This window comes from Chroicocephalus ridibundus, chromosome 28, assembly GCF_963924245.1.
Source record: "Chroicocephalus ridibundus chromosome 28, bChrRid1.1, whole genome shotgun sequence".
Lineage (NCBI taxonomy): Eukaryota > Metazoa > Chordata > Aves > Charadriiformes > Laridae > Chroicocephalus > Chroicocephalus ridibundus.
Genome location: NC_086311.1, coordinates 652,781 through 755,514, shown reverse-complemented (window position 1 = coordinate 755,514; position 102,734 = coordinate 652,781). Strand labels below are relative to the sequence as shown.

General features: G+C 61.0%; 7 protein-coding genes across 9 annotated transcripts; 2 read left to right on the top strand and 5 right to left on the bottom strand.

The window, feature by feature from the left end:
- The first annotated feature begins 19,666 nt into the window (after positions 1-19,666).
- Positions 19,667-38,016, top strand: LOC134507882 (butyrophilin subfamily 1 member A1-like). Its single transcript, XM_063318859.1, has 12 exons — positions 19,667-19,709; positions 20,011-20,095; positions 20,574-20,921; positions 21,645-21,926; positions 22,564-22,668; positions 22,967-22,987; positions 23,437-23,457; positions 24,515-24,535; positions 24,909-24,929; positions 25,290-25,310; positions 36,570-36,602; positions 37,099-38,016. Exons 1-12 carry the CDS (start codon positions 19,683-19,685, stop codon positions 37,773-37,775), a joined length of 1,662 nt encoding a protein of 553 aa, XP_063174929.1. The 5' UTR covers positions 19,667-19,682; the 3' UTR covers positions 37,776-38,016.
- On the top strand, positions 30,551-34,402 carry LOC134507836 (butyrophilin subfamily 3 member A2-like). Its single transcript, XM_063318765.1, has 6 exons — positions 30,551-30,704; positions 31,012-31,096; positions 31,578-31,925; positions 32,650-32,931; positions 33,568-33,672; positions 33,971-34,402. The coding sequence occupies exons 2-6, from the start codon at positions 31,024-31,026 to the stop codon at positions 34,213-34,215; spliced, it is 1,053 nt and encodes a 350-aa protein (XP_063174835.1). The 5' UTR covers positions 30,551-30,704; positions 31,012-31,023; the 3' UTR covers positions 34,216-34,402.
- Positions 38,017-42,675: 4,659 nt separating the features above from the next.
- Positions 42,676-48,688, bottom strand: LOC134507787 (butyrophilin subfamily 3 member A2-like). The gene is made up of 10 exons (XM_063318656.1): positions 48,308-48,688; positions 47,482-47,829; positions 46,476-46,757; positions 45,728-45,832; positions 45,409-45,429; positions 44,939-44,959; positions 44,544-44,564; positions 43,602-43,795; positions 43,305-43,445; positions 42,676-42,888 (listed from the first exon to the last, which is right to left on the bottom strand). Exons 1-10 carry the CDS (start codon positions 48,378-48,380, stop codon positions 42,676-42,678), a joined length of 1,419 nt encoding a protein of 472 aa, XP_063174726.1. The 5' UTR covers positions 48,381-48,688.
- Positions 48,689-50,180: 1,492 nt separating this feature from the next.
- On the bottom strand, positions 50,181-56,423 carry LOC134507809 (butyrophilin subfamily 1 member A1-like). Its single transcript, XM_063318693.1, has 11 exons — positions 56,290-56,423; positions 55,898-55,982; positions 55,069-55,416; positions 54,080-54,361; positions 53,333-53,437; positions 53,014-53,034; positions 52,545-52,565; positions 52,151-52,171; positions 51,769-51,789; positions 51,494-51,526; positions 50,181-50,997 (listed from the first exon to the last, which is right to left on the bottom strand). The coding sequence occupies exons 2-11, from the start codon at positions 55,968-55,970 to the stop codon at positions 50,321-50,323; spliced, it is 1,602 nt and encodes a 533-aa protein (XP_063174763.1). The 5' UTR covers positions 55,971-55,982; positions 56,290-56,423; the 3' UTR covers positions 50,181-50,320.
- A 1,814-nt stretch (positions 56,424-58,237) lies between these two features.
- On the bottom strand, positions 58,238-62,015 carry LOC134507838 (butyrophilin subfamily 1 member A1-like). 3 transcript variants are annotated; one of them, XM_063318767.1, is made up of 5 exons: positions 61,716-62,015; positions 60,887-61,234; positions 59,881-60,162; positions 59,132-59,236; positions 58,238-58,833 (listed from the first exon to the last, which is right to left on the bottom strand). In XM_063318767.1, the coding sequence occupies exons 1-5, from the start codon at positions 61,786-61,788 to the stop codon at positions 58,664-58,666; spliced, it is 978 nt and encodes a 325-aa protein (XP_063174837.1). In that variant the 5' UTR covers positions 61,789-62,015; the 3' UTR covers positions 58,238-58,663. The 3 variants fall into 3 exon arrangements, with proteins under 3 accessions (XP_063174837.1, XP_063174839.1, XP_063174838.1); XM_063318769.1 differs by having other exon boundaries at positions 58,238-58,790; XM_063318768.1 differs by having other exon boundaries at positions 58,238-58,634.
- Positions 62,016-63,857: 1,842 nt separating this feature from the next.
- LOC134507813 (butyrophilin subfamily 1 member A1-like) lies at positions 63,858-79,719 on the bottom strand. Its single transcript, XM_063318697.1, has 13 exons — positions 79,558-79,719; positions 79,166-79,250; positions 78,339-78,686; positions 77,333-77,614; positions 76,588-76,692; positions 76,269-76,289; positions 75,799-75,819; positions 75,404-75,424; positions 75,010-75,030; positions 73,840-73,860; positions 72,671-72,691; positions 64,910-64,942; positions 63,858-64,413 (listed from the first exon to the last, which is right to left on the bottom strand). The coding sequence occupies exons 2-13, from the start codon at positions 79,236-79,238 to the stop codon at positions 63,875-63,877; spliced, it is 1,506 nt and encodes a 501-aa protein (XP_063174767.1). The 5' UTR covers positions 79,239-79,250; positions 79,558-79,719; the 3' UTR covers positions 63,858-63,874.
- Positions 79,720-99,587: 19,868 nt separating this feature from the next.
- LOC134507864 (uncharacterized) lies at positions 99,588-101,466 on the bottom strand. The gene is made up of 3 exons (XM_063318825.1): positions 100,874-101,466; positions 100,461-100,561; positions 99,588-99,701 (listed from the first exon to the last, which is right to left on the bottom strand). The coding sequence occupies exons 1-3, from the start codon at positions 101,349-101,351 to the stop codon at positions 99,627-99,629; spliced, it is 654 nt and encodes a 217-aa protein (XP_063174895.1). The 5' UTR covers positions 101,352-101,466; the 3' UTR covers positions 99,588-99,626.
- Between the last annotated feature and the right edge of the window lie 1,268 nt (positions 101,467-102,734).

The following is a 102,734-nucleotide window of genomic DNA, read 5'->3' as shown; positions in this document are numbered from 1 at the left end:
GGTTTCCAAGTGGTCCAAGGGGTTCCGAGGGGTCCCAAGGGGTTCCAAGGGTCCCAAGGGAGTCCCCAACGGTTTCCAAGGAGTCCCAAGTGTTTCCAAGGGTCCCAAGGGGTTCAAGGGGGTCCCCAAGGGTTTCCTAGTGGTCCCAAGGGGTTCCATGGTCGTCCCCAAGGGGTCCAGGGGGGTCCCCAGGCTTCCAAGGAGGTCTCATGGTTTCCAAGGGGTCCCAAGGGGTTCCATGGGGGTCCCAAGGGTTTCCAAGGGGTCTTAAGGGGTTCCGAGGGGTCTGCCCAGGGTTTCCAAGGAGTCCCAAGGGGTTCCGAGGGGTCCCCAAGGGTTTCCAAGGGGTCCGAAGGGCTTCCAAGAGGGTCTCCAAGGGTTTCCAAGGGTTCCCAAGGGTTTCCAAGGAGTCCAAAGGGTTTCCAAGAGGTCCCAATGGGTTCCAAGGGGTCCCCAAGGGGTCCCGAAGGGGTCCCAAGGTTCCAAGAGGGTTTCCAGGGGGGTCCCAATGGTTTCCAAGGGGTCCCAGGAGCTTCCAAGGGGTCCCAAGGGGTTCCGAGGGGCCTCCAGGGTTTCCAAGGAGTCCCAAGGGTTTCCAGGGTTCCCAAGGGGTTCCAAGGGGTCACAAAGGGGGTCCCCAAGGTTTCCAAGGGGTTCCAAGGGGTTCTAAGGGGTTCAAAGGGTCTCCAAAGCTTTCCAAGGAGTCCCAAGGGGTTCCCAAGGGGTCCCAAGGGTTTTCCAAAGGGTCCCAAGGCTTTCCAAGAGGGTCTCCAGGGTTTCCAGAGGTCCCAAGGGGTTCAAGGGGGTCCCAAGGGTTCCAAGGGGTCCCAAGGGCTTCCAAGAGGGTCTCCAGGGTTCCAGAAGGTGTCCCAAGGGCTACCAAGAGGGTCCCCAAAGGTTTCCAAGGGGTCCCAAGGGGTTCCAAGGGGTTCCAAGTGTTTCCAAGGGTCTCCAAAGGGTTCCAAGGGTCTCCAGGGTTTCCAAGGAGTCCCAAGGGTTTCCAGAGGGTCCCCAGGAGTTTCCAAGGGGTTACAGGGGGGTCTCCAAGGGTTTCCAAGGGATTCCAATGCTGTCCCCAAGGGTTTCCAAGGGGTCCCAAGGGTTTCCAAGGGGGTTCTCAAGGGGTTCCAAGGGTTTCCAAGGGGTCCCAAAGGGTTCCGAGGGGTCCCCAGGGTTTCCAAGGGGTCCCAAGGGGTTCCAAGAGGGTCTCCAGGGTTTCCAAGGGGTCCCAAGAAGTTCCAAGGGGGTCCCCAAGGGTTTTCAAGAAGGTCCCAAGGGTTTCCAAGGAGGTCCCAAGGGTTCCAAGGTGGTTCCCAAGGGGTTCCGAGGGGTCTCCAGGGTTTCCAAGGAGACTCAAGGGTTTCCAAGGGTCCCAAGGGGTTCCAAGGGGTATCTAAGGTTTTCCAAGGGGTCCCAAGGGGCTCCGAGGGGGTCCCCAGGGGTTCCAAGGGGTCCCAAGGAGTCCCCAAGGGTTTCCAAGGGGGTCCCAAGGGTTTCCAAGGAATCCCAAGGGGTTCCAAGGGCTCCCAAGGGTTCCCCAAGGGTTTCCAAGGGGGTTCCAAGGCGTTCCAAGGGTTTCCTAGGGGTCCCAAGGGGTTCCAAGGTGGTTCCCAAGGGGTTCCAGGGGGTCCCAAGGCTTTCCAAGGGGGTCTCCAGGGTTTCCAAGGGGTCCCAAGGGGTTCCGAGGGGTCCCAAGGGGTTCCAAGGGGTCCCAAGGGAGTCCCCAACGGTTTCCAAGGAGTCCCAAGTGTTTCCAAGGGGTCCCAAGGGGTTCCAAGGGGGTCCCCAAGGGTTTCCAAGGGGGTTCCAAGGGGTTCCAAGGGTTTCCTAGTGGTCCAAGGGGTTCCAAGGGCATCCCCAAGGGGTCCAGGAGGTCCCAAGGCTTTCCAAGGAGGTCTCCAGGGTTTCCAAGGGGTCCAAGGGGTTCCATGGGGGTCCCAAGGGTTTCCAAGGGGTCCTTAAGGGGTTCCGAGGGGTCTCCAGGTTTTCCAAGGGGTCCCAAGGGGTTCCGAGGGGTCTCCAAGGGTTTCCAAGGGTTCCCAAGGGTTTCCAAGGAGTCCCAAGGGTTTCCAAGAGGTCCAATGGGTTCCAAGGGGTCCCCAAGGGGTCCCGAAGGGGTCCCAAGGGTTTCCAAGAGGTTTCCAGGGGGGTCCCAATGGTTTCCAAGGGGTCCCAGGGGCTTCCAAGGGGTCCCAAGGGGTTCCGAGGGGCCTCCAGGGTTTCCAAGGAGTCCCAAGGGTTTCCAAGGGTTCCCAAGGGTTCCAAGGGGTCACAAAGGGGGTCCCCAAGGGTTTCCAAGGGGGTTCCAAGGGGGTTCTAAGGGGTTCAAAGTGGTCTCCAAGGGTTTCCAAGGAGTCCCAAAGGTTTCCAAGGGGTCCCAAGGGGTTCCAAGGGGTCCCAAGGGGGTCCCCATGGCTTTTCAAGGGGGTTCCAAGGGTTTCCAAAGGGTCCCAAGGGGTTCCAAGGGGGTCCCAAGGGGTTCCAAGGGGTCCCAAGGGCTTCCAAAAGGGTCTCCAGGGTTTCCAAGGTGTCCCAAGGGCTACCAAGAGGGTCCCCAAGGGGTTTCAAGGGTCCCAAGGGGTTCCAAGGGGTTCCAAGTGTTTCCAAGGGGTCCCAAGGGGTTCCGAGGGGTCCCACGGGGTTACAAGGGGTCACAAGGGGGTCCCCAAGGGTTTCCAAGGGGTCTCCAGGGTTTCCAAGGAGTCCCAAGGGTTTCCAAGAGGGTCCCCAGGAGTTTCCAAGGGTTACAGGGGGTCTCCAAGGGTTTCCAAGGGATTCCAATGCTGTCCCCAAGGGTTTCCAAGGGGTCCAAGGGTTTCCAAGGGGTCCCAACGGTTCCGAGGGGTCCCCAAGGGTTCCAAGAGGGTCTCCAGGGTTTCCAAGGCTCCCCAAGGGTTTCCAAGAGGGTCTCCAGGGGGTTCCAAGGGTTTCCAAGGGGTCCCAAGGGGTTCCAAGGGGTTCTAAGTGTTTCCAAGGGGTCCCAAGGGGTTCCGAGGGGTCCCAAGGGGTTCCAAGGGGTCCCCAAGGGTTACCAAGGGGTCTCCAAGGGGTTCGAAAGGGTCTCCAGGATTTCCAAGGAGTCCCAAGGGTTTCCAAGAAGGTCCCCAGGGGTTCCCAAGGGGTTCCAGGGGGGTCCCTAAGGGTTTCCACGGGATTCCAAGGGGGGTTCCCAAGGGTTTCCAAGAGGGTCTCCAGGGGGGGTCCCAAGGGTTTCCAAGGAGTCCCAGGGGTTTCCAAGGGTTCCCAAGGGGTTCCAAGGGGTCACAAAGGGGTCCCCAAGGGTTTCCAAGGGGGTTCCAAGGGGTTCTAAGGGGTTCAAAGGGGTCTGCAAGGGTTTCCAAGGAGTCCCAAAGGTTTCCAAGGGGTCCCAAGGGGTCTCCAAGGGGTCCCAAGGGGGTCCCCATGGGTTTTCAAGGGGTTTCCAAGGGTTTCCAAAGGGTCCCAAGGCTTTCCAAGAGGGTCTCCAGGGTTTCCCAGGGTCCCAAGGGGTTCCAAGGGGGACCCAAGGGGTTCCAAGGGGTCCCAAGGGTTTCCAAGAGGGTCTCGAGGGTTTCCAAGGTGTCCCAAGGGCTACCAAGAGGGTCCCCAAGGGTTTCCAAGGGTCCCAAGGGGTTCCGAGGGGTCCCAAGGGTTTCCAAGGAGTCCCAAGGGTTTCCAAGAGGGTCTCCAGGGGGTTCCCAAGGGTTTCCAAGGGGTCCCAAGGGCTCCGAGGGGTCCCCAGGGGTTCCAAGGGGTCCCAAGGGAGTCCCCAAGGGTTTCCAAGGGGGTCCCAAGGGTTTCCAAGGGGTCCCAAGGGGTTCCAAGGGCTCCCAAGGGGTTCCCCAAGGGTTTCCAAGGGGGTTCCAAGGCGTTCCAAGGGTTTCCTAGGGGTCCCAAGGGGTTCCAAGGTGGTTCCCAAGGGGTTCCAGGGTGTCCCAAGGCTTTCCAAGGGGGTCTCCAGGGTTTCCAAGGGGTCCCAAGGGGTTCCATGGGGGTCCTAAGGGTTTCCAAGTGGTCCCAAGGGGTTCCGAGGGGTCCCAAGGGGTTCCAAGGGGTCCCAAGGGAGTCCCCAACGGTTTCCAAGGAGTCCCAAGTGTTTCCAAGGGGTCCCAAGGGGTTCCAAGGGGGTCCCCAAGGGTTTCCAAGGGGGTTCCAAGGGGTTCCAAGGGTTTCCTAGTGGTCCCAAGGGGTTCCAAGGGCGTCCCCAAGGGGTCCAGGGGGGTCCCAAGGCTTTCCAAGGAGGTCTCCATGGTTTCCAAGGGGTCCCAAGGGGTTCCATGGGGGTCCCAAGGGTTTCCAAGGGGTCTTAAGGGGTTCCGAGGGGTCTCCAGGGTTTCCAAGGAGTCCCAAGGGGTTCCGAGGGGTCCCCAAGGGTTTCCAAGGGGTCCGAAGGGCTTCCAAGAGGGTCTCCAAGGGTTTCCAAGGGTTCCCAAGGGTTTCCAAGGAGTCCAAAGGGTTTCCAAGAGGTCCCAATGGGTTCCAAGGGGTCCCCAAGGGGTCCCGAAGGGGTCCCAAGATTTCCAAGAGGGTTTCCAGGGGGGTCCCAATGGTTTCCAAGGGGTCCCAGGGGCTTCCAAGGGGTCCCAAGGGGTTCCGAGGGGCCTCCAGGGTTTCCAAGGAGTCCCAAGGGTTTCCAAGGGCTCCCAAGGGGTTCCAAGGGGTCACAAAGGGGGTCCCCAAGGGTTTCCAAGGGGGTTCCAAGGGGTTCTAAGGGGTTCAAAGGGGTCTCCAAAGGTTTCCAAGGAGTCCCAAGGGTTTCCAAGGGGTCCCAAGGGTTTCCAAAGGGTCCCAAGGCTTTCCAAGAGGGTCTCCAGGGTTTCCAAGAGGTCCCAAGGGGTTCCAAGGGGGTCCCAAGGGGTTCCAAGGGGGTCCCAAGGGCTTCCAAGAGGGTCTCCAGGGTTTCCAAGGTGTCCCAAGGGCTACCAAGAGGGTCCCCAAGGGTTTCCAAGGGGTCCCAAGGGGTTCCAAGGGGTTCCAAGTGTTTCCAAGGGGTCTCCAAAGGGTTCCAAGGGGTCTCCAGGTTTTCCAAGGAGTCCCAAGGGTTTCCAAGAGGGTCCCCAGGAGTTTCCAAGGGGTTACAGGGGGGTCTCCAAGGGTTTCCAAGGGATTCCAATGCTGTCCCCAAGGGTTTCCAAGGGGTCTCCAAAGGGTTCCAAGGGGTCTCCAGGGTTTCCAAGGGCTCCCAAGGGTTTCCAAGAGGGTCCCCAGGAGTTTCCAAGGGGTTACAGGGGGGTCTCCAAGGGTTTCCAAGGGATTCCAATGCTGTCCCCAAGGGTTTCCAAGGGGTCCCAAGGGTTTCCAAGGGGGTTCCAAGGGGTTCCAAGGGTTTCCAAGGGGTCCCAAAGGGTTCCGAGGGGTCCCCAAGGGTCCCCAAGGGTTTCCAAGGGGTCCCAAGAAGTTCCAAGGGGGTCCCCAAGGGTTTTCAAGAAGGTCCCAAGGGTTTCCAAGGAGGTCCCAAGGGGTTCCAAGGTGGTTCCCAAGGGGTTCCGAGGGGTCTCCAGGGTTTCCAAGGAGACTCAAGGGTTTCCAAGGGGTCTCAAGGGGTTCCAAGGGGTATCTAAGGTTTTCCAAGGGGTCCCAAGGGGCTCCGAGGGGTCCCCAGGGGTTCCAAGGGGTCCCAAGGGAGTCCCCAAGGGTTTCCAGGGGGGTCCCAAGGGTTTCCAAGGGGTCCCAAGGGGTTCCAAGGGCTCCCAAGGGGTTCCCCAAGGGTTTCCAAGGGGGTTCCAAGGCGTTCCAAGGGTTTCCTAGGGGTCCCAAGGGGTTCCAAGGTGGGTCCCAAGGGGTTCCAGGGGGTCCCAAGGCTTTCCAAGGGGGTCTCAAGGGTTTCCAAGGGGTCCCAAGGGGTTCCGAGGGGTCCCAAGGGGTTCCAAGGTGGTTCCCAAGGGGTTCCAGGGGGTCCCAAGGCTTTCCAAGGGGGTCTCCAGGGTTTCCAAGGGGTCCCAAGGGTTTCCAAGGGGTCCCAAGGGGTTCCAAGAGGGTCTCCAGGGTTTCCAAGGAGTGCCAAGAGGTTCCAAGGGGGTCCCCAAGGGTTTTCAGGAAGGTCCCAAGGGTTTCCAAGGAGGTCCCAAGGGGTTCCAAGGTGGTTCCCAAGGGATTCCGAGGGGTCTCCAGGGTTTCCAAGGAGACTCAAGGGTTTCCAAGGGGTCCCAAGGGGTTCCAAGGGGTATCTAAGGTTTTCCAAGGGGTCCCAAGGGGCTCCGAGGGGTCCCCAGGGGTTCCAAGGGGTCCCAAGGGAGTCCCCAAGGGTTTCCAAGGGGGTCCCAAGGGTTTCCAAGGGGTCCCAAGGGGTTCCAAGGGCTCCCAAGGGGTTCCCCAAGGGTTTCCAAGGGGGTTCCAAGGCGTTCCAAGGGTTTCCTAGGGGTCCCAAGGGGTTCCAAGGTGGTTCCCAAGGGGTTCCAGGGTGTCCCAAGGCTTTCCAAGGGGGTCTCCAGGGTTTCCAAGGGGTCCCAAGGGGTTCCATGGGGGTCCTAAGGGTTTCCAAGTGGTCCCAAGGGGTTCCGAGGGGTCCCAAGGGGTTCCAAGGGGTCCCAAGGGAGTCCCCAACGGTTTCCAAGGAGTCCCAAGTGTTTCCAAGGGGTCCCAAGGGGTTCCAAGGGGGTCCCCAAGGGTTTCCTAGTGGTCCCAAGGGGTTCCATGGTCGTCCCCAAGGGGTCCAGGGGGGTCCCAAGGCTTTCCAAGGAGGTCTCCATGGTTTCCAAGGGGTCCCAAGGGGTTCCATGGGGGTCCCAAGGGTTTCCAAGGGGTCTTAAGGGGTTCCGAGGGGTCTCCAGGGTTTCCAAGGAGTCCCAAGGGGTTCCGAGGGGTCCCCAAGGGTTTCCAAGGGGTCCGAAGGGCTTCCAAGAGGGTCTCCAAGGGTTTCCAAGGGTTCCCAAGGGTTTCCAAGGAGTCCAAAGGGTTTCCAAGAGGTCCCAATGGGTTCCAAGGGGTCCCCAAGGGGTCCCGAAGGGGTCCCAAGGTTTCCAAGAGGGTTTCCAGGGGGGTCCCAATGGTTTCCAAGGGGTCCCAGGAGCTTCCAAGGGGTCCCAAGGGGTTCCGAGGGGCCTCCAGGGTTTCCAAGGAGTCCCAAGGGTTTCCAAGGGTTCCCAAGGGGTTCCAAGGGGTCACAAAGGGGGTCCCCAAAGGTTTCCAAGGGGGTTCCAAGGGGTTCTAAGGGGTTCAAAGGGGTCTCCAAAGCTTTCCAAGGAGTCCCAAGGGGTTCCAAGGGGTCCCAAGGGTTTCCAAAGGGTCCCAAGGCTTTCCAAGAGGGTCTCCAGGGTTTCCAAGAGGTCCCAAGGGGTTCCAAGGGGGTCCCAAGGGGTTCCAAGGGGTCCCAAGGGCTTCCAAGAGGGTCTCCAGGGTTTCCAAGGTGTCCCAAGGGCTACCAAGAGGGTCCCCAAAGGTTTCCAAGGGGTCCCAAGGGGTTCCAAGGGGTTCCAAGTGTTTCCAAGGGGTCTCCAAAGGGTTCCAAGGGGTCTCCAGGGTTTCCAAGGAGTCCCAAGGGTTTCCAAGAGGGTCCCCAGGAGTTTCCAAGGGGTTACAGGGGGGTCTCCAAGGGTTTCCAAGGGATTCCAATGCTGTCCCCAAGGGTTTCCAAGGGGTCCCAAGGGTTTCCAAGGGGGTTCCAAGGGGTTCCAAGGGTTTCCAAGGGGTCCCAAAGGGTTCCGAGGGGTCCCCAAGGGTTTCCAAGGGGTCCCAAGGGGTTCCAAGAGGGTCTCCAGGGTTTCCAAGGGGTCCCAAGAAGTTCCAAGGGGGTCCCCAAGGGTTTTCAAGAAGGTCCCAAGGGTTTCCAAGGAGGTCCCAAGGGGTTCCAAGGTGGTTCCCAAGGGGTTCCGAGGGGTCTCCAGGGTTTCCAAGGAGACTCAAGGGTTTCCAAGGGGTCCCAAGGGGTTCCAAGGGGTATCTAAGGTTTTCCAAGGGGTCCCAAGGGGCTCCGAGGGGTCCCCAGGGGTTCCAAGGGGTCCCAAGGGAGTCCCCAAGGGTTTCCAAGGGGGTCCCAAGGGTTTCCAAGGAATCCCAAGGGGTTCCAAGGGCTCCCAAGGGGTTCCCCAAGGGTTTCCAAGGGGGTTCCAAGGCGTTCCAAGGGTTTCCTAGGGGTCCCAAGGGGTTCCAAGGTGGTTCCCAAGGGGTTCCAGGGGGTCCCAAGGCTTTCCAAGGGGGTCTCCAGGGTTTCCAAGGGGTCCCAAGGGGTTCCGAGGGGTCCCAAGGGGTTCCAAGGGGTCCCAAGGGAGTCCCCAACGGTTTCCAAGGAGTCCCAAGTGTTTCCAAGGGGTCCCAAGGGGTTCCAAGGGGGTCCCCAAGGGTTTCCAAGGGGGTTCCAAGGGGTTCCAAGGGTTTCCTAGTGGTCCCAAGGGGTTCCAAGGGCATCCCCAAGGGGTCCAGGGAGGTCCCAAGGCTTTCCAAGGAGGTCTCCAGGGTTTCCAAGGGGTCCCAAGGGGTTCCATGGGGGTCCCAAGGGTTTCCAAGGGGTCTTAAGGGGTTCCGAGGGGTCTCCAGGTTTTCCAAGGGGTCCCAAGGGGTTCCGAGGGGTCTCCAAGGGTTTCCAAGGGTTCCCAAGGGTTTCCAAGGAGTCCCAAGGGTTTCCAAGAGGTCCCAATGGGTTCCAAGGGGTCCCCAAGGGGTCCCGAAGGGGTCCCAAGGGTTTCCAAGAGGGTTTCCAGGGGGGTCCCAATGGTTTCCAAGGGGTCCCAGGGGCTTCCAAGGGGTCCCAAGGGGTTCCGAGGGGCCTCCAGGGTTTCCAAGGAGTCCCAAGGGTTTCCAAGGGTTCCCAAGGGGTTCCAAGGGGTCACAAAGGGGGTCCCCAAGGGTTTCCAAGGGGGTTCCAAGGGGTTCTAAGGGGTTCAAAGGGGTCTCCAAGGGTTTCCAAGGAGTCCCAAAGGTTTCCAAGGGGTCCCAAGGGGTTCCAAGGGGTCCCAAGGGGGTCCCCATGGCTTTTCAAGGGGGTTCCAAGGGTTTCCAAAGGGTCCCAAGGGGTTCCAAGGGGGTCCCAAGGGGTTCCAAGGGGTCCCAAGGGCTTCCAAAAGGGTCTCCAGGGTTTCCAAGGTGTCCCAAGGGCTACCAAGAGGGTCCCCAAGGGGTTTCCAAGGGGTCCCAAGGGGTTCCAAGGGGTTCCAAGTGTTTCCAAGGGGTCCCAAGGGGTTCCGAGGGGTCCCACGGGGTTACAAGGGGTCACAAGGGGGTCCCCAAGGGTTTCCAAGGGGTCTCCAGGGTTTCCAAGGAGTCCCAAGGGTTTCCAAGAGGGTCCCCAGGAGTTTCCAAGGGGTTACAGGGGGGTCTCCAAGGGTTTCCAAGGGATTCCAATGCTGTCCCCAAGGGTTTCCAAGGGGTCCCAAGGGTTTCCAAGGGGTCCCAACGGTTCCGAGGGGTCCCCAAGGGTTTCCAAGAGGGTCTCCAGGGTTTCCAAGGGCTCCCCAAGGGTTTCCAAGAGGGTCTCCAGGGGGTTCCCAAGGGTTTCCAAGGGGTCCCAAGGGGTTCCAAGGGGTTCTAAGTGTTTCCAAGGGGTCCCAAGGGGTTCCGAGGGGTCCCAAGGGGTTCCAAGGGGTCCCCAAGGGTTACCAAGGGGTCTCCAAGGGGTTCGAAAGGGTCTCCAGGATTTCCAAGGAGTCCCAAGGGTTTCCAAGAAGGTCCCCAGGGGTTCCCAAGGGGTTCCAGGGGGGTCCCTAAGGGTTTCCACGGGATTCCAAGGGGGTTCCCAAGGGTTTCCAAGAGGGTCTCCAGGGGCGTCCCAAGGGTTTCCAAGGAGTCCCAGGGGTTTCCAAGGGTTCCCAAGGGGTTCCAAGGGGTCACAAAGGGGGTCCCCAAGGGTTTCCAAGGGGGTTCCAAGGGGTTCTAAGGGGTTCAAAGGGGTCTGCAAGGGTTTCCAAGGAGTCCCAAAGGTTTCCAAGGGGTCCCAAGGGGTTCCAAGGGGTCCCAAGGGGGTCCCCATGGGTTTTCAAGGGGTTTCCAAGGGTTTCCAAAGGGTCCCAAGGCTTTCCAAGAGGGTCTCCAGGGTTTCCCAGGGGTCCCAAGGGGTTCCAAGGGGGACCCAAGGGGTTCCAAGGGGTCCCAAGGGTTTCCAAGAGGGTCTCGAGGGTTTCCAAGGTGTCCCAAGGGCTACCAAGAGGGTCCCCAAGGGTTTCCAAGGGGTCCCAAGGGGTTCCGAGGGGTCCCCAAGGGTTTCCAAGGAGTCCCAAGGGTTTCCAAGAGGGTCTCCAGGGGGTTCCCAAGGGTTTCCAAGGGGTCCCAAGGGGTTCCAAGGGGTTCTAAGTGTTTCCAAGGGGTCCCAAGGGGTTCCGAGGGGTCCCAAGGGGTTCCAAGGGGTCCCCAAGGGTTACCATGGAGTCCCATGGGTTTCCAAGAAGGTCCCCAGGGGTTCCCAAGGGGTTCCAGGGGGGTCCCCAAGGGTTTCCACGGGATTCCAAGGGGGTTCCCAAGGGTTTCCAAGAGGGCCTCCAGGGGGGTCCCAAGGGTTTCCAAGGCGTCCCAAGGGGTTCCGTGGGGCCTCCAGGGTTTCCAAGGGGTCCCAAGGGGTTCCAAGGGGTCACAAAGGGGGTCCCCAAGGGTTTCCAAGGGGGTTCCAAGGGTTTCCAAGGGGTCCCAATGGGTTCCAGGGGGGTCCCAAGGGTTTCCAAGGTGTCCCAAGGGGTTCCAAGGGGTCCCAAGGGGTTCCAAGAGGGTCTCGAGGGTTTCCAAGGTGTCCCAAGTGCTACCAAGAGGGTCCCCAAGGGTTTCCAAGGGGTCCCAAGGGGTTCCAAGGGGTTCCAAGTGTTTCCAAGGGGTTCCGAGGGGTCCCAAGGGGTTCCAAGGGGTCACAAGGGGGTCCCCAAGGGTTTCCAAGGGGTCTCCAAAGGGTTCCAAGGGGTCTCCAGGGTTTCCAAGGAGTCCCAAAGGTTTCAAAGTGGGTCCCCAGGAGTTTCCAAGGGGTTACAGGGGGGTCTCCAAGGGTTTCCAAGGGATTCCAATGCTGTCCCCAAGGGTTTCCAAGGGGTCTCCAAAGGGTTCCAAGGGGTCTCCAGGGTTTCCAAGGAGTCCCAAAGGTTTCCAAGAGGGTCCCCAGGAGTTTCCAAGGGGTTACAGGGGGGTCTCCAAAAGTTTCCAAGGGATTCCAATGCTGTCCCCAAGGGTTTCCAAGGGGTCCCAAGGGTTTCCAAGAGGGTCTCCAGGGTTTCCAAGGGCTCCCCAAGGGTTTCCAAGAGGGTCTCCAGCGGTGTCCCAAGGGTTTCCAAGGGGTCCCAAGGGGTTCCAAGGGGTCCCAAGGGGTTCCAAGGGGTCTCCAAGGGTTACCAAGGGGTCTCCAAGGGGTTCGAAAGGGTCTCCAGGGTTTCCAAGGAGTCCCAAGGGTTTCCAAGAAGGTCCCCAGGGGTTCCCAAGGGGTTCCAGGGGGGTCCCCAAGGGTTTCCACGGCATTCCAAGGGGGTTCCCAAGGGTTTCCAAGAGGGTCTCCAGGGGCTCCCAAGGGTTTCCAAGGGGTCCCAAGGGGTTCCCAGGGGCGTCCAGGGTTTCCAAGGAGTCCCAAGGGTTTCCAAGTGGTTCCAAGGGCTCCCAAGGGGTTCCCCAAGGGTTTCCAAGGGTGTTCCAAGGCGTTCCAAGGGTTTCCTAGGGGTTCCAAGGGGTTCCAAGGTGGTTCCCAAGGGGTTCCAGGGGGTCCCAAGGCTTTCCAAGGGGGTCTCCAGGGTTTCCAAGGGGTCCCAAGGGATTCCATGGGGGTCCTAAGGGTTTCCAAGGCGTCCCAAGGGGTTCCGAGGGGTCCCAAGGGGTTCCAAGGGGTCCCAAGGGAGTCCCCAACGGTTTCCAAGGAGTCCCAAGTGTTTCCAAGGGGTCCCAAGGGGTTCCAAGGGGGTCCCCAAGGGTTTCCAAGGGGGTTCCAAGGGGTTCCAAGGGTTTCCTAGTGGTCTCAAGGGGTTCCAAGGGCGTCCCCAAGGGGTCCAGGGGGGTCCCAAGGCTTTCCAAGGAGGTCTCCATGGTTTCCAAGGGGTCCCAAGGGGTTCCATGGGGGTCCCAAGGGTTTCCAAGGGGTCTTAAGGGGTTCCGAGGGGTCTCCAGGGTTTCCAAGGAGTCCCAAGGGGTTCCGAGGGGTCCCCAAGGGTTTCCAAGGGGTCCGAAGGGCTTCCAAGAGGGTCTCCAAGGGTTTCCAAGGGTTCCCAAGGGTTTCCAAGGAGTCCCAAGGGTTTCCAAGAGGTCCCAATGGGTTCCAAGGGGTCCCCAAGGGGTCCCGAAGGGGTCCCAATGGTTTCCAAGAGGGTTTCCAGGGGGGTCCCAATGGTTTCCAAGGGGTCCCAGGGGCTTCCAAGGGGTCCCAAGGGATTCCGAGGGGCCTCCAGGGTTTCCAAGGAGTCCCAAGGGTTTCCAAGGGTTCCCAAGGGGTTTCAAGGGGTCACAAGGGGGTCCCCAAGGGTTTCCAAGGGGGTCCCCAAGGGGTTCCAAGGGGTCCCAAGGGTGTCCCCAAGGGGTTCCAAGGGGCTTCCAAGGGTGTCCCAATGGGTTTCCTAGGGTCCCAAGGGGTTCCAAGGGGGTCCCCAAGGTGTTCCGAGGGGTCCCCAAGGGTTTCCAAGGGGTCCCAAGGGCTTCCAAGAGGGTCTCCAGGGTTTCCAAGGGGTTCGAAGAGGTTCCAAGGGGGTCCCCAAGGGTTTCCAAGGGGTCCCAAGGGGTTCCAAGGGGTCCCGAACGTTTTCCAAGGGGTCCCAAGGGTTTCCAAGGGGTCTCCAGGGTTCCCAAGGGGGTCCCCAAGCGTTTCCAAGAGGGTCTCCAGGGGGGTCCCAAGGGTCTCCAAGGGGTCCCAAGGGGTTCCGCAGGGCCTCCAGGGTTTCCAAGGAGTCCCAAGGGTTTCCAAAAGGACCCAAGGTGTTCCAAGGGGTCACAAAGGGGGTCCCCAAGAGTTTCCAAGGGGGTTCCAAGGGTTTCCAAGAGGGTCTCCAGGGGGGTCAAAAGGGTTTCCATGCGGTCCCAAGGGGTTCCAAGGGGTTCCAAGTGTTTCCAAGGGGTCCCAAGGGGTTCCAAGGGGTCACAAAGGGGGTCCCCAAGGGTTTCGAAGGTGGTTCCAAGGGGTTCCAAGGGTTTCCAAGGGTTTCCATGGGGTCCCAAGGGTTTCCAGGAGGGTCTCCAGGGTTTCCAAGGGGTCACAAGAGGTTCCAAGGGGGTCCCCAAAGGTTTCAAAGAGGGTCTCCAGGGGGGTCCCAAGGGTTTCTAAGGGGTCCCAAGGGGTTCCAAGGGGTCTCCAAGGGTTTCCAAGGGGTCCCAAGTGTTTCCAAGGGGGTCTTCAGGGTTTCCAAGGGGTCTCCAAGGGTTTCCAAGAGGGTCTCCAGGGGGTTCCCAAGGGTTTCCAAGGGGTCCCAAGGGGTTCCAAGGGGTTCCAAGTGTTTCCAAGGGGTCCCAAGGGGTTCTGAGGGGTCCCAAGTGGTTCTAAGGGGTCACAAGGGGGTCCCCAAGGGTTTCCAAGCGGTTCCAGGGGGGTCCCCAAGGGGTCCCAAGGGTTACCAAGGGGTCTCCAGGGTTCCCAAGGGGGTCCCCAATGGTTTCCAAGAGGGTTTCCAAGGGGTCCCCAAGGGGTTCCAAGGGGTCACAAAGGGGTTCCGAGGGACCTCCAGGGTTTCCAAGGAGTCCCAAGGGTTTCCAAGGGGTCCCAAGGGGTTCCAAGGTGTCAGAAAGGGGGTCCCCAAGGGTTTCCAAGGTTGTTCCAAGGAGTTCCAAGGGTTTCCAAGGGTTTCCAAGGGGTCCCAAGAGGTTCCAAGGGGGTCCCCAAGGTTTTCCAAGAGGGTCTCCAGGGGGGTCCCAAGGGTTTCTAAGGGGTCCCAAGGGGTTCCAAGGGTTCTTCAAGGCTTTCGAAGGGGTCCCAATGGGTTCCGAGGGGTCCCAAGGGGTTCCAAGGGGTCCCAAGGGAGTCCCCAAGGGTTTCCAAGGAGTCCCAAGGGTTTCCAAGGGGGTCCCAAGGGATTCCAAGAGGTCCCAAGGGTCTCCAAGGGCGTTCCCAAAGGTTCCCAAGGTATCTACAGGGTTTCCGTGGGGGTCCCCAAGGGTTTCCAAGGGGTCCCAAGGGCTTCCAAGAGGGTCTCCAGGGTTTCCAAGGGGTTCCAAGGGTTTCCAAGGGGTCCCCAACGGTTTCCAAGGGGTCCCATGGGCTTCCAAGGGGTCCCCAAGGGGTCCCGAAGGGGTCCCAAGGGTATCCAAGGGGTCTCCAGGGTTCCGAAGGCGGTCCCCAAGGTTTTCCCAGTGTTCCCAAGTGTTTCCAAGGGGTCCCATGGGGTTCCAGGGGGGTCCCAAGGGGTCCCGAGGGGTCCCAAGGGCGTCCCAAGGGTTTCCGAGGGGTCCCAAGGGCTTCCAAGGGGGTCCCAAGGGGTTCCAAGGGGTCCCAAGGGTTTCCAAGGGGGTCCCAAGGGGTTCCAGGGGCGTCCGAAGGGTTTCCAAGGCGTCCCAAGGGGTTCCGAGGGGTCCCCAAGGAGTCCCAAGGGGTTCCAAGGGGTCCCAAGGGAGTCCCCAAGGGTTTCCAAGATGGTCTCCAGGGTTTCCAAGTTGTCCCAAGGGGTTCCAAGGGGTCCCGAGGGTTTCCAAGCATTCGCAATTGTTTCCGAGGAGTCCCAAGAGTTTCCGTGGGGTCCCAAGGGTTTCCAAGGGGTCCCAAGGGGTTCCAAGGGTTTTCAAGGGGTCCCAAGTGGTTCCGAGCCGTCCCCAACGATTTCCAAGGGGTCCCATGGGCTTCCAAGAGGTCCCCAAGGGTTCCCAAGGGGGTCCCCAAGGGGTTTCCAAGAGGATCTCCAGGGGGGTCCCAAGGGTTTCCAAGGGGTCCCAAGGGGTTCCAAGGGTTTCCGAGGGGTCCCAAGGGGTTCCAAGGGGGTTTCCAAGGGGTTCCAAGGGGGTCTCCAAGGGGTTCCAGGGGAGTCTCAAGGGTTTCCATGGGGTCCCAAGGGGTTTCAAATGGTCACATGGGGGTCCCCAAGGGTTTCCAAGGGGGTCCCAAGGGGTTCCAAGGGGTCCCAAGGGGGTCCCAAGGGTTTCCAAGGGGTCCCAAGGGGTTCCAAGGGGTTCCAAGTGTTTCCAAGGGGTCCCAAGGGGTTCCGAGGGGTCCCAAGGGGTTCCAAGGGGTCACAAGGGGGTCCCCAAGGGTTTCCAAGGGGTCTCCAAAGGGTTCCAATGGGTCTCCAGGGTTTCCAAGGAGTCCCAAGGGTTTCCAAGGGGTTCCAGAGGGGTCCCCAAGGGTTTCCAAGGGATTCCAAGGGGGTCCCCAAGGGTTTCCAAGGGGTTCCAGGGGGGTCCCCAAGGGGTCCCAAGGGTTTCCAAGGGGTCTCCAGGGTTCCCAAGGGGGTCCCCAAGGGTTTCCAAGAGGGTTTCCAAGGGGTCCCAAGGGTTTCCAAGGGGTCCCAAGGGGTTCCGAGGGGCCTCCAGGGTTTCCAAGGAATCCCAAGGGTTTCCAAGAGGTCCCAAGGGGTTCCAAGGGGTCACAAAGGGTGTCCCTAAGGGTTTCTAAGGTGGTTCCAAGGGGTTCCAAGGGTTTCCATGGGGTTCCAAGGGTTTCCAGAAGGGTCTCCAGGGTTTCCAAGGGGTCTCAAGAGGTTCCAAGGGGGTCCCCAAGGGTTTCCAAGAGGGTCTCCAGGGGGGTCCCAAGGGTTTCTAAGGGGTCCCAAGGGGTTCCATTGAGTCTCCCAGGGTTTCCAAGGGGTCCCATGGGGTTTCAAGGGGTCCCAAGGGGTTCCGAGGGGTCCCAAGTGTTTCCAAGGGGGTCTCCAGGGTTTCCAAGAGGGTCTCCAGGGGGGTCCCAAGGGTTTCTAAAGGGTCCCAAGGGGTTCCATTGGGTCTCCAAGGTTTTCCAAGGGGGTCCCCAAGGGTTTCCAAGAGGGTTTCCAAGGGGTCCCCAAGGGGGTTCCAAGGGGTTCCAAGGGGGTCCCCAAGAGTTTCCAAGGGGGTCCCAAGGGGTTCCAAGAGGTCCCAAGGGTTTCCAAGGGCGTTCCCAAAGGTTCCCAAGGTATCTACAGGGTTTCCGTGTGGGTCCCCAAGGGTTTCCAAGGGGTCCCAAGGGCTTCCAAGAGGGTCTCCAGGGTTTCCAAGGGGTCCCAAGAGGTTCCTAGGTCGTCCCTAAGGGTTTCCAAGGGGTTCCAAGGGTTTCCAAGGGGTCCCCAACGGTTTCCAAGGGGTCCCATGGGCTTCCAAGGGGTCCCCAAGGGGTCCCGAAGGGGTCCCAAGGGTATCCAAGGGGTCTCCAGGGTTCCGAAGGGGGTCCCCAAGGTTTTCCCAGTGTTCCCAAGTGTTTCCAAGGGGTCCCATGGGGTTCCAGGGGGGTCCCAAGGGGTCCCGAGGGGTCCCAAGGGCGTCCCAAGGGTTTCCGAGGGGTCCCAAGGGCTTCCAAGGGGGTCCCAAGGGGTTCCAAGGGGTCCCAAGGGGTTCCAAGGGGGTCCCCAAGGGGTTCCAAGGGGGTCTCCAAGGGGTTCCAGGGGAGTCTCAAGGGTTTCCAAGGGGTCCCAAGGGGTTTCAAATGGTCACATGGGGGTCCCCAAGGGTTTCCAAGGGGGTCCCAAGGGGTTCCAAGGGGTCCCAAGGGGGTCCCCAAGGGTTTCCAAGGGGTCCCAAGGGGTTCCAAGGGGTCCAAAGGGGTTTCCAAGGGGATCTAAGGGTTTCCAAGGGGTCCCAAGGGGTTCCAAGGGGGTCTCCAAGGGATTCCAGGGGAGTCTCAAGGGTTTCCAAGGGGTCCCCAACGGTTTCCAAGGGGTCCCATGGGCTTCCAATGGGTCCCCAAGGGGTCCCAAAGGGGACCCAAGGGTTTCCAAGGGGTCTCCAGGGTTTCGAAGGGTTCCCCAAGGTTTTCCAAGTGGTCTCAAGTGTTTCCAAGGGGTCCCAAGGGGTCCCAAGGGGGTCCCAAGGGTTTCCGAGGGGTCCCAAGGGGTTCCAAGGAGTCCCAAGGGTTTCCAAGGGGGTCCCAAGGGGTTCCAGGGGCGTCCCAAGGGTTTCCAAGGCGTCCCTAGGGGTTCCGAGGGCTTCCCAAGGGGTCCCAAGGGGTTCCAAGGGGTCCCAAGGGAGTCCCCAAGGGTTTCCAAGAGGGTCTCCAGGGTTTCCAAGTTGTCCCAAGGGGTTCCAAGGGGTCCCGAGTGTTTCCAAGCATTCGCAATTGTTTCCGAGGAGTCCCAAGGGTTTCCATGGGGTCCCAAGGGTTTCCAAGGGGTCCCAGGGGCTTCCAAGGGTTTCCAAGGGGTCCCAAGGGGTTCCGAGGCATCCCCAAGGGTTTCCAAGGGGTCCCAAGGGGTTCCAAGGCGTCCCCAACGATTTCCAAGGGGTCCCATGGGCTTCCAAGAGGTCCCCAAGGGTTCCCAAGGGGGTCCCCAAGGGGTTTCCAAGAGGATCTCCAGGGGGGTCCCAAGGGTTTCCAAAAGGTCCCAAGGGGCTCCAAGGGTTTCCAAGGGGTCCCAAGGGTTTCCAGGGGGGTCCCAAGGGTTTCCAAGAAGGTCTCCAGGGTTTCCAAGGGGTCCCAAGGGGTTCCAAGGGGGTTTCAAGGGGTTCCAAGAGGTCCCAAGGGTTTCCAAGGGGTCCCAAGGGGTTCTGAGCGGTCTCCAGGGTTTCCAAGGGGTCCCAATTTTTTCAAAGGGGTTCCAGCGGCTTTCAAGGGGTCCCGAAGGGGTCTCAAGGGTTTCCAAGGGGTCTCCAGGGTTCCCAAGGGGGTCCCCAAGTTTTTCCACGGGTTTCCAAGGGATCCCAAGGGGTCCCGAAGGACCCCTTGGGGACCCCTTGGAAGCCCCTGGGACCCCTTGGAAACTGTTGAGGACCCCTTGGAACCCCTTGGGAAGCACAGCTATGGGCGTTTCACGTCTCTCACCTCTCCTCCCACCCTCCTCCCCCGGTCCCCGCTCCCCAGCAGGGTCTGGGTCTGTCTGGACTGCGCCCGGGGGCTGGTGACTTTCCTCCATGCCGACACCGGGGTCGAGATCTTCACGTTCCCACAAGCCTCGTTCAAAGGGGAGACCCTGCGCCCCTGCTTTTGGGTAGGAACAGAGAAAACCCAGCTGTGCCTGAGGGGCAGCGCCCCCCAGCCCCTCATCCCCCCTTCCCTCCCCTCCCCAGCCGCCGGCAGCCCCTGCCCTTCTCCAGAGACTCCCCGCGCTCCTCTCCTGGGTCCCGCGGGAGACGTCCATCCCTGTGCCCCAGCCCGGGGAGCAGAGGGGGAGTGAGGGGCAGGGGACGGGGGCTGCCTCGGACGCTGTGTGGCCTCACAAACACCAGTTTTTGGCTGGGTCGCATTTTGGGGACGTTTTCTGGGTGCTGAGCCGTGGGTTTGGGCTCTTCTTCCCCTTACACGCAGCGTGTCCTGCTCCGGCACAGCAGGGTTGGTGTCAATAAAGATTTGTTGGTGAACACGGAGCCTGGCTGTGATGGTTCCTGGGGGTTTTTGTCCTGGTTCCTTGCTGCCCGCCAAGAAGATTTGCAGGCACCCACCAGTCTGCGTGCTGGGGAGTCCCCAGTGGGGCATGAGCCTTGTCCCCGGGGTGCCCCACTTCTGGGAGCATCCTCCTAAACCACGTCATCCTTTACTGCAGAGAAGGGGTTTCCGCACCCAGTTCCCTTCCCAGTTGGGCGTTGGGTGAAGGCGGCAGCGGCTCGTTGCTTATTTGGGGGATTTTGGCTCTGTGCGCGAAAGCGTCTTTGTCCCAGAGCGGCTTCAGGTGCAGCAGAAGAGGAAACTTCTGGACGTGGGAGGCGTTTTCCAAGCTGGGCTTGTTTCAGACGGATATTTCACAATATTGATGGCTGCTGCTGCTCCGGGGTTGGGCGTTGAACTGGGGACGGGGACCCCGGTGCCCCTCCCCAGGGCTGGGTACCGTCCCCAGGCCCCCCAGAGTTGGGTATGACCCCCCTCAGCACCCCCGTACCCACCCCCTGCTATGGCTACGGCCCCCCACCCCCAATATTTTGAGTATGGATGAGGGTGGGACATTGGGGACAGCAGGGGACACGTCCTCCCAGGGGATGTGAGGTCCCCAGGTTGACAGGGCAGAGGGACAGGGCACAGCTGAGGTGTCCTGACACTTGAAGCCCCCCCCAAACCCTTCTTGTCCGCGTCTCCCTCGCTCCCCACAAGCTCCTTGCTCTTGTAGGGCTGCAGGGACACTGCTGGGCTCCTCCACCATCTCCAAAAATCACGACGAAGCTCGGTTTAACCTGCTCGCACCCAAATGCCCATCTTTTCATGGTTTCCTTTTTTCTTTTTTCCTTTTTTTTTTTTTTTGGATTCCTGAGGCTGATGGGCTGCTGCGTTTTACTCCCCAACAGACAAATGTCCTGAAAGAACGCAAAAAACCTCCAGAGAGAGAGAGAGAGCGGAACCGGTGCGGGTGAACCACCATCATGGTGTGGTCTGGGGTTTGCTCCGGAGGTGGGGCAGGCCAGAGAGCGAAAGGAGAGATGATGAGCAGGAAAACAAAATACATTCCTTCAGCGACAATGGCCGTAGGAAAGAAAATCATCCCCTTTTGGGAAAGGAAATGCTTCTTTATGGATGCAAAACCTGGCCGAGGTCTCTGCCCCAGCACAGGCTGCCAGGAGAGGTGCAGCCCTGGGAAAAGACACCTCCACCACCTCCCACCCAGGAACGGGGAGGGTGATGGTTTCTCTTTGGCATTTTGAGCTTGGAGGTTTATTTTATGACTCTAACCCCGCTGACGGGGATCAGCGCTGGGTGAGGAACCTCAGCTCAAGGCGTGGGGTGGGGGAGGGTGGACCTTGAAGTCATTCCAAAGTCCATAATTCTGCACCCGGAAACTAGAAAAAGGTTGGAGATGTTGGGTGCAACTTGTACACGTCGGGTGAGTGATTTTTCTTTTTGCAGGGGATTTAGAATCTCCAATTAATTTAAAGTCTTGAAAGGGGTTCAGCGCAAATGCTGGGGAAGGGCAGTGGGGCAGAGCAGGGGCTGCAGCGGGAGCCGTGACGTGGGCCCGTCCTGCCCTCGACCGACGGTTCCTCCCGACGGCAGGGTGCGGGGGGTTTGGTGGGATTTCTGGAGCCTCCCTGGGGGCGGGTGCAGCCCTTCTTCCCCATCCCCTCCCCGGCGGCTCTAACCCCCCCTTGCCCTCCCTCTGCCTCCCTTCCCACCCTCTTCTCCAGCTGCGCCCGCAGATGGGGTTCCCCGCCAGCCCCAGGGGCCTCCTGAGTTATTTCCTGACTCTCCACGTGCTCCGCCTGGGATCAGGTAGGGATCCTGCAGGGCTGGGGGCGCTGAGCCCGCTGCGGGGGGCAGATGTGGGGCAGGGGAGGTGCCGTGGGGCAGGAGGAGCTGAGCCCAGAGCTCGGCCGCGGATGGGTTTCACTTTCCCTTGGGCTCTTGATGCCACCCCCACGTCCCTTGCCCTGGGACACCTTCAGTCCCGTCCCGCAGTGCTCCCCTAAAGCCTTTGTCCCTTCTCCCAGGGCTGGCCGGGCTGGGGGCTATTTTCGGGGTTGGGGGTGACTTTCTGGAGCAGTTCCCACTCCCAGGGAACCTCCTTCTCCTTGGAGTCCTCCCACTCCCTCTCCAGTTTCTCCAGGCTCTTTGGAGCACGGGTGGGGGAACAGCGACACCCGCGGGATGGAGCGGGCACCGCTCACGCCACGCTCGCCCCTTGCCATGCAACGCCCCGAATTAACGTGGGCGCAACCTCCGTCTCTCTGTGTCCTTCTCCGTCCCCAAGCTGAGTTCAGAGTGGTGGGACCAGACCGACCTCTCCTTGCCACCGTGGGGCAGGACGTCGTGCTGCCGTGTCACTTGTCCCCACGCGCGGACGCTTGGAGCTTGGAGATCAGGTGGATCCGGCATCAGTTCTCGGAAACGGTGCATCTCTACCGAAATGGAGAGGACCTGGATTGGGCACAGATGAGGGAATACATTGGAAGGACAGAGTTGGTCAGAGATGGTCTCTCCAGTGGGACCCTGGACTTGCGACTCGCTGGGGTGAGACCCTCTGATGATGGCCAGTACGTCTGCACTGTGAGAGATGCTGCCTCTTATGAAGAAGCCATGGTGGAGCTGGAGGTGGCAGGTTTGTGGGTGGTGCGGTGTTTCCTGGGGGTGGTTCAGGTGTCCCTGGGTTGGTGTGTCCCTCCCAGACCTCTGTCCCACCCTCACGTCCATCCATCCAATGCCAAAGGCCAATAGACCTTGACAGAGGCGGGTTGAAGGGGACCCTTCCCATCCGTGCCTGCCCAGGAAGAAGCACAGATATGGTGCTGGAGGTGTTTTTGGGGGCAGAGTGGCACAAACGAGGTGGCTTTGTGTCTCTGTGGGGTCCTCGAGGTGTTGTGAGGGCAGAGGGGAGAAGCTGCTGAGCAGCTGCTTGGGCTCAGGGCCTGGGCTGCCAAGCGAGCCCAGGATGGGAGCTACCGCTGTGCCTGGCGTTGGGAAGAGCCCTCTTCCCAGGTCCCACCAGCTGGATCCTTGCTTTGCCTTTGCCGTTTGTGCCGGAGGAGACCTGGCGCCTCGTCTGGAAGCCTCAGGGCTTCTTGGACAAGGCCGGGAGAGGGCAGAGACCTTGCTCGGCCTCTGGGTCCTCCTCTGCCGGGCTGTTTTATGGGCGATGTGGGGTCATTGGGCATCAATGCTCTCCGGTTCCTGCACACGTTGGGGTGGTTTGGGTGGTGTGAGGAGCACGTGCGTGGTCCCACAGCCCCCTCGGGACAATGGGATGTGTCTGGTACGGGGTTCGGTCTTTGCCTTTGAGCCGAGTCCATCCCTAACTCAGCCCAACGGCGGGCTCTTCCCCCAGCCACGGGCTCCGTCCCACTCCTCTCTCTGGAGGCTCACCAGGACGGAGGCATCCGGGTGGTGTGTGGATCGGCCGGCTGGTACCCGCAACCGGAGGTGCTGTGGAAGGCTGCCAGCGGGCAGCGTCTGCCCTCGGTCTCCCAGAGACGTTCCTCTGACGAGAGGGGCCTGTTTGAGATCCAAGATGTCGTCGTGGTGAGCGGGAAGGGCGATGGGAACTTGTCGTGCGTGGTGAGGAACAGCCGCCTGGAGCAGGAGCAGGCGTCGTCCCTGCACATCTCAGGTGCAGGATGGCAGCGGGGCTGGGGTTGGCTGCGTTTGGGGGGGGGGGGGAGCGGTTTGATCTCGGGGGGCTGGAGAAACGTGCGGGGGGTGGGGGAATGGGAGGGGGTGCACCCGCAGGTGAGCTTTAGCGCAGGAGATAACCTGAGCCTGGCGGGCTTCAGGGGAGCATTGGGATGGCCGTGGGCTGGAGAGGACGATGTCCCCTTGAGCCCGGGGCTCCCAGCACAAGGCTTTAGGAGTGGGGTGGTGTAATCCCAGCCCAGAGCCGGCACTACGCAGCCCCTCGCTCATTCCCCACCGTTGGGATGGGATAGAGAATGGGCAGAGTAACGGGTTTTGTCCCAACTGTTTGCGCCCCCCCCAAGCCCACTCGCTGGTGGGGCGGTGTGAGGAGCAGAGCATTCCTCGACTGCCCAGCGACACCCAAAACCATCAGTGCGCTCCCATCGCTGCTTCTCATCCCAAATCCAAAACATCCCATCCCTCAATAGCTGCAAGCGATGACGTCCACTTGTTCATTCCGTCCCAGCCGAAACCCTGACGATGAGTTAGAACTTGGAGTTTTTCTTTCTCCCTTTTCCTCCTACACAGGAGTGCAAAGTGAGCCCTTTTCCTGCTGTGTTTTTGTTTCTCAGCTCCCTTTTTCCACAACGCCCGTCACTGGATGGCAGCTCTGGGTGTCTCCCTCGTGCTTTCAGTGGCGTCATTTGGCGTCATCGCTTATCTCTGGCGAAGGAAAGGTGAGTTTGTCACGGGGGGGATGGAATGGAGGGGATCAGGGTGGAGCGAGGCCGAGCCCTGGCCCATGGACGTACGTAGAAGGGGATGACAGTCGTGTCAAAAGGTGTTTTGCCTTCATTAAAGAAGCTCTTTGGGCACAGGAAGGATGGGGACAAGGACCCGGGGCGTGGGTGGGAGGCCAGGGAGCGTGGCCAGAGCACCTGGCTGGTGGGACGGTGCAAGAGTCCCTGGTGAGATGTTAGCACCGATGAAGCAGCTGCTCTCCTGACCTCCTCTTCCTCTGCCTTTGCTTTGCAGTGGGGCTGTCCAGAGCGCTGGGTGAGTCCTTCTGGCCCCTGCCACCAGCGAAGCCTCCTGAGAAAGGAGCCCCCTGGGAGGGACGTGGCTCTGGGTGTCTCTTGATCGCCCTGTGGTCGTTGGTCTGGGTTGATGGAGCCCAGAAGGGGACTGGAGAGCACTGGGGCTGGGAACGGGGCCCAGGAGGTGACCTAAGTCATGGGGAGAAGTGGGGACCCGTCATCAGTCAGCTTAAATCAGGCTGAGCCTTAAATCTCTGCTCAAGTCAGGCTTCAATGCAGGGTGCCTGGGAGGGGTGGCTGGGGGAGAAGGGAGGCAGGGAACCTGCTCTGGGACCCACACGGTCTTTTCCCACTCCCCAAACACAAGGAGTTTGGGGTCTCGCCAGCTCTGCCTGCTGCTGCAGGAACAGCCATGGGATGAGAAGCCGTCCCCTCTCATCACTCATTGATTTCATTTTTGCTTTCCAGGGAATCGAGATGCAGAACTAGGTGAGTCTCCAGGAGCTCTGTCATGGCTCGGTGTCCTCTCCTGGGTGCTCTGTGCTCGGCCCTGTCCCCCCGTGCCCGTCCCCTCTATCCCTCCATGCCCTGGGTGTGGGGAAACTCCAAGGGGAGGTGCCTGGGATGGTGGGCAGCTGGGGGACACCAGCCCAGGGATGGACCCTCTCCCCTGCCCAGACCCACTGGCCACCATCCGTGGGACATAGAATTATAGAATCATAGAATCATAGAATTGTTGAGGTTGGAAGGGACCTTTAAAATCATCGAGTCCAACCTTTAGCCTACCCTGACAGGAGCCACTTCTAAACCACGTCCCCCAGTGCCCCATCTACCCTTTTTTTAAACACCTCCAGAGATGGTGAATCCACCACCTCCCTGGGCAGCCTATTCCAATGTTTAATAACCCTTTCAGTGAAAAAATGTCTCCTAATATCTAATCTAAACCTCCCCTGATGTAACTTGAACCCGTTTCCCCTCGTCCTGTCACTTGTCACCAGGGAGAAGAGGTCAGCCCCCATCTCTCTACAACCTCCTTTCAGGTAGTTGTAGAGGGTGATGAGGTCTCCCCTCAGCCTCCTCTTCTCCAGGCTAAACAACCCCAGCTCCCTCAGTCGTTCTTCAGAAGGTTTGTCCTCCAGACCCCTCACCAGCTTTGGAGCCCTTCTCTGGACATGCTCCAACACCTCAATGTCCCTCCTGTAGCGAGGGGCCCAAAACTGAACGCAGTACTCGAGGTGGGGCCTCACCAGTGCCGAGTACAGGGGGATGATCACTTCCCTAGTCCGGCTCACCACACTATTCCTGATACAGGCTAGGATGCTGTTGGCCACCTTGGCCACCTGGGCACACTGCTGGCTCATATTCAGCCAGCTGTCAACCAACACCCCCAGGTCCTTTCCGACCAGGCCGGAGGGAGTCCCCCCGGGAGCCAAGGGCTCTTTTCCCCCTCCCCAAACAGAAGGGCTCTGCCAACTCCTGCGGGTGCAGTTGTGGGATGAGAAGCTGTCCCCTCTCATCACTGATTGACTTTCTTTATCCTTTCCAGGGGAACGAGACACAGCACTGAGTGAGTCTCCGTGATCTCCTCCTGCCTCTGTGTCCTCTCCCGGGTGCTCTGTGCTTAGCCCTTCCCCCGCTTCCTCATCCCCTCCATCCCTCCATCCCCTGGCTCCGCAGAAACCCCAAGGGGATGTGCCTGGGAGGGTGGGCAGCTGGGGGACACCAGCCCAGGGATGGACCCTCTCCCTTGGCCAGACTCCCTGGGGACCGGCCGTGGGACATGACCTGGCTGGAGGGGGCCATTCACAGGGTTTTGTGGTCTTTTCCCACTCCCCAAACTCTCTGAGCTCTCCTCGAGCTCTGTGCGCTCCTAAAGGAGCAGCCATGGGATGAGAAGCCGTCCCCTCTCGTCACTCATCGCTTCTTTTTTTCCATTCCAGAGGAACAAGCTGCACGGTTGGGTGAGTCTCCATGATCTCCTCTTGGCTCGGTGTCCTCTCCCGGGTGCTCTGTGCTCGGCCCTTTCCCCCTTTGCCCGTCCCCTCCATCCCTCCATCCCCTGGGGGCGGGGAACCCCAAGGGGATGTGCCTGGGATGGTGGGCAGCTGGGGGACACCAGCCCAGGGATGGACCCTCTCCCTTGGCCAGACCCACTGGCCACCATCCATGGGACATAACCAGGCCGGAAGGAGCCCTCCTGGGAGCCAAGGGCTCTTTTCCCCCTCCCCAAACAGAAGGGCTCTGCCTGCTCCTGTAGGAGCAGCCATAGGATGAGAAGCTGTCCCCTCTCATCACTGATTGACTTTTTTTATCCTTTCCAGGGGAACGAGACACAGCACTGGGTGAGTCTCCGTGATCTCCTCCTGCCTCGGTGTCCTCTCCCGGGTCCTCTGTGCTCGGCCCTTTCCCCCTTTGCCCTTCCCCTCCATCCCTCCATCCCCTGGGGGCGGGGAACCCCAAGGGGATGTGCCTGGGAGGGTGGGCAGCTGGGAGACACCAGCCCAGGGATGGACCCTCTCCCTTGGCCAGACTCCCTGGGGACCGGCCGTGGGACATGACCTGGCTGGAGGGAGCCCCCCCGGGAGCCAAGGGCTCTTTTCCCCCTCCCCAAACAGAAGGGCTCTGCCTACTCCTGCGGGTGCCGTTGTGGGATGAGAAGCTGTCCCCTCTCATCACTGATTGACTTTCTTTATCCTTTCCAGAGGAACGAGACGCGGCACTGGGTGAGTCTCCGTGATCTCTTGGCTCGGTGTCCTCTCCCGGGTGCTCTGTGCTCGGCCCTGTCCCCCTATGCCTGTCCCCTCCATCCCTCCATCCCCTGGGTGTGGGGAAACCCCAAGGAGATGTGCCTGGGAGGGTGGGCAGCTGGGGGACACCAGCCCAGGGATGGACCCTCTCCCTTGGCCAGAGTCCCTGGGGACCGGCCGTGGGACATGACCTGGCTGGAGGGGGCCATTCACAGGGTTTTGTGGTCTTTTCCCACTCCCCAAACTCTCTGAGCTCTCCTCGAGCTCTGTGCGCTCCTAAAGGAGCAGCCATGGGATGAGAAGCCGTCCCCTCTCATCACTCATCGCTTCTTTATTTCCATTCCAGAGGAACAAGCTGCACGGTTGGGTGAGTCTCCATGATCTCCTCTTGGCTCGGTGTCCTCTCCCGGGTGCTCTGTGCTCGGCCCTGTCCCCCTTTGCCCGTCCCCTCCATCCCTCCATCCCCTGGGTGTGGGGAAACCCCAAGGGGATGTGCCTGGGAGGGTGGGCAGCTGGGGGACACCAGCCCAGGGATGGACCCTCTCCCCTGCCCAGACTCCCTGGGGACCGGCCATGGGATACGACATTGCTGGAGGTGGACACTCACAGGGTTTTGTGGTCTTTTCCCACTCCCCAAACTCTCTGAGCTCTCCTCGAGCTCTGTGCGCTCCTGTAGGAGCAGCCATGGGATGAGAAGCCGTCCCCTCTCATCACTCATCGCTTCTTTTTTTCCATTCCAGAGGAACAAGCTGCACTGTTGGGTGAGTCTCCGTGATCTCCTCTTGGCTCGGTGTCCTCTCCTGGGTGCTCTGTGCTCGGCCCTTTCCCGCTGTGTCCGTCCCCTCCATCCCCTGGATCAGAGCAAACCCCCAGGGGACGTGCCCGGGAGGGTGGGTGGCCGGGGGACACCGGCCCAGGGATGGACCCTCTCCCCTGCCCCGAGTCCCTGGGGACCGGCCGTGGGACGTGACCTTGCTCTTGTCCCTCCTTGTAGCGTGGAGAAAGTTCCTGCTTCCTGAAAATCCAGGTAATTGCGTATTTTATTGTATTTTTATGGGTGGTTCTCCTCCCTTTCCCTCTGCGGGAGGTGTAACTGGGTGGCCAGTGAAGGCACTGGGTGGCCACTGAAGGGGGACTGGCAATCCCGGGTCATGTTGGTGTCTCAGACCCCCCAGACCATGGCACTGGGCTGTATCTCGCCCCGTTTTCTTGCCGTTCCACCCCATTCTGAGTCACCCCCTTGGGCCCCAGAGGAGCCACCACCCCCTGAGACCCCGTGCGCTGCCCAGCCCAGCCCCTGCCTCCCCGTCCTGCTCCTCCCTGCGCGGGCTGCAGCCCCACCGGTGCCTCTTCCCACGGGACCGAGCTCGGCCGTGGCCGTGCTGGGGCCGGCCCCGCGGTGGGGATGGAGAGGAGGAAGGAGATGCCCAGTCTCCTGCCCCACGGGGCAGGTCCTGTCCCCGAGGGGGTGAAACCTGCCCGGGACCGAGCTCCGACGCTGCGGTTCCTCCTGTCCCCTGCAGACGTGGTGACCCTGGATCCAAACACGGCTCATTCCCAACTCGTCCTCTCAGACGATCGGAGGCGCGTGAGGTGGCAAAGCGAAGGGCGGGACCTGCCCGACATCCCGGAGAGATTTACCTATTATTTCTGCGTTTTGGGTCAGGAGAGGTTCCGGGAGGGGAGACACTGCTGGGAGGTGGAGGTGGAGGTGGAGGTGGGAGGTGACTCATGGTGGGGTGTTGGGGTGGCCAGGGAGTCTGTGGAGAGGAAGAGGTTCTCGGACTTGAGCCCTGAAGGAGGGATCTGGGCAGTGTGGCACGGCTTCGGGCACTTCGTGTCTCTCACCTCTCCTCCCACCCTCCTCCCCAAGTCCCCGCTCCCCAGCAGGGTCTGGGTCTGTCTGGACTGCGCCCGGGGGCTGGTGACTTTCCTCCATGCCGACACCGGGGTCGAGATCTTCACGTTCCCACCAGCCTCGTTCAAAGGGGAGACCCTGCGCCCCTGGTTTTGTGTAGAAACAGAGAAAACCCAGCTGTGCCTGAGGGGCAGCACCCCCCAGACCCTCATCCCCCCTTCCCTCCCCTCCCCAGCCGCCGGCAGCCCCTGCCCTTCTCCGGAGACTCCCCGCGCTCCTCTCCTGGATCCCGCGGGAGACGTCCATCCCTGTGCCCCAGCCCAGGGAGCAGAGGGGGAGTGAGGGGCAGGGGATGGAGGGGGGTCGCTGCGGGGTGTCGTGTCCCCTCCAGGAGGCTGCGAGCGGCTGGGGAGGGTGTCGTCCTTTCGGCTTTGATGGAGGGAATTTTCCTTCGGCTCTGGGTTGCCTTTTTGGATTTAGCGGGCGAGAACACGACGTCGGGACGCGGCCGAGAGCCGTTTCCGTCCGTCGGTCGAGAGCTTTTTTCTTTTTTTTCGCCTTCCCCGTCGCAGCCCAGCGGGAGCGCGGCCAGGAGAAGGCGCCCAAAAGGGATATTCCGCCCCATGGGCGTCCCGTTGGGGATAGAAACGGGGGGTCGCTGCCGGGGGTGGGGTAGGGGGGCCGGGACCCGCCGTGGCCGCTGGGGGCGGGCCGGGCAACCAGCGCTCGGGTGGGGAGGGCAACTCGGCGTCGGGTCGCTTTATCCCGTACGTTATTTTACAATAAATATCGGTCTTTTCCTCGCCCGTTGCTCCTCTATTCGACCGCCTGCCCCCCAACCCGCGAGGGTCTTATACCCGCCCCTTTTCTCCCTCTTCTCCCTCCCCCCCCCCACCCCACAAGGCGGGGGGATGGGCAACGGCGTGGGAGCCGCTGCCTGGTCCTACATTACTGACGTACGGTTAAAACCACCCCACCACCCCCCCGGGGGGAGTCCAAGGGGGCCAGGATCCCCTGGGAACCACTTGGAAACCCTTGGGGACCCCCGTTGGAACACCATGGGACCCTTTGGAAACCCCTGGACCCCTTGGGAACCCTGGAGACCCCTTGGAACCCCTTGGAACCCCTTGGAGACCCCTTGGAAACCCTTGGGGATGCCCTTTTGACCCCTTGGAACCCCTTGGGACCCCTTGGAAACCCTTGGGACCCACCTGGAGACCCTCTTGGAAACCCTTGGGGACCCTCTTGGGAACCCTGGAGACCCCTTGGAACCCCTTAGGACCCCTTGGAAACCCTGGAGACCCTCTTGGAAACCCTTGGGGACCCCCTTGTGACCCCTTGGAACCCCTTGGGACCCCTTGGAAACCCTTGGGACCCCTTGGGGACCCTTTGGACACCCCTGGGACCCCTCAGAACCCCTTGGGACCCCTCGGAACCCCTTGGGACCCCTTGGAAACCCTTGGGGACGCCCTTGGGAACCCTGGAGACCCCTTGGAACCCCTTGGGCGTTGGTGGGAGCGTTGATGTGCCGGAGGGTGGGATGGATGGATCTACAGAGGGATCCAGAGGTGTCGGATGGATGGGTCCAAGGCGTTGGTGGGAGCGTTGACGTGCCGGAGGGTGGGATGGATCTAGGGAGGGATCCGGAGGTGTCGGCTGGATGGGCCCAAGGTGTTGGTGGGAGCATTGATGTGCCGGAGGGTGGGATGGATGGATCTACAGAGGGATCCGGAGGTGTCGGATGGATGGGTCCAAGGCGTTGGTGGGAGCGTTGACGTGCCGGAGGGTGGGATGGATCTAGGGAGGGATCCGGAGGTGTCGGCTGGATGGGCCCAAGGTGTTGGTGGGAGCATTGATGTGCCGGAGGGTGGGATGGATGGATCTACAGAGGGATCTGGAGCTGTCGGATGGATGAGCCCAAGGCGTTGGTGGGAGCGTTGATGTGCCGGAGGGTGGGATGGATGGATCTACGGAGGGATCCGGAGGTGTCGGATGGATGGGCCCAAGGCGTTGGTGGGAGGTTGCCCAAGGCCAAGTGCCGGGTCCTGCCCATGGGTCACACCAACCCCATGGACGCCGGGGGCTGGGGGAGGAGCGGCTGGAGCCCTCCCCGGCAGAAAAGGACCTGGGAGTGTTGGTCGAGAGATGGACGAATGCGCGCCCAGGTGGCCGAGGTGGCCACCAGCGTCCCGGCCTGTCTCAGGACCAGCGTGGCCAGCAGCACCGGGGCCGCGACCGTCCCCCCGTCCTGGGCACTGGGGAGGTTCCACCACTTTTCTTCTTCTTTTCCTGATTTTCTTCTTCTTTTTCCCACTTTTCTTCTTCTTTTCCTACTTTTCTTCTTCTTTTTCCACTTTTCTTCTTTTTTTCCTGCTTTTCTTCTTCTTTTTCCCACTTTTCTTCTTCTTTTCCTGCTTTTCTTCTTCTTTTTCCCACTTTTCTTCTTCTTTTCCTACTTTTCTTCTTCTTTTTCCCACTTTTCCTCTTCTTTTCCTACTTTTCTTCCTCTTTTTCCCAGTTTTCTTCTTCTTTTCCTACTTATCTTCTTCTTTTCCTGCTTTTCTTCCTCTTTTTTCCACTTTTCTTCTGCTTTTTCCTACTTTTTTTCTTCTTTTCCTGCGTTTCTTCTTCTTTTCCCCACTTTTCTCCTTCTTTTCCTACTTTCCTTCTTCTTTTTTCCACTTTTCTTCTTCTCGTTCCTACTTTTCTTCTTCTCTTTCCACTTTTCTTCTTCTTTTTCCCACTTTTCTTCTTTTTTTTCCACTGTTGTTCTTCTTTTCCTACTTTTCCCCTTCTTTTTCCACTTTTCTTCTTTTTCCACTTTTCTTCTTCTTTTTCCTACTTTTCTTCTTCTTTTCCTACTTTTCTCCTTCTTTTTCCTACTTTTCTTCTTTTTCCTATTTTTCTTCTTCCTTTTCCTGCTTTTCTTCTTCTTTTTTCCACTTTTCTCTTTCTTCTCCCACTTTTCTTCTTCTTTTTCCTACTTTCATTCTTCTTCTTTTTCCCCTGGCCTCGGGGGCGGAGTGGAGCCTGGAGTCACTCCAAAGCCCATAATCCTGCGCCTGGAAAACGGGACAAAGCTTGGAGGTGTTGGGAGTTACCAGGTGCCTCCTGCAGATGGTACCCGTCCGGTGAGTGAATTTCCTTTCCGCAGGGCATTAAGAATCTCTAATTAATGTAAAGTCTCGTATGAGGGGTTCAGAAGAAACCCAGGGGGGAGGGGGGCAGTGGGGCAGAGCAGGGGCTGCAGCGGGAGCCGCGGCGTGGGCCCGTCCTGCCCTCGACCGACGGTTCCTCCCGACGGCAGGGTGCGGGGGGTTTGGTGGGATTTCTGGAGCCTCCCTGGGGGCGGGTGCAGCCCTTCTTCCCCATCCCCTCCCCGGCGGCTGTAACGCCCCCTTGCCCTCCCTCTGCCTCCCTTCCCACCCTCTTCTCCAGCTGCGCCCGCAGATGGGGTTCCCCGCCAGCCCCAGGGGCCTCCTGAGTTATTTCCTGACTCTCCACGTGCTCCGCCTGGGATCAGGTAGGGATCCTGCAGGGCTGGGGGCGCAGAGCCCGCTGTGGGCGGCAGATGTGGGGCAGGGGAGGTGCCGTGGGGCAGCAGGAGCTGAGCCCAGAGCTCGGCCGCGGATGGGTTTCACTTTCCCTTGGGCTCTTGATGCCACCCCCACGTCCCTTGCCCTGGGACACCTTCAGTCCCGTCCCGCAGTGCTCCCCTAAAGCCTTTGTCCCTTCTCCCAGGGCTGGCCGGGCTGGGGGCTATTTTCGGGGTTGGGGGTGACTTTCTGGAGCAGGTTCCCACTCCCAGGGAACCTCCTTCTCCTTGGAGCCCTCCCACTCCCTCTCCAGTTTCTCCAGGCTCTTTGGAGCACGGGGTGGGGGGAAAAGCGACACCCGCGGGATGGAGCGGGCACCGCTCACGCCACGCTCGCCCCTTGCCATGCAACGCCCCGAATTAACGTGGGCGCAATCTCCGTCTCTCTGTGTCCTTCTCCGTCCCCAAGCTGAGTTCAGAGTGGTGGGACCAGACCGACCTCTCCTTGCCACCGTGGGGCAGGACGTCGTGCTGCCGTGTCACTTGTCCCCACGCGCGGACGCTCGGAGCTTGGAGATCAGGTGGATCCGGCACCAGTTCTCAGAAACGGTGCATCTCTACCGAAATGGAGAGGACCTGGTCGGGGCACAGATGAGGGAATACGCTGGAAGGACAGAGTTGGTCAGAGATGGTCTCTCTGGTGGGACCCTGGACTTGCGACTCGCTGGGGTGAGACCCTCTGATGATGGCCAGTACGTCTGCACTGTGAGAGATGCTGCCTCTTATGGAGAAGCTACAGTGGACCTGGAGGTGGCAGGTTTGTGGGTGGTGCAGTGTTTCCTGGGGGTGGTTCAGGTGTCCCTGGGTTGGTGTGTCCCTCCCAGACCTCTGTCCCTTCCTCACATCCATCCATCCAATGCCAAAGGCCAATAGACCTTGACAGAGGTCGGGTTGAAGGGGACCCTTCCCATCCGTGCCTGCCCAGGAAGGAGCACAGACATGGTGCTGGAGGTGTTTTTGGGGGCAGAGTGGCACAAACGAGGTGGCTTTGTGTCTCTGTGGTGTCCTCGAGGTGTTGTGAGGGCAGAGGGGAGAAGCTGCTGAGCAGCTGCTTGGGCTCAGGGCCTGGGCTGCCAAGCGAGCCCAGGATGGGAGCTACCGCTGTGCCTGGCGTTGGGAAGAGCCCTCTTCCCAGGTCCCACCAGCTGGATCCTTGCTTTGCCTTTGCCGTTTGTGCCGGAGGAGACCTGGCGCCTCGTCTGGAAGCCTCAGGGCTTCTTGGACAAGGCCGGGAGAGGGCAGAGACCTTGCTCGGCCTCTGGGTCCTCCTCTGCCGGGCTGTTTTATGGGCGATGTGGGGTCATTGGGCATCAATGCTCTCCGGTTCCTGCACACGTTGGGGTGGTTTGGGTGGTGTGAGGAGCACGTGTGCGGTCCCACAGCCCCCTCGGGACAATGTGATGTGTCTGGTACAGGGTTGGGTCTTTGCCTTTGAGCCGAGTCCATCCCTAACTCAGCCCAACGGCGGGCTCTTCCCCCAGCCATGGGCTCCGTCCCTCTCCTCTCTCTGGAGGCTCACCAGGACGGAGGCATCCGGGTGGTGTGTGGATCGGCCGGCTGGTACCCGCAACCGCAGGTGCTGTGGAAGGCTGCCAGCGGGCAGCGTCTGCCCTCGGTCTCCCAGAGACGTTCCTCTGACGAGAGGGGCCTGTTTGAGATCCAAGATGTCGTCGTGGTGAGCGGGAAGGGCGATGGGAACTTGTCGTGCGTGGTGAGGAACAGCCGCCTGGAGCAGGAGCAGGCGTCGTCCCTGCACATCTCAGGTGCAGGATGGCAGCGGGGCTGGGGTTGGCTGCGCTTGGGGGGGGGCGGTTTGATCTCGGGGGGCTGGAGAAACGTGCGGGGGGTGGGGGAATGGGAGGGGATGCACCCGCAGGTGAGCTTTAGCGCAGGAGATAACCTGAGCCTGGCGGGCTTCAGGGGAGCATTGGGATGGCCGTGGGCTGGAGAGGACGATGTCCCCTTGAGCCCGGGGCTCCCAGCACAAGGCTTTAGGAGTGGGGTGGTGTAATCTCAGCCCAGAGCCGGCACCGCGCAGCCCCTCGCTCATTCCCCACCGTTGGGATGGGATAGAGAATGGGAAGAGTAACGGGTTTTGTCCCAACTGTTTGCGCCCCCCCCAAGCCCACTCGCTGGTGGGGCGGTGTGAGGAGCAGACCATTCCTCGACTGCCCAGCGACACCCAAAACCATCAGTGCGCTCCCATCGCTGCTTCTCATCCCAAATCCAAAACATCCCATCCCTCAATAGCTGCAAGCGATGACGTCCACTTGTTCATTCCGTCCCAGCCGAAACCCTGACGATGAGTTAGAACTTGGAGTTTTTCTTTCTCCCTTTCATTTTCCTCCTACACAGGAGTGCAAAGTGAGCCCTTTTCCTGCTGTGTTTTTGTTTCTCAGCTCCCTTTTTCCACAACGCCCGTCACTGGATGGCAGCTCTGGGTGTCTTCCTCGTGCTTTCAGTGGCGTCATTTGGCGTCATCGCTTATCTCTGGCGAAGGAAAGGTGAGTTTGTCACGGGGGGGATGGAATGGAGGGGATCAGGGTGGAGCGAGGCCGAGCCCTGGCCCATGGACGTACGTAGAAGGGGATGACAGTCGTGTCAAAAGGTGTTTTGCCTTCATTAAAGAAGCTCTTTGGGCACAGGAAGGATGGGGACAAGGACCCGGGGCGTGGGTGGGAGGCCAGGGAGCGTGGCCAGAGCACCTGGCTGGTGGGACGGTGCAAGAGTCCCTGGTGAGATGTTAGCACCGATGAAGCAGCTGCTCTCCTGACCTCCTCTTCCTCTGCCTTTGCTTTGCAGTGGGGCTGTCCAGAACGCTGGGTGAGTCCTTCTGGCCCCTGCCACCAGCGAAGCCTCCTGAGAAAGGAGCCCCCTGGGAGGGACGTGGCTCTGGGTGTCTCTTGATCGCCCTGTGGTCGTTGGTCTGGGTTGATGGAGCCCAGAAGGGGACTGGAGAGCACTGGGGCTGGGAACGGGGCCCAGGAGGTGACCTAAGTCATGGGGAGAAGTGGGGACCCGTCATCAGTCAGCTTAAATCAGGCTGAGCCTTAAATCTCTGCTCAAGTCAGGCTTCAATGCAGGGTGCCTGGGAGGGGTGGCTGGGGGAGAAGGGAGGCAGGGAACCTGCTCTGGGACCCACACGGTCTTTTCCCACTCCCCAAACACAAGGAGTTTGGGGTCTCGCCAGCTCTGCCTGCTGCTGCAGGAACAGCCATGGGATGAGAAGCCGTCCCCTCTCATCACTCATTGATTTCATTTTTGCTTTCCAGGGAATCGAGATGCAGAACTAGGTGAGTCTCCAGGAGCTCTGTCATGGCTCGGTGTCCTCTCCTGGGTGCTCTGTGCTCGGCCCTGTCCCCCCGTGCCCGTCCCCTCTATCCCTCCATGCCCTGGGTGTGGGGAAACTCCAAGGGGAGGTGCCTGGGATGGTGGGCAGCTGGGGGACACCAGCCCAGGGATGGACCCTCTCCCCTGCCCAGACCCACTGGCCACCATCCGTGGGACATAGAATTATAGAATCATAGAATCATAGAATTGTTGAGGTTGGAAGGGACCTTTAAGATCATCGAGTCCAACCTTTAGCCTACCCTGACAAGAGCCACTTCTAAACCACGTCCCCCAGTGCCCCATCTCCCCTTTTTTTTGAACACCTCCAGGGATGGTGAATCCACCACCTCCCTGGGCAGCCTATTCCAATGTTTAATAACCCTTTCAGTGAAAAAATGTCTCCTAATATCTAATCTAAACCTCCCCTGACGTAACTTGAACCCGTTTCCCCTCGTCCTATCACTTGTCACCAGGGAGAAGAGGTCAGCCCCCATCTCTCTACAACCTCCTTTCAGGTAGTTGTAGAGGGTGATAAGGTCTCCCCTCAGCCTCCTCTTCTCCAGGCTAAACAACCCCAGCTCCCTCAGTCGTTCTTCAGAAGGTTTGTCCTCCAGGCCCCTCACCAGCTTTGTAGCCCTTCTCTGGACACGCTCCAACACCTCAATGTCCCTCCTGTAGCGAGGGGCCCAAAACTGAACGCAGTACTCGAGGTGGGGCCTCACCAGTGCCGAGTACAGGGGGATGATCACTTCCCTAGTCCGGCTCACCACACTATTCCTGATACAGGCCAGGATGCTGTTGGCCACCTTGGCCACCTGGGCACACTGCTGGCTCATATTCAGCCAGCTGTCAACCAACACTCCCAAGTCCTTTCCGACCAGGCCGGAGGGAGTCCCCCCGGGAGCCAAGGGCTCTTTTCCCCCTCCCCAAACAGAAGGGCTCTGCCAACTCCTGCGGGTGCAGTTGTGGAATGAGAAGCTGTCCCCTCTCATCACTGATTGACTTTCTTTATCCTTTCCAGGGGAACGAGACACAGCACTGAGTGAGTCTCCGTGATCTCCTCCTGCCTCGGTGTCCTCTCCCGGGTGCTCTGTGCTCAGCCCTTCCCCCGCTTCCTCATCCCCTCCATCCCTCCATCCCCTGGCTCCGCAGAAACCCCAAGGGGATGTGTCTGGGAGGGTGGGCAGCTGGGGGACACCAGCCCAGGGATGGAGCCTCTCCCTTGGCCAGACTCCCTGGGGACCGGCCGTGGGACATGACCTGGCTGGAGGGGGCCATTCACAGGGTTTTGTGGTCTTTTCCCACTCCCCAAACTCTCTGAGCTCTCCTCGAGCTCTGTGCGCTCCTGTAGGAGCAGCCATGGGATGAGAAGCCGTCCCCTCTCATCACTCATCGCTTCTTTTTTTCCATTCCAGAGGAACAAGCTGCACGGTTGGGTGAGTCTCCATGATCTCCTCTTGGCTCGGTGTCCTCTCCCGGGTGCTCTGTGCTCGGCCCTGTCCCCCTTTGCCCGTCCCCTCCATCCCTCCATCCCCTGGGTGCGGGGAAACCCCAAGGGAATGTGCCTGGGAGGGTGGGCAGCTGGGGGACACCAGCCCAGGGATGGACCCTCTCCCCTGCCCAGACTCCCTGGGGACCGGCCATGGGATACGACATTGCTGGAGGTGGACACTCACAGGGTTTTGTGGTCTTTTCCCACTCCCCAAACTCTCTGAGCTCTCCCCGAGCTCTGTGCGCTCCTGTAGGAGCAGCCATGGGATGAGAAGCCGTCCCCTCTCATCACTCATCGCTTCTTTTTTTCCATTCCAGAGGAACAAGCTGCACGGTTGGGTGAGTCTCCGTGATCTCCTCTTGGCTCGGTGTCCTCTCCTGGGTGCTCTGTGCTCGGCCCTTTCCCCCTTTGCCCGTCCCCTCCAGCCCTCCATCCCCTGGATCAGAGCAAACCCCCAGGGGATGTGCCTGGGAGGGTGGGCGGCCGGGGGACACCGGCCCAGGGATGGACCCTCTCCCCTGCCCCGAGTCCCTGGGGACCGGCCATGGGACGTGACCTTGCTCTTGTCCCTCCTTGTAGCGTGGAGAAAGTTCCTGCTTCCTGAAAATCCAGGTAATTGCGTATTTTATTGTACTTTACGGGTGGTTCTCCTCCCTTTCCCTCTGCGGGAGGTGTAACTGGGTGGCCAGTGAAGGCACTGGGTGGCCACTGAAGGGGGACTGGCCATCCTGGCTCGTATTGGTGTCTCAGACCCCCCCAGACCATGGCACTGGGCTGTATCTTGCCCCATTTTCTTGCCGTTCCGCCCCATTCTGAGTTACCCCCTTGGGCCCCAGAGGAGCCACCACCCCCTGAGACCCCGTGCGCTGCCCAGCCCAGCCCCTGCCTCCCCGTCCTGCTCCTCCCTGCGCGGGCTGCAGCCCCACCGGTGCCTCTTCCCACGGGACCGAGCTCGGCCGTGGCCGTGCTGGGGTCGGCCCCGTGGTGGGGATGGAGAGGAGGAAGGAGATGCCCAGTCTCCTGCCCCGCGGGGCAGGTCCTGTCCCCGAGGGGGTGAAACCTGCCCGGGACTGAGCTCCGACGTTGCGGCTCCTCCCGTCCCCTGCAGACGTGGTGACCCTGGATCCGAACACGGCTCATTCCCAACTCGTCCTGTCGGACGATCGGATGCGCGTGAGGTGGCAAAGCGAAGAGCGGGACCTGCCCAACACCCCGGAGAGATTTACCTATTGGTGCTGCGTTTTGGGCCAGGAGAGGTTCCGGGAGGGGAGACACTGCTGGGAGGTGGAGGTGAAGGGGGAGGTGGGAGGCAACTCGTGGTGGGGCGTCGGGTTGGCCAAGGAGTCTGTGGAGAGGAAAGGGAGACCCTTCGTGAGCCCTAAAGGAGGGATCTGGGCAGTGCGGCACCGCTATGGGCAGTTCGTGTCTCTCACCTCTTCTCCCACCCTCCTCCCCCGGTCCCCGCTCCCCAGCAGGATCTGGGTCTGTCTGGACTGCGCCCGGGGGCTGGTGACTTTCCTCCATGCCGACACCGGGGTCGAGATCTTCACGTTCCCACCAGCCTCGTTCAAAGGGGAGACCCTGCGCCCCTGGTTTTGGGTAGGAACAGAGAAAACCCAGCTGTGCCTGAGGGGCAGCGCCCCCCAGACCCTCATCCCCCCTTCCCTCCCCTCCCCAGCCGCCGGCAGCCCCTGCCCTTCTCCAGAGACTCCCCGCGCTCCTCTCCTGGATCCCGCGGGAGACGTCCATCCCTGTGCCCCAGCCCAGGGAGCAGAGGGAGAGTGAGGGGCAGGGGATGGAGGGGGGTCGCTTCGGGGTGTCATGTCCCCTCCAGGAGGCTGCGAGCGGCTGGGGGGGGTGTCATCCTTTCAGCTTTGATGGAGGGAATTTTCCTTCGGCTCTGGGTTGCCTTTTTGGATTTAGCGGGTGAGAACACGACGTCGGGACGCGGCCGAGAGCCGTTTCCGTCCGTCAGTCGAGGGCTTTTTTCTTTTTTTTCGCCTTCCCGGTCGCAGCCCAGCGGGAGCGCAGCAGGGAGAAGGCGCCCAAAAGGGATATTCCGCCCCACGGGCGTCCCGTTGGGGATACAAACGGGGGGGGTCGCTGCCGGGGGTGGGGTGGGGGGCCGGGACCCGCCGTGGCCGCTGGGGACGGGCCGGGCAACCAGCGCTCGGGTGGGGAGGGCAACTCGGCGTCGGGTCGCTTTATCCCGTAGGTTATTTTACAATAAATATCGGTCTTTTCCTCGCCCGTTGCTCCTCTATTCGACCGCCTGCCCCCCAACCCGCGAGGGTCTTATACCCGCCCCTTTTCTCCCTCTTCTCCCTCCCCCCCCCCACCCCACAACGCGGGGGGACGGGCAATGGCGTGGGAGCCGCTGCCTGGTCCTACATTACTGACGTACGGTTAAAACCACCCCACCACCCCCCCGGGGGGAGTCCAAGGGGGCCAGGATCCCCTGGGAACCACTTGGAAACCCTTGGGGACCCCCGTTGGAACACCATGGGACCCTTTGGAACCCCCTGGACCCCTTGGGAACCCTGGAGACCCCTTGGAACCCCTTGGAACCCCTTGGAGACCCCTTGGAAACCCTTGGGGATGCCCTTTTGACCCCTTGGAACCCCTTGGGACCCCTTGGAAACCCTTGGGACCCACCTGGAGACCCTCTTGGAAACCCTTGGGGACCCTCTTGGGAACCCTGGAGACCCCTTGGAACCCCTTAGGACCCCTTGGAAACCCTTGAGACCCTCTTGGAAACCCTTGGGGACCCCCTTGTGACCCCTTGGAACCCCTTGGGACCCCTTGGAAACCCTTGGGACCCCTTGGGGACCCTTTGGACACCCCTGGGACCCCTCAGAACCCCTTGGGACCCCTCGGAACCCCTTGGGACCCCTTGGAAACCCTTGGGACCCCTTGGAACCCCTTAGAACCTCTTGGAGACCCCTTGGGAACCCTTGGGGACCCCTTGGAACCCTTTGGGACCCCTTGGAAACCCTTGGGGACCCCCTTGAACCCTTGGAATAACCTTGGAACCCCTTGGGAGCCCTTGCAAACCCTTGGGACCCCTTGGGAACCCTGGAGACCCTCTTGGAAACCCTTACGGACCCCCTTGGGACCCCTCAGAACCCCTTGGGACCCCTTGGAAAACCTTGGGACCCCCCTGGAACCCCTTGGAAACCCTTGGGGACCCCCTTTGGAACACCTTGCGACCCCTTGGGACCCCTTGGAATGCCGCGATTGAGAGACGGGACGCTGCTTGATGCAAGCACAATGTCCGTTTATTAGATGCGTCGGAAAGCCTTTTATACAGCTCCTTCCTTACAGTTACATAAATTCTGTCGTTTCTGATTGGCTGAGCTCTCAACGTTTCTTTACAATAATCCCTCCTGCTGGCGGTTTCGCTACACGCCAGAAGCTACAGTTTTGCTACGTGTTGGAGCTACAGTTATAACTCGTTGCTTCACTCCCTACTTCCTCAAGGTTATTTGTCCCGGATCTGCGAGGTCGGCATGCCCTCGAGTTTCTTCCATCCTTGTACTTTTCCGCTGGTCGCCCCGACATTGGAAACCATCGGGGATCCCTCGGAATCCCTCGGAAACACTGTGGACCCCTTGGAAACCTTTGGGGACCCCCTTGAGACCCCTTGGGACCCCTTGGAAACCCTTGGGACCTCTTGGAACCCATTGGGAACCCCTCTGAACACCTTGGAACCCCCTTGGAAACCCTTGGGGACCCCCTTGAAACCCCTTGGAATCCCTTGGGACCCCTTGGAAACCCTTGGAGACCCCTTGAAAAACCTGGAGACCCCTTAGAAACCCTTGGGACGCCCCTCCAGGCGGAGCACGTGGAGAGTCAGGAAATAACTCAGGAGGCCCCTGGGGCTGGCGGGGAACCCCATCTGCGGGCGCAGCTTGAGAAGAGGGTGGGAAGGGAGGCAGAGGGAGGGCAAGGGGGGGTTAGAGCCGCCGGGGAGGGGATGGGGAAGAAGGGCTGCACCCGCCCCCAGGGAGGCTCCAGAAATCCCACCAAACCCCCCGCACCCTGCCGTCGGGAGGAACCGTCGGTCGAGGGCAGGACGGGCCCACGCCGCGGCTCCCGCTGCAGCCCCTGCTCTGCCCCACTGCCCCCCTCCCCCCTGGGTTTCTTCTGAACCCCTCATACGAGACTTTAAATTAATTAGAGATTCTTAATGCCCTGCGGAAAGGAAATTCACTCACCGGACGGGTACCATCTGCAGGAGGCACCTGGTAACTCCCAACACCTCCAAGCTTTGTCCCGTTTTCCAGGCGCAGGATTATGGGCTTTGGAGTGACTCCAGGCTCCACTCCGCCCCCGAGGCCAGGGGAAAAAGAAGAAGAATGAAAGTAGGAAAAAGAAGAAGAAAAGTGGGAAAAGAAGAAGAAAAGTAGGAAAAAGAATGAGAAAAGTAGGAAAAGAAGAAGAAAAGTAGGAAAAAGAAGAAGAAAAGTAGGAAAAAGAAGAAAAGTGGAAAAAGAAGTAGAAAAGTAGGAAAAGAAGAACAACAGTGGAAATAAAAGAAGAAAAGTGGAAAAAAGAAGAAGAAAAGTGGAAAAAAGTAGAAGAAAAGCAGGAAAAGAAGAATAAGAAAGGTAGGAACAAGAAGAAGAAATGTGGAAAAAAGAAGAGGAAAATGGAAAAAAGAACAAGGAAAATAGGAAACGAAGAAGAAAAGTAGGAAAAAGAAGAAGAAAAGTGGAAAAAAGAAGAAGAAAAGTAGGAAAAAGAAGAAAAGTGGAAAAAGAAGGAGAAAAGTAGGAAACGAAGAAGAACAGTGGAAAAAAAAAGAAGAAAAGTGGGAAAAAGACGAAGAAAAGTGGAAAGAGAAGAAGAAAAGTAGGAACGAGAAGAAGAAAAGTGGAAAAAAGAAGAAGAAAAGTGGAAAAAAGAAGAAGAAAAGTGGAAAAAAGAGGAAGAAAAGCAGGAAAAGAAAGAGAAAAGTGGGGAAAAGAAGAAGAAAAGCAGGAAAAGAAGAAGAAAAGAAGGAAAAAGAAGAAGAAAAGTGGGAAAAAGAAGAAGAAAAGTAGGAAAAGAAGAAGAAAAGTGGAAAAAGAAGAAGAAAAGTGGTAAAAGAAGAAGAAAAGCAGGAAAAGAAGAAGAAAAGTGGTGGAACGCTCCCACCAACGCCTTGGACCCATCCATCCGACAGCTCTGGATCCCTCCGTAGATCCATCCATCCCACCCTCCGGCACATCAACGCTCCCACCAACGCCTTGGGCTCATCCATCCAACAACTCCGGATCCCTCCCTAGATCCATCCATCCCACCCTCCGTCATGTCAACGCTCCCACCAACACCTTGGGCCCATCCATCTAACCGGATCCCTCTGTAGATCCATCCATTCCACCCTCCGGCACGTCAGCGCTCCCACCAATGCCTTGGACCCATCCATCCGACAGCTCCGGATCCCTCCGTAGATCCATCCATTCCACCCTCCGGCACGTCAGCGCTCCCACCAACACCTTGGGCCCATCCATCCGATGGAGGACGTGAAGCGTCGAGGACGTGCTCGACGAGCACGAGGACGTGCTCCTCACACCACCCAAACCACCCCAACGTGTGCAGGAACCGGAGAGCATTGATGCCCAATGACCCCACATCGCCCATAAAACAGCCCGGCAGAGGAGGACCCAGAGGCCGAGCAAGGTCTCTGCCCTCTCCCGGCCTTGTCCAAGAAGCCCTGAGGCTTCCAGACGAGGCGCCAGGTCTCCTCCGGCACAAACGGCAAAGGCAAAGCAAGGATCCAGCTGGTGGCACCTGGGAAGAGGGCTCTTCCCAACGCCAGGCACAGCGGTAGCTCCCAGCCTGGGCTCGCTTGGCAGCCCAGGCCCTGAGCCCAAGCAGCTGCTCAGCAGCTTCTCCCCTCTGCCCTCACAACTCCATCCATCCCTCCTCCATCCCGGCATCCCTCATCCCTCCTCCCTCTATCCCTCATCCCTCCATCCCTCCTCCATCCCTCATCGCTCCTCCCTCCATCCCTCCTCCATTCCTATTACCTCCTCCATCCTCATCCCTCCTCCCTCTCTCCATCCATCCTCATCCCTCCCTCCTCATCCCTCCTCCTTCATCCCTCCATCCCTCCATCCCTCCTCCATTCCTATTCCCTCCTCCATCCTCATCCCTCCTCCCTCAGTGAGGGGTCCCCAAGGGTTTGCAAGGGGTTCCCAATGGTTTCCAAGGCGTCCGAGGGGCTTCCAAGGTGTCCCAAGGGGTTCCAAGGGGTCCCATGGGGTTCCAAGGGGTCCCAAGGGGTTCCGAGGGGTCCCCAAGGGTTTCCAAGGGGTCCCAAGGGGTTCCAAGGTGTTCCAAGGGGTCCCAAGGGATTCCGAGGGGGTCCCCAATGGTTTCCAAGAGAGTCTCCATGGTTCCCAAGGGGTCCAGGGGATTCCAAGGGGTCCCAAGGTGTTCCAACGGGGGTCCCCAAGGGTTTCCAAGAGGTTCCCAGGGGGTCCTGGCCCCCCTGGACTCCCCCAGGGGTGGGAGGGGGTGGGGTTTAACCCCACGTCAGCAATGTAGGACCAGACAGCGGCCGTTGCCTGTCCCCCCGCGTTGTGGGGTGTGGGGGGGGGAGGGGAGAAGAGGGAGAAAAGGGGCGGGAAAAAGACCCTCGTGTGTTGGGGGTCAGGCGGTCGAATAGAGGAGCAACGGGTGAGGAAAAGACCGATATTTATTGTAAAATAATGTACGGGATAAAGCGACCCGATGCCGAGTTGCCCTCCCCACCCGAGCGCTGGTTGCCCGGCCCGTCCCCAGCGTCGACGGCGGGTCCCGGCCCCCTACGCCACCCCCGGCAGCGACCCCCCGTTTCTATCCTCAACGGGATGCCCGTGGGGCGGAATATCCCTTTTGGGCGCCTTCTCCCGGCCGCGCTCCCGCTGGGCTGCGACGGGGAAGGCGAAAAAAAAGAAAAAAGCCCTCGACTGACGGACGGAAACGGCTCTCGGCCGCGTCCCGACGTCGTGTTCTCGCCCGCTAAATCCAAAAAGGCAACCCAGAGCCGAAGGAAAATTCCCTCCATCAAAGCCGAAAGGACGACACCCCCCCCAGCCGCTCGCAGCCTCCTGGAGGGGACATGACACCCCGAAGCGACCCCCCTCCATCCCCTGCCCCTCACTCTCCCTCTGCTCCCTGGGCTGGGGCACAGGGATGGACGTCTCCCGCGGGATCCAGGAGAGGAGCGCGGGGAGTCTCTGGAGAAGGGCAGGGGCTGCCGGCGGCTGGGGAGGGGAGGGAAGGGGGGATGAGGGTCTGGGGGGCGCTGCCCCTCAGGCAAAGCTGGGTTTTCTCTGTTTCTACCCAAAAGCAGGGGCGCAGGGTCTCCCCTTTGAACGAGGCTGGTGGGAACGTGAAGATCTCGACGCCGGTGTCGGCATGGAGGAAAGTCACCAGCCCCCGGGCGCAGTCCAGACAGACCCAGATCCTGCTGGGGAGCGGGGACTGGGGGAGGAGGGTGGGAGGAGAGGTGAGAGACACGAAACGCCCACAGCTGTGCTGCACTGCCCAGATCCCTCCTTCAGGGCTCCAGTCCGAGAACCTCTTCCTCTCCACAGACTCCCTGGCCACCCCAACACCCCACCACGCGTCGCCTCCCACCTCCCCCTCCACCTCCACCTCCCAGCAGTGTCTCCCCTCCCGGAACCCCTCCCGGCCTAAAACGCAGGACAAATACATAAATCTCTCCGGGATGTCGGGCAGGTCCCGCTCTTCGCTTTGCCACTTCACGCGGCTCCGATCGTCCGACAGGACGAGTTGGGAATGAGCCGTGTTCGCATCCAGGGTCACCACGTCTGCAGGGGACAGGAGGAGCCGCAGCATCAGAGCTCAGTCCCGAGCAGGTTTCACCGCCTCGGGGTCAGGACCTGCCCCACGGGGCAGGAGACTGGGCATCTCCTTCCTCCTCTCCATCCCCACCACGGGGCCGACCCCAGCACGGCCACGGCCGAGCTCGGTCCCGTGGGAAGAGGCACCGGTGGGGCTGCAGCCCGCGCAGGGAGGAGCAGGACGGGGAGGCAGGGGCTGGGCTGGGCAGCGCACGGGGTCTCAGGGGGTGGTGGCTCCTCTGGGGCCCAAGGGGGTGACTCAGAATGGGGCGGAACGGCAAGAAAACGGGGCGAGATACAGCCCAGTGCCATGGTCTGGGGGGTCTGAGACACCAACATTACCCGGGATGGCCAGTGCCTTCACTGGCCACCCAGTTACACCTCCCGCAGAGGGAAAGGGAGGAGAACCACCCATAAAAATACAATAAAATACGCAATTACCTGGATTTTCAGGAAGCAGGAACATTCTCCACGCTACAAGGAGGGACAAGAGCAAGGTCACGTTCCACGGCCGGTCCCCAGGGACTCGGGGCAGGGGAGAGGGTCCATCCCTTGGCCGGTGTCCCCCGGCCGCCCACCCTCCCAGGCACATCCCCTGGGGGTTTACTCTGATCCAGGGGATGGAGGGATGGAGGGGATGGGCACGGGGGGACAGGGCCAAGTACAGAGCGCCTGGGAGAGGACACCGAGCCAAGAGGAGATCACGGAGACTCACCCAACCGTGCAGCTTGTTCCTCTGGAATGGAAAAAAAGAAGCGATGAGTGATGAGAGGGGACGGCTTCTCATGCCATGGCTGCTCCTTTAGGAGCGCACAGAGCTCAAGGAGAGCTCAGAGAGTTTGGGGAGTGGGAAAAGACCACAAAACCCTGTGAATGGCCCCATCCAGCCAGGTCATGTCCCACGGCCGGTCCCCAGGGACTCTGGCCAAGGGAGAGGGTCCATCCCTGGGCTGGTGTCCCCCAGCTGCCCACCCTCCCAGGCACCTCCCCTTGGGGTTTCCCCGCCCCCAGGGGATGGAGGGATGGAGGGGAAGGGCACGGGGGGACAGGGCTGAGCACACATCACCCGGGAGAGGACACCGAGCCATGTCAGAGGTCCTGGAGACTCACCTAGTTCTGCATCTCGATTCCCTGGAAAGCAAAAATGAAATCAATGAGTGATGAGAGGGGACGGCTTCTCATCCCATGGCTGTTCCTGCAGCAGCAGGCAGAGCTGGCGAGACCCCAAACTCCTTGTGTTTGGGGAGTGGGAAAAGACCGTGTGGGTCCCAGAGCAGGTTCCCTGCCTCCCTTCTCCCCCAGCCACCCCTCCCAGGCACCCTGCATTGAAGCCTGACTTGAGCAGAGATTTAAGGCTCAGCCTGATTTAAGCTGACTGATGACGGGTCCCCACTTCTCCCCATGACTTAGGTCACCTCCTGGGCCCCGTTCCCAGCCCCAGTGCTCTCCAGTCCCCTTCTGGGCTCCATCAACCCAGACCAACGACCACAGGGCGATCAAGAGCCACCCAGAGCCACGTCCCTCCCAGGGGGCTCCTTTCTCAGGAGGCTTCGCTGGTGGCAGGGGCCGGAAGGACTCACCCAGCGCTCTGGACAGCCCCACTGCAAAGCAAAGGCAGAGGAAGAGGAGGTCAGGAGAGCAGCTGCTTCATCGGCGCTAACATCTCACCAGAGACTCTTGCACCGTCCCACCAGCCAGGTGCTCTGGCCACGCTCCCTGGCCTCCCACCCACGCCCCGGGTCCTTGTCCCCATCCTTCCTGTGCCCAAAGAGCTTCTTTAATGAAGGCAAAACACCTTTTGACACGACTGTCATCCCCTTCTACGTACGTCCATGGGCCAGGGCTCGGCCTCGCTCCACCCCGATCCCCTCCATTCCATCCCCCCCGTGACAAACTCACCTTTCCTTCGCCAGAGATAAGCGATGACGCCAAATGACGCCACTGAAAGCATGAGGAAGACACCCAGAGCTGCCATCCAGTGACGGGCGTTGTGGAAAAAGGGAGCTGAGAAACAAAAACACAGCAGGAAAAGGGCTCACTTTGCACTCCTGTGTAGGAGGAAAACGAAAGGGAGAAAGAAAAACTCCAAGTTCTAACTCATCGTCAGGGTTTTGGCTGGGATGGAATGAACAAGTGGACGTCATCGCTTGCAGTTACTGAGGGATGGGATGTTTTGCATTTGGGATGAGAAGCAGCGATGGGAGCGCACTGATGGTTTTGGGTGTTGCTGGGTAGTCGAGGAATGGTCTGCTCCTCACACCGCCCCACCAGCGAGTGGGCTTGGGGAGCGCAAACAGTTGGGACAAAACCCGTTACTCTTCCCATTCTCTATCCCATCCCAACGGTGGGGAATGAGCGAGGGGCTGCGCGGTGCTGGCTCTGGGCTGGGATTACACCACCCCACTCCTAAAGCCTTGTGCTGGGAGCCCCGGGCTCAAGGGGACATCGTCCTCTCCAGCCCACGGCCATCCCAATGCTCCCCTGAAGCCCGCCAGGCTCAGGTTATCTCCTGCGCTAAAGCTCACCTGCGGGTGCACCCCTTCCCATTCCCCCACCCCCCGCACGTTTCTCCAGCCCCCCGAGATCAAACTGCCCCCCCCCCCCCCCACCAAGCGCAGCCAACCCCAGCCCCGCTGCCATCCTGCACCTGAGATGTGCAGGGACGACGCCTGCTCCTGCTCCAGGCGGCTGTTCCTCACCACGCACGACAAGTTCCCATCGCCCTTCCCGCTCACCACAACGACATCTTGGATCTCAAACAGGCCCCTCTCGTCAGAGGAACGTCTCCGGGAGACCGAGGGCAGACGCTGCCCGTTGGCAGCCTTCCACAGCACCTGCGGTTGTGGGTACCAGCCGGCCGATCCACACACCACCCGGATGCCTCCGTCCTGGTGAGCCTCCAGAGAGAGGAGAGGGACGGAGCCCATGGCTGGGGGAAGAGCCCGCCGTTGGGCTGAGTTAGGGATGGACTCGGCTCAAAGGCAAAGACCCAACCCTGTACCAGACACATCCCATTGTCCCGAGGGGGCTGTGGGACCACGCACGTGCTCCTCACACCAACCAAACCACCCCAACGTGTGCAGGAACCGGAGAGCATTGATGCCCAATGACCCCACATCGCCCATAAAACAGCCCGGCAGAGGAGGACCCAGAGGCCGAGCAAGGTCTCTGCCCTCTCCCGGCCTTGTCCAAGAAGCCCTGAGGCTTCCAGACGAGGCGCCAGGTCTCCTCCGGCACAAACGGCAAAGGCAAAGCAAGGATCCAGCTGGTGGGACCTGGGAAGAGGGCTCTTCCCAACGCCAGGCACAGCGGTAGCTCCCATCCTGGGCTCGCTTGGCAGCCCAGGCCCTGAGCCCAAGCAGCTGCTCAGCAGCTTCTCCCCTGTGCCCTCACAACACCTCGAGGACACCACAGAGACACAAAGCCACCTCGTTTGTGCCGCTCTGCCCCCAAAAACACCTCCAGCACCATGTCTGTGCTCCTTCCTGGGCAGGCACGGATGGGAAGGGTCCCCTTCAACCCGCCCTCTGTCAAGGTCTATTGGCCTTTGGTATTGGATGGATGGACGTGAGGGTGGGACAGAGGTCTGGGAGGGACACACCAACCCAGGGACACCTGAACCACCCCCAGGAAACACCGCACCACCCACAAACCTGCCACCTCCAGCTCCACTGTAGCTTCTCCATAAGAGGCAGCATCTCTCACAGTGCAGACGTACTGGCCATCATCAGAGGGTCTCACCCCAGCGAGTCGCAAGTCCAGGGTCCCACCGGAGAGACCATCTCTGACCAACTCTGTCCTTCCAGCGTATTCCCTCATCTGTGCCCAATCCAGGTCCTCTCCCTTTCGGTAGAGATGCACCGTTTCCGAGAACTGGTGCCGGATCCACCAGATCTCCCAGCTCCGAGCGTCCGCGCGTGGGGACAAGTGACACGGCAGCACGACGTCCTGCCCCACGGTGGCAAGGAGAGGTCGGTCTGGTCCCACCACTCTGAACTCAGCTTGGGGACGGAGAAGGACACAGAGAGACGGAGATTGCGCCCACGTTAATTCAGGGCGTTGCATGGCAAGGGGCGAGCGTGGCGTGAGCGGTGCCCGCTCCATCCCGCGGGTGTCGCTGTTCCCCCATCCGTGCTCCAAAGAGCCTGGAGAAACTGGAGAGGGAGTGGGAGGGCTCCAAGGAGAAGGAGGTTCCCTGGGAGTGGGAACTGCTCCAGAAAGTCACCCCCAACCCCGAAAATAGCCCCCAGCCCGGCCAGCCCTGGGAGAAGGGACAAAGGCTTTAGGGGAGCACTGCGGGACGGGACTGAAGGTGTCCCAGGGCAAGGGACGTGGGGGTGGCATCAAGAGCCCAAGGGAAAGTGAAACCCATCCGCGGCCGAGCTCTGGGCTCAGCTCCTCCTGCCCCACGGCACCTCCCCTGCCCCACATCTGCCCCCCGCAGCGGGCTCAGCGCCCCCAGCCCTGCAGGATCCCTACCTGATCCCAGGCGGAGCAAGTGGAGAGTCAGGAAATAACTCAGGAGGCCCCTGGGGCTGGCGGGGAACCCCATCTGCGGGCGCAGCTGGAGAAGAGGGTGGGAAGGGAGGCAGAGGGAGGGCAAGGGGGGGTTAGAGCCGCCGGGGAGGGGATGGGGAAGAAGGGCTGCACCCGCCCCCAGGGAGGCTCCAGAAATCCCACCAAACCCCCCGCACCCTGCCGTCGGGAGGAACCGTCGGTCGAGGGCAGGACGGGCCCACGCCGCGGCTCCCACTGCAGCCCCTGCTCTGCCCCACTGCCCTTCCCCAGCATTTGCGCTGAACGCCTTTCAAGACGTTAAATTAATTAGAGATTCTAAATCCCCTGCAAAAAGAAAAATCACTCACCTGACGTGTACAAGTTGCACCCAACATCTCCAACCTTTTTCTAGTTTCCGGGTGCAGAATTATGGACTTTGGAATGACTTCAAGGTCCACCCTCCCCCACCCCACGCCTTGAGCTGAGGTTCCTCACCCAGCGCTGATCCCCGTCAGCGGGGTTAGAGTCATAAAATAAACCTCCAAGCTCAAAATGCCAAAGAGAAACCATCACCCTCCCCGTTCCTGGGTGGGAGGTGGTGGAGGTGTCTTTTCCCAGGGCTGCACCTCTCCTGGCAGCCTGTGCTGGGGCAGAGACCTCGGCCAGGTTTTGCATCCATAAAGAAGCATTTCCTTTCCCGAAAGGGGATGATTTGCTTTCCTACGGCCATTGTCGCTGAAGGAATGTATTTTCTTTTCCTGCTCATCATCTCTCCTTTCGCTCTCTGGCCTGCCCCACCTCCGGAGCAAACCCCAGACCACACCATGATGGTGGTTCACCCGCACCGGTTCCGCTCTCTCTCTCTCTCTGGAGGTTTTTTGCGTTCTTTCAGGACATTTGTCTGTTGGGGAGTAAAACGCGGCAGCCCATCAGCCTCAGGAATCCAAAAAAAAAAAGGAAAAAAAAAAAAGGAAACCATGAAAAGATGGGCATTTGGGTGCGAGCAGGTTAAACCGAGCTTCGTCGTGATTTTTGGAGATGGTGGAGGAGCCCAGCAGTGTCCCTGCAGCCCTACAAGAGCAAGGAGCTTGTGGGGAGCGAGGGAGACGCGGACAAGAAGGGTTTGGGGGGGGCTTCAAGTGTCAGGACACCTCAGCTGTGCCCTGTCCCTCTGCCCTGTCAACCTGGGGACCTCACATCCCCTGGGAGGACGTGTCCCCTGCTGTCCCCAATGTCCCACCCTCATCCATACTCAAAATATTGGGGGTGGGGGGCCGTAGCCATAGCAGGGGGTGGGTACGGGGGTGCTGAGGGGGGTCATACCCAACTCTGGGGGGCCTGGGGACGGTACCCAGCCCTGGGGAGGGGCAACGGGGTGCCCGTCCCCAGTTCAACGCCCAACCCCGGAGCAGCAGCAGCCATCAATATTGTGAAATATCCGTCTGAAACAAGCCCAGCTTGGAAAAGGCCTCCCACGTCCAGAAGTTTCCTCTTCTGCTGCACCTGAAGCCGCTCTGGGACAAAGACGCTTTCGCGCACAGAGCCAAAATCCCCCAAATAAGCAACGAGCCGCTGCCGCCTTCACCCAACGCCCAACTGGGAAGGGAACTGGGTGCGGAAACCCCTTCTCTGCAGTAAAGGATGACGTGGTTTAGGAGGATGCTCCCAGAAGTGGGGCACCCCGGGGACAAGGCTCATGCCCCACTGGGGACTCCCCAGCACGCAGACTGGTGGGTGCCTGCAAATCCTCTTGGCGGGCAGCAAGGAACCAAGACAAAAACCCCCAGGAACCATCACAGCCAGGCTCTGTGTTCACCAACAAATCTTTATTGACACCAACCCTGCTGTGCCGGAGCAGGACACGCTGCGTGTAAGGGGAAGAAGAGCCCAAACCCACGGCTCAGCACCCAGAAAACGTCCCCAAAATGCGACCCAGCCAAAAACTGGTGTTTGTGAGGCCACACAGCGTCCGAGGCAGCCCCCGTCCCCTGCCCCTCACTCCCCCTCTGCTCCCCGGGCTGGGGCAGAGGGATGGACGTCTCCCGCGGGATCCAGGAGAGGAGCGTGGGGAGTCTCCGGAGAAGGGCAGGGGCTGCCGGCGGCTGGGGAGGGGAGGGAAGGGGGGATGAGGGGCTGGGGGGCGCTGCCCCTCAGGCACAGCTGGGTTTTCTCTGTTCCTACCCAAAACCAGGGGCGCAGGGTCTCCCCTTTGAACGAGGCTGGTGGGAACGTGAAGATCTCGACCCCGGTGTTGACATCGAGGAAAGTCACCAGCCCCCGGGCGCAGTCCAGACAGACCCAGATCCTGCTGGGGAGCTGGGACTGGGGGAGGAGGGTGGGAGGAGAGGTGAGAGACACGAACTGCCCACAGCAGTGCCACACTGCCCAGATCCCTCCTTCAGGGCTCAAGTCCGAGAACCTCTTCCTCTCCACAAACTCCTTGGCCACCCCAACACCCCACCATGAGTCACCTCCCACCTCCCCCTCCACCTCCACCTCCCAGCAGTGTCTCCCCTCCCGGAACACCTCCTGGCCCAAAACGCAGAACCAATAGGTAAATCTCTCTGGGATGTCGGGCAGGTCCCACTCTTCGCTTTGCCACCTCACACGCCTCCGATCGGCCGACAGGACGAGTTGGGAATGAGCCGTGTTCGGATCCAGGGTCACCATGTCTGCAGGGGACAGGAGGAGCCGCAGCATCAGAGCTCAGTCCTGGGAAGGTTTCACCCCCTCGGGGACAGGACCTGCCCCGCGGGGCAGGAGACTGGGCATCTCCTTCCTCCTCTCCATCCCCACCACGGGGCCGGCCCCAGCACGGCCACGGCCGAGCTCGGTCCCGTGGGAAGAGGCACCGGTGGGGCTGCAGCCCGCGCAGGGAGGAGCAGGACGGGGAGGCAGGGGCTGGGCTGGGCAGCGCACGGGGTCTCAGGGGGTGGTGGCTCCTCTGGGGCCCAATGGGGTAACTCAGAATGGGGTGGAACGGCAAGAAAACGGGGCGAGATACAGCCCAGTGCCATGGTCTGGGGGGGTCTGAGACACCAACACGACCCGGGACGGCCAGTCCCCCTTCAGTGGCCACCCAGTGCCTTCACTGGCCACCCACTTACACCTCCCGCAGAGGGAAAGGGAGGAGAACCACCCATAAAATACAATAAAATACGCAATTACCTGGATTTTCAGGAAGCAGGAACTTTCTCCACGCTACAAGGAGGGACAAGAGCAAGGTCACGTCCCACGGCCGGTCCCCAGGGACTCGGGGCAGGGGAGAGGGTCCATCCCTGGGCCGGTGTCGCCCGGCCGCCCACCCTCCCGGGCACGTCCCCTGGGGGTTTGCTTGGATCCAGGGGATGGAGGGGAAGGAGGGGACAGACACAGCGGGAAAGGGCCGAGCACAGAGCACCCGGGAGAGGACACCGAGCCAAGAGGAGATCACGGAGACTCACCCAGTGCTGTGTCTCGTTCCCCTGGAAAGGATAAAGAAAGTCAATCAGTGATGAGAGGGGACAGCTTCTCGTCCCACAACTGCACCCGCAGGAGCTGGCAGAGCCCTTCTGTTTGGGGAGGGAGAAAAGAGCCCTTGGCTCCCGGGGGGGCTCCCTCCAGCCTGGTTATGTCCCATGGATGGTGGCCAGTGGGTCTGGGCAGGGGAGAGGGTCCACCCCTGGGCTGGTGTCCCCCAGCTGCCCACCCTCCCAGGCACATCCCCTTGGGGTTTCCCCACACCCAGGGGATGGAGGGATGGAGGGGACGGGCACGGGGGGACAGGGCCGAGCACAGAGCACCCGGGAGAGGACACCGAGCCACGAGGAGATCACGGAGACTCACCCAACCGTGCAGCTTGTTCCTCTGGAATGGAAAAAAAGAAGTGATGAGTGATGAGAGGGGACGGCTTCTCATCCCATGGCTGCTCCTTAGGAGCGCACAAAGCTCGAGGAGAGCTCAGAGAGTTTGGGGAGTGGGAAAAGACCACAAAACCCTGTGAATGGCCCCCTCCAGCCAGGTCATGTCCCACGGCCGGTCCCCATGGAGTCTGGCCAAGGGAGAGGGTCCATCCCTGGGCTGGTGTCCCCCAGCTGCGCACTCTCCCAGGCACATCCCCTGGGGGTTTCTGTGGAGCCAGGGGATGGAGGGATGGAGGGGACGAGGAAGCGGGGGACAGGGCCGAGCACAGAGCACCCGGGAGAGGACACCGAGCCAAGAGGAGATCACGGAGACTCACCCAACCACGCAGCTTGATCCCCTGGAATGGAAAAAAAGAAGTGATGAGTGATGAGAGGGGACGGCTTCTCATCCCATGGCTGTTCCTGCAGCAGCAGGCAGAGCTGGCGAGACCCCAAACTCCTTGTGTTTGGGGAGTGGGAAAAGACCGTGTGGGTCCCAGAGCAGGTTCCCTGCCTCCCTTCTCCCCCAGCCACCCCTCCCAGGCACCCTGCATTGAAGCCTGACTTGAGCAGAGATTTAAGGCTCAGCCTGATTTAAGCTGACTGATGACGGGTCCCCACTTCTCCCATGAGTTAGGTCACCTCCTGGGCCCCGTTCCCAGACCCAGTGCTCTCCAGTCCCCTTCTGGGCTCCATCAACCCAGACCAACGACCACAGGGCGATCAAGAACCACCCAGAGCCACGTCCCTCCCAGGGGGCTCCTTTCTCAGGAGGCTTCGCTGGTGGCAGGGGCCAGAAGGACTCACCCAGCGTTCTGGACAGCCCCACTGCAAAGCAAAGGCAGAGGAAGAGGAGGTCAGGAGAGCAGCTGCTTCATCGGCGCTAACATCTCACCAGAGACTCTTGCACCGTCCCACCAGCCAGGTGCTCTGGCCACGCTCCCTGGCCTCCCACCCACGCCCCGGGTCCTTGTCCCCATCCTTCCTGTGCCCAAAGAGCTTCTTTAATGAAGGCAAAACACCTTTTGACACGACTGTCATCCCCTTCTACGTACGTCCATGGGCCAGGGCTCGGCCTCGCTCCACCCCGATCCCCTCCATTCCATCCCCCCCGTGACAAACTCACCTTTCCTTCGCCAGAGATAAGCGATGACGCCAAATGACGCCACTGAAAGCACGAGGAAGACACCCAGAGCTGCCATCCAGTGACGGGCGTTGTGGAAAAAGGGAGCTGAGAAACAAAAACACAGCAGGAAAAGGGCTCACTTTGCACTCCTGTGTAGGAGGAAAACGAAAGGGAGAAAGAAAAACTCCAAGTTCTAACTCATCGTCAGGGTTTTGGCTGGGATGGAATGAACAAGTGGACGTCATCGCTTGGAGCTATTGAGGGATGGGATGTTTTGGATTTGGGATGAGAAGCAGCGATGGGAGCGCACTGATGGTTTTGGGTGTTGCTGGGCAGTCGAGGAATGGTCTGCTCCTCACACCACCCCACCAGCGAGTGGGCTTGGCGGGGGAGCGCAAACAGTTGGGACAAAACCCGTTACTCTTCCCATTCTCTATCCCATCCCAATGGTGGGGAATGAGCGAGGGGCTGCGCGGTGCCGGCTCTGGGCTGGGATTACACCACCCCACTCCTAAAGCCTTGTGCTGGGAGCCCCGGGCTCAAGGGGACATCGTCCTCTCCAGCCCACGGCCATCCCAATGCTCCCCTGAAGCCCGCCAGGCTCAGGTTATCTCCTGCGCTAAAGCTCACCTGCGGGTGCACCCCCTCCCATTCCCCCACCCCCCACACGTTTCTCCAGCCCCCCGAGATCAAACCGCTCCCCCCGCCCCAAGCACAGCCAACCCCAGCCCCGCTGCCATCCTGCACCTGAGATGTGCAGGGACGACGCCTGCTCCTGCTCCAGGCGGCTGTTCCTCACCACGCACGACAAGTTCCCATCGCCCTTCCCGCTCACCACGACGACATCTTGGATCTCAAACAGGCCCCTCTCGTCAGAGGAACGTCTCTGGGAGACCGAGGGCAGACGCTGCCCGTTGGCAGCCTTCCACAGCACCTGCGGTTGCGGGTACCAGCCGGCCGATCCACACACCACCCGGATGCCTCCGTCCTGGTGAGCCTCCAGAGAGAGGAGAGGGACGGAGCCCGTGGCTGGGGGAAGAGCCCGCCGTTGGGCTGAGTTAGGGATGGACTCGGCTCAAAGGCAAAGACCCAACTCCGTACCGGACACATCCCATTGTCCCGAGGGGGCTGTGGGACCGCACACGTGCTCCTCACACCGTGTGCAGGAACCGGAGAGCATTGATGCCCAATGACCCCACATCGCCCATAAAACAGCCCGGCAGAGGAGGACCCAGAGGCCGAGCAAGGTCTCTGCCCTCTCCCATCCTTGTCCAAGAAGCCCTGAGGCTTCCAGACAAGGCGCCAGGTCTCCTCCGGCACAAACGGCAAAGGCAAAGCAAGGATCCAGCTGGTGGGACCTGGGAAGAGGGCTCTTCCCAACGCCAGGCACAGCGGTAGCTCCCATCCTGGGCTCGCTTGGCAGCCCAGGCCCTGAGCCCAAGCAGCTGCTCAGCAGCTTCTCCCCTCTGCCCTCACAACACCTCGAGGACACCACAGAGACACAAAGGCACCTCGTTTGTGCCACTCTGCCCCCAAAAACACCTCCAGCACCATGTCTGTGCTCCTTCCTGGGCAGGCATGGATGGGAAGGGTCCCCTTCAACCCAACCTCTGTCAAGGTCTATTGGCCTTTGGCATTGGATGGATGGACGTGAGGGTGGGACAGAGGTCTGGGAGGGACACACCAACCCAGGGACACCTGCACCATCCCCAGGAAACACCGCGCCAGCCACAAACCTGCCACCTCCAGCTCCACTGTAGCTTCTCCATAAGAGGCAGCATCTCTCACAGTGCAGACGTACTGGCCATCATCAGAGGGTCTCACCCCAGCGAGTCGCAAGTCCAGGGTCCCACCGGAGAGACCATCTCTGACCAACTCTGTCCTTCCAGCGTATTCCTTCATCTGTGCCCAATCCAGGTCCTCTCCATTTCGGTAGAGATGCACGATTTCAGAGAACTGGTACCGGAACCACCTGATCTCCAAGCTCCGAGCGTCCGCACGTGGGGACAAGTGACACGGCAGCACGACGTCCTGCCCCACGGTGGCAAGGAGAGGTCGGTCTGGTCCCACCACTCTGAACTCAGCTTGGGGACGGAGAAGGACACAGAGAGACGGAGATTGCGCCCACGTTAATTCGGGGCGTTGCATGGCAAGGGGCGAGCGTGGCGTGAGCGGTGCCCGCTCCATCCCGCGGGTGTCGCTTTTCCCCCCACCCCGTGCTCCAAAGAGCCTGGAGAAACTGGAGAGGGAGTGAGAGGGCTCCAAGGAGAAGGACGTTCCCTGGGAGTGGGAACCTGCTCCAGAAAGTCACCCCCAACCCCGAAAATAGCCCCCAGCCCGGCCAGCCCTGGGAGAAGGGACAAAGGCTTTAGGGGAGCACTGCGGGACGGGACTGAAGGTGTCCCAGGGCAAGGGACGTGGGGGTGGCATCAAGAGCCAAAGTGAAAGTGAAACCCATCCGCGGCCGAGCTCTGGGCTCAGCTCCTCCTGCCCCACGGCACCTCCCCTGCCCCACATCTGCCCCCCACAGCGGGCTCAGCGCCCCCAGCCCTGCAGGATCCCTACCTGATCCCAGGCGGAGCACGTGGAGAGTCAGGAAATAACTCAGGAGGCCCCTGGGGCTGGCGGGGAACCCCATCTGCGGGCGCAGCTGGAGAAGAGGGTGGGAAGGGAGGCAGAGGGAGGGCAAGGGGGCGTTACAGCCGCCGGGGAGGGGATGGGGAAGAAGGGCTGCACCCGCCCCCAGGGAGGCTCCAGAAATCCCACCAAACCCCCCGCACCCTGCCGTCGGGAGGAACCGTCGGTCGAGGGCAGGACGGGCCCACGCCGCGGCTCCCGCTGCAGCCCCTGCTCTGCCCCACTGCCCCCCTCCCCCCTGGGTTTCTTCTGAACCCCTCATACGAGACTTTACATTAATTAGAGATTCTTAACGCCCTGCGGAAAGGAAATTCACTCACCGGACGGGTACCATCTGCAGGAGGCACCTGGTAACTCCCAACACCTCCAAGCTTTGTCCCGTTTTCCAGGCGCAGGATTATGGGCTTTGGAGTGACTCCAGGCTCCACCCCGCCCCCGAGGCCAGGGGAAAAAGAAGAATGAAAGTAGGAAAAAGAAGAAGAAAAGTGGGAGAAGAAAGAGAAAAGTGGAAAAAAGAAGAAGAAAACCAGGAAAAGGAAGAAGAAAAATAGGAAAAAGAAGAAAAGTAGGAAAAAGAAGGAGAAAAGTAGGAAACGAAGAAGAAAACTAGGAAAAAGAAGAAGAAAAGTAGGAAAAAGAAGAAAAGTGGAAAAAGAAGGAGAAAAGTAGGAAAAGAAGAACAACAGTGGAAATAAAAGAAGAAAAGTGGAAAAAAGAAGAAGAAAAGTGGAAAAAAGTAGAAGAAAAGCAGGAAAAGAATAAGAAAGGTAGGAACAAGAAGAAGAAATGTGGAAAAAAGAAGAAGAAAATGGAAAAAAGAACAAGGAAAGTAGGAAAAGAAGAAGAAAAGTAGGAAAAAGAAGAAGAAAAGTGGAAAAAGAAGAAGAAAAGTAGGAAAAAGAAGAAAAGTGGAAAAAGAAGGAGAAAAGTAGGAAACAAAGAAGAACAGTGAAAAAAAAAAGAAGAAAAGTGGGAAAAAGAAGAAGAAAAGTGGAAAGAGAAGAAGAAAAGTAGGAACGAGAAGAAGAAAAGTGGAAAAAAGAAGAAGAAAAGTGGAAAAAAGAGGAAGAAAAGCAGGAAAAGAAGGAGAAAAGTGGGGAAAAGAAGAAGAAACGCAGGAAAAGAAGAAGAAAAGAAGGAAAAAGAAGAAGAAAAGTGGAAAAAGAAGAAGAAAAGCAGGAAAAGAAGAAGAAAAGTGGTGGAACGCTCCCACCAACGCCTTGGACCCATCCATCTGACAGCTCCGGATCCCTCCATAGATCCATCCATCCCACCCTCCGGCACATCAACGCTCCCACCAACGCCTTGGGCTCATCCATCCAACAACTCCGGATCCCTCCCTAGATCCATCCATCCCACCCTCCGGCACGTCAGCGCTCCCACCAACACCTTGGGCCCATCCATCTAACCGGATTCCTCCGTAGATCCATCCATCCCACCCTCCGGCACATCAACACTCCCACCAACGCCTTGGGCTTAACCATCTGACAGCTCCGGATCCCTCCGTAGATCCATCCATCCCACTCTCCGGCACATCAACGCTCCCACCAACGCCCAAGGGGTTCCGAGGGGTCCCCAAGGGTTTCCGAGGGGTCCCAAGGGGTTCCAAGGGGTCTCCAGGGTTCCCAAGGGCGTCCCCAACGGTCCCCAAGTGGTCCCAAGGGGTTCCAAGGGGTCCCAAGGGGTTCTGAGGGGTCGCAGGGGCTTCCAAGGGGTCCCCAAGGGGTCCCAAGGGTTTCCAAGGGGTCCCAAGGGGTTCCAAGGGGGTCCCCAAGGGGTCCCAAGGGGTTCCGAGGGGTCTCCAGGGTTCCCAAGACGGTCCCCAAGGGTTTCCAAGAGGGTCTCCAGGGGGTTCCCAAGGGTTTTCAAGGGGTCCCAAGGGCTTCCAAGGGTTTCCAAGGGGTCCCAAGAGGTTCCAAGGGGGTCCCCAAGGGTTTCCAAGGGGTCCCAAGGGGTTCCGAGAGGGTCTCCAGGGTTTCCAAGCAGTCCCAAGAGGTTCCAAGGGGGTCCCCAAGTTTTTCCAAGGGATCCCAAGGGGTTCCAAGGGGGTCCCAAGGGGTCCCAAGAAGTTCCAAGTGTTTCCAAGTGGTCCCAAGAGGTTCCGAGGAGTCCCCAGGGGTTCCAAGGGGGTCCCCAAGTGTTTCCAAGAGGGTCTCCAGGGATTCCAAGGAGTTCCAAGAGTTTCCAGAGGGGTCCCAAGGGGTTGCAAGAGGTTCCAAGGGGTCCCAAGGGGGTCCCCAAGGGTTTCCAAGGGGGTTCCAAGGGGTTCCAAGGGTTTCCAAAGGGGTCCCAAGGGGTTACAAGGGGGTCCCCAAGGGGTTCCAGGGGGGTCCCAAGGGTTTCCAAGAGGGTCCCAAGGGGTTCCAAGGGGTCACAAGGGGGTCCCCAAGGGTTTCCAAGGGGTCCCAAGGGGTTCCAGGGGAGTCTCAAGGGTTTCCAAGGGGTCCAAAGGGGTTCCAAGGGGTTCCCAATGGGTTCCAAGAGGTCCCAAGGGTTTCCAAGGGGGTCCCAAGGGGTCTCAAGGGGGTCCCCAAAGGTTTCCAAGGGGTCTACAGGGTTTCCGAGGGGTCCCCGATGGTTTCCAATGTCGGGGCGGCCAGCGGAAAAGTACAAGGATGGAAGAAACTCGAGGGCATGCCGACCTCGCAGATCCGGGACAAATAACCTTGAGGAAGTAGGGAGTGAAGCAACGAGTTATAACTGTAGCTCCAACACGTAGCAAAACTGTAGCTTCTGGCGTGTAGCGAAACCGCCAGCAGGAGGGATTATTGTAATGAAACGTTGAGAGCTCAGCCAATCAGAAACGACAGAATTTCTGTAACTGTAAGGAAGTAGCTGTATAAAAGGCTTTTTTTGCAGCCCCACTGCAAAGCAAAGGCAGAGGAAGAGGAGGTCAGGAGAACAGCTGCTTCATCGGCGCTAACATCTCACCAGAGACTCTTGCACCGTCCCACCAGCCAGGTGCTCTGGCCACGCTCCCTGGCCTCCCACCCACGCCCCGGGTCCTTGTCCCCATCCTTCCTGTGCCCAAAGAGCTTCTTTAATGAAGGCAAAACACCTTTTGACACGACTGTCATCCCCTTCTACGTACGTCCATGGGCCAGGGCTCGGCCTCGCTCCACCCCGATCCCCTCCATTCCATCCCCCCCGTGACAAACTCACCTTTCCTTCGCCAGAGATAAGCGATGACGCCAAATGACGCCACTGAAAGCACGAGGAAGACACCCAGAGCTGCCATCCAGTGACGGGCGTTGTGGAAAAAGGGAGCTGAGAAACAAAAACACAGCAGGAAAAGGGCTCACTTTGCACTCCTGTGTAGGAGGAAAACGAAAGGGAGAAAGAAAAACTCCAAGTTCTAACTCATCGTCAGGGTTTCGGCTGGGACGGAATGAACAAGTGGACGTCATCACTTGCAGCTATTGAGGGATGGGATGGTTTGGATTTGGGATGAGTAGCAGCGATGGGAGCGCACTGATGGTTTTGGGTGTTGCTGGGTAGACGAGGAATGGTCTGCTCCTCACACCGCCCCACCAGCGAGTGGGCTTGGTGGTGGGGAGCGCAAACAGTTGGGACAAAACCCGTTACTCTTCCCATTCTCTATCCCATCCCAACAGCAGGGAATGAGCGAGGGGCTGCGCGGTGCCGGCTCTGGGCTGGGATTACACCACCCCACTCCTAAAGCCTTGTGCTGGGAGCCCCGGGCTCAAGGGGACATCGTCCTCTCCAGCCCACGGCCATCCCAATGCTCCCCTGAAGCCCGCCAGGCTCAGGTTATCTCCTGCGCTAAAGCTCACCTGCGGGTGCATCCCCTCCCATTCCCCCACCCCCCGCACGTTTCTCCAGCCCCCCGAGATCAAACCGCTCCCCCCGCCCCAAGCACAGCCAACCCCAGCCCCGCTGCCATCCTGCACCTGAGATGTGCAGGGACGACGCCTGCTCCTGCTCCAGGCGGCTGTTCCTCACCACGCACGACAAGTTCCCATCGCCCTTCCCGCTCACCACGATGACATCTTGGATCTCAAACAGGCCCCTCTCGTCAGAGGAACGTCTCCGGGAGACCGAGGGCAGACGCTGCCCGTTGGCAGCCTTCCACAGCACCTGCGGTTGCGGGTACCAGCCGGCCGATCCACACACCACCCGGATGCCTCCGTCCTGGTGAGCCTCCAGAGAGAGGAAAGGGACGGAGCCCATGGCTGGGGGAAGAGCCCGCCGTTGGGCTGAGTTAGGGATGGACTCGGCTCAAAGGCAAAGACCCAACCCCGTAGCAGACACATCACAGTGTCCCGAGGGGGCTGTGGGACCGCGCACGTGCTCCTCACACCACCCAAACCACCCCAACGTGTGCAGGAACCGGAGAGCATTGATGCCCAATGACCCCACATCGCCCATAAAACAGCCCGGCAGAGGAGGACCCAGAGGCCGAGCAAGGTCTCTGCCCTCTCCCGGCCTTGTCCAAGAAGCTCTGAGGCTTCCAGACGAGGCGCCAGGTCTCCTCCGGCACAAACGGCAAAGGCAAAGCAAGGATCCAGCTGGTGGGACCTGGGAAGAGGGCTCTTCCCAACGCCAGGCACAGCGGTAGCTCCCATCCTGGGCTCGCTTGGCAGCCCAGGCCCTGAGCCCAAGCAGCTGCTCAGCAGCTTCTCCCCTCTGCCCTCACAACACCTCGAGGACACCACAGAGACACAAAGCCACCTCGTTTGTGCCACTCTGCCCCCAAAAACACCTCCAGCACCATGTCTGTGCTCCTTCCTGAGCAGGCACGGATGGGAAGGGTCCCCTTCAAGCCGCCCTCTGTCAAGGTCTATTGGCCTTTGGCATTGGATGGATGGACGTGAGGGTGGGACAGAGGTCTGGGAGGGACACCCCAACCCAGGGACACCTGAACCACCCCCAGGAAACACCGCACCACCCACAAACCTGCCACCTCCAGCTCCACTGTAGCTTCTCCATAAGAGGCAGCATCTCTCACAGTGCAGACGTACTGGCCATCATCAGAGGGTCTCACCCCAGTGAGTCGCAAGTCCAGGGTCCCACCGGAGAGACCATCTCTGACCAACTCTGTCCTTCCAGCGTATTCCCTCATCTGTGCCCCGACCAGGTCCTCTCCATTTCGGTAGAGATGCACGATTTCAGAGAACTGGTACCGGATCCACCTGATCTCCAAGCTCCGAGCGTCCGCACGTGGGGACAAGTGACACGGCAGCACGACGTCCTGCCCCACGGTGGCAAGGAGAGGTCGGTCTGGTCCCACCACTCTGAACTCAGCTTGGGGACGGAGAAGGACACAGAGAGACGGAGATTGTGCCCACGTTAATTCGGGGCGTTGCATGGCAAGGGGCGAGCGTGGCGTGAGCGGTGCCCGCTCCATCCCGCGGGTGTCGCTTTTCCCCCCACCCCGTGCTCCAAAGAGCCTGGAGAAACTGGAGAGGGAGTGAGAGGGCTCCAAGGAGAAGGACGTTCCCTGGGAGTGGGAACCTGCTCCAGAAAGTCACCCCCAACCCCAAAAATAGCCCCCAGCCCGGCCAGCCCTGGGAGAAGGGACAAAGGCTTTAGGGGAGCACTGCGGGACGGGACTGAAGGTGTCCCAGGGCAAGGGACGTGGGGGTGGCATCAAGAGCCCAAGGGAAAGTGAAACCCATCCGCGGCCGAGCTCTGGGCTCAGCTCCTCCTGCCCCCCGGCACCTCCCCTGCCCCACATCTGCCCCCCGCAGCGGGCTCAGCGCCCCCAGCCCTGCAGGATCCCTACCTGATCCCAGGCGGAGCACGTGGAGAGTCAGGAAATAACTCAGGAGGCCCCTGGGGCTGGCGGGGAACCCCATCTGCGGGCGCAGCTGGAGAAGAGGGTGGGAAGGGAGGCAGAGGGAGGGCAAGGGGGGGTTAGAGCCGCCGGGGAGGGGATGGGGAAGAAGGGCTGCACCCGCCCCCAGGGAGGCTCCAGAAATCCCACCAAACCCCCCGCACCCTGCCGTCGGGAGGAACCGTCGGTCGAGGGCAGGACGGGCCCACGCCGCGGCTCCTGCTGCAGCCCCTGCTCTGCCCCACTGCCCTTCCCCCTGGATTTGCGCTGAACCCCTTTCAAGACGTTAAATTAATTGGAGATTCTAAATCCCCTGCAAAAAGAAAAATCACGCACCCAACGTGTACAAGTTGCACCCAACATCTCCAACCTTTTTCTAGTTGCCGGGTGCAGAATTATGGACTTTGGAATGACTTCAAGCTCCACCCCCCCCCCCCCAATGCCTTGAGCTGAGGTTCCTCACCCAGCGCTGATCCCCGTCAGCGGGGTTAGAGTCATAAAATAAACCTCCAAGCTCAAAATGCCAAAGAGAAACCATCACCCTCCCCGTTCCTGGGTGGGAGGTGGTGGAGGTGTCTTTTCCCAGGGCTGCACCTCTCCTGGCAGCCTGTGCTGGGGCAGAGACCTCGGCCAGGTTTTGCATCCATAAAGAAGCATTTCCTTTCCCAAAAGGGGATGATTTTCTTTCCTACGGCCATTGTCGCTGAAGGAATGTATTTTGTTTTCCTGCTCATCATCTCTCCTTTCGCTCTCTGGCCTGCCCCACCTCCGGAGCAAACCCCAGACCACACCATGATGGTGGTTCACCCGCACCGGTTCCGCTCTCTCTCTCTCTCTGGAGGTTTTTTGCGTTCTTTCAGGACATTTGTCTGTTGGAGAGTAAAACGCGGCAGCCCATCAGCCTCAGGAATCCAAAAAAAAAAAAAAAAAGGAAAAAAAAAAAAAAGGAAACCATGAAAAGATGGGCATTTGGGTGCGAGCAGGTTAAACCGAGCTTTGTCGTGATTTTCGGAGATGGTGGAGGAGCCCAGCAGTGTCCCTGCAGCCCTACAAGAGCAAGGAGCTTGTGGGGAGCGAGGGAGACGCGGACAAGAAGGGTTTGGGGGGGGCTTCAAGTGTCAGGACACCTCAGCTGTGCCCTGTCCCTCTGCCCTGTCAACGTGGGGACCTCACATCCCCTGGGAGGACGTGTCCCCTGCTGTCCCCAATGTCCCACCCTCATCCATACTCAAAATATTGGGGGTGGGGGGCCGTAGCCATAGCAGGGGGTGGGTACGGGGGTGCTGAGGGGGGTCATACCCAACTCTGGGGGGCCTGGGGACGGTCCCCAGCCCTGGGGAGGGGCACCGGGGTCCCCGTCCCCAGTTCAACGCCCAACCCCGGAGCAGCAGCAGCCATCAATATTGTGAAATATCCGTCTGAAACAAGCCCAGCTTGGAAAAGGCCTCCCACGTCCAGAAGTTTCCTCTTCTGCTGCACCTGAAGCCGCTCTGGGACAAAGACGCTTTAGCGCACAGAGCCAAAATCCCCCAAATAAGCAACGAGCCGCTGCCGCCTTCACCCAACGCCCAACTGGGAAGGGAACTGGGTGCGGAAACCCCTTCTCTGCAGTAAAGGATGACGTGGTTTAGGAGGATGCTCCCAGAAGTGGGGCACCCCGGGGACAAGGCTCATGCCCCACTGGGGACTCCCCAGCACGCAGACTGGTGGGTGCCTGCAAATCCTCTTGGCGGGCAGCAAGGAACCAGGACAAAAACCCCCAGGAACCATCACAGCCAGGCTCCGTGTTCACCAACAAATCTTTATTGACACCAACCCTGCTGTGCCGGAGCAGGACACGCTGTGTGTAAGGGGAAGAAGAGCCCAAACCCACAGCTCAGCACCCAGAAAACGTCCCCAAAATGCGACCCAGCCAAAAACTGGTGTTTGTGAGGCCACACAGCGTGCGAGGCAGCCCCCGTCCCCTGCCCCTCACTCCCCCTCTGCTCCCTGGGCTGGGGCACAGGGATGGACGTCTCCCGCGGGATCCAGGAGAGGAGCGCGGGGAGTCTCTAGAGAAGGGCAGGGGCTGCCGGCGGCCGGGGAGGGAGGGAAAGGGAGGAGAGTGTCTAAGAGGTGCTGCCCCTCAGGCACAGCTGGGTTTTCTCTGTTCCTACCCAAAAGCAGGGGCGCAGGGTCTCCCCTTTGAACGAGGCTGGTGGGAACGTGAAGATCTCGACCCCGGTGTCGGCATGGAGGAAAGTCACCAGCCCCCGGGCGCAGTCCAGACAGACCCAGATCCTGCTGGGGAGCGGGGACTGGGGGACGAGGGTGCGACGAGAGGTGAGAGACGTGAACTGCCCATAGCAGTGCCGCACTGCCCAGATCCCTCCTTCAGGGCTCCAGTCCGAGAACTTCTTCCTCTCCACAGACTCCTTGGCCACCCCAACACCCAACTGCGTGTCACCTCCCACCTCCCCCTCCACCTCCACTTCCCAGCAGTGTCTCCCCTCCCGGAACCTCTCCTGGCCCAAAACGCAGAAATAATAGGTAAATCTCTCCGGGACGTCGGGCAGGTCCCGCTCTTCGCTTTGCCACCTCACGCGCCTCCGATCGGCCGACAGGACGAGTTGGGAATGAGCCGTGTTTGGATCCAGGGTCACCACGTCTGCAGGGGACAGGAGGAGCCGCAGCATCAGAGCTCAGTCCCGGGCAGGTTTCACCCCCTCGGGGACAGGACCTGCCCCGCGGGGCAGGAGACTGGGCATCTCCTTCCTCCTCTCCATCCCCACCGTGGGGCCGGCCCCAGCACGGCCACGGCCGAGCTCGGTCCCGTGGGAAGAGGCACCGGTGGGGCTGCAGCCCGCGCAGGGAGGAGCAGGACGGGGAGGCAGGGGCTGGGCTGGGCAGCGCACGGGGTCTCAGGGGGTGGTGGCTCCTCTGGGGCCCAAGGGGGTGACTCAGAATGGGGCGGAATGGCAAGAAAACGGGGCAAGATACAGCCCAGTGCCATGGTCTGGGGGGTCTGAGACACCAACATGACCCGGGATGGCCAGTCCCCCTTCAGTGGCCACCCAGTGCCTTCACTGGCCACCCAGTTACACCTCCCGCAGAGGGAAAGGGAGGAGAACCACCCGTAAAAATACAGTAAAATACGCAATTACCTGGATTTTCAGGAAGCAGGAACTTTCTCCACGCTACAAGGAGGGACAAGAGCAAGGTCACGTCCCACGGCCGGTCCCCAGGGACTCGGGGCAGGGGAGAGGGTCCATCCCTGGGCTGGTGTCCCCCGGCCACCCACCCTCCCAGGCACGTCCCCTGGGGGTTTGCTCCGATCCAGGGGAGGGAGGAGATGGAGGGGACGGACACAGCGGAAAAGGGCCGAGCAGAGAGCACCCGGGAGAGGACACCGAGGCAAGAGGAGATCACGGAGACTCACCCAACAGTGCAGCTTTTTCATCTGGAATGGAAAAAAAGAAGCGATGAGTGATGAGAGGGGACGGCTTCTCATCCCATGGCTGCTCCTTTAGGAGCGCACAGAGCTCGAGGAGAGCTCAGAGAGTTTGGGGAGTGGGAAAAGGCCACAAAACCCTGTGAATGGCCCCCTCCAGCCAGGTCATGTCCCACGGCCGGTCCCCAGGGAGTCTGGCCAAGGGAGAGGGTCCATCCCTGGGCTGGTGTCTCCCAGCTACCCACCCTCCCAGGCACCTCCCCTTGGGGTTTCCCCGCCCCCAGGGGATGGAGGGATGGAGGGGACGGGCACGGGGGGACAGGGCCGAGCACAGAGCACCCAGGAGACGACACCGAGCCATGACAGAACTCCTGGAGACTCACCTAGTGCTGCATCTCGTTTCCCTGGAAAGCAAAAATCAAATTAATGCGTGATGAGAGGGGACAGATTCTCACCCTGCAACTGCTTCCACAGGAGAGCACAGAGCTGGCAAGACCCCAAACTCCTTGTGTTTGGGGAGTGGGAACAGACCGTGTGGGTCCCAGAGCAGGTTCCCTGCCTCCCTGCTCCCCCAGCCACCCCTCCCAGGCACCCTGCATTGAAGCCTGACTTGAGCAGAGATTTAAGGCTCAGCCTGATTTAAGCTGACTGATGACGGGTCCCCACTTCTCCCCATGACTTAGGTCACCTCCTGGGCCCCGTTCCCAGCCCCAGTGCTCTCCAGTCCCCTTCTGGGCTCCATCAACCCAGACCAACGACCACAGGGCGATCAAGAGACACCCAGAGCCACGTCCCTCCCAGGGGGCTCCTTTCTCAGGAGGCTTCGCTGGTGGCAGGGGCCGGAAGGACTCACCCAGCGTTCTGGACAGCCCCACTGCAAAGCAAAGGCAGAGGAAGAGGAGGTCAGGAGAGCAGCTGCTTCATCGGCGCTAACATCTCACCAGAGACTCTTGCACCGTCCCACCAGCCAGGTGCTCTGGCCACGCTCCCTGGCCTCCCACCCACGCCCCGGGTCCCTGTCCCCATCCTTCCTGTGCCCAAAGAGCTTCTTTAATGAAGGCAAAACACCTTTTGACACGACTGTCATCCCCTTCTACGTACGTCCATGGGCCAGGGCTCGGCCTCGCTCCACCCCGATCCCCTCCATTCCATCCCCCCGTGACAAACTCACCTTTCCTTCGCCAGAGATAAGCGATGACGCCAAATGACGCCACTGAAAGCACGAGGAAGACACCCAGAGCTGCCATCCAGTGACGGGCGTTGTGGAAAAAGGGAGCTGAGAAACAAAAACACAGCAGGAAAAGGGCTCACTTTGCACTCCTGTGTAGGAGGAAAACGAAAGGGAGAAAGAAAAACTCCAAGTTCTAACTCATCGTCAGGGTTTCGGCTGGGACGGAATGAACAAGTGGACGTCATCGCTTGCAGCTATTGAGGGATGGGATGTTTTGGATTTGGGATGAGAGCAGCGATGGGAGCGCACTGATGGTTTTGGGTGTCGCTGGGCAGTCGAGGAATGGTCTGCTCCTCACACCGCCCCACCAGCGAGTGGGCTTGGGGGGTGCAAACAGTTGGGACAAAACCCGTTACTCTTCCCATTCTCTATCCCATCCCAACGGTGGGGAATGAGCGAGGGGCTGCGCGGTGCCGGCTCTGGGCTGGGATTACACCACCCCACTCCTAAAGCCTTGTGCTGGGAGCCCCGGGCTCAAGGGGACATCGTCCTCTCCAGCCCACGGCCATCCCAATACTCCCCTGAAGCCCGCCAGGCTCAGGTTATCTCCTGCGCTAAAGCTCACCTGCGGGTGCATCCCCTCCCATTCCCCCACACCCCGCACGTTTCTCCAGACCCCCGAGATCAAACCGCTCCCCCCGCCCCAAGCACAGCCAACCCCAGCCCCGCTGCCATCCTGCACCTGAGATGTGCAGGGACGACGCCTGCTCCTGCTCCAGGCGGCTGTTCCTCACCACGCACGACAAGTTCCCATCGCCCTTCCTGCTCACCACGACGACATCTTGGATCTCAAACAGGCCCCTCTCGTCAGAGGAACGTCTCTGGGAGACCGAGGGCAGACGCTGCCCGTTGGCAGCCTTCCACAGCACCTGCGGTTGTGGGTACCAGCCGGCCGATCCACACACCACCCGGATGCCTCCGTCCTGGTGAGCCTCCAGAGAGAGGAGAGGGACGGAGCCCATGGCTGGGGGAAGAGCCCGCCGTTGGGCTGAGTTAGGGATGGACTCGGCTCAAAGGCAAAGACCCAACCCCGTAGCAGACACATCCCATTGTCCCGAGGGGGCTGTGGGACCACGCACGTGCTCCTCACACCACCCAAACCACCCCAACGTGTGCAGGAACCGGAGAGCATTGATGCCCAATGACCCCACATCGCCCATGAAACAGCCCGGCAGAGGAGGACCCAGAGGCCGAGCAAGGTCTCTGCCCTCTCCCGGCCTTGTCCAAGAAGCCCTGAGGCTTCCAGACGAGGCGCCAGGTCTCCTCCGGCACAAACGGCAAAGGCAAAGCAAGGATCCAGCTGGTGGGACCTGGGAAGAGGGCTCTTCCCAACGCCAGGCACAGCGGTAGCTCCCATCCTGGGCTCGCTTGGCAGCCCAGGCCCTGAGCCCAAGCAGCTGCTCACCAGCTTCTCCCCTCTGCCCTCACAACACCTCGAGGACACCACAGAGACACAAAGCCACCTCGTTTGTGCCACTCTGCCCCCAAAAACACCTCCAGCACCATGTCTGTGCTCCTTCCTGGGCAGGCACGGATGGGAAGGGTCCCCTTCAACCCGCCCTCTGTCAAGGTCTATTGGCCTTTGGCATTGGATGGATGGACGTGAGGGTGGGACAGAGGTCTGGGAGGGACACACCAACTCAGGGACACCTGAACCACCCCCAGGAAACACCGCGCCAGCCACAAACCTGCCACCTCCAGCTCCAACACGGCTTCTTCATAAGTGGTAGCATCCTGCACGGTGCAGACGTACTGGCCATCATCAGAGGGTCTCACCCCAGCGAGTCGCAAGTCCAGGGTCCCATTGGAGAGACCATCTCTGACCAACTGTGTCCTTCCAGCGTATTCCTTCATCTGTGCCCCGACCAGGTCCTCTCCATTTCGGTAAAGACGCACCGTTTCCGAGAACTGGTGCCGGATCCACCTGATCTCCAAGCTCCGAGCGTCGGCGCGTGGGGACAAGTGACACGGCAGCACGACGTCCTGCCCCACGGTGGCAAGGAGAGGTCGATTTGGTCCCACCACTCTGAATACAGCTTGGGGATGGAGAAGGACACAGAGAGACGGAGATTGCGCCCACGTTAATTCGGGGCGTTGCATGGCAAGGGGCGAGCGTGGCGTGAGCGGTGCCCGCTCCATCCCGCGGGCATCGCTGTTCCCCCATCTGTGCTCCAAAGAGCCTGGAGAAACTGGAGAGGGAGTGGGAGGGCTCCAAGGAGAAGGAGGTTCCCTGGGAGTGGGAACTGCTCCAGAAAGTCACCCCCAACCCCGAAAATAGCCCCCAGCCCGGCCAGCCCTGGGAGAAGGGACAAACGCTTTAGGGGAGCACTGCGGGACGGGACTGAAGGTGTCCCAGGGCAAGGGACGTGGGGGTGGCATCAAGAGCCCAAGGGAAAGTGAAACCCATCCGCGGCCGAGCTCTGGGCTCAGCTCCTCCTGCCCCACGGCACCTCCCCTGCCCCACATCTGCCCCCCGCAGCCAGCGGGCTCAGCGCCCCCAGCCCTGCAGGATCCCTACCTGATCCCAGGCGGAGCACGTGGAGAGTCAGGAAATAACTCAGGAGGCCCCTGGGGCTGGCGGGGAACCCCATCTGCGGGTGCAGCTGGAGAAGAGGGTGGGAAGGGAGGCAGAGGGAGGGCAAGGGGGGGTTAGAGCCGCCGGGGAGGGGATGGGGAAGAAGGGCTGCACCCGCCCCCAGGGAGGCTCCAGAAATCCCACCAAACCCCCCGCACCCTGCCGTCGGGAGGAACCGTCGGTCGAGGGCAGGACGGGCCCACGCCGCGGCTCCCGCTGCAGCCCCTGCTCTGCCCCACTGCCCTTCCCCCTGGATTTGCGCTGAACCCCGTTCAAGACGTTAAATTAATTAGAGATTCTAAATCCCCTGCAAAAAGAAAAATCACTCACCCGACGTGTACAAGTTGCACCCAACATCTCCAACCTTTTTCTAGTTGCCGGGTGCAGAATTATGGACTTTGGAATGACTTCAAGGTCCACCACCCCCCCCAACGCCTTGAGCTGAGGTTCCTCACCCAGCGCTGATCCCCGTCAGCGGGGTTAGAGTCATAAAATAAACCTCCAAGCTCAAAATGCCAAAGAGAAACCATCACCCTCCCCGTTCCTGGGTGGGAGGTGGTGGAGGTGTCTTTTCCCAGGGCTGCACCTCTCCTGGCAGCCTGTGCTGGGGCAGAGACCTCGGCCAGGTTTTGCATCCATAAAGAAGCATTTCCTTTCCCAAAAGGGGATGATTTTCTTTCCTACGGCCATTGTCGCTGAAGGAATGTATTTTGTTTTCCTGCTCATCATCTGCCCAATGACCCCACATCGCCCATAAAACAGCCCGGCAGAGGAGGACCCAGAGGCCGAGCAAGGTCTCTGCCCTCTCCCGGCCTTGTCCAAGAAGCCCTGAGGCTTCCAGACGAGGCGCCAGGTCTCCTCCGGCACAAACGGCAAAGGCAAAGCAAGGATCCAGCTGGTGGCACCTGGGAAGAGGGCTCTTCCCAACGCCAGGCACAGCGGTAGCTCCCATCCTGGGCTCGCTTGGCAGCCCAGGCCCTGAGCCCAAGCAGCTGCTCAGCAGCTTCTCCCCTCTGCCCTCACAACTCCATCCATCCCTCCTCCATCCCGGCATCCCTCATCCCTCCTCCCTCTATCCCTCATCCCTCCATCCCTCCTCCATCCCTCCTCCCTCCTCCCTCCATCCCTCCTCCATTCCTATTGCCTCCTCCATCCTCATCCCTCCTCCCTCAAGGAGGGGTCCCCAAGGGTTTCCATGGGGTCCCAAGGAGTTCCAAGGGTTCCAAGTGTTTCCAAGGCGTCCCAGGGGATTCCGAGGGGTCCACAGGGTTTCCTAGGGGTCCCCAAGGATTTCCGAGGGGTTCCCAATGGTTTCCAAGGCATCCGAGGGGCTTCCAAGGTGTCCCAAGGGGTTCCAAGGGGTCCCAAGGGGTTCCGAGGGGTCCCCAAGGGTTTCCAAGGGGTCCCAAGGGGTTCCAAGGGGTCCCAAGGGATTCCGAGGGGGTCCCCAATGGTTTCCAAGAGAGTCTCCATGGTTCCCAAGGGGTCCAGGGGTTTCCAAGGGGTCCCAAGGTGTTCCAACGGGGGTCCCCAAGCATTTCCAAGTGGTTCCCAGGGGGTCCTGGCCCCCCTGCACTCGCCCCGGGGTGGGAGGGGGTGGGGTTTAACCCCACGTCAGCAATGTAGGACCAGGCAGCAGCCGTTGCCCGTCCCCCCGCGTTGTGGGGTGTGGGGGGGGGGGGAGGGGAGAAGAGGGAGAAAAGGGGCCGGAAAAAGACCCTCGCGGGTTGTGGGGCAGGCGGTCGAATAGAGGAGCAACGGGCGAGGAAAAGACCGATATTTATTGTAAAATAACGTACGGGATAAAGCGACCCGACGCTGAGTTGCCCTCCCCACCTGAGCGCTGGTTGTCCGGCCCGTCCCCTGCGGCGACGGCGGGTCCCGGCCCCCCCACCCCACCCCCGGCAGCGACCCCCCGTTTCTATCCCCAACGGGACGCCCGTGGGGCGGAATATCCCTATTGGGCGCCTTCTCCCGGCCGCGCTCCCGCTGGGCTGCGACGGGGAAGGCGAAAAAAAAGAAAAAACCCCTCGACTGACGGACGGAAATGTCTCTCGGCCGCGTCCCGACGTCGTGTTCTCGCCCGCTAAATCCAAAAAGGCAACCCAGAGCCGAAGGAAAATTCCCTCCATCAAAGCTGAAAGGATGACACCCTCCCCCCGGCTGCTCGTGGCGGGAGGGGACACAACACCCCGCAGCGACCCCCCTCCGTCCCCTGCCCCTCACTCCCCCTCTGCTCCCTGGGCTGGGGCACAGGGATGGACGTCTCCCGCAGGATCCAGGAGAGGAGCGCGGGGAGTCTCCGGAGAAGGGCAGGGGCTGCCGGCGGCCGGGGAGGGGAGGGAAGGGGGGATGAGGGTCTGGGGGGCGCTGCCCCTCAGGCACAGCTGGGTTTTCTCTGTTCCTACCAAAAACCAGGGCCGCAGGGTCTCCCCTTTGAACGAGGCTGGTGGGAACGTGAAGATCTCGACCCCGGTGTCGGCATGGAGGAAAGTCACCAGCCCCCGGGCGCAGTCCAGACAGACCCAGATCCTGCTGGGGAGCGGGGACTGGGGGAGGAGGGTGCGACGAGAGGTGAGAGACGCGAACTGCCCATAGCTGTGCCGCACTGCCCAGATCCCTGCTTCCGGGATCAGGAAGGGTCTCCCTTTCCTCTGCACAGACTCCTTGGCCACCCCAACAGCCCACCACGAGTCACCTCCCACCTCCCCCTCCACCTCCACCTCCCAGCAGTGTCTCCCCTCCCGGAACCTCTCCTGGCCCAAAACGCAGCAATAATAGCTAAATCTCTCCGGGATGTCGGGCAGGTCCCGCTCTTCTCTTTGCCGCCTCATGCGCCTCCGATCGTCCGACAGGACGAGTTGGGAATGAGCCGTGTTCGGATCCAGGGTCACCACGTCTGCAGGGGACAGGAGGAGCCGCAGCATCAGAGCTCAGTCCCGGGCAGGTTTCACCCCCTCGGGGACAGGACCTGCCCCGCGGGGCAGGAGGCTGGGCATCTCCTTCCTCCTCTCCATCCCCACCGCGGGGCCAGCCCCAGCACGGCCACGGCCGAGCTCGGTCCCGTGGGAAGAGGCACCGGTGGGGCTGCAGCCCGCGCAGGGAGGAGCAGGACGGGGAGGCAGGGGCTGGGCTGGGCAGCGCACGGGGTCTCAGGGGGTGGTGGCTCCTCTGGGGCCCAAGGGGGTGACTCAGAATGGGGCGGAACAGCAAGAAAATGGGGCGAGATACAGCCCAATGCCATGGTCTGGGGGGGTCTGAGACACCAATACGAGCCAGGATGGCCAGTCCCCCTTCAGTGGCCACCCAGTGCCTTCACTGGCCACCCACTTACACCTCCCGCAGAGGGAAAGGGAGGAGAACCACCCATAAAATACAATAAAATACGCAATTACCTGGATTTTCAGGAAGCAGGAACATTCTCCACGCTACAAGGAGGGACAAGAGCAAGGTCACGTCCCACGGCCGGTCCCCAGGGACTCGGGGCAGGGGAGAGGGTCCATCCCTGGGCCGGTGTCGCCCGGCCGCCCACCCTCCCGGGCACGTCCCCTGGGGGTTTACTCTGATCCAGGGGATGGAGGGCTGGAGGGGACGGGCATGGGGGTCAGGGCCGAGCAGAGAGCGCCCTGGAGAGGTCACCGAGCAAAGAGGAGATCACGGAGACTCACCCAACCGTGCAGCTTGTTCCTCTGGAATGGAAAAAAAGAAGCGATGAGTGATGAGAGGGGACGGCTTCTCATCCCATGGCTGCTCCTTTAGGAGGGCACAGAGCTCGAGGAGAGCTCAGAGAGTTTGGGGAGTGGGAAAAGACCACAAAACCCTGTGAATGGCCCCCTCCAGCCAGGTCATGTCCCACGGCCGGTCCCCAGGGAGTCTGGCCAAGGGAGAGGGTCCATCCCTGGGCTGGTGTCCCCCAGCTGCCCACCCTCCCAGGCACATCCCCTTGGGGTTTCCCCACCCCCAGGGGATGGAGGGATGGAGGGGACGGGCAAAGGGGGACAGGGCCGAGCAGAGAGCGCCCTGGAGAGGACACCGAGGCAAGAGGAGATCATGGAGACTCACCCAACAGTGCAGCTTGTTCCTCTGGAATGGAAAAAAAGAAGCGATGAGTGATGAGAGGGGACGGCTTCTCATCCCATGGCTGCTCCTACAGGAGCGCACAGAGCTCGAGGAGAGCTCAGAGAGTTTGGGGAGTGGGAAAAGACCCCACACCCTGTGAATGTCCATCTCCAGCCAGCTCATGTCCCACGGCCGGTCCCGAGGGACTCTGGCCAAGGGAGAGGCTCCATCCCTTGGCTGGTGTCCCCCAGCTGCCCACCCTCCCAGGCACATCCCCTTGGCATTTCTGCGGAGCCAGGGGATGGAGGGATGGAGGGGATGAGGAAGCGGGGGAAGGGCTGAGCACAGAGCAGCCGGGAGAGGACACCGAGCCAAGAGGAGATCACGGAGACTCACTCAGTGCTGTGTCTCGTTCCCCTGGAAAGGATAAAGAAAGTCAATCAGTGATGAGAGGGGACAGCTTCTCATCCCACAACTGCACCCGCAGGAGCAGGCAGAGCCCTTCTGTTTGTGGAGGGGGAAAAGAGCCCTTGGCTCCCGGGGGGGTTCCCTCCAGCCTGGTTATGTCCCATGGATGGTGGCCAGTGGGTCTGGGCAGGGGAGAGGGTCCATCCCTGGGCTGGTGTCCCCCAGCTGCCCACCCTCCCAGGCACATCCCCTTGGGGTTTCCCCACCCCCAGGGGATGGAGGGATGGAGGGGACGGGCAAAGGGGGAAAGGGCCAAGCCAAGAGCACCCGGGAGAGGACACCGAGGCAAGAGGAGATCACGGAGACTCACTCAGTGCTGTGTCTCGTTCCTCTGGAAAGGATAAAGAAAGTCAATCAGTGATGAGAGGGGACAGCTTCTCATCCCACAACTGCACCCGCAGGAGTTGGCAGAGCCCTTCTGTTTGGGGAGGGGGAAAAGAGCCCTTGGCTCCCGGGGGGGCTCCCTTCAGCCAGGTCATGTCCCACGGCCGGTCCCCAGGGAGTCTGGCCAAGGGAGAGGGTCCATCCCTGGGCTGGTGTCCCCCAGCTGACCACCCTCCCAGGCACTTCCCCTTGGGGTTTCCCCAACCCCGGGGGATGGAGGGATGGAGGGGACGGGCAAAGGGGGACAGGGCCGAGCAGAGAGCACCCGGGAGAGGACACCGAGCCAAGAGCAGATCATGGAGACTCACCCAACAGTGCAGCTTGTTCCTCTGGAATGGAAAAATAGAAGAGATGAGTGATGAGAGGGGACGGCTTCTCATCCCATGGCTGCTCCTTAGGAGCGCACAGAGCTCGAGGAGAGCTCAGAGAGTTTGGGGAGTGGGAAAAGACCCCCACACCCTATGAATGTCCATCTCCAGCCAGGTCATGTCCCACGGCCGGTCCCCAGGGACTCTGGACAAGGGAGAGGGTCCATCCCTGGGCTGGTGTCTCCCAGCTGCCCACCCTCCCAGGCACATCCCCTTGGGGTTTTTGCGGAGCCAGGGGATGGAGGGATGGAGGGGACGGGCACGGGGGGACAGGGCCGAGCACAGAGCACCTGGGAGAGGACACCAAGCCAAGAGGAGATCATGGAGACTCACCCAGTGCTGCAGCTTTTTCATCCGGAAAGGAAAAAGAGAAGCGATGAGTGATGAGAGGGGACGGCTTCTCATCCCATGGCTGATCCTACAGGAGCAGGCAGAGCTCGAGGAGAGCTCAGAGAGTTTGGAGAGTGGGAAATGACAACAAAACCCTGTGAATGGCCCCCTCCAGCCAGGTCATGTCCCACAGCCAGTCCCCAGGGAGTCTGGCCAAGGGAGAGGGTCCATCCCTGGGCTGGTGTCCCCCAGCTGCCCACCCTCCCAGGCACATTCCCTTGGGGTTTCCCCACCCCCAGGGGATGGAGGGATGGAGGGGACGGGCAAAGTGGGGACAGGGCCGAGCACAGAGCACCCAGGAGAGGACACCGAGCCAAGAGGAGATCACGGAGACTCACCCAACCGTGCAGCTTTTTCATCTGGAAAGGAAAAAAAGAAGCGATGAGTGATGAGAGGGGACGGCTTCTCATCCCATGGCTGCTCCTTTAGGAGTGCACAGAGCTCGAGGAGAGCTCAGAGAGTTTGGGGAGTGGGAAGAGACCACAAAACCCTTTGAGTGTCCACCTCCAGCCAGGTCGTGGTCCACGGCCGGTCCCCAGGGACTCTGGGCAGGGGAGAGGGTCCATCCCTGGGCTGGTGTCCCCCAGCTGCCCACCCTCCCAGGCACATTCCCTTGGGGTTTCTGCGGAGCCAGGGGATGGAGGGATGGAGGGGACGGGCAAAGGGGGACAGGGCCGAGCACAGAGCACCCAGGAGAGGACACCGAGCCAACAGGAGATCATGGAGACTCACCCAGTGCTGCAGCTTTTTCATCTGGAAAGGAAAAAAAGAAGCGATGAGTGATGAGAGGGGACGGCTTCTCATCCCATGGCTGCTCCTTTAGGACCGCACAGAGCTCAAGGAGAGCTCAGAGAGTTTGGGGAGTGGGAAAAGACCACAAAACCCTGTGAATGGCCCCCTCCAGCCAGGTCATGTCCCACGGCCGGTCCCCAGGGAGTCTGGCCAAGGGAGAGGGTCCATCCCTGGGCTGGTGTCCCCCAGCTGCCCACCCTCCGAGGCACCTCCACTTGGGGTTTCCCCACCCCCAGGGGATGGAGGGATGGAGGGGACGGGCACGGGGGGACAGGGCCGAGCACAGAGTATCCGGTAGAGGACACCAAGCCATGACAGAGCTCCTGGAGACTCACCTAGTGCTGCATCTCGTTTCCCTGGAAAGCAAAAATCAAATTAATGAGTGATGAGAGGGGATGGCTTCTCATCCCATGGCTGTTCCTGCAGCAGCAGGCAGAGCTGGCGAGACCCCAAACTCCTTGTGTTTGGGGAGTGGGAAAAGACCGTGTGGGTCCCAGAGCAGGTTCCCTGCCTCCCTGCTCCCCCAGCCACCCCTCCCAGGCACCCTGCATTGAAGCCTGACTTGAGCAGAGATTTAAGGCTCAGCCTGATTTAAGCTGACTGATGACGGGTCCCCACTTCTCCCCATGACTTAGGTCACCTCCTGGGCCCCGTTCCCAGCCCCAGTGCTCTCCAGTCCCCTTCTGGGCTCCATCAACCCAGACCAACGACCACAGGGCGATCAAGAGCCACCCAGAGCCACGTCCCTCCCAGGGGGCTCCTTTCTCAGGAGGCTTCGCTGGTGGCAGGGGCCAGAAGGACTCACCCAGCGTTCTGGACAGCCCCACTGCAAAGCAAAGGCAGAGGAAGAGGAGGTCAGGAGAGCAGCTGCTTCATCGGCGCTAACATCTCACCAGAGACTCTTGCACCGTCCCACCAGCCAGGTGCTCTGGCCACGCTCCCTGGCCTCCCACCCACGCCCCGGGTCCTTGTCCCCATCCTTCCTGTGCCCAAAGAGCTTCTTTAATGAAGGCAAAACACCTTTTGACACGACTGTCATCCCCTTCTACGTACGTCCATGGGCCAGGGCTCGGCCTCGCTCCACCCCGATCCCCTCCATTCCATCCCCCCCGTGACAAACTCACCTTTCCTTCGCCAGAGATAAACATTGAGACCAAATGACGCCACTGAAAGCACGAGGAAGACACCCAGAGCTGCCATCCAGTGACGGGCGTTGTGGAAAAAGGGAGCTGAGAAACAAAAACACAGCAGGAAAAGGGCTCACTTTGCACTCCTGTGTAGGAGGAAAATGAAAGGGAGAAAGAAAAACTCCAAGTTCTAACTCATCGTCAGGGTTTTGGCTGGGATGGAATGAACAAGTGGACGTCATCGCTTGCAGCTATTGAGGGATGGGATGTTTTGGATTTGGGATGAGAAGCAGCGATGGGAGCACATTGATGTGTTTGGGTGTTGCTGGGCAGTCGAGGAATGGTCTGCTCCTCACACCACCCCACCAGCGAGTGGGCTTGGGGGGCGCAAACAGTTGGGACAAAACCCGTTACTCTTCCCATTCTCTATCCCATCCCAACGGTGGGGAATGAGCGAGGGGCTGCGCGGCGCCGGCTCTGGGCTGGGATTACACCACCCCACTCCTAAAGCCTTGTGCTGGGAGCCCCGGGCTCAAGGGGACATCGTCCTCTCCAGCCCACGGCCATCCCAATGCTCCCCTGAAGCCCGCCAGGCTCAGGTTATCTCCTGCGCTAAAGCTCACCTGCGGGTGCATCCCCTCCCATTCCCCCACACCCCGCACGTTTCTCCAGGCCCCCGAGATCAAACCGCGCCCCCCCCCCCCCAAGCACAGCCAACCCCAGCCCCGCTGCCATCCTGCACCTGAGATGTGCAGGGACGACGCCTGCTCCTGCTCCAGGCGGCTGTTCCTCACCACGCACGACAAGTTCCCATCGCCCTTCCCGCTCACCACGACGACATCTTGGATCTCAAACAGGCCCCTCTCGTCAGAGGAACGTCTCTGGGAGACCGAGGGCAGACGCTGCCCGTTGGCAGCCTTCCACAGCACCTGCGGTTGCGGGTACCAGCCGGCCGATCCACACACCACCCGGATGCCTCCGTCCTGGTGAGCCTCCAGAGAGAGGAGAGGGACGGAGCCCATGGCTGGGGGAAGAGCCCGCCGTTGGGCTGAGTTAGGGATGGACTCGGCTCAAAGGCAAAGACCCAACCCCGTACCAGACACATCACATTGTCCCGAGAGGGCTGTGGGACCACGCACGTGCTCCTCACACCACCCAAACCACCCCAACGTGTGCAGGAACCGGAGAGCATTGATGCCCAATGACCCCACATCGCCCATGAAACAGCCCGGCAGAGGAGGACCCAGAGGCCGAGCAAGGTCTCTGCCCTCTCCCGGCCTTGTCCAAGAAGCCCTGAGGCTTCCAGACGAGGCGCCAGGTCTCCTCCGGCACAAACGGCAAAGGCAAAGCAAGGATCCAGCTGGTGGCACCTGGGAAGAGGGCTCTTCCCAACGCCAGGCACAGCGGTAGCTCCCATCCTGGGCTCGCTTGGCAGCCCAGGCCCTGAGCCCAAGCAGCTGCTCAGCAGCTTCTCCCCTCTGCCCTCACAACACCTCGAGGACCCCACAGAGAAACAAAGCCACCTCGTTTGTGCCACTCTGCCCCCAAAAACACCTCCAGCACCATGTCTGTGCTCCTTCCTGGGCAGGCATGGATGGGAAGGGTCCCCTTCAACCCGACCTCTGTCAAGGTCTATTGGCCTTTGGCATTGGATGGATGGACGTGAGGGTGGGACAGAGGTCTGGGAGGGACACACCAACCCAGGGACACCTGAACCACCCCCAGGAAACACCGCACCACCCACAAACCTGCCACCTCCAGCTCCACTGTAGCTTCTCCATAAGAGGCAGCATCTCTCACAGTGCAGACGTACTGGCCATCATCAGAGGGTCTCACCCCAGCGAGTCGCAAGTCCAGGGTCCCACCGGAGAGACCATCTCTGACCAACTCTGTCCTTCCAGCGTATTCCCTCATCTGTGCCCCGACCAGGTCCTCTCCCTTTCGGTAGAGATGCACCGTTTCCGAGAACTGGTACCGGATCCACCTGATCTCCAAGCTCCGAGCGTCCGCACGTGGGGACAAGTGACACGGCAGCACGACGTCCTGCCCCACGGTGGCAAGGAGAGGTCGGTCTGGTCCCACCACTCTGAACTCAGCTTGGGGACGGAGAAGGACACAGAGAGACGGAGATTGCGCCCACGTTAATTCGGGGCGTTGCATGGCAAGGGGCGAGCGTGGCGTGAGCGGTGCCCGCTCCATCCCGCGGGTGTCGCTGTTCCCCCATCCGTGCTCCAAAGAGCCTGGAGAAACTGGAGAGGGAGTGGGAGGACTCCAAGGAGAAGGAGGTTCCCTGGGAGTGGGAACCTGCTCCAGAAAGTCACCCCCAACCCCGAAAATAGCCCCCAGCCCGGCCAGCCCTGGGAGAAGGGACAAACGCTTTAGGGGAGCACTGCGGGACGGGACTGAAGGTGTCCCAGGGCAAGGGACGTGGGGGTGGCATCAAGAGCCAAAGTGAAAGTGAAACCCATCCGCGGCCGAGCTCTGGGCTCAGCTCCTCCTGCCCCACGGCACCTCCCCTGCCCCACATCTGCCCCCCGCAGCGGGCTCAGCGCCCCCAGCCCTGCAGGATCCCTACCTGATCCCAGGCGGAGCACGTGGAGAGTCAGGAAATAACTCAGGAGGCCCCTGGGGCTGGCGGGGAACCCCATCTGCGGGTGCAGCTGGAGAAGAGGGTGGGAAGGGAGGCAGAGGGAGGGCAAGGGGGCGTTAGAGCCGCCGGGGAGGGGATGGGGAAGAAGGGCTGCACCCGCCCCCAGGGAGGCTCCAGAAATCCCACCAAACCCCCCGCACCCTGCCGTCGGGAGGAACCGTCGGTCGAGGGCAGGACGGGCCCACGCCGCGGCTCCCGCTGCAGCCCCTGCTCTGCCCCACTGCCCCCCTCCCCCCTGGGTTTCTTCTGAACCCCTCATACGAGACTTTACATTAATTAGAGATTCTTAATGCCCTGCGGAAAGGAAATTCACTCACCGGACGGGTACCATCTGCAGGAGGCACCTGGTAACTCCCAACACCTCCAAGCTTTGTCCCGTTTTCCAGGCGCAGGATTATGGGCTTTGGAGTGACTCCAGGCTCCACCCCGCCCCCGAGGCCAGGGGAAAAAGAAGAAGAATGAAAGTAGGAAAAAGAAGAAGAAAAGTGGGAGAAGAAAGAGAAAAGTGGAAAAAAGAAGAAGAAAAGCAGGAAAAGGAAGAAGAAAAATAGGAAAAAGAAGAAAAGTAGGAAAAAGAAGGAGAAAAGTAGGAAAAGAAGAAGAAAAGTAGGAAAAGAAGAAGAAAATTCGGAAAAAAGAAGAAAAGTGGGAAAAAGAACAAGAAAAGTAGGAAAAGAAGAAGAAAAGTGGAAAAAAGAAGAAAAGTAGGAAAAAGAAGAAGAAAAGTTGGAAAAGAAGAAGAAAAGTGGGAAAAGAAGAAGAAAAGTGGAAAAAGAAGAAGAAAAGTAGGAAAAAGGATGAGAAAAGTAGGAAAAGAAGAAGAAAAGTAGGAAAAAGTAGAAGAAAAGTGGAAAAAGAAGGAGAAAAGTAGGAAAAGAAGAAGAAAAGTGGAAAAAAAAGAAGAAAAGCAGGAAAAGAAGAAGAAAAGTAGGAAGAAGAAGAAGAAATGTGGAAAAAAGAAGAAGAAAAGTGTGAAAAAGAACAAGAAAAGTAGGAAAAGAAATAGAAAACTGGAAAAAAGAAGAAAAGTAGGAAAAAGAAGATGAAAAGTAGGAAAAAGAAGAAGAAAAGGTGAAAAAGAAGGAGAAAAGTGGAAAAAGAAGGAGAAAAGTAGGAAAAGAAGAAGAAAAGTGGAAAAAAAAGAAGAAAAGCAGGAAAAGAAGAAGAAAAGTAGGAAGAAGAAGAAGAAATGTGGAAAAAAGAAGAAGAAAAGTGGGAAAAAGAACAAGAAAAGTAGGAAAAGAAGAAGAAAAGTGGAAAAAAGAAGAAAAGTAGGAAAAAGAAGATGAAAAGTATGAAAAGAAGAAGAAAATTCGGAAAAAAGAAGAAAAATGGAAAAAAGAAGAATAAAAGCAGGAAACGAAGAAGAAAAGTAGGAAAAAGAAGAAGAAAAGTTGAAAAAGAAGGAGAAAAGTGGAAAAAGAAGGAGAAAAGTAGGAAAAGAAGAAGAAAAGTGGAAAAAAAAGAAGAAAAGCAGGAAAAGAAGAAGAAAAGTAGGAAGAAGAAGAAGAAATGTGGAAAAAAGAAGAAGAAAAGTGTGAAAAAGAACAAGAAAAGTAGGAAAAGAAATAGAAAAGTGGAAAAAAGAAGAAAAGTAGGAAAAAGAAGAAGAAAAGTTGGAAAAGAAGAAGAAAAGTAGGAAAAGAAGAAGAAAATTCGGAAAAAAGAAGAAAAATGGAAAAAAGAAGAATAAAAGTGGGAAAAAGAAGAGGAAAAGCAGGAAACGAAGAAGAAAAGTAGGAAAAAGAATGAGAAAAGTAGGAAAAGAAGAAGAAAAGTAGGAAAAAGTAGAAGAAAAGTAGGAAAAAGAAGAAGAAAAGTGTGAAAAAGAACAAGAAAAGTAGGAAAAGAAGAAAAGTGGAAAAAAGAAGAAAAGTAGGAAAAAGAAGAAGAAAAGTTGGAAAAGAAGAAGAAAAGTAGGAAAAGAAGAAGAAAATTCGGAAAAAAGAAGAAAAATGGAAAAAAGAAGAAGAAAAGTGGGAAAAAGAAGAAGAAAAGCAGGAAACGAAGAAGAAAAGTAGGAACAAGAAGAAGAAAAGGTGAAAAAGAAGGAGAAAAGTGGAAAAAGAAGGAGAAAAGTAGGAAAAGAAGAAGAAAAGTGGAAAAAAAAGAAGAAAAGCAGGAAAAGAAGAAGAAAAGTAGGAAGAAGAAGAAGAAATGTGGAAAAAAGAAGAAGAAAAGTGTGAAAAAGAACAAGAAAAGTAGGAAAAGAAATAGAAAAGTGGAAAAAAGAAGAAAAGTAGGAAAAAGAAGAAGAAAAGTTGGAAAAGAAGAAGAAAAGTTGGAAAAGAAGAAGAAAAGTAGGAAAAGAAGAAGAAAATTCGGAAAAAAGAAGAAAAATGGAAAAAAGAAGAATAAAAGTGGGAAAAAGAAGAAGAAAAGCAGGAAACGAAGAAGAAAAGTAGGAAAAAGAAGAAGAAAAGTGGAAAAAGAAGGAGAAAAGTAGGAAAAGAAGGAGAAAAGTGGAAAAAAAGAAGAAAAGCAAGAAAAGAAGAAGAAAAGTAGGAAGAAGAAAAAGAAATGTGGAAAAAAGAAGAAGAAAAGTTGGAATAAGAACAAGAAAAGTAGGAAAAGAAGAAGAAAAGTGGAAAAAAGAAGAAAAGTAGGAAAAAGAAGAAGAAAAGTTGGAAAAGAAGAAGAAAAGTGGGAAAAAGGAGAAGAAAAGTGGAAAAAGAAGAAGAAAAGTGTGAAAAAGAAGAAGAAAAGCAGGAAACGAAGAAGAAAAGTAGGAAAAAGAAGAAGAAAAGTGGAAAAAAGAAGAAGAAAAGTGTGAAAAAGAAGAAGAAAAGCAGGAAACGAAGAAGAAAAGTAGGAAAAAGAAGAAGAAAAGTGGAAAAAGAAGGAGAAAAGTAGGAAAAGAAGAAGAAAAGTGGAAAAAAAAGAAGAAAAGCAGGAAAAGAAGAAGAAAAGTAGGAAGAAGAAGAAGAAATGTGGAAAAAAGAAGAAGAAAAGTGGGAAAAAGAACAAGAAAAGTAGGAAAAGAAGAAGAAAAGTGGAAAAAAGAAGAAAAATAGGAAAAGAAGAAGAAAAGTGGAAAAAGAAGAAGAAAAGTGGGAAAAGAAGAAGAAAAGTGGAAAAAGAAGAAGAAAAGTAGGGAAAAGAAGAAGAAAAGTGGAAAAAAGAAGAAGAAAAGTGGAAAAAGAAGAAGAAAAGTGGAAAAAGAAGAAGAAAAGCAGGAAAAGAAGAAGAAAAGTGGTGGAACCTCCCCAGTGCCCAGGACGGGGGGACGGTCGCGGCCCCGGTGCTGCTGGCCACGCTGGTCCTGAGACAGGCCGGGACGCTGGTGGCCACCTCGGCCACCTGGGCGCGCATTCGTCCATCTCTGGACCAACACCCCCAGGTCCTTTTCTGCCGGGGAGGGCTCCAGCCGCTCCTCCCCCAGCCCCCGGCGTCCATGGGGTTGGTGTGACCCATGGGCAGGACCCGGCACTTGGCCTTGGGCAACCTCCCACCAACGCCTTGGGCCCATCCATCCGACAGCTCCGGATCCCTCCGTAGATCCATCCATCCCACCCTCCGGCACATCAACGCTCCCACCAACGCCTTGGACCCATCCATCCGACAGCTCCGGATCCCTCCGTAGATCCATCCATCCCACCCTCCGGCACATCAACGCTCCCACCAACGCCTTGGGCTCATCCATCCAACAACTCCGGATCCCTCCCTAGATCCATCCATCCCACCCTCCGGCACGTCAACGCTCCCACCAACGCCTTGGACCCATCCATCCGACAGCTCCGGATCCCTCTGTAGATCCATCCATCCCACCGTCCGGCACGCCTCCGTCGGTCAACTCGGGATCCCCCCACTTTGCCGGGATGGCGGAGGGCGGCTCGGGGTGGGGGTGGGGGGAGCATTTCCACCGGCTCCCTCGGGCGGATCCCGTCCCGTCCCGCCCCCATCAGCTTGTGTACGTCCGGGTATCCGGGTGTCCGGGCCAAGCGGGTCAATCCCGGTGACTCAGAGATTTACGCGGGTGGGGCCCCTCCCGTCCCCTCCCGTCCCCTCCCCTCCCCCTCCCCCGGAGGTGACACCCCCCGGGGCTGCCCCACCCCACCGGGACCCTATTTAAGGCCGTTCCCCCGCTGTCCCCCAGTGTCCCCGACGTCCCCCCGTGTCCCCGGCCATGGCCGGTCCCCGGCTGCCGTCAGCCCTCGGGCTCCTGCTGCTGTGCCTGTGCCTCCCAGGTGGGACTGGGAGGGACTGGGAGGGACTGGGATGGGGACTGGAATAGACTGGGAGGGACTGGGATGGAGACTGGGTCCCCCTTCTTGCCCAGGGGACTGGGATGGGGACTGGGATACACTGGGAGGGACTGGGATGGAGACCGTGTCTCCCTTCTTGCCCAGGGGACTGGGATGGGGATCTAGGATAGGGAACTGGGATATACTGGGAGGGACTGGGATGGAGACTGGGTCCCCCTTCTGGCCCAGGGGACTGGGATGGGGACTGGGATATACTGGGAGGGACTGGGATGGAGACTGGGTCCCCCTTCTCGCCCAGGGGACTGGGATGGGGAACCAGGATAGGGAACTGGGATATACTGGGAGGGACTGGGATGGAGACTGGGTCCCCCTTCTCGCCCAGGGAACTGGGATGGGGACTGGGATATACTGGGAGGGACTGGGATGGAGACTGGGTCCCCCTTCTTGCCCAGGGAACTGGTATGGGGACTGGGATGGGGACTGGAATATACTGGGAGGGACTGGGATGGAGACTGGATCCCCCTTCTCGCCCAGGGGACTGGGATGGGGAACTATGATGGGGAATTGGGATATACTGGGAGGGACTGGGATGGAGACCGAGTTTCCCTTCCCACCCAGGGGACTGGGATGGGGACTGCGAGGACTGGGAGGGAACTGGAAGGAACTGGAGTGACCGGGAGGAACCGGGAGGGAGACTGGGATGGACTGGGAGGGAGACTGTGGGGAACTGGGACGGAAACTGGGATGGACTGCGGGTGACTGGGATGGATTGGGAGGGACTGGGATGGGAAGTGGGAGGGACCGGGAGGGACTGGGGTGGAGACTGAATGGACTGGGATGGGAACTGGGAGGGACCGGGAAGGACTGGGATGGAGTTGGAGTATTACTGGGATGGACTGGGATGGACTGGGATGGAGATGGGGGGTTACTGGGATGGACTGGGATGGACTGGGAGCCGGGGCAGCTGCTGACCTCCCCCCCACCACCACCACCTTTGGCCCAGTCGCCTCCGGCCGCTGCGACTCGAGCTCCCAGTTGGTCCCACTGACGGCCGGGGTGGATCCCTGCAAGGATCCCGCTGGATTCCTCAGCCCCCAACTGGGCGGGGACGCGGCCGGATCCTACGGAGGCGGCTCGGGATCCTATGGAAGCGGCTCAGGATCCTACGGGGACGGATCGGGATCCTACGGGGGCGGATCGGGAGCCTATGGCAGACCGGGATCCGGTGGGCCCTCGGGATCCTACGGACTCGGGCCATATGGGGGTGGATCCGGATCGGCGAGACCCAGCTCACACGGGGGAAGTGGATCCTATGGAGGACCCAGTTCGGGATCCTACGGAAGCGGTTCCGGATCGGGAAGACCTGGATCCCAGGGGGGAAGCGGTTCCGGATCGGGCAGACCTGGATCCCAGGGGGGAAGTGGTTCTGGATCGGGAAGACCTGGATCCCAGGGGGGAAGCGGATCCGGATCGGGCAGACCTGGATCCCAGGGGGGAAGTGGTTCTGGATCAGGAAGACCTGGATCCCAGGGGGGAAGCGGATCCGGATCGGGAAGACCCGGTTCATCTCAAGGAGGATCCAGTTCAGGATCCTTTGGGACCGGACCGGGATCGGGGAGACCTGGATCCCAAGGAGGAAGTGGATCTGGATCCTATGGAGGCAGGCCAGGATCCTATGGGGGATCTGGATCCTATGGGGGATCCGGTTCTTATGGAGGATCTGGATCCTATGGAGGGGTGCCGGGATCCTATGGGGGATCGTATGGAGGATCCAGTTCAGGATCGGGCAGACCCGGTTCCCAGGGGGGCAGCGGATCCGGATCGGGCAGACCCGGAGGCCACGGAGGCAGCGGATCCCAGGGGGACAGCGGATCCGGATCCGATAGGGGATCAGGCTCCTATGGGGACAGCTCGGGATCCTACGGGCTCCCCGAGGCCTACGGGGATGATTCGGGATCCTACGGGGAGTCGGGATCCTATGGGGGCGGATCGGGATCTTATGGGGGTGGGTCGGGATCATCTGGGGGATCAGGATCCTACGGAGGCGGATCGGGATCCTACGGCAGACCAGGATCCCATGGGGACGGATCGGGATCTTATGGGGGATGGGGATCCTACGGGGGCGGATCGGGATCCTATGGGGGATCGGGATCCTATGGGGGATCGGGATCCTATGGAGGCGGATCGGGACCTTCTGGGGGATCAGGATCCTACGGGGGTACCCGACGCCCCGGGTACAAGAATCCTGGGATCCCCTTCATACCAGGGCTGCGGGATCCTGCCCGGATCGGGGGTTACATCCCTGTGCGCCGGGGCCCCTCCGCGGGATCCCCTCAAGGATCCGGATCCGGCTCCAGCTCTGGATCCCATTTGGGATCTGGTTCCACTTGGGGATCCCGTCCCGGTGCGGGATCCAACTCGGGATCCGAGACCTACAGCTCCGGGACGGGATCCGGCCAATCCCAGGCCAGCTGCGGGGGCTGTGACAAATAGGGGACCTTCCCCCCCCCGGCTCCGTGTCCCAATAAAGTGGTCGGATGGTGGCACCGGCTCCGTCCCTGTCCCCGCACGGGTCCCCCCCACTCCCACGCGTGGCCCCACACGTGGCCCCGCACCCACACGTGTCCCAGCGTGTCCCCGCCTGGCCCGGCACTGGCTGAGCCGGTGGGGCCGGTCCGTGCCCGCGCTCGGGGACGGGGACGTCACGGGTGGGATGGGGACACCCACGGGGACACTGGGGACACGGGGGCACAGGGACATCCAGGGGACGGGGACGTCAGGGACGGGATGGGGACACCGGGGACGGGGACATCAGGGGTGGGATGGGGGTGTGGGGGACACTGGGGACAGGGACATCAGGGACGGGATGGGGACACCCGCGGGGACACTGGGGACACGGGGCACAGGGACATCCAGGGGATGGGGACATCAGGGACAGGATGGGGACACCGGGAACATGGGATGGGGACACCCATGGGGACACTGGGGACAGAGACATCCAGGGGACGGGGACATCAGGGGTGGGATGGGGACACCCACGGGGACACGGGGCACAGGGACATCCAGGGGACGGGGACATCAGGGACGGGATGGGGACACTGGGGACACTGGGGACGGGGACATCGGGGATGGGATGGGGACACCCACGGGGACACTGGGGACAGGGACATCCAGGGGACAGGGACATCAGGGATGGGATGGGGGTGTGGGGGACACTGGGGACAGGGACATCAGGAATGGGATGGGGACACCCAGGGGGACACGGGGCACAGGGACATCCAGGGGACGGGGACATCAGGGATGGGATGGGGACATCAGGGGTGGGATGGGGACACCGGGGACGGGGACATCAGGGACCGGGACATCAGGGATGGGATGGGGACACAGGGGACGGGGACATCGGGGACGGGGACATCAGGGGTGGCATGGGGACATGGGGGACACTGGGGACCCCAAAGGGACCAGTATGACCCCAAAGGAGACCAGTATGGCCCCAAAGGGACCAGTATGAGCCCAGAGGGACCAGTATGAACCCAAAGGAGACCAGTATGACCCCAGATGGACCAGTATGGCCCCAATGGAGACCAGTATGAGCCCAAAGGGACCAGTATGAGCCCTGAGGAGACCAGTGTGATCCCAAAAGGGACCAGTATGACTCCAAAGGAGACCAGTATGAGCCCAAAGGGACCAGTATGTCCCCAAAGGAGACCAGTATGTCCCCATAGGGACCAGTATGAGCCCAAAGGAGACCAGTATGGCCCCGTGTGGACCAGTATGAGCCCTAAAGGGACCAGTATGGCCCCAAAGAAGACCAGTATGGCCCCGTGTGGACCAGTATGAGCCCTAAAGAGACCAGTATGGCCCCAAAGGAGACCAGTATGAGCCCAAAGGGACCAGTATGAGCCCAAAGGAGACCAGTATGACCCCAGATGGACCAGTATGGCCCCAATGGAGACCAGTATGAGCCCAAAGGGACCAGTATGAGCCCTGAGGAGACCAGTGTGATCCCAAAAGGGACCAGTATGACTCCAAAGGAGACCAGTATGAGCCCAAAGGGACCAGTATGTCCCCAAAGGAGACCAGTATGTCCCCATAGGGATCAGTATGAGCCCAAAGGAGACCAGTATGGCCCCGTGTGGACCAGTATGAGCCCTAAAGAGACCAGTATGGCCCCAAAGGAGACCAGTATGGCCCCGTGTGGACCAGTATGAGCCCTAAAGAGACCAGTATGGCCCCAGAGGGACCAGTATGATCCCAAAAGGGACCAGTATGGCCCCAAAGGAGACCAGTATGGCCCCGTGTGGACCAGTATGAGCCCTAAAGAGACCAGTATGACCCCAAAGGAGACCAGTATGGCCCCAGAGGGACCAGTATGGGCCCTAAAGAGACCAGTATGGCCCCAAAGAAGACCAGTATGGCCCCAGAGGGACCAGTAAGAGCCCAGAGGGACCAGTATAACCCCAAAGGAGACCAGTATGGGCCCTAAAGAGACCAGTATGAGCCCTAAAGAGACCAGTATGGCCCCAGAGGGACCAGTATGATCCCAAAAGGGACCAGTATGGGCCCTAAAGAGACCAGTATGGCCCCAAAGGAGACCAGTATGACCCCAAAGGAGACCAGTATGGCCCCAGAGGGACCAGTATGAGCCCTGAGGAGACAAGTATGACCCCAAAGGGTCCCCCCCGTGTGGGTGGGTGGGTGGGGGGTGTCCGCCCCGTCCCCGTCCCCGCACCCCTGGGTGCCCCCCACCCTCCGTGGGCGGCCACGCCCTGGGGTTGGGTCGAAACCGACGGGCGGGAGGATCCCCTCCCCCGCACCCTTCCGGAAAAAAAAAAACCACAAACCCCCAAAAAAACCGGTGCTCCCAGTGCTCCCAGTCCTACCCCACCGGCAGCACCCATGGGTGCCTCCGGGACCCCCTGGGGGTCCTGCTCTCCCGGCTCCCCCGGATGGGCCCCTCCCCCCGCGGTAGGTGCCCTCCCCGATGGGGGGGTGGGGGTGTGGGGGGGGTGTGGGGGGGGGGGGACACCTCTTTGGGTGGGGGGATGGAGGGACTTGGGGGTCCCGGGTGCCATCTATGGGGGGATTTTGGCGGTCCCCGATGCCTGGGTGCCCTCTATGGGGGGAGGGGGGGGGGGAATTTGGGGGTCCCAGATACTTGGGTGCCCTCTTTGGGTGGGGGGATGGAGGGATTTGGGGGGGTCCCGGACACCTGGGTTCCCTCTATGGGTCAGTTGGGGGTCTCGGACGCCTGGGTCCCCTCTATGGGGGGAATTTGGGGGGTCTTGGACTTCTGGGTCCCCTCTATGGGTCACTTGGGGGTCCCAGACACCTAGGTCCCCTCTATGGGTCACTTGGGGGTCCCAGACGCCTAGGTCCCCTCTATGGGGGTGACTTGGGGGTCCCGGACGCCTGGGTCTCCTCTATGGGGGGTTTTTGGGCGTCCCGGCCACCTGGGTCCCCTCTATGGGTCAGTTGGGGGTCCTGGATGTCTTGGTCTCCTCTATGCGGGGGGAATTTTGGGGGGTCTTGGACTTCTGGGTCCCCTCTATGGGTCAGTTGGGGGTCCCAGACACCTGGGTCCCCTCTTTGGGGGGGGGAATTTGGGGGTCCCTGACGCCTGGGTCCCCTCTATGGGGGGGAATTTGGGGGTCCTGGGCTTCTGGGTCCCCTCTATGGGTCAGTTGGGGGTCCCAGACGCCTGGATCCCCTCTATGGGGGGGGAATTTGGGGGTCCTGGACTTCTGGGTCCCCTCTATGGGTCACTTGGGGGTCCCAGACACCTGGGTCCCCTCTATGGGGGGGAATTTGGGGGTCCTGGACTTCTGGGTCCCCTCTATGGGTCAGTTGGGGGTCCCGGACGCCTGGATCCCCTCTATGGGGGGGGAATTTGGGGGTCCTGGACTTCTGGGTCCCCTCTATGGGTCACTTGGGGGTCCCTGACACCTGGGTCCCCTCTATGGGGGGAAATTTGGGGGGTCTTGGACACCTGGGTCCCCTCTATGGGTCAGTTGGGGGTCCCGGACGCCTGGGTCCCCTCTATGGGGGGAATTTGGGGGGTCTTGGACTTCTGGGTCCCCTCTATGGGTCACTTGGGGGTCCCAGACACCTGGGTCCCCTCTATGGGTCACTTGGGGGTCCCAGACGCCTAGGTCCCCTCTATGGGGGTGACTTGGGGGTCCCGGACGCCTGGGTCTCCTCTATGGGGGGCTTTTGGGCGTCCCGGCCACCTGGGTCCCCTCTATGGGTCAGTTGGGGGTCCTGGATGTCTTGGTCTCCTCTATGCGGGGGGAATTTTGGGGGGTCTTGGACTTCTGTGTCCCCTCTATGGGTCAGTTGGGGGTCCCAGACACCTGGGTCCCCTCTTTGGGGGGGGGAATTTGGGGGTCCCTGACGCCTGGGTCCCCTCTTTGGGGGTGGAATGTGGGGGGTCTTGGACTTCTGGGTCCCCTCTATGGGTCACTTGGGGGTCCCAGACACCTGGGTCCCCTCTATGGGGGTGACTTGGGGGTCCCGGACGCCTGGGTCCGCTCTATGGGTCACTTGGGGGTCCCGGACGCCTGGGTCCCGTGTCCCCATCACTGACCCCTTTGTCTCCCCAGGTGTCACCACCTGCACCCTGCCCGTCCCCGACACCGTCCCTGTCCCCACCGTTGCCCCCGACACCGTCCCCAACACTGTCCCCGACACCGTCCCCATCCCCACTGTTGTCCCCGACACCGTCCCCGTCCCCGACACCATCCCCGTCCCCAAGATTGTCCCCGAGAGCGTCCCCGTCACCCCTCCTGGGACCGTCCCCAAGAACGTCCCCAACACCGTCCCCGACACCGTCCCCGTCACCCCTCCTGGGACCGTCCCCAAGATTGTCCCCAAGATTGTCCCCAAGATTGTCCCCTGCCACCATCCCCGTCACCCCTCCTGGGACCGTCCCCAAGATTGTCCCCAAGATTGTCCCCTGCCACCATCCCCGTCACCCCTCCTGGGACCGTCCTTAAGATTGTCCCCAAGAGTGTCCCCGCCACCATCCCCGTCCCCACTGTTGTCCCCAACACCATCCCTGTCCCCGACACCATCCCCGTCCCCACCGTTGTCCCCAACACTGTCCCTGACACCCTCCCTGTCACCCCTCCTGGGACTGTCCCCAAGATTGTCCCCAAGAGTGTCCCTGACACCGTCCCCGTCCCCACTGTTGTCCCCGACACCGTCCCTGTCCCCGACACCATCCCCACCACCGTCCCCATCCCCACCATTGTCCCCAACACTGTCCCCGACACCGTCCCCATCACCCCTCCTGGGACCGTCCCCAAGATTGTCCCCGAGAGCGTCCCCAACACCATCCCCATCCCCACTGTTGTCCCTGACACCATCCCTGTCCCCGACACTGTCCCCGTCCCCAACACCATCCCCGTCCCCAAGATTGTCCCCAACACCATCCCCATCACCCCTCCTGGGACTGTCCCCAACATTGTCCCCAAGGTTGTCCCCTGCCACCATCCCCATCCCCACCATTGTCCCCAACACCGTCCGTGACACCCTCCCCATCACCCCTCCTGGGACCGTCCCCAAGATTGTCCCCGAGAGCGTCCCCAACACCATCCCCGTCCCCACTGTTGTCCCCGACACCGTCCCTGTCCCCAACACCATCCCCGTCCCCACCGTTGTCCCCAACACTGTCCCTGACACCCTCCCTGTCACCCCTCCTGGGACTGTCCCCAAGATTGTCCCCAAGAGTGTCCCCAACACCGTCCCCATCCCCACCATTGTCCCCAACACCGTCCACCATCTCCAACACCGTCCCCGACACTGTCCCCGTCCCCACTGTTGTCCCTGACACCGTCCCTGACACCGTCCTCGTCACCCCTCCTGGGACCATCCCCAAGATTGTCCCCGAGAGCGTCCCCAACACCATCCCCGTCCCCACCGTTGTCCCCAACACCGTCCCTGACACCCTCCCCGTCACCCCTCCTGGGACCGTCCCCAAGATTGTCCCCAAGAGTGTCCCCACCACCATCCCCGTCCCCACCGTTGTCCCCGACACCGTCCACCATCTCCAACACCGTCCCCGACACCGTCCCCGTCCCCACCGTTGTCCCTGACACCATCCCTGACACCGTCCCCGTCACCCCTCCTGGGATCGTCCCCAAGATTGTCCCCGAGAGCGTCCCCAACACCGTCCCCATCCCCACCGTTGCCCCCGACACCGTCCCCGACACCATTTGGGGGGGGTCCCGGACTCCTGGGTCCCTTTTTTGGGGGGTCCCGTCCGCCTGGGGCCCCCCCCACCCCCTCTGTCACGTCCCGTCCCACCCCCCCACCCCCCCCATCGCCCCCCCCCAGCTCAATAAACGATGCAGCCCCACGGCATGGCCCCGCTTGATGGGGGGCGGGGGGGGGCTATGGGGACCCAGAGGGGCTGGGCTATGGGGTGGGGGGGCTATAGGGACCTGGCTATGGGGAGGGGGGGGGGGGGGGGGGGGCTATAGGGGGGGAGGAGGGGGGGCTATGGGGTGAGGCTATAGAGGCCGGGCTATAGGGTCTGATCTATGGGGTGATCTATGGGGTGGGCTATAGGGGCCGGGCTATAGGGTCTGATCTATAGGGTGATCTATGGGGTGGGCTATAGGGACTGGGCTATAGGGTCTGATCTATGGGGTGATCTATGGGGTGGGCTATAGGGACTGGGCTATAGGGTCTGATCTATGGGGTGATCTACGGGGTGGGCTCTAGGGTCTGATCTATGGGGTGATCTATGGGGTGGGCTATCGGGGCTGGGCTCTCGGGTGAGCCATAGGGTGAGTCTATAGGGCCTGAGCTATAGGGCGGGGCGCTGCCGCCGCAATGGGGTGACTCACGGGGTGTCACCCCCCCCCCTCCCCCCACACCCTTCCGGCCCGGCCGGTCCCTGTGGGTCCCCACCCCCCAACCTCCCCGGGGGGGTCATCGAGCCCCACAACCACCCCACACACACCCCCCCCCCGGGGGGCACCCAGCCCCACAACCACCCCGGGGTGGGGGGGGTCATTCAGCCCCACAACCGCCCCACAACCCCCCCCCGGGGGGGTCACCCAGCCCCACATCCCTGCCCCACGGGCCCCACCCACCCCTGGGGTGGTTATAAGAGGCGGGGGGTGGGGGGGGGCCCCTCCCAGTGCTCCCAGTGCTCCCAGTGCTCCCAGTGCCGCACTGGAGCCGGCTGACGCCGACAAAAGGTAGGACTGGGCCACTGCGGGGCTACTGGGGGTCACTGGGGGCTACTGGGGGCACTGGGGGTCACTGTGGGGCAGTGGGGGGGCTACTGGGGGCTACTGGGGGTCACTGGGGGGTCACTGGGGGTCACTGGGGGACACTGGGGGGTCACTGGGGGGGCACTGGGGGTCACTGGGGTCTACTGGGGGGCACTGGGGGGCACTGGGGGGCTACTGGGGGGCTACTGGGGGGCACCAGGGGGCTACTGGGCAGCACTGAGGGTCACTGGGGGCTACTGGGGGTCACTGGGGGTCACTGGGGGGCACTGGATGGCCCTGGGGACCCCATGTCTGGGGGGCACTGGGGGCCACTGGGGGGCCACTGGGGGCTACTGGGGGCACTGGGGGTCACTGTGGGGCAGTGGGGGGGCTACTGGGGGTCACTGGGGGGTCACTGGGGGACACTGGGGGGTCACTGGGGGGGCACTGGGGGTCACTGGGGGCTACTGGGGGTCACTGGGGGCCACTGGGGGCCACTGGGGGGCACCGGGCGGCACTGGGGGCTACTGGGGGCAGGGACTGTGCCCAAATCCCTGTGTCCCCTGGTCTGGGGGGTCACTGGGGGGCACTGGGGGGCTACTGGGGGGGCACTGAGGGTCACCGGGGGCTAGTGGGGGTCACTAGGGGCTACTGGGGGCTACTGGGGGCAGGGACTGTGCCCAAATCCCTGCGTCCCCTGGTCTGGGGGGGCACTGGGGGTCACTGGGGGTCCCTGGGGGGGCACTGGGGGCTACTGGGGGGCACTGGGGGGCACTAGGGACCGTCCCCGGACGCTTGTGTGCCCCCCCCGAGCCCCCCCCGACCCCTCTCTCTTCCCCCCCCCCTCCCCCCCAGCATGTCCGAACGCCGCCCCACGGCGCCCCCCGCCCCCCCCCCAACCCCAGTCCCCCCCCCTCGGGCTCCCCCCCGGCCCCCCAGAGCCCCCCCCGCCCCGACGATCCCGACCCACCGATGCCCGGGATCCCGGTGGCCCCGTGGCCACCCATCCCCGAGTGGGGCGGGGACGGGGACGAGCCACCCCCGGGCCGCGAGGGGACGTCGGGGACGAGGAGCAGCCGCTGAGCCCAGCCGGGGGTCGTCACCCGCCCCATGGAGCCACCACCGACCCGGGCCCCACCTTGGCCCCATGGACGTCCCCAAGAGGAGCCACCGTCGTCCTGGACCCACAGACCCCATAGATGTCCCCAACGAGAGCCACCGTCGTCCTGGCCCCACAGATGTCCCCAACAAGAGCCACCATCGTCTTGGACCCACAAATGTCCCCAAGAAGAGCCACAGTTGTCCTGGCCCCACAGACCCCATAGATGTCCCCAGGAAGAGCCACCATCATCCTGTTGACCCCATAGATGTCCCCAAGGAGAGCCACCAACGAACTGGCCCCACAGACCCCACAGATGTCCCCAACGAGAGCCACTAACGTACTGGCCCCACAGATGTCCCCAAGAAGAGCCACTGTTGTCCTGGCCCCATTGACCCCACAGATGTCCCCAAGAAGAGCCACTGTCATCCTGTTGACCCCATAGATGTCCCCAAGAGCCACCATCATCCTGGCCCCACAGACCCCATAGACATCCCCAAGAAGAGCCACCATCGTCCTGTTGACCCCATAGATGTCCCCAAGGAGAGCCACAGTCGTCCTGGACCCACAGATCCCACAGATGTCCCCAACAAGAGCCACTAATGTACTGGCCCCACAGATGTCCCCAAGAAGAGCCGCCATCATCCAGTTGACCCCATAGATGTCCCCGAGAGCCACCGTTGTCCTGGCCCCACAGACCCCATAGACATCCCCAAGAAGAGCCACCGTCATCCTGTTGACCCCACAGATGTCCCCAAGGAGAGCCACGAACATACTGGCCCCACAGATGTCCCCAAGGAGACCCACCGTTGTCCTGAACCCACAGATGTCCCCAAGAGCCACCATCATCCTGTTGACCCCATAGATGTCCCCAAGGAGAGCCACTTTTGTCCTGGCCCCATTGACCCCATAGATGTCCCCATCGTCCTGTTGACCCCACAGATGTCCCCAAGAGCCACCATCGTCCTGGCCCCACAGATGTCCCCAATTAAAGACTCGTCTGGCCCCACTCTTGCTGCTGCCATCGGGGCGGGGGGCGGGGCTGAGACCTGACGCGCTCGGTGACAGGTCGGGGTGGGGGGGGGGGCGGGGAGGGACACACACGAGCCAGGGACCCCCCCGGGGTGTCCCCTCCCTGTCCCCGCGGGGACCAGCCCAGAGACGGGGGACAAAGGTGACGCTGCTTCCATCTTTAATAGGGACACGGGGACGGGGACACGGGGACAGGATGGGGACAAGGACATGGGGACGGGATGGGGACAGGATCATGGGGACAGGGACACGGGGATGGGGACGCAGGGACAGGATGGGGACAGGGACATGGGGACGGGACGGGGATGGGGACACGGGGACAGGATGGGGACACGGGGACGGGATGGGGACGGGGACATGGGGACGGAAAGGGGACACGGGAACAGGGACATGGGGACAGAGACATGGGGACAGCACGGGGACACGATGGGGACAGGGACATGGGGACGGGGACATGGGGATGGGATGGGGACAGGGACATGGGGACGGGGACATGGGGACAGGACGGGGACACAGGAACAGGGACATGGGGACGGGACGGGGACACGGGGATGGGGACATGAGGATGGGGACATGGGGACAAGATGGGGACGTGGGGACATGGGGGGAGGGTGGGGACGGGGACGTGAGGATGGGGACATCAGGACAGGAGGGGGACAGGGACATAGGGACGGGGACATGGGGACAGGAGGGGGACACGGGGACGGGATGGGGACATGAGGACGGGATGGGGACAGGATCATGGGGACGGGATGGGGACAGGGACATGGGGACGGGGACATGGGGATGGGACGGGGACATGAGGATGGGGACATGGGAACAGGGACATGGGGACGGGGACGTGGGGACAGGACGGGGACACGGGAACAGGGACATGGGGACGGGACGGGGACAAGGGGATGGGGACATGAGGACGGGGACATGGGGACATGGGGGGAGGGTGGGGACGGGGACGTCGGGATGGGGACATGGGGACGGGGACGTCAGGATGGGATGGGGACATGGGGATGGGACGGGGACATCAGGACAGGACGGGGACACGGATGGGGACACGGGGACAGGGACACGGGGACGGGGACACAGGGAGAGGACGGGGACGCGGTGACAGTGACGCGGTGTCCCTCGGCTCTATGGCGCTTCCCGCCGTTCCCCCGAGTGTCCCCAACCTGGAGAGGGGACAGGGTGAGGGACAAGGCCGGACGCCGGGTCCCCTCCGTGTCCCCAAGGTCCCTCACGCCCCCCCCCCACCATGTCCCCACCCGTCCCCGTACCGTGGCTCCCGCTGTCCTCGACGTCCCTGGACGCGGCCTGGCTCCCGGTGTCCCCGATGTCCCCAAGGTTGGAGCTTGGTGACGCCGCCCCGCTCCGGCCCTCGCCCAGGGTCCCCGGCCACCCCCGGTGTGGGGGACGTCCTTGGGGACGTGTCCCCTGTCCCGGGGGACGTTGGGATGGTCCTTGGGGACCTTGGGGATGAGCCTCTGGTCCTTGGGGACGTGTCCCTGGTCCTTGGGGACGTGTCCCAACCTCTTGGGGACATGTCTCCTGACCTTGGGGACATGTCCCATCACCATGGGGACGCGTCCCATCTCCTTGGGGACGTGTCCCTGGTTCTTGGGGACGTGTCCCAACCTCCTGGGGACATGTCTCCTGACCTTGGGGACATGTCCCATCACCATGGGGACGCGTCCCATCTCCTTGGGGACGTGTCCCTGGTCCTTGGGGACGTGTCCCAACCTCTTGGGGACGTGTCTCCTGACCTTGGGGACGTGTCCCTGGTTCTTGGGGATCCATCTCCGGCTCTTGGGGACACGTCCCCGTTCCTTGGGGACGTCGAGCTGGTCCTTGGGGCCACCTCCCCCATCCTTGGGGACGTGTCCCCTGTCTTCGGGGCCACCTCCCCGGTCCTTGGGGACGTCCCTCGGGTCCCTGACCCCACGTCCCCAGACCTCGGAGCCGCGTCCCCGGCGTGTGGGGACGTCGGGGGGGACCTCGGAGACGTGTCCCCTGTCCGTGGGGACGTCCCTCGGGGCCTTGGGGTGACGGTTCCAAACCGGGGGGTGACTCCAATGTCCCCAAGCCGGAGGGTGGCCCTGGGGACGCCACCGTCCCCGAGGGGCCACCCGGGATGAGGTGGAAGAGCCGGAGCAGCGAGGCCAGGGCTTGTCCCCAAGGCTGCTCGGGGACAGGGACGGGGACAGGGACGGGGACAGTCTCGGCGGGTCCTGGGGGGGGAGGGGGGGGGGAGGTGACACGGGCAGGGACAGGGTCCCCCGGCCCCACAGACCCCATGGTCCCCCGCGGTGGCCTTGTCCCCATGTCCCCCAGTGTCCCCCCCATGTCCCTATGTCCCCCATGTCCCCTTTGTCCCGTGTCCCCTTTGTCCCCGTGTCCCCCATGTCCCCACTGTCCCCATGTCCCCCTTGTCCCCATGTCCCCCCATGTCCCCTTTGTCCCCAATGTCCCCATGTCCCCCCATGTTCCCACTGTCCCCACATCCCCACTGTCCCCATGTCCCCAATGTCCCTGTGTCACCCACGTCCCCCACTGTCCCCCCATGTCCCCTTTGTCCCCAGTGTCCCCTTGTCCCCAATGTCCCCATGTCCCCCAGTGTCCCCCCATGTCCCCTTTCTTCCCATGTGTCCCCATGTCCCCAATGTCCCTGTCCCCCCATGTCCCCTTTGTCCCCATGTCCCCCTTGTCCCCATGTCCCCTTTGTCCCCATGTCCCCAATGTCCCCCCTGTCCCCATGTCCCCCAGTGTCCCCCCATGTCCCCGTTCTTCCCATGTGTCCCCATGTCCCCAATGTCCCTGTGTCCCCCACGTCCCCCACTGTCCCCCCCATGTCCCCTTGTCCCCCATTGTCTCCCCATGCCCCCCTTATCCCCCCTTTGTCCCCATGTCCCCCTTTGGCCCCGTGTCCCCACGCGTCCCCTCACCCCCCAGCAGCAGCAGCAGCGTCCCCAGTGCCACCGCGAGTGTCCCCGTCACCCCCATGGCGCTGCCCCGGCTCCCCTCGGTGTCCCCCACTTATAGGCGCGGGGACGTCCCCCGGGTGGGGACACGGAGGGGGGTGGCCTTGCCCCGGGGCGGGGACAAGGGACGTGGCTGTCCCCACACCCTCCCAGGGCCGGGTGACAACGGACGGTCCCTGAGCCCCCCCCGCCATGTCCCCCAGTGTCCCCCAGTGTCCCCAAAGTCTCCCGTGTCCCCAACCTCCCCGGTGTCCCCAGTCCTCCCAGTCCCTCCTCGCTGTCCCCAGTTTTCCCGGTGTCCCCAGTGTCCTGCTGTCCCCAAACCGTCCCCCATGTCCCCAGGCTCCCCGATGTCCCCAAATCCTCCCCATGTCCCTGGTGTCCCCAGTGTCCTGCTGTCCCCAAACCGTCCCCGATGTCCCCAGTGTCCCCAAACCTTCCTTGATGTCCTCAGTGTCCCCAGAGTCCTGCTGTCCCCAAAGCCTTTCTGATGTCCCCCCCAGCGTCCTTGGTGTCCCCAAACTCTCCCTAATGTCCCCAGCCTCGCCGGTGTCCCCCGTGGCCTCATGTCCCCAAACTCTGCCCAGCGTCCTTGGTGTCCCCAAACCCCTCCTGGTGTCCCCAGTGTCCCCAGGCTCCCCAATACCCTCAGTGTCCCCAATGTCCCCAAACCCTCCCCAGCATCTCCAGTGTCCCCAAATTCTCCCCAGTGTCCTGATGTCCCCAGGTGTCCCCAAACCCTCCCTGGTGTCCTGATGTCCCCAAACCCTCCCTGGTGTCCTCAGCGTCCCCAGAGCCCAGGTGTCCCCAAACCCTCTCTGGTGTCCCCAGGCTCCCCAGAGTCCAGATGTCCCCAAATATTCCCTGGCGTCCCCAGTGTCCTAGTGTCCCCAAGCCCTTCCTGATGTCCCCAGCGTCCTGATGTCCCCAGAGTCCAGGTGTCCCCAAACCCTCCCTGGTGTCCCCAGGCTCCCCAGGGGCCTGATGTCCCCAAACCCTTCCCGATGTCCCCAGTGTCCTGGTGTCCCCAAGCCCTTCCTGATGTCCCCAGTGTCCAGATGTCCCCAAACCCTTCCTGGTGTCCCCAGTGTCCAGATGTCCCCGGAGTCCGGGTGTCCCCAAACCCTCCCTGGTGTCCCCAGAGTCCGGGTGTTCCCAAGCCCTTCCTGATGTCCCCAGTGTCCTGATGTCCCCAGAGTCCAGGTGTCCCCAAACCCTCCCTGGTGTCCCCAGGCTCCCCAGGGGCCTGATGTCCCCAAACCCTTCCTGGTGTCCCCAGTGTCCAGATGTCCCCAGAGTCCAGGTGTCCCCAAGCCCTTCCTGATGTCCCCAGTGTCCTGATGTCCCCAAACCCTCCCTGGTGTCCCCAGAGTCCAGGTGTCCCCAAGCCCTTCCTGGTGTCCCCAGTGTCCTGATGTCCCCAGTGTCCGGGTGTCCCCAAACCCTCCCTGGTGTCCCCAGGCTCCCCAGTGTCCTGCTGTCCCCAAACCCTCCCTGGTGCCCCCCCCCCCCCCATCCCCATGTCCCCGGCGCGTGGCCGAGCCCCGACGGCCACCCCCAACCCCCCCCACCCCCCCCTGCGGTGGCACCTTGGGGACAATGACTCTTTGTCCGGACCCGCTGTCCCCAAGCCGGTGACAAGCCCGGACTCGCCGGTGGCCACCGGCCGTGACGCTCCCGTTCCCCACCCAAAGGGACCCAGGAGGCCGGGGCAGCCATGGCCGTGGCGGGGGGGGGGAGGTTTATTGCTTCTTTTGGGGAGGAGGGGGGGGGTCAGACACACCCAGGGGTGAGGTGACATTCCCCCCCCCACCCCCGGCCACCATCTTGTCCCCCCCCCCACCTCGCAAAGGCTCATGGGAAGGATTCGGCCACCGGCACGGAGAAGGTGGCCGAGCTGATGATGAAGACCTTGACGTAATGGACGGCCTGGGGGGGGGGGAGAGAGGAAAAAGGGGGGGGGTCAGGGGGTCGGGGCGGGGGGGGGCGCAGGTGGCCGCCCCCCCGCCCCCCCGCCATGGGCTGACCCAGGTGGCCATGAACCTCCCCCCCCCACCACCACCACCCCAAAAGGGACCCAGGTGTCCGGGACCCCCCCCCCCGCTCAAGGGAACCCAGTACCCAGGACCCCCCCCCGGCCCCGTGACCCCCCCCCCCCCCCCCCGCAAGGAACCCAGGTGTCCGCGACACCCCCCCCCGTCCCGTGACCCCCCCTTGACCCTCCCCCCCCCAGGGGACCCAGGTGTCCATGACCCCCCCCCAAAAAGGGACCCAAGTACCCAGCACACACACACCCCCCCCCCCCCGTGACACCCCCCCCAGGAACCCAGGTGTCTGGGACACCCCCCCCCCATGAGACCCAGACATCTGGGACCCCCCCCCCTTTGACACCCCCCCTCCAGGGGACACAGGTGTCCATGACACCCCCCCAACCCCCCCCCGACCCCCCCCTCCCCAAGGGAGCCAGGTATCCAGGACCCCCCACCCCCCCCATGACACTGAGGCGTCTGGGACCCCCCCCTTAACACCCCCCACCCCCCCCCAAAAAGGGACCCAGGGGCCGGACCCCCAACCCCCCCACCCCCGTGACCCCCCCCGCCCCCCCAAAAAGGGACCCAGGGGGCCGGGACCCCCAACCCCCCCCCCCCCCCCCCCCCCCCAAAATGGACCCAGGGGCCTGGGCCGTACCGCGAAGACCCCGGCGAGGAGGAGGAGGGCGAGGAGGAGGCAGACGAGGGCGAGGAAGACGAGGGGGCAGCCGGGGGGGGGCGTCTGGGGCTGGGGGGCGTCTGGGGGGGGGGGAAAGGGGGGGGGGGGGGGGGGGGGGCGCAAAGAGGGGCGGGGTCAGCGCCGGGCCCCGCCCCCTACCCCTAAGCCCCGCCCCCCCCCGGGGGAGACGCCCTTTGGCGCCACGCACCTGCCTGCGGCCACGCCCCCGAGCGGGAAACCACGCCCCCTCCACCCCCCAGGCCCCGCCCACTCACTCCTGGCCACGCCCCTTCCCGCCCCCCCCGCCTTCAGGCCCGGCCCCCTCCAGGCCCCGCCCCACCTTCAGGCCCCGCCCCCCGCCGGCCCTGGCCCCGCCCCCCCCCCGGCCTCACCTGGGGCGTGGCCTCGGCTGCCGCCCCCCTCGCTGGGCGCGTCGGCGGCGACGTCATCGGTGATGTCATCGGCCGGGCAGGGAGGTTCTTTGAGGGGTCGGGGGGGTCGCTCCGCCCCCGGGCTGAGGTCACCCGTGACGTCATCCCGGGCAGAAAGGGCTCCCGGCAGGGAGGGGGCGGCGCCACCCCCGGTGATGTCAGCGAGGGCGGCTCCCCGGGTGACATCATCGCTGACGTCAGCCTGGGGACAGACGTCCCGCCCCGCGCCCCCGCCGGGGAGGAAGGAAGTGACGTCGTCCTCAGGCGTGACATCATCGGGGAAGTCGTTCCAAGCGGAAGCGTCACCGATGATGTCACCGATGAGGTCACCGGCAGGTCGGAGCTCCGGGCCAATAGTGTCTCCCGGCAGGGAGGAAGTGACATCACCCGCGGCGCTGATGTCAGCGGAAGGGGCAGCCCCCGGCCCGGGAAACGTCATGTCATCCCTTGCGATGACATCATTAGTGAGGTCACCTCCGGGGACGACCTCATCAGTGAGGTCACCCCCGGGAAGGGAGGAAATGACATCGTGGCCGGCGATGACATCACCAGCGCAGACGGCCCCAGGAGGGGGCGATGTTGTCCCCAGGCGATGATGTCAGCAGCGAGGTCCCTTCGGGGTATGACGTCATGGGTGAGGCCGTCCCCAGGAAGGGAGGAAGTGACATCGGCCTCGGTGATGACATCACCGGCGGGGGCTTCCTCAGTGGGGACGGAAGTGATGTCACCTCCGCCGATGATGATGTCACCCCCAGGGACCGAGGAAGTGACGTCGCCCCCCGGCCGTGACCTCACCCCCGGCCGTGACCTCACCGGGGAGGGAAGAGACGACGTCATCCCTCACGGCGCCCCCGGCCGTGACGTCACCGGGGGGGGGCCCCGCGGTGATGTCGGCGCTGATGTCATCGCCGGGGACGTCCTCGTCCTCGGCGGGGGGGGCCGTCACCGTGATGGTGATGCCACCGGCGGCGCAGGTGTCCCCGTCCCCCGTGTCCCCCGCAACGGCCACCTCTCCGTCCCCGTCCCCAACGTCCTCGTCCCCAACGTCCTCACCTCTAATGTCCCCAACGTCCCTCGGGGTGGGGACGTCCCTGTCCCCAACGTCCCTGTCCCCAAAGCCCTCGCCTCTAATGTCCCCAACGTCCCTCAGGGCAGGGACATCCCTGTCCCCAACGTCCCTGTCCCCAACATCCCTGTCCCCAACGTCCCTCAGGGCGGGGACATCCCTGTCCCCAACATCCTTGTCCCCAAAGCCCTCACCTCTAATGTCCTCAACGTCCCTCAGGGCAGGGACATCCCTGTCCCCAACGTCCCTGTCCCCAACGTCCTTGTCCCCAAAGCCCTGTAGGGCGGGGATGTCATGTCCCCAATGTCCTTGTCCCCAAAGTCCTCACCTCCAATGTCCCCAGCGTCCCTCGGGGTGGGGACATCCTGTCCCAATGTCCCTGTCCCCAATGTCCTCGTCCCCAACGTCCTCGTCCCCAAAGGCCCTGTGGGGCGGGGATGTCCCTGACCCCAAAGCCCTCGCCTCTGATGTCCCCAACGTCCGCGGGGTGGGGACGTCCCCGTCCCCAACGTCCCTCAGGGCTGGGACGTCCCCAGTGTCCTCGTCCCCAGGGACTGGGACGTCCCCAGTGTCCCCTGGGACTGGGACATCCCCGTTCCCGATGTCCCTTAGGGGAGTGACATCCCCCACATCCTCGTCCTCATCCCCGGGGACCAGGATGTCCCCAGTGTCCCCAAGGACCGGGACATCCCTGTCCCCAGTGTCCTCGTCCCCATCTCCACGGACTGGGATGTCCCCAGTGTCCCCAAGGACTGG

What these genes read in the sequence shown, in the direction of transcription:
- LOC134507882 (XM_063318859.1), top strand. Translation starts at nt 19,683, where the DNA reads ATGTTGGGTGCAACTTGTACACGTCGG. An exon ending in CGTGCTCCGCCTGGGATCAG is followed by an intron (nt 20,096 to 20,573) that starts GTAGGGATCCTG and finishes TCCGTCCCCAAG; the next exon opens with CTGAGTTCAGAGTGGTGGGA. An exon ending in CCTGCTTCCTGAAAATCCAG is followed by an intron (nt 36,603 to 37,098) that starts GTAATTGCGTAT and finishes CGTCCCCTGCAG; the next exon opens with ACGTGGTGACCCTGGATCCG.
- LOC134507838 (XM_063318767.1), bottom strand. Translation starts at nt 61,788, where the DNA reads ATGGGGTTCCCCGCCAGCCCCAGGGGCCTCCTGAGTTATTTCCTGACT. An exon ending in AGTGGAGCTGGAGGTGGCAG is followed by an intron (nt 60,163 to 60,886) that starts GTTTGTGGGTGG and finishes CTCTTCCCCCAG; the next exon opens with CCATGGGCTCCGTCCCTTTC. An exon ending in GTCGTCCCTGCACATCTCAG is followed by an intron (nt 59,237 to 59,880) that starts GTGCAGGATGGC and finishes TTTGTTTCTCAG; the next exon opens with CTCCCTTTTTCCACAACGCC.
- LOC134507836 (XM_063318765.1), top strand. Translation starts at nt 31,024, where the DNA reads ATGGGGTTCCCCGCCAGCCCCAGGGGCCTCCTGAGTTATTTCCTGACT. An exon ending in AGTGGACCTGGAGGTGGCAG is followed by an intron (nt 31,926 to 32,649) that starts GTTTGTGGGTGG and finishes CTCTTCCCCCAG; the next exon opens with CCATGGGCTCCGTCCCTCTC. An exon ending in TTATCTCTGGCGAAGGAAAG is followed by an intron (nt 33,673 to 33,970) that starts GTGAGTTTGTCA and finishes TTTGCTTTGCAG; the next exon opens with TGGGGCTGTCCAGAACGCTG.
- LOC134507864 (XM_063318825.1), bottom strand. Translation starts at nt 101,351, where the DNA reads ATGACGTTTCCCGGGCCGGGGGCTGCCCCTTCCGCTGACATCAGCGCC. An exon ending in CAGCCGAGGCCACGCCCCAG is followed by an intron (nt 100,562 to 100,873) that starts GTGAGGCCGGGG and finishes CCCCCCCCCCAG; the next exon opens with ACGCCCCCCAGCCCCAGACG. An exon ending in TCCTCGCCGGGGTCTTCGCG is followed by an intron (nt 99,702 to 100,460) that starts GTACGGCCCAGG and finishes CCCCCCCCCCAG; the next exon opens with GCCGTCCATTACGTCAAGGT.
- LOC134507787 (XM_063318656.1), bottom strand. Translation starts at nt 48,380, where the DNA reads ATGGGGTTCCCCGCCAGCCCCAGGGGCCTCCTGAGTTATTTCCTGACT. An exon ending in AGTGGAGCTGGAGGTGGCAG is followed by an intron (nt 46,758 to 47,481) that starts GTTTGTGGGTGG and finishes CTCTTCCCCCAG; the next exon opens with CCATGGGCTCCGTCCCTCTC. An exon ending in CCCTGCGCCCCTGCTTTTGG is followed by an intron (nt 42,889 to 43,304) that starts GTAGAAACAGAG and finishes TCCCCGTCGCAG; the next exon opens with CCCAGCGGGAGCGCGGCCGG.
- LOC134507809 (XM_063318693.1), bottom strand. Translation starts at nt 55,970, where the DNA reads ATGGGGTTCCCCGCCAGCCCCAGGGGCCTCCTGAGTTATTTCCTGACT. An exon ending in GTCGTCCCTGCACATCTCAG is followed by an intron (nt 53,438 to 54,079) that starts GTGCAGGATGGC and finishes TTTGTTTCTCAG; the next exon opens with CTCCCTTTTTCCACAACGCC. An exon ending in GGGGCTGTCCAGAACGCTGG is followed by an intron (nt 52,566 to 53,013) that starts GTGAGTCCTTCT and finishes TTTCCATTCCAG; the next exon opens with GGGATCAAGCTGCGTGGTTG.
- LOC134507813 (XM_063318697.1), bottom strand. Translation starts at nt 79,238, where the DNA reads ATGGGGTTCCCCGCCAGCCCCAGGGGCCTCCTGAGTTATTTCCTGACT. An exon ending in TTATCTCTGGCGAAGGAAAG is followed by an intron (nt 76,290 to 76,587) that starts GTGAGTTTGTCA and finishes TTTGCTTTGCAG; the next exon opens with TGGGGCTGTCCAGAACGCTG. An exon ending in TGAAAAAGCTGCACGGTTGG is followed by an intron (nt 73,861 to 75,009) that starts GTGAGTCTCCGT and finishes TATCCTTTCCAG; the next exon opens with AGGAACGAGACACAGCACTG.